The sequence below is a fragment of the Oncorhynchus kisutch genome, linkage group LG22 (assembly GCF_002021735.2).
Source record: "Oncorhynchus kisutch isolate 150728-3 linkage group LG22, Okis_V2, whole genome shotgun sequence".
In the NCBI taxonomy this organism is placed as follows: Eukaryota; Metazoa; Chordata; class Actinopteri; order Salmoniformes; family Salmonidae; genus Oncorhynchus; species Oncorhynchus kisutch.
In genome coordinates, this window is record NC_034195.2 from 20,589,205 (window position 1) to 20,733,383 (window position 144,179).

General features: G+C 43.4%; 3 protein-coding genes across 5 annotated transcripts; 1 reads left to right on the top strand and 2 right to left on the bottom strand.

Moving 5' to 3' along the window:
• Positions 1 to 13,031: 13,031 nt before the first annotated feature.
• Positions 13,032 to 61,400, top strand: jph3b (junctophilin 3b). Of its 3 annotated transcripts, none has more exons than XM_031801962.1 (5): positions 13,032 to 14,488; positions 29,020 to 29,821; positions 45,525 to 45,649; positions 53,719 to 54,737; positions 57,776 to 61,400. In XM_031801962.1, exons 1-5 carry the CDS (start codon positions 14,107 to 14,109, stop codon positions 57,854 to 57,856), a joined length of 2,409 nt encoding a protein of 802 aa, XP_031657822.1. In that variant the 5' UTR covers positions 13,032 to 14,106; the 3' UTR covers positions 57,857 to 61,400. The 3 variants fall into 3 exon arrangements, with proteins under 3 accessions (XP_031657822.1, XP_031657823.1, XP_031657824.1); XM_031801963.1 differs by having other exon boundaries at positions 53,725 to 54,737; XM_031801964.1 differs by lacking the exon at positions 13,032 to 14,488 and adding an exon at positions 20,991 to 21,090.
• Positions 61,401 to 63,869: 2,469 nt separating this feature from the next.
• On the bottom strand, positions 63,870 to 74,439 carry klhdc4 (kelch domain containing 4). Its single transcript, XM_020456670.2, has 12 exons — positions 74,210 to 74,439; positions 73,888 to 73,979; positions 72,387 to 72,465; positions 70,848 to 70,946; positions 66,898 to 67,034; positions 66,688 to 66,780; positions 66,327 to 66,489; positions 66,097 to 66,175; positions 65,759 to 65,967; positions 65,229 to 65,640; positions 65,018 to 65,137; positions 63,870 to 64,680 (listed from the first exon to the last, which is right to left on the bottom strand). The coding sequence occupies exons 1-12, from the start codon at positions 74,309 to 74,311 to the stop codon at positions 64,505 to 64,507; spliced, it is 1,761 nt and encodes a 586-aa protein (XP_020312259.1). The 5' UTR covers positions 74,312 to 74,439; the 3' UTR covers positions 63,870 to 64,504.
• Positions 74,440 to 90,875: 16,436 nt separating this feature from the next.
• On the bottom strand, positions 90,876 to 123,085 carry LOC109867333 (large neutral amino acids transporter small subunit 1-like). Its single transcript, XM_020456444.2, has 10 exons — positions 122,179 to 123,085; positions 108,475 to 108,600; positions 97,458 to 97,563; positions 96,296 to 96,340; positions 95,935 to 96,058; positions 95,676 to 95,779; positions 95,462 to 95,558; positions 95,082 to 95,231; positions 93,882 to 94,059; positions 90,876 to 93,767 (listed from the first exon to the last, which is right to left on the bottom strand). Exons 1-10 carry the CDS (start codon positions 122,756 to 122,758, stop codon positions 93,712 to 93,714), a joined length of 1,566 nt encoding a protein of 521 aa, XP_020312033.1. The 5' UTR covers positions 122,759 to 123,085; the 3' UTR covers positions 90,876 to 93,711.
• Positions 123,086 to 144,179: the final 21,094 nt, after the last annotated feature.

Consider the following 144,179-nt stretch of genomic DNA (forward strand, 5'->3'; position numbering starts at 1 on the left):
TCATGTCTGATCAATTGAATTTAACACAGGTGGACTCCAATCAAGTTGTAGAAACATCTCAAGGATGATCAATGGAAACAGGATGCACCTGAGCTCAATTTCGAGTCTCATAGCAAAGGGTCTGAATACTTATATAAATAAATTATTTCTGTATTTTTAAAAAACAACATTTGCAAACATTTCTAAAAACTTCTTTTTGCTTTGTCATTATGGTATATTGTGTGTAGATTGATGAGGAAAACATGTATTTAAGTAGGGCTGTAAAATAACCAAATGTGGAAAAAGGGAAAGGGTCTGAATACTTTCAGAATGCACTGTATATTTATATTCAGGAGTCTGACATTGCTTGCTTTAATATTTATATATTTCTTCATTCCTTAGCCTACTTTTTATTTTTGGGATTGGCGTGTATTGTTATTACTGCACTGTTGGAGCTCGGAACATAAGCATTTCGCGACAACTGTGATAACATCTGCAAAATATGTGTATGCAACCTATACAATTTGATTTGAACTTTCTGTGTCCAGTCTGTGCCCAGTTGGGTGCGATTTCCCCTTAATTAGGCCAGCTGCAAAGTCTAAATTGGCTATATTGTAAAAATTAATTAATACTAAAATGTGCTTTTTGGTCTTAATTTAAGGTTAGGATAAGGCATTAGGGTTAGCATTGTGGTTAAGGTTAGGGTTAACAGTGTAGTTAAGGTTATGGTTCTATTTAAAATCAGATTTGAGGACTTTGTGTCTGTGCCAGCTAGTGACCACTCTGCAGAGCTGCCTCCAGAACAAGATTCACAATGAAAAACCCTAACCTGCAACCTCATACAGGCTGTAATCATAAACATTGAGTGCTATTTGCATATGGTCATCTTGAATTTCACCTAATGAGAATTTCACGTTTTCTGAGCTTGTTGTAAGGCCTTTTTACCTCTTATACATGACCTTGCACTTCCCATAAATAACCAGTAGATGTCCACATTAGTTCATGCTTTGATGCACTGTAGTACCAATAGCCTGATTTGGCAGCACACACACACTCTCTGCTTAAAACCTCATAAGGATCAAACCTTTTTTTGAAAATGTTGCTTAAAATGACAAACCCAAATCTAGCCTCTAGCTCAGGACCTGAAGCAAGGATATGAATATTCTTCATATCATTTGAAAGGAAACACTTTGACGTTTGTGGAAATGTTAAATTAGGAAAATATAACACATTAGATTAATACAAAGGAAAAAAATTGTACCATCATATTTGAAATGCAAAAGAAAGGCCGCAATGTATTATTCCAGCCCAGGCGCAATTGAGATTTTGGCCACTGGATGGCATGCAGTGTATGTGCAATGTTTGAGACTGCTCCAACGAACCATTGCATTTCTGTTCAAAATTTTGTATCAAGACTGCCCAAATGTGCCTAATTGGTTTATTAATAACTTTCCAAGTTCATAATTGTGCACTCTCCTCAAACAATAGCATGATATTATTTCACTGTAATAGCTACTGTAAATTGGACAGTGCAGTTAGATTAACAAGAATTTAAGCTTTCTGCCAATATCATATATGTTTATGTCCTGGGAAATGTTCTTGTTACTTACAACCTCATGCTAATCGCATTAGCCTACGTCAGCTCAACCGCCCCGCAGGTGACCCAGCGACCCTGTAGAGCAGTGGTTCCCAAACTTTTTATAGTCCCGTACCCCTTCAAACATTCAACCTCCAGCTGCATACCTTCTATAGCACCAGGGTCAGCGCACTCTCAAATGTTGTTTATTGCCATCATTGTAAGTCTGCCACACACACACTATACGATACATTTATTAAACATAAGAATGAGTGTGAGTTTTTGTCCCAACCCGGCTCGTGGGAAGCGACAAAGAGCTCTTCTAGGACCAAGGCACAAGTAATAATATTATAATAATCAATCATTTTTCTCTTTATTTAGCCATCTTACATATAAAACAATATTTGTTCATCTAAAATTGTGAATAACTCACCACAGGTTAATGAGAAGGGTATGCTTGAAAGGATGCACATAACTCTGCAATGTTGGGGTGTATTGGAGAGTCTCAGACTTAAATCATTTTCCACACACAGTCTGTGCCTGTATTTGGTTTTCATGCTAGTGAGGGCCAAGAATCCTCTCTCACATAGGTACGTGGTTGCAAAGGGCATCAGTGTCTTAACAGCATGATATGCAATGGCAGGATACTCTGAGAACAGCCCATTCCAGAAATCTTGCAGTGGATTCTGATTAAATTAAATTTTCACAGAACCGCTTGTTGTAATTTCGATGAGGCTCGCTTGTTCAGATATCGGTAAGTGGACTGGAGGCAGGGCATGAAAGGGATAACGAATCCAGTTGTTTGTGTCATCCGTTTTCTGAAAGTACTTGCATAATTGCGCACCCAACTCACTCAGGTGTTTCGCTATATCACATTTGACATTGTCCGTAAGCTTGAGTTCATTTGCACACAATAAATCATACATTGATGGAAAGACCAGTGTGTTGTCCTTGTTAATGTAAGTAAAGAAAGTTTTCTTTAAGTAAAGAAAAATTTAAGCTAGTCTCTCAATTAAAAAAAACGTGTCAATACTTTGCCCCTTGATAACCAGCGCACTTCTGTAGGTTGTAAAAGCGTAACATTTTCGCTGCACATATCATTGCATAGTGTAGAAAATACACGAGAGTTCACAGGCCTTGCTTGAACAAAGGTAACAATTTTTACTGTAGTGTCCAAAACGACTTTCAAGCTGCCAGGCATTCCTTTGGCAGCAAGAGCCTCTCGGTGGATGCTGCAGTGTACCCAAATGGTGTCGGGAGCAACTCCTTGCACGCATGTTACCACTCCACTATGTCTCCCTGTCATGGTTTTTGTACTATCAGTACAGATAGCAACACATCTTGAACAACAAAGTCCATTTGATGTCACAAAGCTGTCCAGTACTTAAAAAATATCCTCTCTTGTTGTCCTGATTTCCAGTGGTTTGCAGAAGAGGATGTCTTCCCTAATTGACCCCCGTAAACGTAACGGACATATACCAGGAGCTGTTCCAGGCCCACCACGTCTGTTGACTCATCCAGCTGTAACGCATATGTTTTTTCTTTTTTTCACCTTTATTTAACCAGGTAGGCTAGTTGAGACAAGTTCTCATTTACAACTGTGACCTGGCCAAGATAAAGCATAGCAGTGTGAACAGACAACAACACAGAGTTACACATGGAGTAAACAATAAACAAGTCAATAACACAGTAGGGGGAAAAAAATAGTCTTTATACATTGTGTGCAAAAGGCATGAGGAGGTAGGCGAATAATTACAATTTAGCAGATTAACACGAGTGATAAATGATCAGATGGTCATGTGCAGGTGGAGATACTGGTGTGCAAAAGAGCAGAAAAGTAAAAGTAAATAAATAAAAACAGTATGGGGATGAGGTAGGTAAATTGGGTGGGCTATTTACCGAAGGACTATGTACAACTGCAGCGATCGGTTAGCTGCTCAGATAGCAGATGTTTAAAGTTGGTGAGGGAGATAAAAGTCTCCAACTTCAACAATTTTTGCAATTCGTTCCAGTCACAGGCAGCAGAGAACTGGAAGGAAGGCGGCCAAATGAGGTGACTTTAAGGATAAATCAGTGAGATACACCTGCTGGAGCGCGTGCTACGGGTGGAACCCGTAGTCATTTGACTGTGGACCCGTAGCGGATACAGGCAATGAGGCAGTGATCGCTGAGATCCTGATTGAAGACAGCGGAGGTGTATTTGGAGGGCCTGTTGGTCAGGATAACGTCTATGAGGGTGCCCTTGTTTACAGATTTAGGGTTGTACCTGGTGGGTTCCTTGATGATTTGTGTGAGATTGAGGGCATCTAGCTTAGATTGTAGGACTGCCGGGGTGTTAAGCATATCCCAGTTTAGGTCACCTAACAGTACAAACTCTGAAGCTAGATGGGGGGCGATCAATTCACAAATCGTGTCCAGGGCACAGCTGGGAGCTGAGGGGGGTCGGTAGCAGGCGGCAACAGTGAGAGACTTATTTCTGGAGAGATTATTTTTTTTAATTAGAAGTTCCAACTGTTTGGGTATGGACCTGGAAAGTATGACATTACTTTGCAGGCTACCTCTGCAGTAGACTGCAACTCCTCCCCCTTTGGCAGTTCTATCTTGACAGAAAATGTTATAGTTGGGTATGGAAATCTCTGAATTTTTGGTGGCCTTCCTAAGCCAGGATTCAGACACAGCAAGGACATCAGGGTTGGCAGAGTGTGCTAAAGCAGTGAGTAAAACAAACGCATATAATTCACTGGCTTGTATGCAAAGCAGTAATTGTTTCAAAACATCTCCTGCCATGTCACTGATGCATCGTGAAACAGTGTTGTTTGATGAAGGCAGTGTCTGTATAGTTTTTTTGGCCTTTTCCCCCAGCATTGTCCCAGCCATATCCGCGGCAGAAGGAAGAATTAAGTCCTCCACAATAGTATGGGGATTGCCTGTCCTAGCCACTCGGTAGCTCGCATGTAAGACTCTTCTAGCCCCTTATTATTAATGGTATATGTTTCTTTAATACATGTCTTACTACTCTTAATTATCGCCCCAAAAACAATTTTTCAAATTGGCATATTTTGTTTCGAAATGTCTGCACAAGAGTGAAGGTTTCTTTGAGTTGTGAGATATTGTGAGGTGCTTTTGCACTTATAACACACTGTGGCTGAGGAAAGGCACTACACCCAATTTAAGTGAACCCCAATGTAGTTCTCATCATATTTGCGCCTCTTCGATGGTCCAAGTCCCTGTCTGTTGTTCGGTGCTTTCCCAGGTAAGGGGGTAGTAGCTCTTCGGCTGCATCAGATTCACAACTGTCAGTGTCCATGCTAACTGGGCTAACAACACATGTACAATTACTAATGCTAGCATTGGATGTGGTCGTGGAAGCACCACCAACTTGTGTCATCGACAGGTGCAGGTGTAGTACTGCTGGTAGTGTCTCTTACTTTTTTTAACCATTTATCAATATTCGAGCAAATCCCTCCGAAACTTTCATTACGCACACCTGGTCCCCATTTCCCTGAATGTAATTGTATAAATGTGCCCTTTGGTTCACCATTGGGCTGTTGATTAGTGTTCCAATGTCCATTGGTTGTGTGAGTACCTGGGCCTTGTTGTTTTGACTTTCATGCTGCTTGTATTGTGCAGATGATTACGGGTCTCGTCCCGTGTGGTATCATTGTGTGTGCGTGTGTTACGGGTCTCACCCCGGTGTATGTATTCTAGGTACTCCTCGCTCTTTTGTTTGGGTTTCAACCCTGTGTTGTGTATACATGTTTGGTTGGTCTTCATCCCCTTGCCTTTACATGGCATGCTGTAATTTGGGTAAATAAAAAACCATATTACGCATTCCTGCACCTGTCTCCCGATCCCTTTATGCCAACATGACAAACGGACGTTAGTGGAATTCCCACGAGAGAGCAATGGTTAATGTGATTGGATGTTAATTATTTGGCTAGGCTACCTGTATTTGACATTGTGTTGTTATTTCGCTGAAGACTAGACGGTTTCATTTTATTTTTGGCACTGAATCAAGGCTACTCACATGAGAAACTTCAACCAATTGTATTGCCCCGTTAGAAAATATAAATGGACTGTTTGAAAATGTGTTTTTAAAATGTGAATCACATTTTTATTTGGCGTACCCCCGACGGAAAAAGTAGGCTTCCAAAAGTACAAGGTTTGCATAACTCTAATGGTATGTGAGAAGTGTAAGTTGTGACTGTGTTAACAATACCAGAGGTCACATGTCAATGCACCCTAATGACCAGCAGCATTACCCATCTTCCCTGATCGATCATGCTACTTCTGTTCTGCTGCCAACCCTTTAGTATCAAAATTCCAACACATATTCACAAATCTAGATGTATTTGTTAGGGGGTGGTTACAACTAAGATGTGAACTTGATGATCCTTTTAAACAGATGGAAGGTCAAGAGAGTAGGTTTCTGTTTAATGCTGGTCTGTCTCTCCTTGCTGTTATTTCACTTGACAACATAGGAAAACCCTTCTTTGCCGTTGACTGTTTTTGTAAAGTTCCACAGATGCGTTTCAGAGAGGTTCCATTATATAATGTTTGATGATGATGCGAATGAATCAGCGTGGCCTGTTTTCCCTGACAAGGATGGTGACTGTCATTGAGAGTAGCTATCAGCTGTTAGGCCACCTGGGCCTCCGCTTACTCATAGGCGCGTCATGCTTTTGCCCCTTCGGGATCCCCTTGAGTATTAATAAAGTTGTATTGTATGCTTTTGTCAAATCGCTCAAATTCCTTCACAGGCACACACATACACATTTGTCATCTGTTGACCCGATTTGGCATACTGCACAGCAGAAAGTATGTGACAATAACTCTGAGTGCTGGATTGTAACTTGAGTGTATTTGTGTTTCAGGGATCCAAGGACAAAAATGTTGGGACATAAGGACTTCCATGAGCCCTAGAAGCCATTTTGAGATATCTACCCTAATCTTAACACTTATTCTAACCCTAACCCTAAACGTAACCGTAGCAAGCAGTTGCTTATCGACAGAGTTTGTTGATAGTATGACCATCTGTAGAGCACTTTGTTTATTGCCCCCTCTATCTGTCTGTTCCTCAGTTTGATCCCCGTGTCAGCGTTGTCATTTTGTTCCCCCTGTCCAGATGCTGTCAGTGTTTTGTTTCATGTCCGTTATTTATTAAATGTTCACTCCCTGTACTTGCTTCTCGTCTCTCAGCATCTGTCCTTACTCAGATTCAGAGGGGTTGCATTAAATGAGGAAGACACATTTCAGTTGAAGGCATTCAGTTGTACAACTGACTAGGTATCCCCTTTTCCCTTTCCCTTACACTCCCAATCACGGCCAGTTGTGTTACAGCTTGGGATTGAACCAGGGTCTGAATTGACGCATCTAGCACTGAGATGCAGTGCCGTAGACCACTGCGCCACTCAGGAGCCCCTTTATATGGAATCATGTAGTAACCAATTTTTTTTTTTTTTTAACAAATCTAAATATATTTGAGATTCTTCAAAGTAGCCACCCTTTGCCTTGATAACAGCTTTGCACACTCTTGGCATATAACATATACAGTACTGTGCAAAAGTTTTAGGCAGTTTCAAAAATAGACATGTTAATAGATTATATTTAACTAAATGCAAAGCGAGTGAACAGAAGAAATCAAATCCATATATGGTGTGACCACCCTTTGCCTTCAAAACAGCATCAATTCTTCTAGGTACACTTGTAGAAAGTCAGGGATTTTGTAGGCATATAGTCAGGTGTATGATTAAACAATTCTACCAAACAGGTGCTAATGATCATCAATTCAATATGTAGGTTGAAACACAACCATTAACTGAAGCAGAAACAGCTGTGTAGGAGGAATAAAACTGGGTGAGGATCAGCCAAACTCAGCTAACAAGGTGAGGTTTCTAAAGACAGTTTACTGTCAAAAGTCACACACCATGGCAAGACTGAGCCCAGCAACAAGATGCAAGGTAGTTGTACTGCATCAGCAAGGTCTCTCCCAGGCAGAAATGTCAAGGCAAACAGGTTTCCAGATGTGCTGTCCAAGCTCTTTTGATGAAGCACAAAGAAACGGGCAACATTGAGGACTGTAGACGCAGTGGTCGGCCAAGGAAACTTACTGCATCAGATGAGACACATCATGTTTACTTCACTTCACAATCGGAAGATGTCCAGCAGTGCCATCAGCTCAGAATTGGCAGAAAACAGTGGGACCCTGGTACACCCATCTACTGTCCAGAGAAGTCTGGTCAAAAGTGGTCTTCATGGAAGACTTGCGGCCAAAAAGCCATACCTCCGACGTGGAAACAAGGCCAAGCAACTCAACCATGCACGAAAACACAAGAACTGGGGTGCATAAAAATGGCACCAGGTGCTCTGGACTGATGAGTCAAAATTTGAAATATTTGGCTGTAGCAGAAGGCAGTTTGTTTGCTGAAGAGCTGGAGAGCGGTACACAAATGAGTGTCTGCAGGCAACAGTGAAGCATGGTGGAGGTTCCTTGCAAGTTTGGGGCTTAATTTCTGCAAAAGGAGTGGGGGATTTGGTCAGAATTAATGGTCTCAATGCTGAAAAGTACAGGCAGATACTTATCCATCATGCAATACAATCAGGGAGTCATCTGATTGGCCCCAAATGTATTCTGCAGCATGACAACGACCCCAAACATACAACGAAAGTTATTAAGAACTATCTTCAGCGTAAAGAAGAACAAGGAGTCCTGGAGGTGATGGTATGGCCCCCACGGAGCCCTGATCTCAACATCATCAAGTCTGTCTGGGATTACATGAAGAGGGAGAAGCATCGGAGGCTGCCTAAATCCTCAGAAGAACTGTGGTTAGTTCTCCAAGATGTTTGGGCCAACCTACCTGCCGAGTTCCTTCAAAAACTATGTGCAAGTGTACCTAGAAGAATTGAGGCTGTTTTGAAAGCAAAGGGTGGTCACACCAAATATGGATTTGATGTAGATTTTTCCTCTGTTCACTCACTTTGCATTTTGTTAATTGATAAATACAAACAATTAACATGTCTATTTTTGAAAGCATTCTTACTTTACAGCATTTTTTCACACCTGCCTAAAACTTGTGCGACGTACTGTAGAGAGAGGGAAGGGGAGAGAGAATGAGAGAGATAGACAGTCAGACAGACATACAGAGAGAGAGAGAGAGAGAGAGCGAGAGAGAGAGAGAGACGACTGGGGCAGCTCTAGCAGGGCAGAAATTTGATGAACTGACTGGTTGGAAAGGTGGCATCCTATGACATTGCCACATTGAACACTGAGCTTTTCAGTAAGGTCATTCTACTTACAATGTTTGTTTATGGAGATTACATGGCTGGGTGCTCGATTTTATACACCTGTCAGCAAACGGTGTGGCTGAAATAGCAGAATCCACTCATTTGAAGGGGTGTCCACATACTTTTATATATATGCTGTATATACTTGTTTTTTTTACTCAGTTGGGGTCTCAACTTACAGCTGCAAGTTAGAATAGTACACAAAGAACAAGGGTTCTTTGGCTGTCCCCAAAGGAGAAACATTTGAAGAACCCTTTTTGGTTCCAGGTAGAAGCCTTTTGGGTTCCATGTAGAACCCTTTCCTATGGGTACAGCAGAACAACCCTTTCGAAAAATTTTTTTGTAAGAGTGTAGAATACACAAGGTGCAATTTCAATTAGACCATGTCAGGAAAGATTTTTAGATTGGTAAATTAGCTGGCCGCTAGACTATCTAAATTTAGTAATCATGGTTGAATTACCGGCCGGAGGGCCCCTGTTGATTTTGTTAGTCAGTCTCAGTCAGATATCACATTATAAACTGCAAACATTTCACCACTCCATGGCAAAATAAGTAGAATTGCATAAAATGTGTTAAAAATAAAAAAATCTTCTCTCATGGCAGAATGTGTAGAATTGATGCAAACTTGCTTTAAACTGCAACATTTTCTCTACGCCCCATGGCAAAATGTGTAGAATTGCACAAAATTTAAAAATTCTCTCTGCTGTCAAGAGGGGGGTTGCTGAAATGTTTTGGTTGGGGGGGGGGGGGGTGTCAGTCCTCTCAGTCTATTTATTCCCAGCTCAGCTCAGTCTGATCTCATCCCAGGTAATTGACTGGATAAACACATCGCCAACATGCCAGCTGAGTGTGTGATAGGGAGAGACATGGCGATTGGATAAGCGGGAGGGCGGAGTCAGCGAAACACTGGGCGCAACTAAAGAGAGACTAAAGGAGGACAATGTGTAAAGCAATTCTCCTTCACTGTGTCACAGAGATGTTTAACTCAGCATCCTCTCTCTCTATATCTTTCAATGAAGTCCCAACTTTGGATGTTAATATATCATGTCCTGACATTAAACGTAGGTTCAAAATGGGGATTTAAGAAGACCTGTTTTCTCATTTAAGTATCGTATGTCAATGTTATTCATCTGATGTCATATCAAACCAATGTCCATATATTATTAGTACTATGTGGGTTTACTTAAGGTGATACACATACATTTTTATTTGTCACACGCTTCGTAAACAACAGGTAGAGTAACAGTGAAGTGCTTACGGGTCCCAACAATGCAGAGAGAAGAATGACGCAAGGAATAAATCAAATCAAATTGTATTGGTCACAAACCAGTGTTTAGCAGATGTTATTGCGGGTTGTAGCTGTCACGACTTCCGCCGAAGTCGGTTCCTCTCCTTGTTCGGGCGGCGTTCGGCGGTCGACGTCACCGGATTTCTAGCCATCGCCGATCCACCTTTCATTTTTCCATTTGTCTTGTCTTGTTTTGCTACACACCTGGTTTTAATTCCCTCAGTATTAGACGTGTATATAACCCTCTGTTCCCCCCCCATGTCTGTGTGTGGAATTGTTTGTGGTTTCGTGTATGTTTATGCTAGACTGGTTTGCGCTGGGTTATGTCAACCCATATTGTGTTTAGTGTTCTTAGTGCCGTGTGTTTTGTTTGCCCAAATAAAAGGCTCCTTTGGCAAACCAACTTCTTCTCTCCTGTGCCTGACTCCCTTACAGCCAAGTACACATACCTAACAGCAGCAAAATGCTTGTGCTTCTAGCTCCGACAGTGCAGTAATATCTAACAGTTTCTTCTCTCCTGTGCCTGACTCCCTTACAGCCAGTTACACATACCTAACAGTTTCTTCTCTCCTGTGCCTGACTCCCTTACAGCCAGTTACACATACCTAACAGTTTCTTCTCTCCTGTGCCTGACTCCCTTACAGCCAGTTACACATACCTAACAGTTTCTTCTCTCCTGTGCCTGACTCCCTTACAGCCAGTTACACATACCTAACATTTTCTTCTCTCCTGTGCCTGACTCCCTTACTGCCAGTTACACATACCTAACAGCAGCAAAATGTTTGTGCTTCTAGCTCCGACAGCGCAGTAATATCTAACAGATTCGCCACATATACCCAAAATACACGTAAATCTAAGTAAGGAATGGATTAAGAATGTATATACATATATGTCAGAGCGGCATTGGACTAAGAGACAGTGGCATAGTATAGAATACAGTATATACATATGAGATGTGTGATGCAATATTTACACACAATTAAAGTGACTAAGATACCGTAGAATAGTATAGTGTGCAGTTTACACATATGAGATGAGTAATGCAAGATACGGAGACATTATTAAAGTGGCTAGTTGCTTGGCCACGCAGTCATAGGTGAAGAGGGAGTACAGGAGGGGCTGAGCATGCACCCTTGTGGGGCCCCTGTGTTGAGGATCAGTAAAAGGGGTGTTGTTTCCTACCTTAACCACCTGAGGGTGACCCATCAGGAAGTCCAGGACCCAGTTGCACAGGGCAGGGTACAGACCCAGGGCCTCGAGCTTGATGATGAGCTTGGAGGGTACTATGCTGTTGAATGCTAAGCTGTAGTCAATGAACAGCATTCTTACATAGGTATGCCTCTTGATTAGATGGGACAGGGCAGTGTGCAGGCAATTACATCGTCTGTGGATCTATTGGGGTGATAAGCAAATTGAAGTGGTTCTAGGCTGGCAGGTAAGGTGGAGGTGATATGATCCTTGACAAGTCTCTCAAAGCAATTCATGATGACAGGTGAGGGCTACTATGAGTAATGATAACTGGGCTATATATATATATATATATTTTTTTTTACCTTTATTTAACTAGGCAAGTCAGTTAAGAACCAATTGCCTTGTTCAGGGGCAGAACGACAGATTTTTACCTTGTCAGCTCGGGGATTCGATCTTGCAACCTTTCGGTTACTGGTCCAACACTCTAAACACTAGGCTACCTGCCGCCCCATACATGGGGTACAAGTACTGAGTCGATGTGCAGGGGTATGAGGTAATTTAGGTAGATACAGTATGTACATATAGGCAAGGGTAAAATGACTCGGCAACAGGATATATAATAAGCAGTAGCAGCAGCATATGTGATGAGTCTAAGGAGTTCCCACAAGGGAAGGGAAAAGGTGAGAGGAGGAGAGTGCATAGATGCGAGACGGAATGCAACAAACAAAGGGATAATGCTGTTATGCAGCTGCTATGAAAGTGAACTGTGTTTGCATGTGATCAGGGGTCTATTCATTCTGCCGATTCTGTTGAAAACCATTTCATAAACGGAAGCAAACGGAACGGTGATAAACATACCTGAATTTGTCCAGTAGAAACTCTTCTATGCAACTGTAGAACTAATGATTACACCCTAAATCAGCTAGATGCAGGCAAGAGTGTGAAAGGCGGTATTGAATGTGTCAATGTCTGTCTCATTGACTACTCAAATTTCTCTCGACCTGTGCACTTAAGTTATAAACTTTAATTTGTAGGCTAGGTTGTAGCAACCTCATGATGGGTATAGGGAAAATGTTAGCATCATGTAGTAGCCTAAACCTCAATGTTACATTGAGCTGGGTGAGTGGGATATGAATGGCAGTAGTGGTGTGGACCATGTTAATTTCTTACTGATGTGGACACCAAGGAACTTGAAGCTCTGGACCTGCTCCACTACAGCCTCTTCGATGTGGATGGGGGCATGCTCAGCCGTCCATTTCCTGTAGTCCCCGAATCTCACAATGAAACAGAATTGTGGTGAATACAATCTTACCACAAGTACGAATGCTGTCTAATAAACTATCGTATAAACAGATTTAACCGTCTCTATCTATTACCTTGTAATTCGCGTACATGTTGATGAATCATGTTTTTATTCACAGACCAGAGATGGAGAGGTCAAAGGAGCTAAAGGCTTAAGAAAGCAAATAAAAGAACATCTCTACTCTTCAGGACAGCAAAAGAGAGAGGAGACAGAGGCTTGGATCTTATGCTGCCTCTGTCTCTTTAAATACAGGAGCACGCAATCTCTGCTCTTCAGGGCAGTAAAAGAGAGAGGAGAGAGAGGCTTGGATCTTATGCTGCCTCTGTCTCTTTAAAAACAGGAGCACGCATGTGAGGGGGAGGGGGTGTTGGCTAGTTGGAACAGTCCTCCTCTAATGAGGAGATTTGAGAGACACCGAAGAGCGAGCAAGAGAGAGAGAGAGAGCGAGAGAGAGAGAGAGAGAGAGACCCAACCATAAGGAGAAAGGGGGAAATGAGATGACAACAGAATGCAGGCTGTGATACATAACAGAGCATGATGTTTAGAATCAAAGGAAAAGGAGAAATAAATCTGGATTTCTCACCGGCAAGGGAGCAAGAATAAAAGCATCAGTATCGCTAAACCACTTAAGGACGTGGATTAAAAAAGAGAGAGGGAAAGGGAAAGGAGAGGAGGAAAATAATCAGATCACTTGTTTATTTTCATGGTCCGTGTGCGCACTTGCTGTCGGTGAGAGTGTGCATATGTGTGTGCGCATATGGGAAGAGACTGCATTGCTGTTCACTAGCAGAGGCATCAGGAGAGAACAAAGCTGAATCCCTCTTTTTTCTTTCTCTCTCTCTATTTCTGTGTTGCACTGTGTGGCAGGAGCATGTTGGGTGGGTTGAGTACAAACGACAAGCTGAGCTAGCCAAAAGAGATGGACCTGTAACGCTGTAGATGCTGTTGGATCTGGCCAGTGGCTGTGTGGGATCCCAGGTTTCTAGGTGGAGCCTGGTGGTCTTCAGCTGCTAGGGAGAGTTAAAGCTAAAAGCCCCAGAGAGGAGGAGGCACAAGTATCTGGGAGTGTGCCGGCAGTGGGGCCCTGCGTGGAGGGTGGGGGCCTGAACCTAAACCCCAAAGAAAAGGAGTTTGCTGCGTTTGTGTTGGCAGGGAGGACGCATGGCTGGCGTGGGCCTTCCCCCTTCTGTGAGCTGCAGCTGTAGGAGATTGGACCGGGAGTGAAAGTGAACCAAACCTCCAGGATAATGGTTTGAAGAGGTTCCCGCTGCTCCTCCCTGGCCTGACAGGAGGGACCCTACACTCTGGGGGTCTATTTTGCTTTTTCCTCTTTTTATTTTTCTCTTTAAGTCAACCCGGGGGATTTGTTTGGGTGTCGTCCTCCCCCCCACACCTCATCATCATCACTAACCCCACCTCCATCTCTGTTTTTAGTTTGTTTTCTTTTTTTGAGATTTGGGGGATTTGCCAAAACCTATTTCATGCATGTCCACTGGGGGCAGGTTCAACTTTGATGATGGGGGGTCATACTGTGGGGGGTGGGAGGAAGGCAAAGCCCACGGCCATGGCATCTGTACTGGGCCGAAGGGCCAAGGCGAGTACTCAGGGTCCTGGAGCCATGGCTTTGAGGTGGTGGGGGTGTACACATGGCCCAGTGGGAACACCTACCAGGGCACCTGGGCGCAGGGCAAGCGCCATGGGATTGGAATGGAGAACAAGGGCAAGTGGGTGTATAAGGGGGAGTGGACAAGTGGATTTAAGGGACGCTACGGCCTCAGGGAGAGCACCGGCACCAGCGGGAAGTACGAGGGAACCTGGAACAACGGTCTTCAGGACGGATACGGCACTGAGACCTACTCTGATGGAGGTAAGACCCAGTCCCAGACCCAGACTGAGCCATGTTTAATGGGTGAGTACCCTCTGTGTAAAGCATCAACATATGGATTTTGAGATACAGACCAGCAGGCCCATTCTTCAGAGTGAGTTGACAGTATTCGGGGAAACCTAGGTGCTAGGTGTCCCTACCCCACCCCCCTCCACCACACACACATAATCTAAATGTCTCCTGCTTCATTCTTCTCCTATCTCTCAGACACTCTCTAATCTCTCTTTCTCCGTCCATCTGTCAATTGGGAAAGCAGATCCGTCTCCCCTGCTCGTGCTGCAGTGGGAGAGACATTCCGAGGCCCAAATGAAGGCCACCGGACTCCGCATGCAGACTGAGAGAGAGATTTCAGGTCACCCCCAAAGCATAGGGAACAAGCAGACAGACAGATTTCATGGTAAACCTGGCTGGGAGGCCATAAATACACACCTTGAAGCTGACAGTGATGAGAGTCTGGAAGTCCTTACTCTACCTCAAATTCACACACACTCTCTCTCTTTACTAAGGTGGATTTCAGATCCATTCAGATATATTTATCAAAACACTTCCTTTAGCAAGACAACGGTACTTAAAACAATCACACAGTCAAAGGGCATGACGGTCTGTAGAATATTTAGATTTCTTCTGGTGAAACCTCCTGGTGCAACATCATAGTCTTAGAACAGAAGGTTCTATCTAGAACCTAAAAGGGTTGTCCAATGGATTGTCCCCATAGGAGAAACCTTTGAAGAATCCTTTTGGGTTCCATGGAGAAGCCTAAAAGGTTCTACATCAGTGGAGGCTGCTGAGGGGAGGATGGCTCATAATGATGGCTGGAATGGAGCGAATGGCATCAAACAAATAGAAACCAGCCATTACCACGAGACCGTCCTCCCCAATTAAGGTGCCACCAACCTCCTGTGTTCCTCCTGTGTTTTTCTCTATAATTTGATTTTGAATTCTCTTGTATTTTATTTTAATAAAATGTGTGAAATTGTAAAATGCAGGGCTCCCTTGGTCTCAATGGGTATCCTTGTTAAAAATAGTAGAAACATTTTCACAGAGGGTTCTACATAGAACCAAAAAGTGTTCTACCTGGAACCAAAGAGTGTTCTAGCTGGAACCAAAAAGTGTTACCCTATGGAGACAACGAGGAACCCTTATGGAACCCTTTTTTCTAAGAGTGCATTGTTAAAGTTATATAACTCTCAAGCACCAGAACCTTACACAACTATGCACCCAACCAACAGCCCAATGAACACTGGCTGAGTCAGGAGAGGAGGCTAATGAGGACAGAATATGCAGAATAGATATGACACAGACGATATCCACAATGATAGCAGTTCCAGTGTCCGCTCTGAAGTGAGCACCAGGCCAGCGAGGCTTTGTTATAATGAAATGAGTATGAGGCATAAGATAAAGAAAGGGATTTGGAGAAGACAGACTGGTAGATGAAGATGGAAAAGCATGAGGTATACGATACAATAGTGTACTATTTTCGTATGAGGGACACTCCAGAGAAACTTCAAATCTACAGTATTCATTATGTAACACTTCAATGTGTCCATAAATCAGTCAGTGTCTTTAAAATACTCCAGTATACTCTTCCTGTCTGAAGGCTTCAGCATTTTATGCCCAACAACAATTGCTATCAGTTGATTACACCATCTAACATTGACAATAAGAAAGTCTTGCATTCTACCCCCGAACTTTGCTCACACCCTGCTTATCATACCACTCCTCAGGAGAAGGATCTATGCCCGGAGCAGTTGTTTTTCTCTATATTTATATCTGTCTACCTCGTTCCACTGCATTACAGCAGTGGCGCCTCTGTCTCTGTACAGCAAGTTGCTGTGGGAACGCACACAGACATGCAGCAGGGCTGCGTGTCACAGGGGACTCAGTGTTGCTCACTCTGATTGGCTGGCTGACTCTGCTAATGTTGTTTACTTACTTGAGCAGTGAGCGCTTATCTGGTTGCTACATCATAATCACAGAAGAAAGTGACAGAGAGGGGGAGACAAAGATACAGAGAGGTTACAGTAGCATTGTCTTTGCTCTCAGGAGGAGTTAGAAATGGTATACTGTCAATGGCCATGGAATGAGGAACCCATCCAAGGAGCTATCTAAGGAGAACACTACAACAGTGCCTCTAAAAGAGAAGTTACTACATGTCATGTAGTGTTTTTGATGGTTGTTGACACTCCACCTTGATTGCTGATTAGCACATCTGTGATTGGGAGTAAAGCAAACTCACTGTACTGGGAGCTACAGGAAACTGTCCTGACAGTTGTTTCTGGAAATGAGTCAATATTACAGTGCAGTAGCCTGTATGATTTGACCCCTGACCTACATACTGAACCATCATGGTTGTTTAGAAATGGTTTGTGCCCTGTAGAGATGAGGAGGGGCCTAATTTTGTAGATGGCCAGGCGATTTAGGTGATGATATCCTTGGGCAAGGTGTGTTATCTAAGTTACTAAGGTAATCTTTTTGCTGTTGAAACAGATTATGTTAATGAGACCAAAGAGACACCAAGAGCAGTTCCTCAAAATGATGAACACGATGTGAACAAACGTTAGTGATGTCCCAATTCAATTTTTTGAGGGGAATTAACGTTCAAATCATAATTCAATTTTTTAGGATGTTTCTATGAGTTAAATAATCCTTAAATGGACAAATCTAAGACTGGGGCACATCATCGCCTCTCAAAAACGAAATCCCTTAACCGGATAACATCCGTAGTCGATTTAAGCTTACTGAGAGATTTAGCTTTTAAACTGCAGCTCATTTTGAATGTTGCCGTTTCTCTAGCAGTTTCGCTAGCTGTAGTCTGTCCTGGATTGCAGTCTGCCTGTGTCTGTTCTAGCCAGCTCTTCTATGGTTGTCTTGCAAGCAGAGTGACATCAAACATTCCCATAGCCACATGATGGTCCTGTTTCAGAAGATGACACACACATTACGAAAGTAGCACCTGCCTTACAGTCCAGACCTATCTTACAACACTGCTGTAGCGTGTCTCCTGTTCTGTCCCATGCACATTACTCTGTGTCTCTCTCTCACACAATCACACACAAACACACTCAAATCTGATCTGCAAGTGCTGACTTGATGAAATATAAAAAATTTAATAATTCATGAAAGAGTTCATCCAAACACACTTTTTGCCATCCTTAACTCCAGTTTGAATATCCTCTGTTATGAATTGTACACACTATGCGGTCGAGGGCTTTGTGTTGCATATTGGAGGGGTCCAGGTCAATTGGTTCCAGGGTGAACACCCTGGGGGTTCAGGGGTAGACTTCGAGGTAGCCTACGTTTTCTCTGTTTGGTGGGTGTGGCTTGAAGTAATGAGTGACATATTTGAAGGGCAGCGGTGTATTTTGAACCCACAGCCCAACCCCCTTCCGGGTTTTTCAACTGGTCGTTCAGAACAACACTGTTTCCCTTTAATTTAACGTTGCATTAAAACAATTTGTCCTGAACACAGCTCTGGTGTCTTTTCTACTCCAAAATTAATGAAAATAAAATGATGGTAAGGCCATTAAAAGGTCATTTCCCCCTCCAAAAATGAGGCTAACAACATATAAGCATGATCACCTGGAGCCCAACTGATGCAGCATAGTGGCTGAACCATAGGGTTGCCCATCTGTATTTGTGCTAATCATTAGCTAGATCAGTGCTTCCTAAACCCGTTCAGTCATGGCCCCCTTTCATCATGGGGGGAACAGCATCTGCTGAAAAATATTATAAAGGAGAAATAAACCATCGACGAACCGCTGTGCAATGTCACAGGCATCCCTATCAATGAAAACTAAGGTGGGCCAATTTCTTTTATCAGTTGAAATCAAATGTAAAGGTGGTTCTGAAGCATTCTTAGGGTGATTATTAGGTTGCATTAACATGATGAGTGCTTTCCCCCAAAAAATGTTGGCCTTCAAATGTGTTTTCTAAACATAAATATGGAGGATGGGTTGCTGCTGCTGATGGTCAGAGTCTGTGAGACAGGCATGCTGCCTCTGACTGGGGAGATAATCAAAATCAAATCAAATTGTATTTGTCACATGAGCGGAATACAACTGGTGTAGACTTTTCCATGAAATGCTTGCTTAAGAACCCTTTCCAACTAGGCAGAGTTTAAATATAGTAATAAAAATAGTAACACATTAGATATAAATGTAGATACACAAGAATGGAGCTTTATACAGGGAGTACCAGTACCAGATCAATGTGCAGAGAGGTACGAGGTATTTGAGGGACATGTACATGAAACAGGCTTGCTTAAGCCTACTGCTTGAGGTTCAGAGAAACAGCCTGTCTCTAATTCTGTAGCCTTCTAGAAACCAGTTGTTTCAAAGTTTATAATACTACCAAATTTGACTTTGAACTCACATAATTTTACCTAATATAACCGTTACCAATTATCAGTCATTTTGAGAAATACCGCTCACAATATAGTGGCACAGCAGAAGAGCGCTTCATTGGTTTATAGTTAATCCATGAGGAGCTCTTTGATCATGGGATGAAATACTATAAAGCAAAAAGAAGTTTCTGCTGGATAGTAAACACTGCGGAACAGCCTTTGTGTAAACAAACTTCCAGAAGTAGTCAAAGCACTCTTATTTAAAAGCCTTTCATTTATTATGATCACGAACCCCCTGTCCCATACCGCAAGTTATGCGCCTGTATGCGGCCTATTACAGTGGGCTCCAAAATTACTGGCACCCCTGACTGGCAATGCACAAACAATACTTAAACAAATATAAGCAATTTAATTATAGAGAGAAACTCAAAATACCAACATGTGAGAAATGCTGTACTTTATTAATGTTTCAATGGAACCAACCAAAATCATTAAATTATTTAATACAAAATAAATGTAACCAAAATCAAGTTTTCATAATTATTGGCACTCCTCATTTAGTACTTAGTGCAACCACCTCTGGCAAGGATAACAGCATGGAGTCTTTTCCTGTAATGTTTGACAAGGTTAAGGAACACATTTGGAGGGATTTTGGACCATTCCTCTATGCAGATCCTTTCAAGATCCTTCACAATCTTGGGATTGCGCTTATCAACTGCCCTCTTCCACTCAGCCCACAGGTATTCGTTTGGATTTAGGTCCGGCGACTGAGATGACCATGGCAGAACATTGATTTTGTTGTCACAGAACCATTTCAGTGTGGATCTTGAGGTATGTTTTGGGTCATTGTCTTGTTGGAAAGTCCACCTACGGCCAAGTCCCAGCCTTCTGGCAGAGGCAACCAGATTGTCAGCCAAAATTGCCTGATACTTGGTAGAATTCATTATGCCATCAATCTTAACCAGTGCCTCTGGACCTCTGGAATTAAAACAGCCCCAAAACATCACTGACCCACCACCATATTTCACCGTGGGTATGAGGTGCCTCTCCTTGTATGCATCTCTGTTTCGATGCCAAACATGCCGTTGCTGTATCTGACCAAAACGTTCCATTTTGGTCTCATCTGACCAGAGCACCTTCCAGTCATACTTTAAATGACATTTGACAAACTCCAAGCGCTTGCGTCTGTGTCTTGGGGCTTTCATCTCGCAACCCTTCCAAAGAGCCTGTGGATGTGGAGGTGGCGTCTGATGGTGCTTTTTGAAACCTGGTGACCCCAAGACGCCACCAAGGCCTGCAATTCTTTCACAGTGATTCTTGGGGATTTTGTTGCTACTCTCACCATCCTCCTCCCTATCCTGGGGAACAAAATGCATTTGCGTCCTCTACCCGTGAGGTTTTCAACTGTTCCATATCTTTTGAATTTTCTAATAATTGCCCTGACAGTGCTCAGTGGTATACTCAATTGTTTGTGGATCTTCCTGTAGCCATTACCAGATTTATGAAAGTTTATGACCATCTGTCTCTTTTGAACTGCTAGTTCTTTTGTTTTCTTCATGGTGTTGGATGACAAAGGGATATTGCATGTGTGTTTCCTCATTTTTATACTCTAGTGAAACCGGAAGTGATGTAATGGCTCAATATAGTTCCTTAAGACTTAGATCAACTTAAATAAGTGGAATTTAATTTGTGGTTTAATTTTGGTAGATATTATTTACAATAATCTTTAAGGGTGCCATTAATTGTGAAACCATGATTTGGAGGACATTGATTTTTAATTAAATCACTAAATTATTTTGTTTGGTTCCATTGAAACATTATTAAAGTACAGCATTTCTCACATGTTGGTATTTTGAGTTTATCTCTATAATTATATGGTTTATATTTGTTTCAGCATTGTTTGTGCATTGCCAGTCAGGGGTGCCAGTAATTTTGGCGCCCACTGTATATCAAAATGAGAGCCATCATTTGATTACAGGTTGAGTAAACTTGGAAAAAGTAATGCAATCTCGATTGGAAGGAATATACAAACAGCCAAGTTCAGCCTAAAAACAGAACAACGCACATTTTTAAATACACTATAATAAATTATGTTTTAGCGCATAATCAAATCAGGGTTGCTGTGATGTGTCCGTGTCTCTGATCTTTCCGCGTTTAACCATTTGTGCTGCCGCCTGTACTGCTGTTCTAACGCATCTCGCAGCACTCCGGATGAAAACCTCCATCGAATTCGTTTTGACATGTGAGTTGCAGAGTCCATAGAAAACGAAAGATTCTTAGAAGATTATTGTAGGCTAAATGCATTACATACTAGGCCTTAATGTGAACAAGCTGTGCATGAAAACGACGGAAAGTGTTTTCGGGTGCGTTTTTTTCTAAATGTTAGCTGTTTTCATGGCTGTGGGGAAATTAAATAATATGCTCCCTGATTATTAACTCGACCGAGAGATGCCTCCACAATGCAGAATTTTCTACTACGCCCGAGTTAACCGATGAAACTACTTACTGTAGCTTCATTCTGAAATGAAATAGGTTTTCCGACTTCCTGATCGAGTTGTAAGGACACATAGCCCGTGGGAAACTGTTCAGGCAAACCACAGATGAACGTGCATCCATCCACCCACCCCCACAAAGAGAACGTTTAATTAACACCATGGAGTTTATAACGGCTACGTACTGTACGGATGACACGGATGACACGTTTTGTTTTGCTTGATGTGAAATGATTCATGACATGCTTTTTATGTCAATGTCAATGAAAGGAAAAGGAAAATGTCACTGACATTTCAGGGGCTCGTAATACCTTTAATTTAATCAACACACATTTGTTCAAAGTTTATACAGATACTGCATTTTTCTCTGCTAGATGTGACATTGGATTTAATTTATGTATATAATCCATGTTCATGTGTGATGCACCAGACATTATAGCCTAGCCTAGCTATGCTTGACTAATGACTGTAGTGAGATACAAGTCCTAATGGGGAGATTCCCATGGAGTCAATGGATCCCCAAAGACTCTCATGAGAGAGAGAGAGACATCCATCCCTTCCCTACTTTCTTTATGCTTGACCTCCTTCACTGAGAAAATCTGCTGTTGCAGGTCGGGAACACACCAGTCTTTCATTACGGCCTTATTCTAGTTAAACTATAACAACAATATAATATGCTGTGTCATGGACCTGATCACACTTTCAAGAGAGGAGAAGTCACTTCTCTGTGTATGTGGACTCTGTTCCAGCCAGACATAACCCACATTATTTCAGTCAGGAGTTTATTTCAGCTGTGTCAGCAAAAGCTGTCAAAATACAACATTTTCAAAGACACACGGAAGAAGCACTCATACTCACACACAGACACACACTCACACACTCACACATTCTCAACCCCCCATCTCTCGTTATCTTTCTCTCTCTCTTTACCTTTGGAGAGTCTGTGCTGGAGTTAGAGACAGTGGGTGAAGGTGTGGAGCAGAGAGCTGGAGAACAGGAAGTGATCCTGGATAGAAATACGAGATGTGCCAGAGCAGAGCTGGAAGGCACTGGCTAATTTCACTCTGTCTGTCTTGCTGTCACTGTCTTTCTCTGTGGGAATATAAATGTATCCTATCAATTGAGGCCTGTGTTTGATCCATTATATGTCACACAGCTGTTGACTGATCAGGCGGGTGTGGCCAGATGTCGGCCAGCTGTCTGTGACAGGAAGAGTATACTGGAGTATTTTAAAGACACTGACTGATTTACGGACACATTGAAGTGTTACATAATGAATACTGTAGATTTGAAGTTTCTCTGGCGTGTCTCTCATACGAAAATAGTACACTATTGTATCGTATACCTCATGCTTTTCCGTCTTCATCTACCAGTCTGTCTTCTCCAACCCCCCCCCCCCCCCAACACACACACACACACACAGACATACACTCACACACACAGAGATATACAAATTATACAAAAAACACACACAAATCAAATGTTATTGGTCACATACACATGGTTAGCAGATGTTATTGCGAGTCTAGTGAAATGCTTATGCTTCAGCAGTATCTAACAGGTAATATCTAACAACACCACAACAAAACCTAATATCTAACAATTCCACAACAAAACCTAATACACACAATCTAGTAAAGGAATGGGATAAGAATATATAAGTATAACATATATACAGTGGGGCAAAAAAGTATTTAGTCAGCCACCAATTGTGCAAGTTCTCCCACTTAAAAAGATGAGAGAGGCCTGTAATTTTCATCATAGGTACACTTCAACTATGACAGACAAAATGAGAAAAAAATCCAGAAAATCACATTGTAGGATTTTTTATGAATTTATTTGCAAATTATGGTGGAAAATTTGTATTTGGTCACCTACAAACAAGCAAGATTTAGACCTATAACTTCTTATTTAAGAGGCTCCTCTGTCCTCCACTCGTTAACTGTATTAATGGCACCTGTTTGAATTTGTTATCAGTATAAAAGACACCTGTCCACAACCTCAAACAGTCACACTCCAAACTCCACTATGGCCAAGACCAAAGAGCTGTCAAAGGACACCAGAAACAAAATTGTAGACATGCACCAGGCTGGGAAGACTGAATTTGCAATAGGTAAGCAGCTTGGTTTGAAGAAATCAACTGTGGGAGCAATTATTAGGAAATGGAAGACATACAAGACCACTGATAATCTCCCTCGGTCTGGGGCTCCACGCAAGATCTCACCTCGTGGGGTCAAAATGATAACAGCAACAGTAAGCAAAAATCCCAGAACCACACGGGGGGACCTAGTGAATGACCTGCAGAGAGCTGGGACCAAAGTAACAAAGTCTACCATCAGTAACACACTACGCCACCAGGGACTCAAATCCTGCAGTGCCAGACGTGTCCCCCTGCTTAAGCCAGTACATGTCCAGGCCTGTTTGAAGTTTGCTAGAGAGCATTCGGATGATCCAGAAGAAGATTGGGAGAATGTCATATGGTCAGATGAAACCAAAATATAACTTTTTGGTAAAAACTCAACTCGTTGTGTTTGGAGGACAAAGAATGCTGAGTTGCATCCAAAGAACACCATACCTACTGTGAAGCATGGGGGTGGAAACATCATGCTTTGGGGCTGTTTTCCTGCAAAGGGACCAGGACGACTGATCCGTGTAAAGGAAAGAATGAATGGGGCCATGTATCGTGAGATTTTGAGTGAAAACCTCCTTCCATCAGCAAGGGCATTGAAGATGAAACGTGACTGGGTCTTTCAGCATGACAATGATCCCAAATACCTCGCCCGGGCAACGAAGGAGTGGCATTTCAAGGTCCTGGAGTGTCCTAGCCAGTCTCCAGATCTCAACCCCATAGAAAATATTTGGACGGAGTTGAAAGTCCGTGTTGCCCAGCAACAGCCCCAAAACATCACTGCTCTAGAGGAGATCTGCATGGAGGAATGAGCCAAAATACCAGCAACAGTGTGTGAAAACCTTGTGAAGACTTACAGAAAAAGTTTGACCTCTGTCATTGCCAACAAAGGGTATATACAAAGTATTGAGATAAACTTTTGTTATTGACCAAATACTTATTTTCCACCATAATTTGCAAATAAATTCGTTAAAAATCCTACAATGTGATTTTCTGGATTTTTTTTATCATTTTGTCTGTCATAGTTGAAGTGTACCTCTGATGAAAATTACAGTCCTCTCACATATTTTTAAGTGGGAGAACTTGCACAATTGGTGGCTGACTAAATAATGTTTTGCCCCACTGTATATAGGCCTGGCAGTATACAGCCCAGAGAAGATGCAGATGCCCACCCAGCTTCAGTCAGACTGCCAGGCCTGTTCTGAAGAGTAGTAGGTTTCAAAAGGTTTCCATTCTAACTGTGGCGGCAGAAGTAGCAGCAGCACCAGTATCAGCAGCACCTCTAGCAGAAGTATCAGCAGCACCACTAGCAGCAGTAGCAGAAGTATCAGCAGCACCACTAGCAGCAGCAGTAGCAGCAGCACCTTTATCAGTAGTAGCAGCAGCACCTTTAGCAGCAGTAGCAGCAGCACCTCTAGCAGCAGTAGCAGCAGCACCTCTAGCAGCAGTAGCAGCAGCAGTGTGTTGCTGTGGGGGTGGGGATATCCAACACTCTCTCTGCTGTTGCCTTATTGAGCCATCCAACCCTATGCATTTCACTGACATGCCAGCCCACAGAGATCAATAAAGGCAAAGAGGACAGGGGAGTGTGTGTGTGTGTGTGCGTGTGCTTGGGGTTAGGGAGTTTGGAAAAGGAGTGATACAAACAGAGATACTGAGATTGGTTGGAATCCTTATAGGGGCCTAAATGTGCTGATTCCACACATAAGCAGCATATTATAGAATGCTTGGCACGTTGAATCACAGAGCAAGAGGAGCTATTACATCAGAGGGTTTGCTCAGTCTTTGGCAGCACGGAAAGGACAGAATATAGATTAGATTGGCTGATACTGTATATAGATGGATCCCATAGATCCGTCAATCCGGCAGTGTGTGTATGTGTGCGTGTAAGAGAGGAAGATATAGAGAGAGAGGAACAGAGAGAAACAGAGAGAGACAGATAGGCAGTGAATTGTCCTAGATTTCAGCACCACACAGTTGGACCTAAGCTGTAATGGGAAATAGAGGAGAAATCCTGCTACATCTAAAATACCAGCTACTAAGGCAGTATACAGAGGAAAAGTACTGGATTGCGCATATTCACAGACAAAATAGACTCAGAGTGTAGTTCACGTTTTGAAACCATGCTACTATCTCTAAAGAAAGGCCTGTAATGATTCAAACTGTCAAAACATCATGTCATGTATCGCATCAGGCTGAAAATCTGTCACATAACCTCACATAATAGTATAGCACTGAACTGAATTACGGAATCCAGAGAGCGGGTCAATCTCAGAGTGAAGCATTATTGTTTTGGAATGACAATTGGAACCTAATCTTTGACCCTAGCCAGTCAGGATCAGTTTGCTACCTCTACAGTGCATTTGTAAAGAATTCAGACCCCTTGAGTTTTTCCACATTTTGTGACGTTACAGCCTTATTCTAAAATTGATTAAATACATGTTTTTCCTCTTCAATCAACACACAATACCCCATAATGACAAAGCAAAAACAGGTTTTTAGACATTTCTGCAAAATTTTGCAAATAAAAAACACAAATACCTTATTTATATGAGTATTCAGACTGGCAGGGTAGCCTAGTGGTTAGAGCGTTGGACTAGTAACCGGAAGGTTGCAAGTTCAAACCCCCGAGCTGACAAGGTACAAATCTGTCGTTCTGCCCCTGAACAGGCAGTTAACCCACTGTTCCTAGGCTGTCATTGAAAATAAGAATTTGTTCTTAACTGACTTGCCTGGTTAAATAAAGGTAAAATTAAAAATTTAAAAATGTTAAATTTAATTCGTTATGAGACTCGAAACTGAGCACAGGTACATCCTTGAGATGTTTCTACAACTTGATTGGAGTTCACCTGTGGTAAATTCAATTGATTGGACATGATTTGGAAAGGCACACACCTGGAAAGGCACACACCTGGTCCCACAGTTGAGAAAATAGCTGTGCAGCGACGCTCCCCATCCAACCTGACAGAGCTTGAGAGGATCTGCAGAGAAGAATGGAAGAAACTCCACAAATACAGGTGTGCCGAGCTTGTAGCATCATACCCAAGAAGACTTGAGGCTGTAATCGCTGCCAAAGGTGCTTCAACAAAGTACTGAGTAAAGGGTCTGAATACTTATGTAAATGTGATATTTCAGTTTTAGTATTTTTTTGTAAATTTTACAACATTTCAAAAACCTGTTTTTAGCTTTGTCATTATGGGGTATTGTGTGTAAAAATAAACAATTTAATCAATTTTCGAATACGGCTGTAAAGTAACACTGTGGAATAAGTCAAAGGGTCTGAATACTTTCCGAATGCACTGTATATAGGACTAATCTGAGACGTGATCTGCCAGAGGGGTTGGCAGACAAGATGATAAACAGCTGCCATACTGGACGTCTCAGGGAAAATAACATTCCATTATTTTGTTGGCAAAATGTCCCATAAATAACGGTGCTGACAGGAAATGGGATGGACATGGTGATAGATGTTATAAGTGCTCTTCACTTACTTAGTACCTCTCCACAGTTTCACTCATACATATACTGAGTGTACAAAAGATTAAGGACTGCCCTTTCCATGTCATAGACTGACAAGGAGAATCCAGGTAAAATCTATGATCCCTTATTGACGACACGTGTTAAATCCACTTCAATCAGTGTAGATGAAAGGAAGGAGAGAGGTTCATTTTTTTTAAAGCTTTGAAAAAATTGAGACATGGATTGTGTGTGCCATACAGAGGGTGAATGGGCAAGACAAAATATTTAAATGCCTTTGAACAGGGTAAGATAGTAGGTGCCAGGCACACCAGTTTGTGTCAAGAACTGCAACGGTGCTGGGTTTTTCACATTTCCTGTGTGTATCAAAAATGGTCCTCCACCCAAAGGTCACCCAGCCAACTTGAGTCAACTTGGGCCAGCATCCCTGTGGAACGCTTTCTACACCTTGTAGAGCCCATCCCAATGAATTGTGGCTGTTCTGATGACAAAACATGTTCTTAATGTTTTGTACACTCAGTGTATATTGATGACAAGCATAGTATTATTACTCTATCTTTAGTATAGTAGTGTTGGTAGTAGTAGTGGTACTGGTAGTAGTGGTACTGGTAGTAGTAGTAGTGGTGGTACTGGTAGTAGTAGTAGTGGTGGTAGTAGTAGTAGTGGTGGTACAGGTAGTAGTAATGGTGGTACTGGTAATAGTAGTGGTGGTACTGGTAGTAGTAGTAGTGGTGGTACTGGTAGTGGTATTGGTAGTAGTAGTAGTGGTGGTACTGGTGGTAGTAGTAGTAGTGTTGATACTGGTAGTAGTAGTGGTACTGGTATTAGTAGTAGTGTTGATACTGGCAGTAGTAGTAGTAGTGTTGATACTGGCAGTAGTAGTAGTAGTGTTGATACTGGTAGTAGTAGTGGTTGTGTTGGTACTGGTAGTAGTAGTAGATTTGGTACTGGTAGTAGTAGTAGATTTGGTACTGGTAGTAGTAGTAGTAGTAGTGGTGGTACTGGTAGTGGTACTGGTAGTAGTAGTAGTGGTACTGGTAGTAGTAGTAGTTGTGGTACTGGTAGTAGTTGAAGCATTCATTGTCTCAGGTAAGATGCAGACCATGCTGGGCAGCGAGTATTACTGCAGTTCCATCAGCTGAGTCCCGACAGAGGGATTTACACATAGTAGACTCTTTGTTGAGATATGAAACGACTCCTCCCTCCCCAGTTCTCACTCTCCCCCTCTCAATGGCTGGAGCACATTAAAAGCATGTCATCACATTTTTCCCCAAATATGACTTTCAGGAAAATGTGGGGGAAAACATTTAATGGTGTTGCATTAATGAATGTGAATTGTAAGTGAATTTGTCACAATACTTTTGGTCCCCTAAAACGAGGGGGACTATGTACAAAAAGTACTGTAATTTCTAAACGGTTCACCCGATGTGGATGAAAATACCCTCAAATTTAAGCTGACAGACAGCACGTCAAAATACAGAGTGTACAGAGAAGTACAGAGCCAAAACAACAACAAATTGTCACTGTCCCAATACTTTTGGAGCTCACTGTATGTGCAATGTTCAGAGACAGTGAAGGAAGAGCGTTGACGTGGGTGCTAAAAAGATTGGAGGAGAAAATGATTGATTGGTTTGTTCTATGAACAGGGAATGAAAGGGAGAGCAGACACAGAGGGAGCTTTGGTATTGTTCTATAAAGTATTAAGTGAGAGGACGGTTGTCATGTAGTGTATTTTGTTGTCTGCTAGCAATCATACCATTCCCTTTTGAAGAACCTAAAGAGTGGGTATGAGTCTAAGGGGATAATATCATTGCTCTCTGCCCAGGAGTTCAGCCCTACAGCTGACCTGTTACTGGTGGTCTGGTGTCTCAATGCTAACAATGTGATACAACAAGGTCTCACTGTGAGGGTGAACAAACATCATATCTCGCAGTACCCCCAGATACCTTAGGCCCATACCTCCCTCACTAGTGTTGTGGTTGTCCTTGAAATATATGAAAATGAATTATTTATTGATATGCTGTTATATCATAGTGGCATGCATTGTAACATTTGTCTCTGTGTCTTTCTGCAGGTACGTACCAAGGCCAGTGGGTGGGGGGGATGCGGCATGGATACGGCATGCGGCAGAGTGTGCCATACGGCATGGCAGCCGTCATCCGCTCTCCGCTGCGTACCTCCATAAACTCCTTGCGCTCGGAGCACAGTAACGGGACGGCTCTGCTCGCGGACCGGGCCGGCGTGGGGAATGTGGGCGGGACAGGCTCCACCAGCAGTCCGGCAGTGTCGCGGGGGGGCTTCGTGCTCACTGCTCACAGCGAGGCAGAGCTGCTGAAGGGCAAGAAAAAGGGTCTGTTCCGAGGTCGCTCCATCCTCAGCGGACTCAAACTGAGGAAGTCAGAGTCCAAGAGCTCCCTGGCCAGCCAGCGCTCAAAGCAGAGCTCGTTCCGCAGTGAGGCGGGTATGAGCACGGTCAGCTCGGTCAACTCTGACATCAACTCCACCATCAGCCTGGGAGAGGGCGAAGCCGAGCTGGCCGTCGCTGAGGACGACGTGGACGCCACGGCAACGGAGACCTACTGCGGCGAGTGGAAGAACGACAAGCGCACGGGCTGTGGGGTGAGCCGGCGCTCGGACGGCCTGCACTATGAGGGTGAGTGGGTGGGAAACAAGCGGCACGGGTACGGCTGCACCACCTTCCCTGACGGGACCAAGGAGGAGGGCAAGTACAAGCAGAACGTCCTGGTGAGCGGCAAAAGGAAGAACCTAATCCCCCTCCGAGCCAGTAAGATCAGAGAGAAGGTGGACCGGGCTGTGGACACGGCCGAAAAGGCTGCGGACATCGCCAATCAGAAGGCTGAGATCGCCATGTCCAGGTAAGACCCAGCAGCAGGTCCATGTATAGGCCTTAAGCCTAATTTACACCTTCCACTTCTTTGCTGTCCTCTAGGTCAACTCAAATTAAATGATACAATTCGTACGTCCAGTCCCTAAATCTCTGCGACCACAGAACACTTTTCAAGGGAGTTGCCCTGATGAGGATGTGGACAACTGTGCGGAAAGGGGCGGACTTAAGTGGAAGGTGTAAATCACTAGTAGGCCTTATTAGGAGCAGGTCCATGTGTAGGCCTTACTAGTAGGCCTTATTAGCAGCAGGTCCTTGTGTAGGCCTTACTAGTAGCATGTCTATGTGTAGGCCTTACTAGCAGCAGGTCCATGTGTAGGCCTTACTAGTAGGCCTTACTAGTAGCAGGCCCATGTGTAGGCCTTACTAGCAGGCCTTACTAGCAGCAGGTCCATGTGTAAGACCTTACTAGTAGATGTTACTAGCAGCAGGTATATGTGTAGGCCTTACTAGTTGTTCTTACTAGCAGCAGGTCTATGTGTAGGTCTTACTAGTAGATGTTACTAGCAGCAGGTCCATGTGTAGACCTTACTAGTAGATGTTACTAGCAGCAGGTATATGTGTAGGCCTTACTAGTTGTTCTTACTAGCAGCAGGTCTATGTGTAGGCCTTACTAGTAGATGTTACTAGCAGCAGGTCTATGTGTAGACCTTACTAGTTGGCCTTACTAGCAGCAGGTCTATGTGTAGACCTTACTTGTAGATGTTACTAGCAGCAGGTCCATGTGTAGACCTTACTAGTTGGCCTTACTAGCAGCAGGTCCATGTGCAGGCCTTACTAGTAGATGTTACTAGCAGCAGGTCTATGTGTAGACCTTACTAGTTGGCCTTACTAGCACCAGGTCTATGTGTAGGCCTTACTAGTGGGCCTTACTAGTAGCAGGTCCATGTGTAGGACTTACTAGATGTTACTGGCAGCAGGTCCATGTGTAGGACTTACTAGATGTTACTGGCAGCAGGTCCATGTGTAGGCCTTACTAGTAGATGTTACTAGCAGCAGGTCTATGTGTAGACCTTACTAGTAGATGTTACTAGCAGCAGGTCTATGTGTAGACCTTACTAGTAGATGTTACTAGCAGCAGGTATATGTGTAGACCTTACTAGTAGATGTTACTAGCAGCAGATCCATGTGCAGACCTTACTAGCAGCAGGTCTATGTGTAGACCTTACTAGTAGACCTTACTAGCAGCAGGTATATGTGTAGACCTTACTAGTAGATGTTACTAGCAGCAGGTCCATGTGTAGACCTTACTAGTAGATGTTACTAGCAGCAGGTATATGTGTAGATCTTACTAGTAGATGTTACTAGCAGCAGGTATATGTGTAGACCTTACTAGTAGATGTTACTAGCAGCAGATCCATGTGCAGACCTTACTAGCAGCAGGTCTATGTGTAGACCTTACTATTAGATGTTACTAGCAGCAGGTATATGTGTAGACCTTACTAGTAGATGTTACTAGCAGCAGATCTATGTGTAGACCTTACTAGTAGATGTTACTAGCAGCAGGTCCATGTGCAGGCCTTACTAGCAGCAGGTCTATGTGTAGGCCTTACTAGTAGATGTTACTAGCAGCAGGTCTATGTGTAGGCCTTACTAGCAGCAGGTCTATGTGTAGGCCTTACTAGTAGATGTTACTAGCAGCAGGTCTATGTGTAGGCCTTACTAGTAGATGTTACTAGCAGCAGTTCCATGTGTAGACCTTACTAGTTGGCCTTACTAGCAGCAGGTCTATGTGTAGACCTTACTAGTAGATGTTACCAGCAGCAGGTCTATGTGTAGGCCTTACTAGCAGCAGGTCTATGTGTAGACCTTACTAGTAGGTGTTACTAGCAGCAGGTCCATGTGCAGGCCTTACTAGCAGCAGGTCTATGTGTAGGCCTTACTAGCAGCAGGTCTATGTGTAGGCCTTACTACAGTAGTCTGTGTTTAGTTTCAAATTTGTCACATGCACAAGTACAGTGAAATGCTTAACTTGCAAACCCTTCCCAACAGTGTAGTACTCAATTTCAAGATAGTATAGCAACACAAAACACATTTTTAATATGCACTCCAATATGCAGATACTGGAGTAGCACTGGAGTAGCTGAGGTAGATTCAAGTTACTGCCAAAATAATGAAAATACTTAAGTTTATTGAAATGAAATGCTTCCACACAGGTGTGGTTCCTGAGTTAATTAAGCATCATGCTTAGGATCATGTATAAAAATGATGCGAAGGCCATTATTTTGGTCATTATTCTGCTACCAATTACAGGGCTCGAGTGGTCACTGAATGGTTTGATGAGGATGACAATTGTTTAAACCATATGCCATGGCCGTCTCAGTCACCAGACCTCAACCCAATTTAACACTTATGGAAGATTCTGAAATGGCGCCTGAAACAGCGCTTTTCCCCCGCCATCGACAAAACACAAAATTCTGGAATTTCTCGTGGAAGAATGGTTTCGCATCCTTCCAATAGAGTTCCAGACACACTGTTCTGGCTCGTGGTGGCCCAACACCCTAAGACACTTTACATAGTTTTCTTTAATTGGGCAGTTACCTGTATGTACTTGTTGGCAGGGATCAGGAGAAAGTGACTAGTAGCTGGAGAAATTATAATTATAGTGAACAATATGGCAGGAGGATAAGCAATGGGTATGTGAGTCTGCAACAGTGTCAGTGTAGGAGTGTGTGAGTGGGTAGCTATCGTCTATCTGTTTAAATGTCCCATTGCTTGGGGTTAGAAGCTGTCTCAGAGCCTTTTGGTCCGAGACCTGATACCCTGGTACCGCCTGCCGGACGGAGGCAGAGAGAACAGTCTATGGCAAGGGTGGCTGGAGTCTTTGGCAATTTTTCTGGCCTTCCTCAGACACCACCTGGTGTGTATGTCCTGAATGGCTGGGAGCTCGCCCCCAGTGATGTGCTGAGCCGTTCGCAACCCCCTCTATGAGGGTGTTACAGTTGCCATACCAGGCAGTGATGTAGCCAGTCAAGATGCTCTCAATGGTGCTTCTGTAGAAGTTTTCAAGGGTTTAAGGGGCCATGCCAAATCTCTTCAGCCTCCTGAGGGCAAAGAGGCGCTGTCCATGTTAAGTTATCAGTGATGAGGACACCCCCATCCCATCAATGTGGATAGGGGTGTGCACGATCAGTTCCTTGGTCTTGCTGACGTTGAGGTGGAGATGCAGTCCTGGCACCACATCAGGCCTACTACCGTTGTGTCGTCATCAAACGTGATGATGGAGTTGGAGCCGTGCATGGCCACGCGGTCGTGGGTGAACAGGGAGTACAGGACAGAACTAAGTACACACCCCTGGGGGCCACGTGTTGAGGGTCAGCGTGTCAGATGTGTTGTTGCCTACCCTCACCACCTGTGGGCGGCCTATCAAGAAGTCCAGGACCCAGTTGCAGTGGGAGGTGTTCAGTCCCAGGATCCTGAGATTGGTGACGAGCTTGGAGAGGACTATGGTGCATGTTGAACGCTGAGCTGTAGTCAATTAACAGCATTCTCACATACACACAGCATACACACATCATTCTCAGGAGGCTGGTAGAGGGTCAGCTTTGGGTTAAGCTGGATGGATGGAGAGCTTATAGTATCTCCAAATAGCATTTACTAGGGCTTAGTTTGTGGAAGTATCCCCTAATGGATGAAGACTGGCTTTCACTTTCTGATTGGACTGACGAAATACACGGAACAAAAATATAAACACAACATGGAAAGTGTTGCTCCCATGTAGCATGAGCTTAAATTAAAGATCCCACAAATGTTCCATGTGCACAAAAAGCTTATTTGTCTCAAATTTTGTGCACAAATTTGTTTACATCCCTGTTAGTGAGCATTTCTCCTTTGCCAAGATAATCCATCCACCTGACAGCTGTGGCATATCCAGAAGTGGAATAAACAGCATGATCATTACACAGGTGCACCTTGTTTTGATGGAGCATGCAAAAGGCAAGATGACTGCAGGAATGTTCACCAGACCTGTTGCCAGAGAATTAAATGTTAATTTCTCAACCATAAGCCACCTCCAACGTTGTTTTAGAGAATTTGGTAGTATGTCCAATCGGCCTTCCAACCTCAGAAGATGTGTATGGTGTTGTGTGATCGAGCCGTTGATGTCATCACCAGAGTGCCCCATGGTGGCGGTGGGGTTATGGTATGGGCATGCATAAGTTACGAACAATGAAAACAATTGAGTTACCGTGACGAGATCCTGAGGCCCATTGGCGTGCCATTCATCTGCCGCCATCGAAAGATCTGTACGCAATTCTTAGAAGCTGAAAATGTCCCAGTTCTGCATACTCAACAGTTGAGCGTGTTTGTGATACTCTGGATCGAAATGCATGACAACGTGTTCCAATTCCTGCCAATATTGAGCAACTTCACAAAGCCATTGAAGAGGAGTGGGACAACATTCTACAGGCCACAATGAAAGGCCTGATCAACTACATGCGAAGGAGATGTGTTGCACTGCATGAGGCAAATGGTGGTGACACCAGATACTGACTGGTTTTCTGATCCACGCCCCTACCTTTTTTTTAAAGGTATCTGTGACCAACAGATGCATATCTGTATTCCCAGTCATGTGAATTCCACAGATTAAAGTGTAATGAATTCATTTCAATTGACTGATTTCCTTATATGAACTGTAACTCAGTAAAATCTTTGAATTGCTGCATGTTGCGTTTATATATTTTTTCAGAATAAAAGACTATGGTAACATTGCGGTATATATCACATTGTGTTTCTTTTGAAGTAAATATCTTCAGGGAGTATTTATTCAGTGATAAACGAGGGTTGGACTACATAGATGGTTGCTCTTGGAAATCATACATGGATATGGACATTTGAATGGTGTCATGGCTATATAAACAATGCATCCCTCTTTCAAACCATGTGTGCATTTGTTTGTATGTACGTGTGTATGTCAAATCAAATCGAATTATATTTGTCACGTGCTTCGTAAACAACAGGTGTAGACTAACAGTGAAAAACTTACATACGGGTCCTTCCTAACAATGCAGAGAGGTAGATAAATAATATGTGTGTGTGTGTACTTGCCTGACTGTCTGTCTGTTTGTCAGTGTTTGTGTGTGGTTGACAGATAAATAGAAAGTGTAACTAGGCCATAAGCTTTCATAGCAGAATATATGTGTGTGATCTGCCTGTTTATTCATTTAGTTCTCTACTCCTGTGTTGGGCCATGGAGGCCTGACCTACTCCTGGAGGGATGTGTTGGGCCATGTAGGCCTGGCCTACTCCTGGAGGGATGTGTGGGCCATGGCAGCCTGGCCTACTCCTGGAGGGATGTGTTGGGCCATGTAGGCCTGGCCTACTCCTATAAGGATGTGTTGGGCCATGGAGGCCTGACCTACTCCTGGAGGGATGTGTTGGGCCATGGAGGCCTGGCCTACTCCGAGAGGGATGTGTTGGGCCATATAGGCCTGGCCTACTCCTAGAGGGATGTGTTGGGCCATGTAGGCCTGGCCTACTCCTAGAGGGATGTGTTGGGCCATGTAGGCCTGGCCTACTCCTGGAGGCATGTATTGGGCCATGGAGGCCTGGCCTACACCTAGAGGGATGTGTTGGGCCATGGAGGCCTGGCCTACTCTTAGAGGGATGTGTTGGGCCATGGAGGCCTGGCCTACTCCTAGAGGGATGTGTGAGAAAGGCATTATGAGAGGAAGAGCGAGAGAGAGAAGAGGGAGGGAGGGAGCGATTTCCGCATTATGCCAACAGTGTTGGCGGACAGCCGGAAAGAGACCAGGAAGGCTGAACTGGAGGCTGGCCCACGCACGTACACACACACGCACGCACACACGCACACACACACACACAATTTGCAGCCAACAAATGTTCAAACATCCATGCTTACAACAGTCATACCCAGCGCACTCTTCCAAGAGCTCCAAAGTCTTAAAGGGCAATTCTACCACTTTTGTGTTTTCAGAAAGTATTCATACCCCTTGACTTTTTCACATTTTGTTGTGTGTCCGAATAAATAATATACTTAATCAATTTTGAATTCAGGCTGTAACACAACAAAATATGGAATAAGTCAAGGGGTATAAATACTTTCTAAGTATCTACGTAAGGCACACTGACTACAGCTAAGTATCACTGACTACAGCTAAGTATCTACACAGGACACACTGACTACAGCTAAGTATCACTGACTACAGCTAAGTATCTACATAAGGCACACTGACTACAGCTAAGTATCTACACAGGGCACACTGACTACAGCTAAGTATCACTGACTACAGCTAAGTATCTACACAGGGCACACACTAAGTACCTTTCTACAGTGCATTTGGTAAGCATTCAGACCCCTTGACTTTTTCCACATTTTGTTACATTACAGCTTTATTCTTAAATGGTATCCCCACAGCATGATGCTGCCACCACCATGCTTCACTGTAGGGATGGTGCCAGGTTTCATCCAGATGTGACGCTTAGCGTTCAGGCCAAAGAGTTCATTCTTGGTTTCATCACACCAGAATCTTATTTCTCATGGTCTGAGAGTCCTTTAGGTGCCTTTTGGCAAACTCCAAGCGGGCTGTCATGTGTCTTTTACCGAGGAGTGGCTTCTGTCTGGCCACTCTACCATACAGGCCTGATTGGTGGAGTGCTGCAGAGATGGTTGTCCTTCTGGAAGGTTCTTCCATCTCAACAGAGGAACTCTAGAGTGACCATCGGGTTCTTGGTCACCTCCCTGACCAAGTCTCTTCTCCCCCGATTGCTCAGTTTGGCCTGGGCGGCCAGCTCTAGGAAGAGTCTTGGTGGTTCCAAACTTCTTCCATTTAAGAATGATGGAGGCCACTGTGTTCTTGGGGAACTTCAATGCTGCAGAATTGTTTTGGTGTCCTTCCCCAGACCTGTGCCTCGACACATTCCTGTCTCTGAGCTCTACAGACAATTCCTTCGACCTTATGGCTTGGTTTTTATCTCTGACATGCACTGTCAACTGTGGGACCTTATATAGACAGGTGTTTGCCTTTCCAAATCATGTCCAATCAATTGAATTTACCACAGGTGGACTCTAAGTTGTAGAAATATCTCAAGGATGATCAATGGAAACAGGATGTACCTGAGCTCAATTTTGAGTCTCATAGTAAAGGGTCTGAATACTCATGTACATAAGGTATTTCTGTTTCTTATTTTTTATACAGTACCAGTCAAAGGTTTGGACACACCTCATTCAATGTTTTTTCCAATTTTCTAAATAGTAGAGTAAGAGTGAAGACATCAAAACTATGAAATAAGACATATGGCATTCTCCCAACCAGCTTCATGAGGTAGTCACCTGGAATGCATTTCAATTAACAGGTGTGCCTTGTTAAATGTTAATCTGTGGAATTTCTTTCCTTCTTAATGTGTTTGAGCCAATCAGTTGTGTTGTGACAAGGTAGGGGTGGTATACAGAAGATAGTCCTATTTGGTAAAATACCAAATCCATATTAAGGTAAAGAACAGCTCAAATAAAGTAAAGATAAACAACAGTCCATCATGATTTTAAGACATGAAGGTCAGTCAATATGGAAGATTTCAAGAACATTTAAAGTTTTTTCAAGTGCAGTCACAAAAACCATCAAGCAGCTGGTTGAGAGAATGCCAAGAGTGTGCAAAGCTGTCATCAAGGCAAAGGGTGGCTGCTTTGAAGACTCTCAAATATAAAATATATTTAGATTTGTTTTTACACTTGTTTTGCTTACTACATGATTCCATGTGTTATTTCATAGCTTTCATAGCTTTATTCTACAATGTAGAATATAGTCAAAAGAAATAAAAAGAACGAGTATTTGTGTCCAAAGTTATGACTGCTACTGTAACCTTTCGCTTTGTCATTAAGGATTAATGTGTATAGATTGAGGAGGAAAAATATTTATTTAATACATTTTAGAATAAGGCTGTAATGTAACAAAATGTGGAAAAAGTCAAGGGGTCAGAATACTTTCCGAAGGCACTGTAGGTCCTCGCTACAGCAGGAGATGACAACCCATGTCAGCTGACTCAGTGTGTCACTGTTGTAGAATGGAGGGAGAGGAGAAGAACTGGGGTAAAATAATGAGCTCAGAGCTGTATGAAGGTTCAGTAGGAACCCCAAATAAGACCCATACAGCCCAGCATTTTTTGTGCAGTTGTCTGGGGAAGGACAGAGAAATGTTTTTATTTTGTATACAGGAACAATAGCAGTCACTGCTTTACTTTGCAGCTGTGCTAAATACAGTAAGGAGAACGTCGGGAGCATATGTCTGTCTGTCTGTGAGAAGAGAGGACAGGGGAGCACATTTCGAGGAACAGTGTGTGAGAAGAGAGCTTGACCTCAGCCATTCTATGCTAAAAATTGGAATTGCCTGTAGAACAATTCTCTGGTGTATGCAGTACTCAGGCTAACCCAGATATTATGAGAGGGAAGGTATTTTCCTGGTAGAACACCAAGACTAAAGTTACTGTAAGAGGTAAGATACCAAGCACTAATGCAGACTCAAAGAATAATATAGACAATATAGACAATATTTTGGACAACAACAAACTCTCCCTCACACACACACAAACAAACACTCACAATCAGGGGCAAAGGGAGACCAAAGTAACAGTAGACAGAAACAGATGTTCGTGAGATGTGTTAAATAAGCTTATCAGAGTCCCTGTGTCTTGTAGGTCATGTTTAAAACAGAATCCTGTCCTACACACATGTGCTGCTGATGAGGCACTGATACCGGAAACAAGCATGAATCATCTCTGGCTCCGCTTAAGTCCATCTTGATGCAACTTATTAAAAAGAGGCAGCTTACATGTGTCATCCTGAGGATTAGTGAGACTCTTTGTGTTCCAAATGGCACCAATTTCACCATGGGGCTCTGGTGAAACTTAATGTACTATATAGGGAATAGGGTGCTATTTGGGATGGAGCCTCTCACGCCTTGCCGTGTCTTCGCTATGCCTTAGTCAGGCCATTCTATGTTATTGAAGATTGTAAGCATGGCCCCTTTTACAGTGACATAAGGTTAGCAGCTTTTCTCAAGACAAATCCACTGAGTGTAAAAAAATATTATGAATCTCTTTCCATGACCAAGTGAATCCAGGTGAAAGCTATGATCCCTTTATTGATGTGAAAATCCACTTCAATCAGTATAGATTAAGGGGAGGAGACAGGTTAAAGAAGGAATTTTAAGCCTTGAGACAATTGAGACTTGAATGGCAGGGGCTGATTCCTCACGGTTCTCATGATCATTGCAACTCCACGAGGAGTAGCTCGTGGAGTTAGTAGTTACTACACCACGAGGAGTAGCTCAAGAAGAAGCACATTAAGGTCCTGGAGTGGTCTAGCCAGTCTCCAGACCTTAAACCCTTAGGGAATCTGTGGAGGGAGCTGAAGGTTCGAGTTTCCAAACGTCAGCCTCGAAACCTTAATGACTTGGAGAAGATCTGCAAAGAGGAGTGGGACAAAATCCCTCCTGAGATGTGTGCAAACCTGGTGGCCAACTACCAGAAACGTCTGACCTCTGTGATTGCCAACAAGGGTTTTGCCACCAAGTACTAAGTCATGTTTTGCAGAGGGGTCAAATACTTATTTCCCTCATTAAAATGCAAATCATTTTAACATATTTGACATTTGTTTTGCCGATTAACTGAACAATCTGTGTTCTTCAGGTCACTGTACCAATCTTTCACCCAAGGCTCAGATTTTCCAGAAAGCAGGCAAGGCCAGCAATACAGGCGGCTTGATGAAAGGCTCCCTGTTAACCAGCTATACATTTGATACCAATTGGTATTAAATGCCCTCACCTTTTCATCCCTCTTCATGAAACTAATCTCAGGCAGAGTGTCACGTGTGCTCCCTCTTCGGCCTCTAGGTCACCAGGCTGCTCGTTATGGCGCACACCTGTCACCAGCGGTACGCGCATAATGACACTCACCTGGACTCCATCACCTCCTTGATTACCTGCCCTTTATATGTCACTCCCTTTGGTTTCTTCCCCAGTCGTCATTGTTTCTGTTCCAGTGTCATGTCTGTGCGTTGTTTGTGGTTCTTGTTTTGTATTTAGATGCGACTAGATCCCGACTCTCAGCGCACGTGGTTACAGAGGTCGACCCTCGGTTTTAATTCACACCTTTTCTGTGTACCCCTGAGAATGAAAGGGGTTCTTCAACAACATTTGTAGTACTGTTGGTGGTGAAAACTGCACACGTGAGCTGGTAGCTAGTGCTACTTGCTACTGAAGTTAGCAAAGCAAATTGAAATAAATTGCACTAACTGGACACAAAAATAAAGTTCTAAAACTATAATCTACATCCACTGTCTCCTGTAATTTATGAAACTAATTTTAATTGAATAATATCCCAAAAATGCTCAACTATCACTATCCAATAATTTCCCCAACTCACCAAGCGTCTCAACACATAGAACCCCCTACCCCCCATAATGATCTGTGGCACAACCCCAATACAACATACTAGGTTCATTCTCTGATCCTAATCCTATGATTGGATGGACGACATGTTAGTTCATACAGCATAAGCTTTGATTGGTTGGAGGTCATCCTCTGGAAGTGGTCATAATTACCATGTAGCGTACCAGTCAAAAGTTTGGACACACCTACTCATTCAAGGGTTTTGCTTTATTTTGACTATTTTATACAGTGTAGAATAATAAAGACATGAAAAGTATGAAATAACACATATGGAATCGTGTAGTATCCAAAAAAGTGTTTAACAAATCAAAATGTACGTTAATTTGTAACGTATACACTGGAAGTTGGAAGGCAAGTGCAGTTAAATAATGAATAGACCAATACAAGAACCACAAGTAGCGTATAGACATGAAACACATAGTTCCATTCCCCAGGCAGTATTGACTAAGGAAGTGACAGATATAGGGGAGGTAATCAGAGAAGTGAATGGAGTCCAGGTGTGTCTCATGATGTGACACAGGTGCGCGTAATGATGGTTGCCAGGGCCGGTGGTTAGTAAACCGGTGATGTCGAACGCTGGAGGGGAGGAGCGGGAGTATTTTAGATTCTTCAAAGCAGCCACCCTTTGCCTTGATGACAGCTTTTCACACCCGTAGCATTCTCTCAACTGGAATGCTTTTCCAACATTCTTGAAGCAGTTCCCACATATGCTGAGAATTTGTTGGCTGCTTTTCCTTCACTCTATGGTCCAACTCATCCCAAACCATCTCAATTGGGTTGAGGTCAGGTGATTGTGGAGGCCAGGTTATCTGATGCAGCACTCCATCACTCTCCTTCTTGGTCAAATAGCCCTTACACAGCCTGGAGGTGTGTTGGTTCATTGTCCTGTTGAAAAACAAATTATAGTCCCGCTAAACGCAAACCAGATGGGATGGCTTATCGCTGCAGAATGCTGAGTAGGCATGCTGGTTAAGTGTGCCGTGAATTCTAAATAAATCACTGACAGTGTAACCAACAAAGCACCCCACACCATCACACCCCCTCTTCCATGCTTCACGGTGGGAACCACACTACTCTGCGTCTCACAAAGGCACGGGGGTTGGAACCAAAAATCTCACATTTGGACTCATCAGACCAAAGGACAGATTTCCACCGGTCTAATGTTCATTGCTCATGTTTCTTGTCCCAAGCAAATCTCTTCTTATTGGTGTCCTTTCGTAGTGGTTTCTTTGCAGCAATTCGACAAAGAAGGCCTGATTCACGCAGTCTCCTCTGAACAGTTGTGTCTGTTACTTGAACTCTGAAGCATTTATTTGGGATTCAGTTTCTGAGGCTGATAACTCTAATGAACTTATCCTCTGCAGCAGAGGTAACTCTGGGTCTTCCTTTCCTGTGGCATTCCTCATGAGAGCCAGTTTCATCATAGCGCTTGATGGTTTTTCTGACTGCACTTGAAGAATCTTTCAAAGTTCTTGAAATGTTCCGTATTGACCTTCATGTCTTGAAGTAGTGATGTCGTTTCTCTTTGCTTATTTGAGCTGTTCTTGCCATCATATGGACTTGGTAATTTACCAAATATATACCACCACTACCTTGTCACAACACAATTGATTGGCTCAAACGCATTAAGAAGGAAAGAAATTCCACAAATGTACTTTTAACAAGGCACACCTATTAATTGAAATGCATTCCAGGTGACTACCTCATGAAGCTGGTTGAGAGAATGCCAAGAGTGTGCAAAGCTGTCATCAAGGCAAAGGGTGGCTACTTTGAAGAATCTCAAATATAAAATAGATTTTGATTTGTTTAACACTTTTTTGGTTACTACATGATTCCATGTGTTATTTCATAGTTTTAGTTATAAAAATACAGAAAAACCCATGAATAATTAGGTGTGTCCAAACTTTTTTACTGGTACTGTAGGTCTTTGGAAGGGGATGAGGCCTACGAGCCTCCCAGGTTTTGTATTGAAGTCAATGTACCCAGAGGAGGACAGAAGCTAGCTGTCCTCTGGCTACACCATGGTGCTACCCCAAAGAGTGCTGTTGAAGTTGCTATAGACATTCATTACAAAACGGTTTGTTTTAAACAATTATTTGGTGACATATGAATATATTTAGTATAGTTTTATCAAAAATTGATAACTTTTTTAGTGTTTCACTTTTTATTTTTATGAAATTTCACTGAGGAGGATGGTCCTCCCCTTCCTCCTCTGAGGAGCCTCCACTGGTAAAGAGAGATCCTTGATGAAAACCTGCTCTGGAGCTCTCAGGACCTCAGACTGGGGCGAAGGTTCACCTTCAAACAGAACAATGACCCTAAGCACACGCCAAGACAACGCAGGAGTGGCTTCGTGGACAAGTCTCTGAATGTTCTTGAGTGGCCCAGCCAGAGCCCGGATTTGAACCTGAAAATAGCTGTGCAGTGACGCTCCACATCCAACCTGACAGAGCTTGAGAGGATATGTACAGAAGAATGGGAGAAACTCCCCAAATACAGGTGTGCCAAACTTGTCGCGTCATACCCAAGGCTATAATCGCTGCCAAAGGTGCTTCAACAAAGTACTGAATAAAGGGTCTGAATACTTATGTAAATGTGATATTTTTTTATAAATGTGCAAACATTTCTAAAAACCTGCTTTTGCTTTGTTGTTATGGGGTATTGTGTGTAGATTGATGAGGGGAAATAACTATTTAATCATTTTTAGAACAAGGCTGTAACGTAACAAAATGTGGAAGAAGTAAAGGGGTCTGAATACTTTCCGAATATACTGTAAATAGACAGAAAATCAGTACCACAGTAAATATAGATCAGATCAATATTTGCCTTACACGCCATCCCTACTGTGTGTGAGAGAGAGAGAGAGAGAGAGAGAGAGAGAGAGAGAACCCTAATCCCATTACCATTAATTCCCTAAAGTATGTACATTGTATATAATTTACAAGTAATACATAATGTAACCATCATCCGTGTACATTTAGTTATTTATTAACCTTTCTTTTTTAATTAAATGTATCGACCGACGATTACACAATACAACAGCAGTAGTGTTGTACCTGTATACAGGATTATATGTACCATTATTATTACTAGTGAAATTAACTGTAACCTCATTGCATTGTACTGTATTTACTGAAACACTGTACCACTATCTACAAATTGTATTTCATGTCACTAAAGAAATCTGAATTCGAATTTGAGAACACCACAGAGCCCCACGACAGCAACACAATTAGACCCAACCAAATCAAAAAGATAATTACTTGACACATTGGAAAGAATTTACCACAAAACAGAGCAAACTAGAATGCTATTGGGCCCTAAACAGAGAGTACACAGTGGCAGATTACCTGACCACTTTGACTGAACCAAAATTAAGGAAATCTTTGGCTATGTACAGATGCAGTGAGCATAACCTTCCTATTGAGAAAGGCCACCGAAGGCAGACCTGGCTCTCAAGACGAGACAGGCTATGTGCACACTGCCCACAAAATGAGGTGGAAACCTCCTGCCAAATGTATGACCATATTAGAGACACATTTTTCCTTCTGATTACACAGACCCACAAAGAATTTGAAAACAAATCCAATTTTGATAAACTCCCATTTCTGTTTGGTGAAATACCAAGGTGTGCCATCACAGCAGCAAGATTTGTGACCTGTTGCCACAAGAAAAGGGCAACCAGTGAAGAACAAATACCACTGTAAATACAATTTATATTTATGTTTATTTATTTTCCCTTTCGTACTTTAACTATTTTCACATCATTACAACACTGTATATATACATAATATGACATTTGAAATGTCTTTATTCTTTTGGAACTTTTCTAAGTGTAATGTTTACTGTTCATTTTTATTGTTTATTTCACTTTTGTTTATTATCTATTTCTAAACATAAGTTTCCCATGCCAATAAAGCCCTTACATTGAAATTGAAATTGAATTGAATTGAGAGAGCAATGATCACTGCATTATGTCTGAATCATGAAACTCTAAATGAACTCATGCAGTGCTCTGGGGCACAGTAACACTGAATGGAAGATTCCTATCCTCCCTCACGCTGCCTCCCTTCCCTTTCTCTCTCATTCTCTCTCTCTCGCTCTCTCTCCCTTTCTCTCTCTCGCTATTTCTCAATATTTAGTTCCTGCAGTTGCTAGGACAACGGTCCAGGAGAGGGCTAGTTCCCAGTGTAGAGCAGGAAATGGAGCTCTATCTCACCTCAGCTGCCTCCTCACCCCCATCCTGACCACACCCCTCTCCAACACCCACTAATGTGCCCCTACCAAACACACCAAGCCAGCCAACACTTTCGACACATGGCTAACTAAACCTAATAAACAGAAAAATGTACAGACTATTAGTCACGCTATAACTCATACAATATCTCTCTTGCTCACACACACACACACACACACAGATACACACAGTGCTGTGAGTTCTCTGACATGTCCGGCATGGCTCTATTGCCAGGGTGAAGAGAGCCAGAAGCAAAAAGAAACAGAGAGGCAACAAAAAAATCAATAACCATCGACATGCAATACTGCACCAAGACAGTTCCTGCACAAACAAGGAGGAGAGAGGGAAATAGAAAAGGAAAGAGACTGAATAGAGGGTGGAGAGAGAGGGAGAGACAGAGAGAGGGAGAGACAGAGAGAGAGAGACACAGAGCGAGAGAGAGACAAAACGAAGCAAAACGCCTTCATGTCGGCATTATGTCATGCGAGCTTAAACAGAACTATCCATTTGAAGGGATTGTAAGTGCACATTATCATCAGGCCTCTATTCTTTTATAAGACCACAGTAGCATGACAGAGAAAGATGAAAGCCTGGGGCTGTCGGTCTGTCATCGTATGTACTGTACACTCAGTAGGCTACCTCACCAGACTGCAGAGAGGAATCTGAGTCTAACGTGGGATTGAAGGTAGGTAACGAATATGGCAGAGATCAATGAGAGAGCAGCCAGATGAAAACACAGAGGAGACAGTGATTATGTCTGGGAATACAAGGTGGGCTCATTGTTTCTGCAGGTGCATTATTTATTAGGCTATCCCAGCTGGTCAACCTCTTACTACTTAGAGGGCCTGACCTCAAACAGAGTGGCTCTTAGGAAAAGGGAAATTGGCCATCTATTATATTTTAAGCACAACAAAAAAAGCTGTACTTTCCAATGCACTTACAGTACAATCACAGTCAGTCATATCAAACATGCCCTGTTTAGTTGCTGTCTTGAATTTATTTCGATTTTTAATATGATTATTACCCCCCCCCAGGACGGCCCATGCACGGGGGAAGGCGGAGGCGGCCATGGGAGCCAGCCAGAAGGCCCAGGAGGAGTGTCGCCTCGCCAGGGTCACCGCCAAAGGGTTCTCCCCCTCCTTCCAGCACCGCGAAAACGGTGAGTGTGCCACCACTCACTGCCGGGATCACCATCCCCATGGCAACCATCAATACAATACACCAGAAGCACCAGTTTTGAAGACACACAGTCGTCTTTTTATAACCACAAATGCCAATGCACTAATGCTATTAGTCTATTTGACACTTACAGTGCGTCACTTTATGTTATCAACTCGAAATGCTGAGAGAAAATACCGTATCAAAGGGAGGCAACCACCTCATTGTCACATATGTCTCCTGAACATGTAACTAATGGAGAGAGGAACATGTAACTAATGGAGAGAGGAACATGTAACTAATGGAGAGAGGAACATGTAACTAATGGAGAGAGGAACATGTAACTAATGGAGAGAGGAACATGTAACTAATGGAGAGAAGAACATGTAACTAATGAAGAGAGGAACATGTAACTAATGGAGAGGAACATGTAACTAATGGAGAGAAGAACATGTAACTAATGGAGAGAGGAACATGTAACTAATGGAGAGAGGAACATGTAACTAATGGAGAGAAGAACATGTAACTAATGGAGAGAGGAACATGTAACTAATGGAGAGAAGAACATGTAACTAATGGAGAGAAGAACATGTAACTAATGGAGAGAGGAACATGTAACTAATGGAGAGGAACATGTAACTAATGGAGAGAAGAACATGTAACTAATGGAGAGAGGAACATGTAACTAATGGAGAGGAACATGTAACTAATGGAGAGAAGAACATGTAACTAATGGAGAGAGGAACATGTAACTAATGGAGAGGAACATGTAACTAATGGAGATAGATAGGAGACAATGACAAAGTAAATCAGGTGTCAGTGTCAGGCGTGTGGTTGCTGTAGAGTATGTGCTTGGGCCCAATGGGACCGGTTACCCACAGTGCAGTGCAGGCCATGAGTGATGGAGGCAGCAACAGGAAGCTGGAGGGAGGTCAACAATGACCTTTCCAACAAGCCCACGCAAGGCAGGCTGACTGACACAAACACACACAATCATACACACACACACACTTCCTGACATATACTGTCCCTAGCATGTTTTTTTTTGTCCACGTACCTGACGATACCTTGATAGCGGTTTTTAATGTCATGACATTATAAAGAATCACAGTCACAGATTCCCTATAAGGCTGGGTTTATCCTCAGAGCCATGGCAGCAGATTGTCCCAACCGCTCTGAAACAGAGTTCATTTCAACAAGCTGCTATGGGCGAATAAAACGTAAGGTTACTATACTGCATAACCCTGGTTCACTGATATTATGAGTGAAATATCTCACAAGAGGGATTCACCAGAATCTCAGAAGCTTGAAGAACCAATCACGCACATCTGTCGGAGACAGACATGTTGAGTGTCATAAAGTGACAGTAGGTGTACTCTGTGCCACAGAATAATCCTGACTGTGTAAGTGACGGGAGCAAATGCCGTTCTGATCAAGACGTGAGAATTCTGAAGGGAGGGTCAAAAGTGTCTCAGAGAGAGAAGCACTGTCATCAATTCAAGGTCCTTTATGTGAACAATGCAGAGTTGTGGGTTCCACACTCCATTTATTGGCTTCCCCTCATGACCTACGCCCTAGCCTGTAAGTGACGAGTGTGTCGTCATCACGTTCCTCGTTGCCACTACCTCAGGGGAGTGTCAGGAGTGAAGATCGAGGGGCTCTTCTGGTGACGGAGAGCCAAGAAACATGCTTAAAGATGGTGGCAGAGGAGATGGCTGCTGTTTTATGGGTTCCTATCCAATTGTGCTATTGTGTGTGTTTTTTCGCATTATTTGAAACTTATTTTGTGCTTAATGTTCCTGCCACCGTCTCTTATGACCGAAAAGAGCTTCTGGATATCAGGACAGAGATTACTCACCTCATACCGGACAAAGATTTTTTCATTAACGAGTCGGACGCAAAGGTTTTACTTCAGACACCTAACAAGCCCTAAATCCCTGTCATTCACATGAAGAAGAGAAAGAGATATCGGGGACGTAGGTCGGGGCGCCTCTACCATGAGTCCTATTAGCCAATGTGCAATCATTGGATAATAAAATGGATGAGCTCCGATCAAGACTATCCTACCAATGGGACATTAAAAACTGTAATATCTTATGTTTCACCGAGTCGTGGCTGAATGACGACATGGATAACATACAGCTGGCTGGGTTTTCTGTCCATCGGCAAGATAGAACAGATGCCTCCAGTAAGACAAGGGGTGGCCTGTGTCTATTTGTCAATAACAGCAGGTGCACAAAATCTAATATTAAGGAAGTCTTGCATGAGATTTTTCATCTATATTTTTCATAGCTGTCTATTTACCACCACAACAAGCAAGAAAATGCTCATCCAGAGGCCTCCCGGGTGGCGCAGTGGTTAAGGGTGCTGTACTGCAGCGCCATCTGTGCCACCAGAGACCCTGGGTTCGTGCCCAGGCTCTGTCATAACAGGCCGCGACCGGGAGGTCCATCGGGCGACGCACAATTGGCCTAGCGTCGTCCGGGTTAGGGAGGGTTTGGCCGGTAGGGATATCCTTGTCTCATCACGCACCAGCGACTCCTGTGGCGGGCCGGGCGCAGTGCACGCTAACCAAGGTTGCCAGGTGAATGGCGCTTCGTCTCTCCCGAGCCCGTACGGGAGTTGTAGCGATGAGACAAGAGAGATTACTAAAAACAATTAGATACCACGAAAAAGGGGTAAAATAAAAATATCTATGTTTTGTTTTTTTATTAAAAAAAGAAAATGCTCATCCAGAGGTGGCGCGAGTGTCAGCGGGACTTTAATGCAGGGAAACTTAAATCCGTTTTACCTTATTTCTATCAGCATGTCACATGTGCATCCAGAGGACAAAAAACTCTAGACCACCTTTACTACACACACAGAGACACATACAAAACTCTCCCTCGCCCTCCATTTGGCAAATCTGAACATAATTCTATCCTCCTAATTCCTGTTTACAATCAAAAACTAAAGCAGGAAGTACCAATGACTCGCTCAATAAGGAAGTGGCCAGATCACGCAGATGCTAAGCTACAGGACTGTTTTGCTAGCACAGACTGGAATATGTTCTGGGATTCTTCCGATGGCATTGAGGAGTACACCACATCATCCACTGGCTTCATCAATAAGTGCATCGATGACGTCGTCCCCCAGTGACCGTACGTACATACCCCAACCAGAAGCCATGGATTACAGGCAACATCCGCACTGAGTTAAAGGGTAGAGCTGCCGCTTTCAAGGAGTGTGACTCTAACCCAGACGGTTATAAGAAATCCCTCTATGCCCTCTGACAAACCACCAGGCAAAGCATCAATACAGGACTAAGATTGAATTCTATTACACCAGCTCCAACGCTCGTCACATGTGGCAGGGATGGAAACTATTGGAGACTACAAAGGGAAGCACAGCCGCGAGATGCCCAGTGACACAAGCTTACCAGACGAGCTAAATTACTTCTATGCTCGCTTCGAGGCAAGCAACACTGAAGCATGCATGAGAGCATCAGCTGTTCCAGACGACTGTGTGATCACGCTATCCATAGCCGATGTGAGTAAGACCTTTTAAACAAGACCAACTGGCAAGTGTCTTCACTGACATTTTCAATTTGTCCCTGATCGAGTCTGTAATACCAACATGTTTCAAGCAGACGACCATAGTCCCTGTGCCCAAGAACACTAAGGTATCCTGCTTAAATGACTACCAACACGTAGCACTCACGTCTGTAGCCATGAAGTGCTTTGAAAGGCTTGTCATGGCTCACATCAACACCATTATTCCCTGAAACTCTAGACCCACTCCAATTTGCATACCGCGCCAACAGATCCACAGATGATGCAATCTCTATTGCACTCCACACTGCCCTTTCCCACAAGGACAAAAGGAACACCTACGTGAGAATGCTATTCATTGATTACAGCTCAGCGTTCAACACCATAGTGCCCTCACTGCTCTTCACTAAGCTAAGGAACCTGGGACTAAACACCTCTCTCTGCAACTGGACTTCCTGACGGGCCATCCCCAGGTGGTAAGGGTAGGTAACAACACATCTGCCCTTAGGGTTGCGTGCTCAGTCCTGTACTCCCTGTTCACCCATGACTGCATGTCCAAGCACGACTCCAACACCATCATTAAGTTTTCCGAAAACACAACAGTTGTAGGACTGATCACCGACAACGATGAGACAGCCTATAGGGAGGAGGTCCGAAACCTGGCAGTGTGGTGACAGGATAACAACCTCTCCCTCAACATGATCAAGACCAAGGAGATGATGGTGGACTACAGGAAACAGAGGTCAAGCACATCCCCATTCTCATCGACGGGGTTGTAGTGGAGCAGGTTGAGAGCTACAAGTTCCTTGGTGTCCACATCACCAACACACTATCAGGGTCCAAACACACCAAGACAGTCTTGAAGGGGGCACGACAATGCCTATTCCCCCTCAGGAGACTGAAAAGATTTGTCTTCGGTCCTCAGATCCTCAGAAAGTCCTACAGCTGCACCATCGAGAGCATCCTGACAGGTTGCATCACCGTCTGGTATGGCAACTGCTCGGGCTCCGACCACAAGGCACTACAGAGGTCCCAGTACATCACTGGGACCAAGTTTCCTGCCATCCCAGACCTCTATATCAGACTGTGTCAGAGGAAGGCCCTAAATATTGCCAAAGACTCCAGCTGTCACGTTCTGACCTAAGTTCCTTTGTGTTAGTATGGTCAGGGCGTGAGTTGGGGTGGGCAGTCTATGTTCTTTTTTCTATAATTTGGGATTTCTGTGTTTGGCCTGGTATGGTTCTCAATCAGAGGCAGCTGTCAATCGTTGTCCCTGATTGAGAACCATACTTAGGTAGCCTGGTTTCACCTTTGAGTTGTGGGGGATTATTTTCCATTTCAGTGTTTGCACCATTCGGGACTGTTTCGGTTTTCATTTTGATTCTCTTGTTCTTTTGTATTTTGTATTCAGTCTCATTCAATTATATTATGGATACATACCACACTGCATTTTGGTCCTCCGTTCCTTCCTACTACTCCTCCTCGTCAGACTGTTACACCAGCCACCCTAGTCATAGACTGTTCTCTCTGCTACTGCACGGCAAGCGGTACCGGAGCGCCAAGTCTAGGTCCAAAAGGCTTCTTAATTTAACAGCTTATACCCCCAAGCCATAAGACTCCTGAACAGCTTATCAAATTGCTACCCGGACTACTTTCATTGTAGTAGAGGTGGAGGTCACCTTTATCTGACGATTGAGGTCACACCGTGCACACAGACATTGGGCATATGCCCAGCACTGGAAGTCTCTCATCCTCAGTAGGCCAAGATTTACCACTGAGTTGGTGAACGCCGTGTCAACAATAACTATGATAACTATGACTACTCGGCAACTACCTATTTTCTCTGGATGAAAATGAATGATGATAACAAGACCAGATGCACTTAGAAATATGATAACTATTATCATTTACTTTTCATTTTTGTTGACGAAAATGTAACGAGACTAGAATTCCACATGAGAATGTGGATGTTCAATTTGACATGAAGCTCCTTTTCATCTGTTTTGTCCAATCATAAGCATGCATCTCTTTGCAGAAAATATAATCCATTCCTCTCAGTGGCTGATAATGTCTTTCTGTTATGCAGGTTGATTGAGTTGATCTGGCTCGTGGGCTAGTAGCCTAGTTAGTTCGCACAATGTTAGCTAAAGTAAGCTAGCGCTTTGTGGGTCTCGAAACGAAGAAAAGCATGGCTCTCAACCGATAAGCAGTGAAGCTCGGACGGTTGGTCTAGTCAACGTGGTGGGTTGAGCTAAACGAGAGAGCGAGCTAGTAATTCTACCCTTCCAGGTAGAAAAGCTAGTCAGCAGGATAGTTAGCCTTGCGGCAAGCTAGCCAGGTTAGCTAAGCCTTGCAGCTAAGCTAGCTACGTCTCAGTAGCTAACCGTGAGATGCTAGCTACCACAGGAGACAAAGGAAAGAAAAAGCGGAAAAGCGAATTCTTACCTGAAACGAAAACGTTTGTTTTGGTAAAGTCACCCAACACAGATAACCTGCGTTCGGCGGCATAACCTCGCGGCACACCTGCGAACAGTTGAACAGGAAAACTGGTCAAGTCGTGCTGAGGAAAGCTTAAAGTAGGACTCTTCTGTGAGGAAGAGAGGTGAGAATGATCAGAGGGCGGGCAAGTGGCTCTTGATGATGAGGGGAGGGGCTAACTTCATTCGCCACTCATACCCTATGCATACATTATTTGTGCATTTGTGCATGATAAATTTGCCAATTGAGCACTGTGCTGAGGATCAGAGTGATAGTGTGTTATGCTGTGCACTGTTAGAATTAGGGGTGACTCAAGGAACCCCGGAGATCCTCAAGGACACCTGGAGTTCCTCAAGTAACCATTGCAGTCAATGGGTTAATATTTGCACCTTTGGTTAGTTGAGGGGTTCGTAGAGGAACCTTTAATGTTTCAATATAGCACAGGGTTCCTGGAGGAACTATTCTTCTGGTGCATGCAGAGCAATTTATTTAGCTGTTGGATTAGTTGTGCTGCCAGACTCAGAAGAAGATGAAAATATGTGGTTTTCGGCGATGGCTTTATGGGATAGCTAGCAACTTGTAAACAATTATCCATTCTTATATCTGAAGCATGCATGAGATTACTATCTCAATAGCAATATTAAGTCATACAGCATTGGCTGTAAAGCCAATTATATTATGACTGCTTATTCCAAAAAGTGATGGTAATAACTTTTGTTTATGAAGATTGATGACTGATGATTTGATTGGATGTTGGCTTAGGTCACTAGCTAGCTACAGTATCTTCAGCCTAGCTTTTAGCTAGCTCTGTAAGAGTAACAGCAATAATATTGTAGCGGTGGCAGCCTAACAGAAGATTGGAGGCTTGGCTTATTGGAGGCATGGCTTTCATATAGTTATTTTTGTCCACCCGTGATAGTAAATGTCATGCCTGTTCTGTTATACTGTTATTAAAGGCAAAGCTTGTACACTATCAGTTCCAAAGACTTTCATAAGTGCATATGATACTAAGAGCCAAATAGCATTACATTTTTCAGATAGTCACAATTTTGTTAGTATTTTAACGAGGCTTCAGAACTGTCAGTGTACAACCTTAACCTATAATGACAATACAACAGAACACATGAATAGGTATAACATTTACTCTCACAGGTGGCCAAAAACAACTATCTGAAAGCCACACCAATATGCCACGCCTCCCATCTTCTGATCACAAAAAGGTTCATGCTTGAAACTTTTCAGAGGGGTTCCTGAAGGAACCTTTTCAGAGCGGTTCCTCAAGGAAACTTTTAGAATTGAAAAGGTTCTCCCACAGTGACAATCGTTTTGAACCCCAAAAGGTTCTTTAAGGGTATTTTTATTCTATGAGTGTACTGTGATGTGTTGCAAAAGATAAAGATTGTGTGCTGTGACTGTCTGGGTGCAGATGTCTAGGAGACAACAAGGTAAGGTAGGCAATGCAGAGAAAGAGAGGGGTGATTAGAGTAACTGAGTAGAATGCTTCACCAGCTGCCGATCTCACTCTGGTTCTGCTGACTTGAAAAGAGGCAGAGTCTAGTCTACAGACAAGACAAGGGTGGTCACGAATAGTCTGTCTAATTTAAAGAGGTATTATGTGCTGTGTGCATGATTGCATAATAGAATGGGGATGTCAACTACACGCATCCCTGGAAAGGAAATTAGGTCATTTAATTAAAGTCAATGTGTGGGGTAATGGTTCCTTCCAGATGCACTTCCCTTTGACTTCAGTATAACATTATACTGACATCATCTGGTTGACATTAGCAGTACAGTTGTTCATGGCATTCACAGGGTAAGTTGGTCTCGCCCATAAAGCAGATGTTGGACTACATGCATGCAAAACAGAGAATAGCTAAATAACTCTAAATCGTTCACTTTGAAATGGAACTATGCCAATGTTTTGAAATGTGACTTTCCCAAAGTTGTGTGTCATGCTGTCCTTACTCTCTGTGTGTGTTTCTCTCTGTGTCTCTCTCTCTGTGTCTCTGTCTCTCTCTGTGTCTCTCTATCTCTCTCCCTGTGTCTCTTTGCTGTTGGTCAGGAGTAGAGGTCCAAAGGCCAAAGCATCAGAACTCCAGTGAGAACGACATTGAGGTGATCTCCAGTGGCACGGGGCCAGACAGTCCTGAACTCTACATAAAGGGCACCACACCCCCCAACTTGACCCCTGACCTTAGTCCTGAGGCCAGCCACCCCTCCTCGCCCCCATGCAGCCCCACCACCTCCAAGCCATACCGCACCAAGAACGCACGCTTCCTGCGGCAGAGTGCTGTGGACGACGCTGGGGGTGGTGGCGGTGGGGGAGGGGGCGGTGGGGGTGGGAGAGGGGGCAGTGGTGGCCAGGAGATCCAGGTGCTGATGGAGGGCCGTGGAGGAGGGGAGTACCTAAGGGCCAACAGCTGGAGCGAGGACAGACGCTCTTCTAAAGAGGGCAGCAGGGGGGGCAGCAGGGGCAGCAGTCGCTCCACCACCCCCTCTGTCCAGGACGAGGCCAGGGGCCGCACCAACGGCCACGGCCATAAGCACGCCTCCTCCAATCACAAGTCTCGAGAGCATGGCTCGTCCAATCACAAGGCCTCCAGGGACCGATGGTCGGACTGCCCGTCGGCATCGTGGAGGTCCCAGCGGACGCACAGCGGTGACACACGGCTGCTGGAGCAGGATGAGGAGAAGCTGAGCAACTACGAGATGGAGATGAGGCCGCTGCAGCCCATGGACTCCAACTCCCAGAAGCCCTATGGGTTGGGAGAGGAGCACCATGGTCACAGTGGCGAGGCCCGCTCCCACACGCTGCAGAGACAGCGGCCTTCTAAGACCCGGGAGGCCAGGGAGGGCAGGGAAAGGGAGGCAGCACGGCCGTCAGGAGCGCGGGAGAGCAAAGAGAGAAAGGAGGGACCGGCTCCAGACTCATTGCAAAAGCTGGACAGTCTGAGCAAGGGGGACAAGTTGGAGGCTCGGCCTCTGCGCAGGGATCTCACCCTCTCCCCCCCACAGAAATCCTCACCCATTGCACTAGAACACGACGACGACAAGAAACTAACCCAGCTCAAAGCAAACTCGGTAAGGACGCCTCCTCTCACCCACACATTCATAGCCACACTTAGTCATATAATTTGCTTGTCATGTGCACACATGTATAAAATCACGCACGCATGAGTAATCACTTGCATGCAGATGTTAACTGCATTTACACAGCATTCAGACACAATTGTACTGTAATCAATGATAGAAGAGCTATGAATGTATCAGTACTGTGCGATGTACAGACATAAAAACAGAATGAACTCATACAGTAGCTATGTACAGTAGTAAGTGGGAGCATCCGGGGCCCTGATGTAGTCCCCTGATAGGCAGGTGCTCTGCACAACACAGACTCTATGGTTGGACACTCTAACCTCCCACATCCCCTCCACCGCACCACATAGCCTCAGCTAGCTATCTCCCACTGCACCTTAGTAACAGCAGATTGGCAAAGTAGCTCCTTCCACAAAGCATCCCCGCATTGGCTGCCCCACGCTCTGTTGCTAGGAAACAGCTTATGCCTTGCTTCAGCAGTAGCCAATCAGTGGGCGTGTGATGGTGACTGGGGGGGGGGGGGGGGGGGGGGGGGGGGGGGTTGCAGCCGCAGAGAGGCGAGTAATGCAGCTGACTTGTGTAAGACAGGTTCACATGAAACACAGATACATTCACGCATAAGCAGACACTGATTCTGCAAGTGATCGCACTGTAGAACACTTTTGCACAAAGCTCTCCCCTATAATCTATTCCAGCAGCACAGTTAAACATACAGATGTCCACGAGGATATGCCAACAGTGCACATGGAGCTAATGTCCACGTATCACACAGACAAATAGGATCAGTGAACTGAGCCATCTACAACATTTCTGGCATGGAGAGTGCACCACCGTAAAGACAGGGTCACTGGCATATGAAATGCATCAATTATACACAACATACATATCCTTCGGGAATGATCATTCAGTTGCATGGTGTAGAGTAAACATAGCTGTTGTTAGAGGCTACCAATGAGCATGTGAATTACAGTTTAAAGTATTTTAGATGTCATACTATGGACTCAACTTAAGTAATTGCTTTGGTAATTACATAGGTCATTTGTAATGCTCTTTCCCTTTTATGAGTGCTCCAGTCCTATACATTTTCCATGGCAGAGTTACAAAAACCCATCAGTTAGATGTCCCTAATAGTCTGCTGTTTTAACATGCTGGCTCTCAATAACACTGAGAGACTCATTTACAGTACATGAAAATGCAGTATCTCTCAAATGAACCTAATTATACAGAGTAAATACCAACATTAAATAAAGTACTTTGATTTTGTGTGTGTACAGGTAGAGCTACAGTGGGACAAAAAAAGTATTTAGTCAGCCACCAATTGTGCAAGTTCTCCCACTTAAAAAGATGAGAGAGGCCTGTAATTTTCATCATAGGTACACTTCAACTATGACAGACAAAATTTGAGAAAAAAAATCCTGAAAATCACATTGTAGGATTTTTTATGAATTTATTTGCAAATTATGGTGGAAAATAAGTATTTGGTCACCTACAAACAAGCAAGATTTCTGGCTCTCACAGACCTGTAACTTCTTCTTTAAGAGGCTCCTCTGTCCTCCACTCGTTACCTGTATTAATGGCACCTGTTTGAACTTGTTATCAGTATAAAAGACACCTGTCCACAACCTCAAACAGTCACACTCCAAACTCCACTATGGCCAAGACCAAAGAGCTGTCAAAGGACACCAGAAACAAAATTGTAGACCTGCACCAGGCTGGAAAGACTGAATCCGCGATAAGTAAGCAGCTTGGTTTGAATAAATCAACAATGGGAGCAATTATTAGGAAATGGAAGACATACAAGACCACTGATAATCTCCCTCGATCTGTGGCGCCACACAAGATCTCACCCCGTGGGGTCAAAATGATCACAAGAACGGTGTGCAAAAATCCCAGAACCACACGGGGGGACCTAGTGAATGACCTGCAGAGAGCTGGGACCAAAGTAACAAAGCCTACCATCAGTAACACACTATGCCGCCAGGGACTCAAATCCTGCAGTGCCAGACGTGTCCCCGTGCTTAAACCAGTACATGTCCAGGCCCGTCTGAAGTTTGCTAGAGATCATTTGGATGATCCAGAAGAAGATTGGGAGAATGTCATATGGTCAGATGAAACCAAAATATAACTTTTTGGTAAAAACTCAACTCGTCGTGTTTGGAGGACAAAGAATGCTGAGTTGCATCCAAAGAACACCATACCTACTGTGAAGCATGGGGGTGGAAACATCATGTTTTGGGGCTGTTTTTCTACAAAGGGACCAGGACGACTGCTCCGTGTAAAGGAAAGAATGAATGGGGCCATGTATCGTGAGATTTTGAGTGAAAACCTCCTTCCATCAGCAAGGGCATTGAAGATGAAACATGGCTGGGTCTTTCAGCATGACAATGATCCCAAACACAAACTTCGTAAGAAGCATTTCAAGATCCTGGAGTGGCCTAGCCAGTCTCCAGATCTCAACCCCATAGAAAATCTTTGGTCCGTGTTGCCCAGCAACAGCTCCAAAACATCACTGCTCTAGAGGAGATTTTTATGGAGGAATGGGCCAAAATACCAGCAACAGTGTGTGAAAACCTTGTGAAGACTTACAGAAAACATTTGACCTCTGTCATTGCCAACAAAGGGTATATAACAAAGTATTGAGATAAACTTTTGTTATTGACCAAATACCTATTTTCCACCATAATTTGCAAATAAATTCATAAAAAATCCTACAATGTGATTTTCTGGAATTCTTTTTCTCATTTTGTCTGTCATAGTTGAAGTGTACCTATGATGAAAATTACAGGCCTCTCTCATATTTTTAAGTGGGAGAACTTGCACAACTGGTGGCTGACTAAATACTTTTTTGCCCCACTGTGTGTGTGTGTGTGTGTGTGTGTGTGTGTGTGTGTGTGTGTGTGTGTGTGTGTGTGTGTGTGTGTGTGTGTGTGTGTGTGTGTGTGTGTGTGTGTGTGTGTGTGTGTGTGTGTGTGTGTGTGAAGTCTGAATTAACATGTACTATTCTCTCCCTCCCTCCTCCACAGGGCTCCAGCTCAATTCTGGTCATCATGGTGATTTTGCTCAACATTGGAGTTGCAATTTTGTTTATTCACTTTTTTATTTAACAATGGATTGCCTATTAATTCCTATTATTATCTATGCTATTATTATAACATATTATGAGTATTATCATGACTATACAGCCCTTGGGCATTTGACACTATGTAAAGAGTACAGTAAGAGGATTAACAATATGGGGATAAAGCTGGTTCCCAATGCCCAGATGAAAGATAAGCAGTGATCTGCAAAAAAAAAAAAAAAAAAAATGTAATTCTTTCTCTCCCTGACATTACCTGTTTTTCATCTTAAATCAATGTTTAAAAAAGGTTTGTAACTTATAATTTAACTTATTAATTTGCTCACGTATGATATATTCATTTAAATTATTTTTTATTCCTTACTTGCCTTTTCTCTGTTAATATTGCTGATGTTCTTTTGGTTTAGTTTGTTTGGAATGGTAGACTCAGATGAGCACTTCTTGTATAATGGTGTATCGGGTCGAATGAGACAGGATATAATGTATCTAGTCTGGTTATGGCTGTGTCCACCTGACCTGGGTTCAAAAACTATTTGACATAATTTAAAATTCTTTAGCTGTGCTTGATTGAGCTTGCCTCTGTTGCACTGGAAACAATAGAAAAGTCTGAAAAGTGCAAAACCCTGCCTACCTGGTGGTTGAGGCAGGCTAAAGCAAATGCTGAAAGTATTTTAAAGATTTCAAGTAGTATTTGAACCCAGGTATGTTGTCCACCCAGGTAATACAATGTTAAAGGGATGGGAAATGGACCCCTGTCCTACCCACTGCCCTCCAAACCCTCCCCCTTCTCTCCCTCCTGACACGTTGTTCCTCTTCCCAATTATTAATTCAGTCTCTCATCCCCCCTTCCCGGTAGTCCCCTCATGACATCATACCGTATCCTGTTACCCCCTTTATTTGTTTCATGTACCTCTCCTTTTATTTAATACTCCACCATGCTCCCCTATTCCTACAACCAGCCATCTTAACCAAGACTTCCCCAAATAGACCAGAGAATGTCCATGGCAAGCAGGTGTTTCATGAAAAATGAAACAACATATATATAGATATGATTAAATAAAATAGGGCTACAAAAACACTTTTGCAACTACAGATCCTAGTTAGCAACAGGACATGTTTACAATCTGAAAAACCGGGATGACCAACACAAAATTGCCTCTAACAACTATAGCACCATAAAACCTATCTATGTTAGAAAACTTGTTGCAAATTTAGCAACTTGGGTTACCAAGATTGAGCCATGTGCAAAGAACTACTGTATATCAACTCTAATCTGTCTGCAACTGGAGTAGGAATAGTTTTGTCTGAAAGGGCTTCTAATGTGAAAGATTATCTTTATAGTCAACATACAACAAAATGAACAAATTATCTAAAGGAAAGAACTCTCAAACACACACACACACATTGTACAATACCATGTACACAACAGGTACAATACTCCCACACATACAGTGGTATGTGAATGATAAGCTATATTCATATAAAATATTGACATTCCAAAAAACTTTCTCAATGTGTCTCTGGCCTTTAACGCACAGGTTGAACTTTATATGAGGACTAGTGAATAACATTCTGTCAGTTCTCATCTATCTGCTCCTCTGTCCCCTACAGAGCCATTCTTCTCTCTCTCTCTCACTCTCTCTCTCTCTCTCTCTCTACAGTATCATGTCTAAAGGTTTCTACCCAAACCTCACCCCACACACCTGGTCTGGTCTGGAGGCACTGGCTGGCCGTACTGTAAGAGGCCTAGTGCAAGTTCAGAGACTGTTATGTTTAAAACTGCTGCTTTCAAAACAAATGATTTACCAAGACAGAAAAAAAAAATTATTTTTGAGCTATTTGCAAGACTTCTGAAAAAACGCCTACTGCCTTGTTTTATAAAGTTGAAAAAAAAATATCTAAAATGCATGCTCATGTATGTTTTAGTTTTGTATAGATACATCTTTTTGGGGAAAATATAAATGTCTCCTCTAGCCCTCTACTGCTAATATTCCATCCTATTTTCTTTGGAAGATTTCGGCTTTTCTCCCCCTCCACCCAGATTTCATTGTTGCTAAAACACCAAGGAAAATCTGATATATTTAGAACATTTATTAAGAGGAACATACTAGGGAAAAAACACTCTTTTCATAAGGAAATACAAGTTGGGGGCATAAACTAGTATTTCACTGCCTCTCAAACCTGATTCTTCCTCGCTGTCACTGTCCTCCAGCTCACTGTCCTCACTATCAGAGGGTGATCCTAACTGCTCCATTAGGATCCTTTCGCCCATAGAATGTCGCTGTGTCCATTGCATGTGAATGTCATATCCATCAAATGTCTTGAAAAGTAGCCTAACTGCACAACGTTGCCCTGAGGCAACAAAAAGAAAACTACATTTGTTTTTTCATATATATATATATATATATATATATATATATATATATATATATATATATGTTCAAAAATCAAATATGCTTCTTTACAGGTTCCTACACAATTAGATATTTTTTATTGTCAAGTTATCTCTAGTTAAACATGCAAAATAATTATACACTTCAGTCACACCACGTGCTCAGGTTGCTCTGCTTCCTGAAAGAAGGTCCCTCCCCCAGTTGATACATCATACCAACTTCTGCACCTCATTGGATTGTTTACAAACATGTCATCACATATTATCATAATATTGGGAGGTTGAGGGGCAAAAATATTTTCTGTTGCCTAAGGGCAACGATGTGCAGTAGAGGGCTAGTTTTGGAAGCAGTATAAGAAGGGAGTGGTGGGGGGGGGGAGGCTGCAAAAAAATAAAAGTGGTACTTTACAGGCTTTGCCAAGTTGCTCTTAGTCCTGAGCAAGCAGAACTTTTCCAGCTGTTGTCCAGTACTGTTCTGTGAAGCAGACTCTTCCATAGGGTAGCCTGGGCTTGCGCTACAGTACAGTACATTACAGTACATTACAAGATCCAGACACAGGCTACTAGTCTACTGCAACCCACTGCTTCTCCAAGACAAAGCCCACATCTTAGACGCAATGAAAACAAGAGAGAAAAAACAAACAGACAAACTAAAAGAAGTGTTTTGCTTTTTTTTGATATATATAGCTGGCTAACTAACTCAAAGACTCTGAGATGTTTTTATAGCATGTCTGTAAGGGGCTAGTACTCCACCCTGATTCTCCTGGTCCTCCTGTAAGTGATCATCCGGTCTGTGTGTGCTCGCTCTTCTCTTCCTCCTATGCCTCTCCGTTTCTCTATCCAGCAAAGTTAAACAGAGCTGCCAATGTGAAGGAATGAAAGTTGGGGCCAAACGTGTGGAGTTTTATTTTTCAACAACGTTTGCTCCCCCAGTCTTGACTACATGAGTTAGTAGGTACTGTTGGAAACTGGACTGATACCGTTAGAGGGTTAAGGCATATTATGGGAAAGGGTTTACTGATTCAAAGAACAACTATGGAAAAGTGTTCCAGTGGCTGTTGATGATACTGAGAGGTGCAGAGGTGACGACTGGCTGATCTACCTGCTCCTGTGGTTTTTCTACCATTTCGACTGGAAGTACCCATCGCATGCCAAAGCATGCCCAGTTCTTTTCTTCTCCTCCTCTCTTTTATTTCTTTACTTTTTGGGGGTCTGTTCGTTTTTGAGTTATGTGGAGAAAATAATGAAAGTGTTTGAAAGAAAACTCCTGGTTTGTGGTTATTGAATCTTTGTCCTCTCCCTCTTTCTTCGGGTCTGATTTTACTCAGGTCTTCTTTCCATAATGAAAAAGAGTATTGAAGATATCAGAGATAAAATTATTTGAATGTGCGTGTGTATGCAGGTATACACTGCATATTGTTCAATTGTTTAAGGTGAACAACATGTTAGATACCAAAGTGCAACAGAGACAGGAGTAAACCAAGCTGCTACTTTAAACTGCAGCATTGGAGGGTGGGTCACCATGGCAACCCTGACTTCGTATTCCCCTCCATCATATGAGGGGCGTGGTCAGACCGATGAGGGCGGGGTTTGTCTCCTGGGACCCATCTTCACAATGAAAGGGAGGGCAGAGAGAGAGAAAAGGCAGAGGAAAATGGTGAATCAAGCTCGACACACCTTCATTTCCCTCAGTCTGTGCCGTTTCAGTCTATATACCGTATATGAACCCTTCCTCTATCCTTTTCTATTCTTCTTTATTTCCCATGCTCTTGCATTACCATTACCCAGAGAGAAAAAAAAGTCTTCCCCCTGAATAGATTTAAAATGGTACACTCCAAATACAAAACTGCAGCTTGGCTTGTAGGCTACATGTCAATAACATTAGTTTGTGTGTGTTGCCTTCATGTTGCTACATCAGCCAGCAAGACCACACAACAAAACCAGAAGGATGCAACTTACATACAAAATATATTCTTTAGCTTAGCTGGTATATAATGGCACAAGTACATAAGAACATATCCTAGTTGTATTGCTAATATTGTCGTACCCCTGTCAACTCCTATCTCAACTCCACTGTCCTTTTCTCAGTGCAGTTTTCGGTCTGTCTTGTCGCGTCTCTGACTGCCTCCCTGTCTGCTCATTGTCTGAAGGGAAGTTAAGCCAATTTCACCAGATTACTGTAATGAAATCACTGCGTGGAGTTTAGCTGTGTCCCACCACTAGAACAGGATGATGGGTAATTTCTCTAAATCTATTGGAGGAGGTAGAGAAAGAGGTAACAGTCTGTCATGGACTCACCAAATATCTGTCCAGCTGACAGCTGTGTGTAGGATCACAACTACTCACATAAAACACAAACAAATGGCTATAAATTGAATTATTTGACTTCTTATCTTGGAAACTGTATTAGCATGTTATGAGTCAGAATACCGGCCCGGAACAGCTTCAGTGCGACAACATTGAGAAGGGTTGACAATGAATGATGATTATTGCACCTAGTCAGTCTAAAAACACCTAATATGGTATTATAAAATAGGAGAACACCAAAAAGATCAAGAAAACAGGGTATGAAATTATACAACTAACACTGAAGTAGCCATACGCTCTGAATGAGTCTCACTCTCACATGGGACCACTGACGAGTCTGTGACGATAACACTTCATGTGCTCCGACACGTCAGCAGCACTGGGCCCCCCAAAAAAGTATATTTTTAGTTATTTAGTTAAAATTTTTGGGATCGAAGGCGAATGAAGAAGGGAGTGAGGGAAAGAGTTGGAGACAGTCTGCAGCATCCCAGTAACCTCATCCATCTATCTGCTTTCCATCTATTATTCATCCCTCTACTCTTCATCCCTCATTCTTCTCAGGGCTGAGAAAATAGGTCACTCTGGGATAGCTAGCTAGGCTGTTTCATCTGGAGGCACTGCTTTCCTCGCCCCTCGTCTCTTCTCTTGAAGAATGATCTGGCCTTAATGGCCATGTACTCCTATAATCTCCACCGACACAGCCAGAAGAGGACTGGCCATCCCCCAGAGTGTGGTTCCTTCTCTAGGTTTCTTTCTAGGGAGTTTTACCTAGCCACCATGCTTTTACATCTGCATTGCTTGCTGTTTGGGGTTTTAGGCTCGGTTCCTGTATAGCACTTTGACATCTGCGGATGTAAAAAAAACATTTGATTGATACCTGACTACTATTCAAAAGTATTTTCATTGTCCTTTTCAAATCACTCACTCGCTGAATTGTCCTCCCTCTGCGATATACCTTCCTCTCTCCCATCATCAGATAAGAAGATGAGTCTGGGGGAGAGGTAGAGCTAAAACGAAGGAACAGTTTTACCTTTAGCATACAGCAGGGGAAGTTTGACTACATGTGTGACCGCTGCACAGTGCATAGTAAACAGTCTGGGAGCCAATGTACTACATATGTAGTACATACATATATATATGTTCTGGCAAAGCTTTGGTAGCAGGGTAGAGTGGTTCAAATATGTCAAGAGTTGAGTCAACAACCTATTTTAAAGGCTAAAACATAATCTTATCTTCAATACAACACAAACACTGGGAAAGATCAACCAGTATTTATCAAGTTGAGCCGTTTTCAACACTAAACACATTGGCCGTCACCTTTAAAAAGACTACAGACACTACATAAGTATTATGGTTGGATGTTTAATGACAAATTGGTTTAGAAAACAATAAATCAAAAGGGGGTGAGCAATGACAAGGATTTTCTGACCATCTTCTTGAAGATATGAAACTAGAAACTAATTCCAAATACGATACAGTACACATACTGCAGTGTAGTCCAACTGCCAAAACAGCAGCATATTTTCTTGTACAGTTAGGCCCACTGTACAAAGGCATGGGTGGTTATGAGGGCAGAAAATGTTCACCAAGCAGAGAGATTATTTAATTGGCTTCTTCAGTTTAAAGAAGTGTTTTCCAACTCTAATAATGTGTCATAGGGAAGAATGAGGATACTCTTCAGTGATTCCCAACTCCAGTCCTTGAGTACCCCCAACCGCGTACATTTTTGTTGTAGCCCCAAACAAACTAACATGTTTCAACTCATTGAGGTCTTGATGATTAGTTGATAAGTTGAATCAGGTGTGCTTGTCCGTGGCAACAATACAAATGTGTGCTGTTGGGGGGGGGGCCTGAGGACTGGAGTTGGGAAACACTGATGAGTACCCTCATTCTTCCCTATGACAAACTATCACTCTCCACCTGTCCCACTCACTCACTCTCTCACATACACACACACACACACACACACACCCTGGCTCACTGCTGGTCTTCATAGAACACCTTGGCCATGGCTATGCCCACTTTCTGCACCTTCGTGTCCTTAGCCTCTGGGCCCATGTTGGCCCGGGCCTGGCCTACCCAGTATTGCTCTGTACGGCTCTGGAAGTCTTCCAGCGCCTCACCTGGCTGCACTGGGGGGTGATCCTCCTCATCTGTAAACGCATACACCACACAGAAGAGAGTGTTACTGCTGGTGTCAACACTACTGCGACTGACATTGTGTTTAGACAGCACTGTCCCTTGAGGCTTTCTATAAGAGGCTTTTGGCTTCGGCTTTGATGCAACCTGTTCACTGCTCTAGTGGAGAAGTACATTCTCTGATATACTACGGCTTTCAGCCAATCAGCATTCAGGGCTCGAACCACCCAGTTGATATAGCCTGATATACCACAGCTTTCAGCCAATCAGCACCATTGAACACATGAAGAGCAGAATAAAGTAGTGTTAGAAACATTCACTGAAAAGAATAGAGGGATATTTCTCATTTACCCTGTTCGTCACTTTCTTCTTCAGATTCCTCCTCTTCGTCATCACCTCCTTTAGCCTCCTCTTCATCCCCCTCCTCATCGTCCTCTGAGTCAGACCAGTCATCCAGCCACTCTTGGGTCTCTACAGAGAGAAGGAGTCAGTGTGATCAGGAAGTCAACCTCCATCCCACAGAAACACACAGACAGAAAAGCCCAGTTTCCCTCTTACTTACTGGGGTCCATCTCGACCAGCACCTCCCACTGGTCCATCTTGTGGAGGTCCAGACAGTACAGGTCGTTGAGGGTGAACTGGCGGTCACCCACCTCAAACATGCCCCCGTACAAATACAGCTTCCCATATTTCACTGTTGCCATGGCACTGGAGCGAGCACAGGGCTCAACAAGGATGGCCGAGGCACCTTCCTCACCTTCCTCCTCTTCCTCACTCTCTTCCTCCACCTGTGTCCCGGGGATTATTTCTTTGATGGTCATGACTGTTCCGTCTTCAGTGACGATCTCCTTGATGACCTCCACAGGTCCCTGTGCTGCTGCTGCTCCTTCCTCCTCCTGACCCTCCCCTGACCCCTCCCCTGTCTCCCCTCCCTTCTTCCCCCGTCGACGCTTCTTCTTCTCCGACTTACAGCCCTGGACAAGGGGAGGGAAAAACAGGTCAACAACAATAATATTAACACAGCTGCTTACAAATGTCCAAGTAAGCATTATATCTACTGTATGTGCCAAAATAGAAGTTTCCAGCAGTTACCTTGAGCTGAGCAGGGAACCAGCGGTGCTTGTTGATGTCATACAGGTAAAGGTCGTTGTAGAAGTCCCCCTCCAGAGTCTCATCTTCCTCCTCGTCACACACCCCCCCGAAGAGCAGCGCCCGGCCCGTGGGCCCCACAGCCAGGGAGAAGCCCGACCGGGCGGGTGGCTTGGAGCCTGAGGGACTCACCCGGGACCACAACCACTTCTCTGAAAGGGACAGGGAGAAAATAAACATGAGGAACAGTGTCATGTGAATAGAAATCCCATTGCCCTGCGTTTTATTTGTCCAGGCTAGTCTGTAGCCAATAGTAAGTATAAGCCTGAGCATCACTGTACCTTGTTCTTCTTTGCCATCTCTCTTGAGGAGAAACATGTCAGAGTGGATGGTTCCCTTTTCCACATCTTTCTTAGCTTTCTAATAGGGAACAATAAAAACACAACTTTGATTAAAATGTCATGGAGTCATTCAAAGACTTGCTGCATATCTCTCAATATCATATCAAATTAACATGAGCAAACTTAAGAACCTGTTGTGCACACACACACACACACACACACACACACACCACTTTGGAGTATCCTCCGTAGATGATGACCCCGGAGCCATCGGGGGTAGAGGTCATCTGGCAGGCTGAGCGAGGGGAGGGGCCAGTGCCGGAGGGGGAGAGGCGACTCCAGGTGAAGGAGTCCAGACTGAAGGCGTGTACATCGTTGTAGTAGATAAAATCCCTGCAAGATAAGAAGTACACTATCAACAAAATAATCTAGTGCATATTTCATGCAGCGGCTGTATCTCATATTGTGATAGTTTGACCTCCATAAAGCTAGCCAGAAGGTTCTCTTTCCTCTCCTCTTATTTCCTACAATTACTCCGCCTATCACCTCTCCTTAACTGACACGATAGCTCCTCCCATCATCTCTCCTTACCTAGCACTTTCGTGGAAGCCTCCAAACACCAGCAACTGCCTCTTACTCAGGACCATACGATGTCCACTCCTACCAGAGGGGGCACCTGGAACCCTGGGTTACAGAGACAACACTTGAACTCACACACACTGACACAAACAGGTTCCTCTAGTAGCATCTCAAACATACGTTTAACACACTATTACTACTACAGCAATATGGCTCCCTCACTTGATCTGCTCCCAGGTGTTTGTGGAGAGGTGAAGAACCCAGAGGTCTTTATAGTGGTAGAACTGCTCCCCGTCAGGAGAAGCAAACTCCCCTCCAAACAACCACAGCTGCCCCCCTGCCTGGGGAACTACCACCGCCTGCAGAGAGAGAGAAAGAGAGACAGAGAAAGGAGAGAGAGAGAGAGAAAGATGGAGAAAGTTGGAAGGGAGAGAGAGAGTTATCAGGTAGATATCACCTACTTTGGCAATCTCTCAAATCTCTTCATAGCTGTATCAAAGGTATAGTCTGTCCTCTGGTGTCCAAAAGGGAGAATGACAGCACAATGGGCAGGCTGCCACCTGAGACCCGCAGTGAGAGAAATCACTCATCCACAACAGAGAAAAAGTTAAAAATAAAATAAAATGTGTCAGTAAAAGGTGTGACATGCCTTTGAGTTCCCCAAAAGTAGAACAAAGGTGTGAAAAAGTTACCCTGAGCTGTCTAAGTGACTATAAAGAGTAAAGGTAGACTCCTGAAAGAAGGCGGGGGGGGGGGGGGGGGGTGTGGGGGGGATCTGGTGAGCTCTGTAAAGTACAAGGATGCAAACTGGTGAGGGCCCAAAAAGTTGAAACAAATGTTCTGCACGGAAACACACGAGAAATCGATGGAAATGTTCTGAGTGGGGTTGTCTCTCTGCATTTAGATTTATTCATACTGATACTGTACATTTTTACATCCACTGTGTATCAACTGTATATCAACTGTATATCAACCATATACCCACTGTATATCAACCAGATACCCACTGTATACCGACTATATATCAACCATATACCCACTGTATACCCAGTGTATATCAACCACATACCCACTGTATATCAACCGTAAACCCAGTGTATATCAACCACATACCCACTGTATCTCAACCGTAAACCCACTGTATATCAACCGTACACCCACTGTATATCAACCGTACACCCACTGTATATCAACCGTACACCCACTGTATATCAACCGTACACCCACTGTATATCAACCGTACACCCACTGTATATCAACCGTATACCCACGGTATATCTACCGTACACCCACTGTATATCAACCGTACACCCACTGTATATCAACCGTATACCCACTGTATATCAACCGTATACCCACTGTATATCAACCGTATACCCACTGTATATCAACCATATACCCACTGTATATCAACCGTACACCCACTGTATATCAACCGTATACCCACTGTATATCAACCGTATACCCACTGTATATCAACCGTATACACAGTGTATATCAACCATATACCCACGGTACATCAACCGTATACCCACGGTATATCAACCGTACACCCACTGTATATCAACCGTATATCCACTGTATATCAACCGTATACCCACTGATTATTTGTATATCTGCTCATTATCTTATAGCTCTATGCTCACTCTACCTAATTGTATATCATGTATGTAAACTTTGTTTAAATGCTGCTGTCTGTATTCTGTCTATAAATATTGTCTATCACTAGCAGCACCATATCACTAAGTACAGTGGGGCAAAAAATTATTTAGTCAGCCACCAATTGTGCAAGTTCTCCCATTTAAAAATATCATCATAGGTACACTTCAACTATGACAGACAAAATAAGAAAAAAAATCCAGAAAATCACATTGTAGGATTTTTAATGAATTTATTTGCAAATGATGGTGGAAAATAAGTATTTGGTCAATAACAAAAGTTTATCTCAATACTTTGTTATATACCCTTTGTTGGCAATGACAGAGGTCAAATGTTTTCTGTAAGTCTTCAAGGTTTTCACACACTGTTGCTGGTATTTTGGCCCATTCCTCCATGCAAATCTCCTCAGAGCAGTGATGTTTTGGGACTGTTGCTGGGCAACATGGACTGTCAACTCCCTCCAAAGATTTTCTATGGGTTGAGATCTGGAGACTGGTTAGGCCACTCCAGGACTTTGAAATGCTTCTTACGAAGCCACTCCTTCGTTGCCCGGGCGGTGTGTTTGGGATCATTGTCATGCTGAAAGACCCAGCCACATTTCATCTTCAATGCCCTTGCTGATGGAAGGAGGTTTTCACTCAAAATCTCACGATACATGGCCCCATTCATTCTTTCCTTTACACGGATCAGTCGTCCTGGTCCCTTTGCAGAAAAACAGCCCCAAAGCATGTTTCCACCCCCATGCTTCACAGTAGGTATGGTGTTCTTTGGATGCAACTCAGCATTCTTTGTCCTCCAAACACGACGAGTTGAGTTTTTACCAAAAAGTTATGTTTTGGTTTCATCTGACCATATGACATTCTCCCAATCTTCTTCTGGATCATCCAAATGCTCTCTAGCAAACTTCAGATGGGCCTGGACATGTACTGGCTTAAGCAGGGGGACACGTCTTGCACTGCAGGATTTGAGTCCCTGGCGGCATAGTGTGTTACTGATGGTAGGCTTTGTTACTTTGATCCCAGCTCTCTGCAGGTCATTCACTAGGTCCCCCCGTGTGGTTCTGGGATTTTTGCTCACCATTCTTGTGATAATTTTGACCCCACGGGGTGAGATCTTGCGTGGAGCCACAGATCGAGGGAGATTATCAGTGGTCTTGTATGTCTTCCATTTTCTAATAATTGCTCCCACAGTTGATTTCTTCAAACCAAGCTGCTTACCTATTGAAGATTCACTCTTCCCAGCCTGGTGCAGGTCTACAATTTTGTTTCTGGTGTCCTTTGACAGCTCTTTGGTCTTGGCCATAGTGGAGTTTGGAGTGTGACTGTTTGAGGTTGTGGACAGGTGTCTTTTATACTGATAACAAGTTCAAACAGGTGCCATTAATATAGGTAACGAGTGGAGGACAGAGGAGCCTCTTAAAGAAGAAGTTACAGGTCTGTGAGAGCCAGAAATCTTGCTTGTTTGTAGGTGACCAAATACTTATTTTCCACCATAATTTGCAAATAAATTCATTAAAAATCCTACAATGTGATTTTCAGGATTTTTTTTTCTCTCATTTTGTCTGTCATAGTTGAAGTGTACCTATGATGAAAATTATAGGCCTCTCATCTTTTTAAGTGGGAGAACTTGCACAATTGGTGGCTGACTAAATACTTTTTTGCCCCACTGTAACATTCAGAGTACGTGTAAATGTACTTGTCGAATAAAGGGGATTCTGATTTTACTAACAATGTGATACCAGGCCAACTATATCAATACCTAGTAGTATGGTGATCCACCCCCTCAGATTGAGTTTAGAATTATATTGATTAGACATATGCATCCTACTTCGAAGCATCTCTTTGAATAGGCTATCTATCCCTTTTCCCTGCGCCATCCAAATGTGTGTATAGCCAAGGTACCATGGTGTTCGTTAGCCAGGTAACATGACTAAACAAGGTTGTTTGTTATGAAACCAACTCTTATAATGGCCTGCTTGTTCTTAGAGGCAAAATCAAAAGATACCTATCCACTTTGCTCACCCTGGGCGCTGCTCTAATAATTAAACAAATTTAACAACAGAAACCCCATGACTGTCTGCACTCCCCAACTCGCCATTGAACAGACGGAGCGAAGCAGCTGAGTAGGCGAATGGCTGGTTAGGGGGACGCAGGTAACTGCTCACATCAGACACGCGTGATATCGGATGAAGCACTAATTTTGATATAACATATCTGACATCACGCTCTGAACTCCGTTTGATATTCAATTTGTAGGACGCGTACGGTAGGGATGCATCCTGTACTCGTTAGAGAGAGAGAAGGCAGTAATCGCAGAGGGAGAAGATCTGCTGGCGCTCTCTCTTTTATAGCTTTGTGTGATACACTCTAGGTCTGCACACTCTGATCCACTAAGATGTTGATCTATTTTGAGATCTAAACGGCGGATATCGTCGAAAAGAGACATGTTTGCATCCCTGAAAGAAAAACGGAGGTGGTTGTAGAGATGGTGGTTGAAAGGAGGTACATAGTTACCTGGTGAGCACAGCGTCGTGGAGGAGGGTTGGGGATGTCTGACTTCACCCAGGTGTTCTTCTTTATGTTATAGAAGAACAGGTCATTGTAGAGGTACGTCTGAAAGGAAGAAAATTAACCCACTGTCAACACTATTCATCCAAAGTCAATAAGGCTTAATAACAGACAAATGGTGAATATAAAAATATATTAATAAATATATGAATACATTAATAAATGTATGAATATAAAGGCTCCCGAGTGGTGCAGCGGTCTAAGGCACTGCTTCTCAGTGCTAGAGGCATCACTACAGACCCTGGTTCGATTCCAGGCTGTATCACAACCAGCCGTGATTGGGAGTCCCATAGGGCGGCACACAATTGGCCCAGCGTCGTCCTGGTTAGGGTTTGGCCGGTGTAGGCAGTCATTGTAAATAAGAATGTGTTCTTAACTGACTTGCCTAGTTAAATAAAAAAAATAAAAGGTGTTCAGCATATACTATATATACAAAATTATTTGGACACCCCTTCAAATTAGTGGATTTGACAATGCTGACAGGTGTATAAAATCGAGCACACAGCCATGCAATCTCCAAAGACAAACATTGGCAGTAGAATGGCCTTGCTGAAGAGCTCAGTGACTTTCAATGTGGCCCCTTCATAGGATTCCACCTTTCCAACAAGTCAGTTCATCAAAATGCTGTGCTGTTATTGTGAAGTGAAAACATCCAGGACCAGTGCTAGGGCAGACAAGCTCACAGAACGAGACTGTAAGCTTGAGTGCTGAAGCGCGTAAAGATAGTCTGTCCTCAGTTGCAACGCTCACTACCGAGTTCCAAACTGCCTCGGGAAGCAACATCAGCACAAGAACTGTTTGTCGGGAGTTTCATGAAATGGATTTCCATGGCCGAGCAGCCACACAAGCCTAAGATCACCATGCGCAAGAGGTGTAAAGCTCGCCGCCATTGGACTCTGGAGCAGTGGAAACGTGTGAATCATCACTCCAGAGAACGTTTCACCATCTGGAAGTCTGACAGACGAATGCATAGTGCAAACTGTGAAGTTTTTCAAGGCCCCTTAGTTCCAGTGAAGGGAAATCTTAATGCTACAGCATGCAATGACATTCTAGACGATTCTGTGCTTCCAACTTTATGGCAACAGTTCAGGGAAGGCCCTTTCCTGGTTCAGCATGACAATGCCCCCGTGCACAAAGCGAGGTCCATACAGAAATGGTTTGTTGAGATCGGTGTGGAAGAACTTGACTGGCCTGCTCAAAGCCCTGATCTCAACCCCATCGAACACCTTTGGGATTAATTGGAATGACGACTACGAGCCAGGCCTAATCGCCCAACATCAGACTTCACTAATGCTCGTGGCTGAATGGAAGCACATACCTGCAGCAATGTTCCAACATCTAGTGGAAAGCCTTCCCAGAAGAGTGGAGGCTGTTATAGTAGCAAAGGAGGGACCAACTCCATATTAAAGCCCATGATTTTGGAATGAGATGTTCGACGAGCAGGTGTCCACATGCTTTAGGTCATGTAGTGTATATGAATCGTACCTTTTTGCCATTGAAGAACTCGCCTCCGAACAAGATCAGCTCATCCTTGTCGGGGTGTGCTGACAGTGAGGCGTTCAACCTGAGTGATGAGACAAACAGGATACCACTACTATCAAATCAAATCACATTTTAATGGTCGCATACAAATATTTAGCAGATGTTATTGCAGGTGTAGCAAAATGCTTGTGACACCTGGCTGTGAAATCTCCTAACACCTGGCTCTGACTTGAGCTGCCACACCTAACACCAGGCTCATGTTCAGTAGGCACAAAACAGCAAAGGTTTTGAAATGATTTTTTTTTTTAAATAAAACGAGACAATTCTTATTGTACAAGATCAGCCATAGTAACTCCCTGGTTTCAACACATTTTCTCCAGTTTTGTGCCCATTGAACATGATCCAGGTCAACACCTATCAACATCTAGGACAGAGCACCCGCACGCCCGACGAGCATCACCACCCTGGATGGTTCCGACCTAGAATATGTGGACATCTATAAGTACCTAGGTGTCTGGCTAGACTGTAAACTCTCCTTCCAGAGTCATATCAAACATCTCCAATCTAAAATCAAATCTAGAATCGGCTTTCTATTCCGCAACAAAGCCTCCTTCACTCACGCCGCCAAACTTACCCTAGTAAAACTGACTATCCTACCGATCCTCGACTTCGGCGATGTCATCTACAAAATAGCTTCCAACACTCTACTCAGCAAACTGGATGCAGTTTATCACAGTGCCATCCGTTTTGTTACTAAAGCACCTTATACCACCCACCACTGCGACCTGTATGCTCTAGTCGGCTGGCCCTCGCTACATATTCGTCGCCAGACCCACTGGCTCCAGGTCATCTACAAGTCCATGCTAGGTAAAGCTCCGCCTTATCTCAGTTCACTGGTCACGATGGCAACACCCACCCGTAGCACGCGCTCCAGCAGGTGTATCTCACTGATCATCCCTAAAGCCAACACCTCATTTGGCCGCCTTTCGTTCCAGTTCTCTGCTGCCTGTGACTGGAACGAATTGCAAAAATCGCTGAAGTTGGAGACTTATCTCCCTCACCAACTTCAAACATCTGCTATCTGAGCAGCTAACCGATCGCTGCAGCTGTACATAGTCTATCGGTAAAAAGCCCACCCAATTTTACCTACCTCATCCCCATACTGTATATTTATTTACTTTTCTGCTCTTTTGCACACCAATATCTCTACCTGTACATGACCATCTGATCATTTATCACTCCAGTGTTAATCTGCAAAATTGTAATTATTCGCCTACCTCCTCATGCCTTTTGCACACAATGTATATAGACTCTCTTTTTTTTCTACTGTGTTATTGACTTGTTAATTGTTTACTCCATGTGCAACTCTGTGTTGTCTGTTCACACTGCTATGCTTTATCTTGGCCAGGTCGCAGTTGCAAATGAGAACTCGTTCTCAACTAGCCTACCTGGTTAAATAAAGGTGAAATGTAAAAAAAATTAAAATAAAAGAGTAGTGGGTCACCTGGGTGAGGGGGGCGGGCAGGCGGTCTCCACAACTGTTGTCTTCTTTGCATCCAAGGACTGAAACTCAGCTATCAGCGCAGCCAGGTCCTCCTGTATCAATGCCAAAGGAAAACAACACAGCAGTGAACAACAGCTGAAACTATTCACTCTGTACAATGTCATGTGATTGAGTAGAAGTTAATTGACTTGGAATTTCACACACACGATTTTATGTAATAAGATGTTATGCTATAAAGACATTGTAATGTACTGTAGAACTATCTAGCTAGCTAATGTTAGTAGCCAGCAGTTGAAAGAGAGACAGACATGCCTAACGTTACCTCTTCTCGTTTAGACCGCTTTGAAATCTTTTTATCCATTTTGGCTGCTGTCTTCTCTGCTCCTTTCACTTTCTTTTGTTCTTTTTTACCCTTTTTGCCCATTTTTACAGGACAGTACTAGCTACAGATTAGCTTTGAATCAGTTGTTGAATCAGAACCACATGGAAATTGTCCAGCTAAATAAACTCACATGTACTTCCACAGACAAGCGCGGTTCACTTCCGGCAACAACAGCGAAGTGACATGGAAACATGACTATTGTCTATACAGTATGAAATAGTGCCACCTATTGCATTGGATGTAGTACTAGCTCACTCCTAGTAAAATGAGAAGCAGGTTTAGACTCAGAAATAGTACGTTCGTGAAAAACTGTAAATCTAAAAGAATATCAACTTGGAAAGTGTAGGCTAGTTCTGTGGACCAGTTATCTGGGAAGCATTGTAGATGTTATTTCACACAATGAGTTCAGTAGATGATGCTACATTTAAAGAAAGTATGTTTCAACTCATATTTGTATCATGTAAGACATAATGCCTGGTATTGTAAAGAAGTATGTTAAAGGGCACGTAAAAGGATTAAGCTCATTGTTTTTAGAGAGGACAAGCCTGTTGCATGTTGCAACATAATTAATTGAGCTGATCAGGAGAGTCCCAATCACTCAGACCTATATCTATCCTACCCTGTCTTTCCATTCATCTTCTGCACATCTACCATTCCAGTGTTTAATTGCTATATTGTAATTACTTCGCCAGCATGGCCTATTTATTGCCTTAACTCCCTTATCTTACCTCATTTGCACTCACTGTATATAGACTTCTTGTCTTCTTTTTTTTCTACTGTATTATTGACTATGTTTTGTTTATTCCATGTGTAACTCTGTGTTGTTTTATGTGTCGAATTGCTATGCTTTAGATTCAGATTCAGCCTCTCACAGGCCAGGGCCAGAGGGTCATGGCTAGAGGGTCATGGCTTCTTGGTGAGGATGGCAAATCTCATTCACTTGGGTCAAAAGATCCCTGCGTAAAGATAGCTGCCTGGGCTGGTTGTAAAGCAGGAGAGTGATCTCTGCCAACCAAAGCTTCCCTGGTCATCGAAGGGGTCTCGAAGATTAGGGATAAGCCCTGTTCCCTCACTCTGTTTACTGGAGTGGGGACTATTAGGCATAGAGTGGGAAAAAGCGTAAAGCGTTACCCTTGCCAAGGGTGTGCTAGTGCTTTCACCCCTAGTGGTGCATTTTCCCCACTTGGGGATGGAGTCTCTAAAAACCCTTACAGGATTGTCACCTCTAAGAGTCTGGATCGATGCGAGAAGCGGGGTCTCTAGAGGCTGGAATAAGCTAGTGCCTGCGTGTCATGCACACCCAAGGGTGTAATAAATCTGCAGAGGGGGAAGAGAGTGTGTCCCAGTAACTGGTGTACTTCGAAAATGAGTGAAAACATGCTCAATACTCATGGATTGTGCCCTAGTGAGTGGCGACAGGTATGGCCATAACATGTCACCATGCTGGGCTATGTGCAAGAGAGAAATGACGTAATAATGGAATGACGTAAGACGTCAGACGGTGTAGCTAAAAGAAAGAAACATACTGGTTTCCCAGATGTCCTAATCCTGAGCAGTAGAGCAGCTACAGTATGTCTGGTCTGTCTTGGCTCTAAAATATTGTGGAAGTAGAGTGTGCCTTGACTGCACGTACCAAGCGCAAGTGTAAAAACAGGACGAGGAAAAGACCTGAGCGTTGTGGACTCGCAAATAACCAATAGCTGTCTGGGGCTCTGACACCTTCTCTCTTTTTAACCAGAAAGTATAAGTAACTGTACTGATAGTACTGAGCTCGATAGATAGGGTTCTCAGTCAATAGAGCAGAGTTTCCATTGGCTTGTCAAAAAATCCCCCAAAACTAAGTGGGCTGCAGATGTAGGATCTTAATTTGAGCCAGTTTGCTACAGCAGGAAAGTTCTCCTGCAAATGTGTCAAATTTAGATCCTACATCTATCTGTAAGGGAGTTTCATGGGTGAGCCAACAAAAACCTATTCCCCTGTTAAATAAATTAAAACTGAGCTAATGAGTGACAGGAAGCCACAGAGTGTATGGGGAAGTGTTAATCAGGTTACATTACATGCCTTGTTCACCTAGAGTGATGGCAACCGATAAGATCAGAGGGAATGTGGTTATGCTGACTTTCGCCCCTGACTGAAACCTGACAAGGCTCTGAGGGTAGAGACTAAAGGGCTCTACACAGGCTAAGCAAAGGGATCCGACGGAGTCCCTTTGCGTTGCATTCCAAAAATTCAGCTGCACAAATGTATGAAGAAATACGTCATAGCAAGCCTCACCAGACAGCTTCAGTCCATATCGAATGTACAGGATGGAGTTAAGAGTCTGCAAGGACATTCGTTTTCTATTTTGCTTTTTACCACACTCATCTGGCTGAATACTCTCTCGACTTCAGCATTCGAGTGTGGCAAGGACAACACAGACACAGCATCCATGGCAAGTTCTTGAAACAGGTTGATATCAGCTGCATCCCTGAACTTCCAAATCTGACTCCAGAAGCCCAGTGTGTTTTTTGTCTCATTCCATTTACTAAGATGGATGGCACGCCATTGCTGGACAATCTTGTATATCTCTGCAGGGGAGTAGCCAAGGAACTTGGCTATTTTTTATTTTTCTCCAGGGCTCTTATTGTGCTTCAGAGTTTCCTCCACATTGAAAACTGACATGTACTGCAATGCTTCGATGTTGTCCGGCAGTCTCACCCTCAACTCATTAGTGAGGGAGATGGTGAAGGCTACACACCGCTTTCGGACATTGTTTTCATCCTCAGGCGCAAGGTGGAGCTCAGCTGCCTTTGACTCAACAAGGTAACCAAGGTACAGTTTGGGACTGAGGTATCCATCTATTGGCCCTTTGATTACATCAACATTTGCCAGTGGATTCAGCACCCTGCTGCTCACAGACTTGATCAGGCTAACCAAGCTGTCAAGTAGCTTAAGAGGATCTACTTGCTCTCCCTCAAAAGCCTTGATGGCCAACTGTACCTCACCCAACACTACTGTACCTCACCCAGCACTACTGTACCTCACCCAGCACTGACTTCAAAAAAGTCAGATACAATATGTTTTGAGGATCACTGTACATGGAATGTAAAACCTTGGCCATGTAGCAGTGATCACTGGACTTGGTGACTGCGAAATGCAGCCTAAGCTCCTCCCACTGGTCCAAAATGTGTGAAACCGCAGGTTCAATGGAGAGCCAACGTGTGGCACACACCTTGGTTATCTGTAAAGGTTTCTCCACACAGTTGATGGTCTCATATATGGCCTTTTGTAGGCCTCCCTGCGCTTTGGAGACACTGAAAATCTGTTATAAGTCTCTCGTACCAAGTACTCCACACTACGGGGATGGTGTCATTGGAAGCATGACTTACAGCAAGCTGCAGAGAGTGGCACACACAGCGAATAAGAACCAGATATTTGAGGCCATACTACTCCTCCAGCACTTTATGGACCCCATTGTTAATCCCCGTCATAACAGAGGCATTGTCAGTCCCTATCCCCAGGAGTTTCTCTTTTTTAAGACAACACTTCTCGAGGAAAGCCACAACAGCACAGGCTATAGATTTGGCATCTACTCCCACCAACTTAACAAGCCCCAGAAATGTTGATTCAATTGTCTGCTTGGTGTCACTAAAGTACCTTATCACAACGCCCAGGTACTTAGAAACACTTATATCTGTGGACTCATCGAGGAGGAGGCTGAAACGCTGGTCACCCACATCTGTAGACTCATCGAGGAGGAGGCTGAAACGCTGGTCACCCACATCTGTGGACTCATCGAGGAGGAGGCTGAAACGCTGGTCACCCACATCTGTGGACTCATCGAGGAGGAGGCTGAAACACTGGTCACCCACATCCGTGGACTCATCGAGGAGGCTGAAACGCTGGTCACCCACATCTGCGACCAACCTTTTCAGAAAGTATGGTGCTAGAACACCATTAATCATTTCTGTGCACTTTTTCCTGTGCATTCTGAAGTGGGTAGCAGCAGTGGAGTCTGAGAAAGCAGCTCTACATGCCTCTCCAATGTGATCGCATTCCAGCATGAAACAGTGTTCAGCGATAGCTAATGATGGCCTCAGCCTTTTTTGCAGAGCCATTTTTTTTAACCATAAATGGCTGCTTGTTTTAGGTGGAACTGTTATAAGGCTTTGCCTTTTGAGTATGTTTTTGAGTTTGTGTTTTTTTACATCACTAAGTTTGGTGTAGAAATCAGCCTTACAATACAGGCACTATGCCCATGTATCATCTCCAATAAACTGCTTCAGCCAGCCTTTGAATACATTTTTGAGTGTACAGTTTAGACTGAGACATGATGAGCTAGCCAGCTAGATGTTTAGCTTATGTCAAAGAGAGGCACACACACAGTGGATAAGGTGAGTAAGTGACTGAGGCTGTGTGAGTCACATGCAGTGACTTATTTTTGTGCAGTGATTTATTTTAGACAAAGAACATTTTACATTCACATCCCGCCCTGAATGTAAGCCAGGGCGGGATCAGCCAGCGGCGGCTTCCCGCATGCGTGAATCATTTGCAGTCTGGACGCGGAGGGGTGAACATCTGCTCTGACTGCAGCTGGGAGGGACTGCAGGGAGGGACTGCAGCGAGAGGCCTGGGTGTGCTTTGGGACGTGGGTGGGGCCCACGGCAGCACCCGCTGCTTGTTGAGAAGAGTAAGAACGATACGTGCTTTCACGTCAGAGTCTCCAAAAGTCTCCAATAACACCAGAAAAAGTACTAGATTTGTCGCTAGTCTATTTGTTGAAAATGTGTCGCTAGAGGGGTCTGAATACTCGCTAAATATAGTGACGAAGTCGCTAAGTTAGCAACACTGGTTCCCTCCCGGTTGTGAGGCTGGAATGAGTTGTAGGAACCAACAGGCTGTGCCTTCTTTCTTACGTACAGTGCATTCGGAAAGTATTTAGACCCCTTCACTTTTTCCACATTTTGTTGCTTTAGAGAATTATTCTAAAATGGATGAAATAGTTGTTTTACCTCTGTCTCCGCACAATACCCCATAATGAAAAAGCAAAAATAGGTTTTTAGAAATTGTTGCAAATGTATAAAAAATTTAAAAAGGAAATCTAACATTTACATAAGTATTCAGACCTGAATACTTTGGCAGTGATTACAGCCTTGTGTCTTCTTGGGTATGGCTGCACAGCTATCTCTGCACAGCTATCTCTCTCCAGAGATGTTCTCTCAGGTTAATGTGCGGGCTCTGGCTGAGCCACTCAAGGATATTCAGAGACTTGTCCCGAAGCAACTACTGCATTGTCATAGCTGTGCGCTTAGGGTTGTTGTCCTGTTGGAAGGTGAACCTTCGCCCCAGTCTGAGGTCCTGAGTGCTCTGGAACAGGTTTTCATCAAGGATCTCTCTGTACTTTGCATCGTTCATCTTTCCCTCAATCCTGACTAGTCTCCCAGTCCCTGCCGCTGAAAAACATCCCCACAGCATGATTCTGTCACCCGCATTAATTCACCATAGGGATTGTGCCAGGATTCCGCCAGACGTGACCCTTGGCATTCAGGCCAAAGAGTTCAATCTTGGTTTCATCAGACCAGATAATCTTGTTTCTCAAGGTCTGAGAGTACTCTAGATGCCTTTCAGCAAACTCCATGGGGGCAGTCATATGAATTTTACTGAGGAGTGTCTTCCGTCTGGCCACTACCATAAAGGCCTGATTATTGGAGTGCTGTAGAGATGGTTGTCCTTCTGGAAGGTTCTCCCATCTCAACAGAGGAACTCTAGAGCGACCATCGGGTTCTTGGTCACCTCCCTGACCAAGGCCCTTCTCCCCCGATTGCTCAGTTTGGCCGGCCGGCCAGCTCTAGACAGAGTTTTGGTGGTTCCAAACTTCTTCCATTTAAGAATGATGGAGGGCACTGTGTTCTTGGGGATCTTCAATGCTGCAGAAATGTTTTGGTACCATCCCCCAGATCTGTGCCTCGACACGATCCTGTCTCTGAGCTCTACGGACAATTCCTTCGACCTCATGGCTTAGTTTTTGCTCTAACATGCACTGTCAACTGTGGGGCCTTTATATAGCCAGGTGTGTGCCTTTCCAAATCATGTCTAATCAATTGAATTTAACACAGGTGGACTCCAATCAAGTTGTAGAAACATCTCAAGGATGATCAATGGAAACAGGATGCACCTGAGCTCAATTTGAAGTCTCATAGCAAATGGTCTGAATACTGAAAATAAGGTATTTTGTTTTTTAAATCTTTTATAAATTTGCTAAAATGAAGAAAAAAAAAATGTTTTCGCTTTGTCATTATGGGGTGTGTAGATTGATGAGGAAAATGTTTTATTTAATAAATTTCTGAATAAGGCTGTGACCTAACAAAATGTGGGGGGAAAACACTACTGCCAGACGGCAGTGACATTGGGCCCAAACATTTCCTCCAGGAGGTCCACTTTTTCTTTGTCTGTCAACCTCGACAAACTTAATCAAAGTGCCCGCTCTCCCACCACAGCCAGGCTCATGGTACAACCACAGCCTTGGATGGCATTACGAGAGGTGCTGAGGTTTAGGTCTGTCATTATACAGTCCTCATCCCAAGCATCTGGATTCAGGGTGTCTGAATCCAGGTGATTCCCCACCTCCTCCAATAACTCAAATCAAATCAAATTGTATTGGTCACATACACATGGTTAGCAGGTGTTAATGCGAGTGTAGCGAAATGCTTGTGCTTCTAGTCCCGACAATTCAGTAATATCTAACAAGTAACCTAACAATCTAACTAAGCCAACAATCTAACTAAGCCAACAATCTAACTACAGTGCCTTGCGAAAGTATTCGGCCCCCTTGAACTTTGCGACCTTTTGCCACATTTCAGGCTTCAAACATAAAGATATAAAACTGTATTTTTTTGTGAAGAATCAACAACAAGTGGGACACAATCATGAAGTGGAACGACATTTATTGGATATTTCAAACTTTTTTAACAAATCAAAAACTGAAATATTGGGCGTGCAAAATTATTCAGCCCCCTTAAGTTAATACTTTGTAGCGCCACCTTTTGCTGCGATTACAGCTGTAAGTCGCTTGGGGTATGTCTCTATCAGTTTTGCACATCGTGAGACTGAAATTTTTTCCCATTCCTCCTTGCAAAACAGCTCGAGCTCAGTGAGGTTGGATGGAGAGCATTTGTGAACAGCAGTTTTCAGTTCTTTCCACAGATTCTCGATTGGATTCAGGTCTGGACTTTGACTTGGCCATTCTAACACCTGGATATGTTTATTTTTGAACCATTCCATTGTAGATTTTGCTTTATGTTTTGGATCATTGTCTTGTTGGAAGACAAATCTCCATCCCAGTCTCAGGTCTTTTGCAGACTCCATCAGGTTTTCTTCCAGAATGGTCCTGTATTTGGCTCCATCCATCTTCCCATCAATTTTAACCATCTTCCCTGTCCCTGCTGAAGAAAAGCAGGCCCAAACCATGATGCTGCCACCACCATGTTTGACAGTGGGGATGGTGTGTTCAGGGTGATGAGCTGTGTGGCTTTTACGCCAAACATAACGTTTTGCATTGTTGCCAAAAAGTTCAATTTTGGTTTCATCTGACCAGAGCACCTTCTTCCACATGTTTGGTGTGTCTCCCAGGTGGCTTGTGGCAAACTTTAAACAACACTTTTTATGGATATCTTTAAGAAAAGGCTTTCTTCTTGCCACTCTTCCATAAAGGCCAGATTTGTGCAATATATGACTGATTGTTGTCCTATGGACAGAGTCTCCCACCTCAGCTGTAGATCTCTGCAGTTCATCCAGAGTGATCATGGGCCTCTTGGCTGCATCTCTGATCAGTCTTCTCCTTGTATGAGCTGAAAGTTTAGAGGGACGGCCAGGTCTTGGTAGATTTGCAGTGGTCTGATACTCCTTCCATTTCAATATTATCACAGTGCTCCTTGGGATGTTTAAAGCTTGGGAAATCTTTTTGTATCCAAATCCGGCTTTAAACTTCTTCACAACAGTATCTCGGACCTGCCTGGTGTGTTCCTTGTTCTTCATGATGCTCTCTGCGCTTTTAACGGACCTCTGAGACTATCACAGTGCAGGTGCATTTATACGGAGACTTGATTACACACAGGTGGATTGTATTTATCATCATTAGTCATTTAGGTCAACACTGGCTCATTCAGAGATCCTCACTGAACTTCTGGAGAGAGTTTTCTGCACTGAAAGTAAAGGGGCTGAATAATTTTGCACTCCCAATTTTTCAGTTTTTGATTTGTTAAAAAAGTTTGAAATATCCAATAAATGCCGTTCCACTTCATGATTGTGTCCCACTTGTTGTTGATTCTTCACAAAAAAATACAGTTTTATATCTTTATGTTTGAAGCCTGAAATGTGGCAAAAGGTCGCAAAGTTCAAGGGGGCCGAATACTTTCGCACGGCACTGTAAGTGTTTCCAGTTTCAGAGATTTTTTTTGTTCGTTCCAGTCATTGGCAGCAGAGAACTGGAAGGAGAGGCGGCCAAAAAAAGATTTGGTTTTGGGGGTGACTAGAGAGATATACCTGCTGGAGAGTGTGCTACAGGTGGGAGATGCTATGGTGACCAGCGAGCTGAGATAAGGGGGGACTTTAGCTAGCAGGGTCTTGTAGATGACATGGAGCCAGTGGGTTTGGCGACGAGTATGAAACGAGGGCCAGCCAACGAGAGCGTACAGGTCGCAATGGTGGGTAGTATATGGGGCTTTGGTGACAAAACGGATTGCACTGTGATAGACTGCATCCAATTTGTTGAGTAGGGTATAGGAGGCTATTTTGTAAATGACATCGCCAAAGTCGAGGATTGGTAGGATGGTCAGTTTTACAAGGGTATGTTTGGCAGCATGAGTGAAGGATGCTTTGTTGCGAAATAGGAAGCCAATTCTAGATTGAACTTTGGATTGGAGATGTTTGATATGGGTCTGGAAGGAGAGTTTACAGTCTAACTAGACACCTAAGTATTTGTAGTTGTCCACGTATTCTAAGTCAGAGCCGTCCAGAGTAGTGATGTTGGACAGGCGGGCAGGTGCAGGTAGCGATCGGTTGAAGAGCATGCATTTAGTTTTACTTTACTTTAGTATTTAAGAGCAATTGGAGGCCACGGAAGGAGAGATGTATGGCATTGAAGTTCATCTGGAGGTTAGTTAACACAGTGTCCAAAGAAGGGCCAGAAGTATACAGAATGGTGTCGTCTGCGTAGAGGTGGTTCAGAGACTCACCAGCAGCAAGAGCCACCTCATTGATGTATACAGAGAAGAGAGTCGGTCCAAAAATTGAACCCTGTGGCACCCCCATAGAGACTGCCAGAGGTCCGGACAGCAGACCCTCTGATTTGACACACTGAACTCTATCAGAGAAGTAGTTGGTGAACCAGGCGAGGCAATCATTTGAGAAACCAAGGCTGTCGAGTCTGCCGATGAGGATGTGGTGATTGACAGAGTCGAAAGCCTTGGCCAGATCAATGAATACGGCTGCACAGTAATGTTTCTTATCGATGGCGGTTAAGATATCGTTTAGGACCTTGAGCGTGGCTGAGGTGCACCCATGACCAGCTCTGAAACCAGATTGCATAGCAGAGAAGGTATGGTGAGATTCGAAATGGTCGGTAATCTGTTTGTTGACTTGGCTTTCGAAGACCTTAGAAAGGCATGGTAGAATAGATATAGGTCTGTAGCAGTTTGGGTCAAGAGTGTCCCCCCCTTTAAAGAGGGGGATGACCGCAGCTGCTTTCCAATCTTTGGGAATCTCAGACAACACAAAAGAGAGGTTGAACAGGCTAGTAATAGGGGTGGCAACAATTTCGGCAGATAATTTTAGAAGGAAAGGGTCCAGATTGTCTAGCCCGGCTGATTTGTAGGGGTCCAGATTTTGAAGCTTTCAGAACATCAGCTGAACGGATTTGGGAGAAGGAGAAATGGGCAAGGCTTGGGCGAGTTGCTGTAGGGGGTGCAGTGCTGTTGACCGGGGTAGGAGTAGCCAGATGGAAAGCATGGCCAGCCATAGAAAAATGCTTATTGAAATTCTCAATTGTGGTGGATTTATCAGTGGTGACAGTGTTTCCTATCTTCAGTGCAGTGGGCAGCTGGGAGGAGGTGTTCTTATTCTCCATGGACTTTACAGTGTCCCAGAACCTTTTTGAGTTAGTGTTGCAGGAAGCAAATTTCTGCTTGAAAAAGCTAGCCTTGGCTTTTCTAACTGCCTGTGTATAATGGTTTCTAGCTTCCCTGAACAGCTGCATATCACGGGGGCTGTTCGATGCTAATGCAGAACGCCGTGACGAATGGGTCTGCAGGAAAGAGGGGAGATCAGGAGTAATAGTGTTATCTGACTTGATAGGTGTTCCATTTCTTTAATATGAATGTTATCGCATATAGACCCATACACACAGGAGAAATAACCTGCTATTTCCTTGTTGCCCAGAGACAAGGCAAGCCGTGGTCACGCTCAATTACTCATCTAAACAATATCCCTTTCTCTCTCTCTCCCACAGACAAGCACACACACTCAGTTTACGATGACAGCCACCGCTTTCAAATCTAATGGTGGACATTAATTGCGTCCAGATTGCCCTGTCCTTGTATGATGAGTAAGACTGGTTATTGAGGGAGAGTAGACGTGGGATATAAAGTGAAGTCATCTCCATGGTGATGATACCAGGCCGTAGCACCTGCCAATTCTGCCCACTGGGTGTTCCTCAGTTCCTCAGTGACATGTTGGGAAATGTTGTACTGGAGGTAACATATAAATGAAATGTTATGTGATAAGGAAGTGGAGATATCTGTATGATAATGTTATGTGATAAGGAAGTGGTGATATCTGTATGATAATGTTATGTGATAACATAACATGATATGTGATAACATCATCACACTACCTGTGTTAGCCTGTCATATATGATGAAATACACTAAACTGGCACAGTGTGGCAGCACTAATAATGAAACTATGAATGGTAGGGGAATGAGAATCTGACTGAAATGATAGTCGGGGCTCGGTAGGTAGAGCACTTTTGCACAATAATTGTTTGAAATTATTCAATGAATTGATTTGAACACATACTGTAAATCATGATTTATGGAGGAAAAAATTTACACGCATTCACACTTTTCCTTTATTGTATTTCTAAGAACTTGTAAACCCTTTTTCAAGGGTAGGTGTATTGTAATATTATAAAAAGGAAAGTGCATGTTCTTTCCCCTTTCCTGCCCCATAGACCACATGACTGCTAAATGCCTTCTACTCCTACCTCCTGACTGACTACTAACCTTTTTCTGTGAAGGCGGCATTGTGAGATTTGTGTGAGAACGTGTTTGTGCTCGAGCGTGGATGTTGGTAGCTCAGAGGGTAGTCACAGATTTTATCACAAGCTCCACTCACGCTGCCCTGTGAGTGCCCTGGGACACACACACACACACAGTCTCCTCCATGCCTCCCCTGTTCCCTCTAATAAAGATGGACAGAAATCTGCTTTGCAAACTATGAGTGCTTCCTTTAACTTATTGTTTCAAATTTAGAGAGCTTGTTGCCTCTCTTTGATTGTTTGTTTGCGAGGAGCAAAAGTGGCAATGGTTGAGAACTGTTTAAAGTGTGTGTGCTCACATGCACATGTGAATCAGCACAACCTGTGTCAATAATAGCATAGCAGTTAGAGCACAGGGCCAGTAACTGAAAGGATGCTAGTTTGAATCCACGAGCCGACAAGGTGAAAAATATGTTGATTTGCCCTTGAGCAAGGCACTTAATCCTCATTTCTCCAGGGTAGCTGTTGATGATGGCAGATCCTGTCCGTGAACCCACTCTCATGGGGAGTTGGGATATGCAATGAAACACATTTCCAATTCACACGTGTATTAATACACACGTGTACATGTGTGAAATAGGACAAATGTAAGCACCCACCAAATTATTCTAGCTAGGTGCAGGTCCCTGGTATCTGTCCTCTCAGAGCTGAAAGGCTAATCTATCTGCCCGTGATGAATGGGGCTGCAGGAAAGAGGGGAGATCAGGAGTAATAGTGTTATCTGACTTGATATGTGTTCCATTTCTTTAATATGAATGTTATTGCATATAGACCCATACACACAGGAGAAATAACCTGCTATTTCCTTGTTGCCCAGAGACAAGGTCACGCTCAATTACTCATCTAAACAATATCCCTTTCTCTCTCTCCCACAGACAAGCACACACACTAATTTTACGATGACAGCCACCGCTTTCAAATCTAATGGTGGACATTAATTGCATCCAGATTGCCCTGTCCTTGTATGATGAGTAAGTCTGGTTATTGGGGGAGAGTAGACGTGGGATATAAAGTGAAGTCATCTCCATGGTGATGATACCAGGCCGTAGCACCTGCCAATTCTGCCCACTGGGTGTTCCTCAGTGACATGTTGGGAAATGTTGTACTGGAGGTAACATATAAATAAAATGTATTGGTCGCACACACCGATTTGCAGGTTTTATAATCCCCTAGAGTCCATTGAAGCACAGGTGTTTCAATCTAAGTACATAATAGGATGCGTCTCAAGCCACCGAATCCGCTGAAGTTGCCTTTCCTTATCTGCAGTGAAAGGTGGCAGAGCTAGAGTTGTGTTTGTCAGACCATGAGACATCCCGAAAAAAATCTTTAGCATCCAAACGGTTTGACCTACAAAACAATTATGACCACTCTATGGAAATGGGAGACTCTCACAAACATGATGGGGTCTCCGTACCTACCCAAAAAAGGGGTTCAATATGTGTAAAAAATAGTCATCAAATATGTATTTCCTGACCGTTATTATTATCTCCTTTAAAAAAAAATGTTTTTTGTAATTTTGAGACATGTAAGTTATTTTTATTTATTTATTTATTGATATTGTTATTATTGATGAAATAAAGAAAATGGCACATCAATACAGGGACATTCCTGTGAATACAATGAAAATAATTTAAACATTAGGTGAATAATTCAGCATAGACCCCCCTCTCACTCCATCTGATACAGTAGTAGGTATACCAGGATGAACTATGTTGGGAATACAGTATATTCATACACAGTGAGTAAAGAACAGTATGTAAACATACAGGACAGGAGGAGGGACAGTAAAACAACAACAAATCCCTCTGTGTCAGTAACTTCCAGTTCCAACCCAGACTTCAGGAAGCCTCCCAGTGCATTGTGACTGGCATCCTCCTCTATCTCCCCAACAAACCAGCTCAACAACAGAGCTAAACAACAGACTGTAACAAGCACAGTAAACAGACAGTGTAAATCAGGGTGATATTGTCTGCCCCTCACACCTGTGACTTCCTACAGAATCAATATTGGGTGCCTGTTGTTGAGGCCTATCTCATGTCCCCTTCACATACAGCAGGCAACGTTTCACCAGCAGGCTCACAGTGAGGGAAGGAGCTTGATCCTGCACTTGTCTCCCCCTTCCCAACTCTGTCTCTGTCTTTGTGGTGGGTTATCGAGAAGACAATCCAATCAACTAATGTGGTTAGCAATGAACACCTGCCCACTCTGCATGTAACTCTGAAAGAGGGTATCTACAAACTATCTGTTTAAACAAAACATGAGGCACTATCAGTGAGGACACATGGAATAACCTCTAATGCACTTTAGTAAATTCACTCTGAGCACTCTAATGGGAAATGCTTCCATGTTTTTACCTTTTGCCCTGTCTTCTTTGCTCAGTCTCATTGAACTGTGTGACAGGCACGTCATAATTAACTGGAACATATTTAATCCTGTTTACCAAATGTTCTAGAACCTCCAGGTATGCAAACACATTGATCCGATGTCACGTGAATGCTTCGCAAGATTACATTCACTCCTATGACACAATTACTTGAATGGAATATACGTGCAGAACCTCATTTTTGTCTATTTTCTGTCCTGGAGGTTTAGCATCATGCTCATTGTCACTTCAATGGGTATTTTTCCGGAGTTCCAAGTTCTTTTGAACGCCGCATCAGTATCGACACATGCTCCAACGCTTCAGTTCTTTCTGCGTCATGTTTTCGAAAACGTCATTGTAGGAAAGATGCATCGTTAAAACACTCATAAACACGTTTCTTTCAACATTTGGAGTGCAACACGTTGTTCAAAAATAAATCTTAATTGGGCTTGCCTATAAATTGGGAAAATGAAGGCTTCTAGGGCATAGGTTAACTTTGATTTTGTTCGATGAAAATGATAGACCTTTCAAACGTTGTATGCAACGTTGTATTAATCATTATTGGCAAGTGACTTGATGCAATAAGAGTTGTTAAACGGGAATGTGTGTTGTGAGTGTGTTGATATAATGTGTTGATATAATGGTAATTATTGTCAAAATTACGAATTTAACAACCATCAGAAATGTATTTTTTTTAAAGGTTATGCATATTAGGAAAAGTGATCGTGTCAAGCTGAATTGATCAAAAGTTGTACCATTGCAACATTTGAAGTACAGTCACATTTGATTCACCATGCTTTTCTGAAGCAATGCTTGTTGACAGATGGCAAGGACCTGTCGGATTGGTTATTTAAGTAATAAAGCAGGAGGGCGTGTGGTATATAAGAATTTGTTCTTAACTGGTTTGCCTAGTTAAATAAATAAATATGTGGTGTATGGCCAATATACCACAGCTAAGGGCTGTATCCAGGCACTCTGCATGACTAAGAACAGCCCTTAGCCTTGGTGTGTGTGTGTGTGTGTATATATATATATATTTATTGAAATAGCTTGGTAGTCCAGGACTAAGATTGATCTGTGTCTGGGAAACCACCCCTATATGTTATACATATGTATATGTTATACATATACAGTGGTTTGTGCTGATTATCATTAAGTTGCTCAAGCCTGTATGTGTAATTACAAACCTGCTACTCAGAGGATAACAGGTTTCCTATACACACACACACACAACAAGGCTAAGGGCTGTTCTTAGTCATGCAGAGTGCCTGGATACAGCTTTTAGCTGTGGTATGTTGGCCATACACCAAACCCAGAGGTGCCTTATTTCTTATATAAACTTGTTACCAATGTAATTAGAGCAGTACAAATAAATGTTTTGTCATACCCGTGGTATACAGTCTGATATACCATGGCTGTCAGCCAATCAGCATTCAGGGCTCGAACCACCCAGTTTATAATTGTCTAGTCTACTCCTTCTATCCCATTCCAGTGCTTGACATAGCTGGTCTACTAACCACCGGTTCTGGCAACCTATCATCATGCACACCTGCGCCCCATCATGAGACACATCTGGACTTCATCACTCCCTGATTACTTCCTCTTTATCTAGCGCTCCGTTGTATCACCCATTAGGTAGTATTGTTTCCTGTTTAGACGCTGCTCCTGGTTTTCTATTCACGCAATGTTTGTGCCTATTAAACTCACCTACTCCCTGTGTCTCCATTACAATCATCCTAAATTTGCAACAGTGTCAATGAGCGTTATCACCATCTTTTCTTTGCGGAACCCCAAACTGTCGTGATTACAGCTGAGAAACTTTGTCTAGGCAATGTCTTATCCTAAAACCTAATCTGAGCTGGGAGTTTGTCTTAAAAGACACCGATGTCACAGGAAGGCCAAAAAGATCATCAAGGACAACAACCACCCGAGCCACTGCCTGTTCACCTTGCTATCATCCAGAAGGCGAGGTCAGTACAGGTGCATCAAAGCTGAGAGAGAGAAGCTGTTTTTTTTTAGTCTATCTCAAGGCCATCAAACTGTTAAATAGCCATCACTAGCAAAAAAGAGGCTGCTGCCTACATACAGACTTGAAATCACTGGCCACTTTAATGGAACACTAGTCACTTTAATAATGTTTACATATTTTGCATTACTCATCTCATATGTATATACTGTATTCTATCCTACTGTATCTTAGTCTATGCCGCTCTGACATTGCCTGTCCAAATATTTATATATTCTTAATTCCTTTAGATTTGTGTGTTGTGAAGTTGTTAGATATTACTGCACTGTTGGAACTAGAAAAATGCTTGTGTTTCTACACCTGCAACAACATCTGTTAAACACATGTATGTGACAAATACAATTTGATATGAAGCATGTATGGAATAAAGTGTACTACAGCCAGATTTAGAAGTGTGTCAGGACCCACCTTGCTGAGAAAGAACAGTATTCCGCCTCATCCTAGCTTCTGCCCTCAAGGCAGAATCAGGAAACCTGTTATCCTCTTGAGTAGCAGGTTTGTAATTACACATACAGGCTTGAGCAACTTAATGATAATCAGCACGAACCACTGTATAACATATAGGGGTGGTTTCCCAGACACAGATCAATCTTAGTCCTGGACTACCAAGCTATTTCAATAAAGATTCTCCATTGACCGTACTTCATGGTCCAAGGACTATGCTTAATCTATGTCTGGGAAACCAGCCTGTAGTGCATAAAGATGTGTGTAATGTATCCTGGGAGGTCAAGGATCAAAGTTGAAAGGATGGACCAAGTCATTGGTGTAGGCTACTTATTGTCTTCTGCGTCATCCCTTCAGCAAATCACCCGGTATAGCATATGGGATGTGTACAATCAACACATCTGTTAGGGAGAGGATTGTATTGAAACATTTTACACATAAGAACACTGAAAAACTAAACAAAAAAATGGACAATACATGTATGGAATAGAATGTAAGCTTTATTCATAAAGCACGTTCACAAATGCCCTGTAAAAAAATAAGGACCCCCAAAAAATGAGACCGCCAACAGTTCCTACAATAAATAAATAAACCTACGGTACTATTTAAATGACTTCTGATGGCTGGAGTGTTAGCTTGCTATGCAGCTGTTCTAAATACAATGACCGATCCTCTGAGAAACTGATGGGAGACCAGACTCGTGAACTATACGTTACCATAGAAACCATGTGATCTATAGCACAACACATCATACGCTTTACCACGGTAACGATACAGCGTGGAGGAACACGGGTCCGGACAAGCTTCTGGAGGATGAGTTCAGTTAATACAGTACACAACACAGGTCCTTTCAGCAAAAATAATAAGAATAACAATGAATTAATCTTGTCAACCTTCCCAATACCCTTTCCACCTCCTGTCCTATGTCTCCACTGTCCCACCCCGAGGCATCGCTATCCAAAGACTGTGGTTTTAACCTCTACTCTGAATGCCCTGCCTGCCTCCCCCTTTTGACTGGGCAACTACCCATCTTCCTCTACCATGGTCCATACCTCATCAAACCTTTTACAGCACAAATATCATTATCACCCTAAAATAATGAAATCCTTCTGTGAAGTTGTGCGCTGACAGTAGTGACAAACATACAATATACCTTTTCTAATGTAGGATACCAAGACACACATAAGAACAGAAACACTAAAACACTGAAAGAATATTCACAGCTATGAACCTATTCTTAGACACATAGACCTCACACACTCACAACGGCCCATTCTAACCCAATATCGAAGATTATTAGCCACCCTTGTCGTCGTAGGTAAAAACAGTGGCTGTGACGTCAGTGCTCCTATCGGGGGCCTTTGTTACGACCTGCTCTGTTATAAAAACACTAACTTAACAGTAGTAAGTAGCAATGTGCATCAGATGATACCCACAAGATAACCGTGATCTAAGAACTAATGAAGTCCTCAAGCAGGCAACTATTATGTTCATACGCTGGTGTTAATGCCAGTATTAAAAAACCATGACGTTGTGACCTTCACAGGACACAAGCAACTTGTATATGATAAATAGTTGTAATAATAACTATAATTAAAATGTCCCCTGCATTGGTATAATTGTGAACCAGAAATCTCATAGGAATTTCTGAATTACCTGGATTTACAAAATTGTTAATTGACAGCATTAAAAAAAGCTACACTGCATCTACCTATAAAAATAAATGAATTCAAGTAGAAATTCATATCTACAAAGAATTTGAAAAAAGAACTGCCAAAGCTTGGATTTCCAACATGTACAGTCTAGGCGCAGTGAACCAGTCTGGTCTGCCATAGATGCCGAGGGGAGGGGTGCTATCACATAAGAAGTATACCACTGACACTCCTCCAATCGCTGTTACACGTGCATTTACCTGTCTACCTCTGTCTTCAGCTTCTCTGGGGTCAGATGAGTTGTACTGTGTCTGTAGTCGGGGAACTCAATAGCCTTTGGCTTCATCAGAGGCACTAGTTTAAGCAAATGTTATTTGTGGGTCCTTCATGTTTGGTTATTCTTTACAAATACCCACCCAAAAGCTGAAAACATAAAAGCATACAGAAAACACAAATATACACAGATATTTAGATACACACCCAGATGACAACACATAATGGCTGCATTATACAGCCTGTAAGGTGCTGAAATTTAAATGGAAGCCATGGCAACACAGAGATGATACCCTACTGGGAAGCAGTTGACTCCCTGACTGGGTAATGGCAGAACTACTGAGAAACAGTGAGTCTACCATGAAAATCTGAACAAAAGATCTAGCTTTAGCCTACAAGGAATTGGCAAAAAGCCAGGCCACAAGTGTCCATCACAACTCCATGAAAGCACAGATTGTAATTACATGAACACACGGATGCTAAACACTCAGTGAAATAATAGTTTGAACGAGAGGACATTTCTCTGCAACTCAAATATGAAAAATAAAAGTAACATCATTCTTATAAAAACAACACTTGTGGGTCATGGTGGGAAAAGAGTACAAAGATATTCTTCAATACAAATCAATTAAAATGTTAAAAGGTCCAATGCAGCAGTTTTGATCTCAATATTAAATCATTTCTGGGTAACAATTAAGTACCTTACTGTGATTGTTTTCAATGAAAATGGTTAAAAAACATTTTTAAAAGATTCTTAGCAAAGAACAATTTCTCAAGCATGACTTTTGCTCGGACTGACTGGGAATGTTCTGAGTGGGGAGGGGAAAACTGAAAACTAGCTGTTGGCAGAGATTTTTGGAATTCTTTCTTATTGGTCTATTAACTAAATTACCACCTGGTGATGTCACTAGCCAGGCCAAAGCTTCATCCCACCAAAACAAGCAGACATTTCAGGTAGTCTTTCCAAATAGCTCTTCACGAAAAGGGCATTATGATCATTTTCACAGTATTATTCCAACCTCGTAGTATGGAAATATAAAACACAGGATCACCATGTTTTTGACTGTACTGGCCCTTTTAAACAGATACTATGCAGTGAAAACCTGTCTGAATATATCCCAGCACTTATCAAACGGCCTATGAGTGGCGTGGGGGGGTGGTCGTGCCCCTGCCTGGTGCGGAGGAATGAAGGAGGGGCTCTGACATGTAAACCAGTCTGCAGCATGGCTCTCCTTCGCTACAGCACTAGCAGATCAGGGGGAATGATTGGAGTGTGCTTGAAGTACACATCGATAGGGGCTGAGTTAGGGTGTACACTGGGTGCAGGGGGGGGTAGGGTAAATGAGCAGTTACTGGGTTTCCCGTGACGAGGGGTTTCATCTATTTCTCCTCTTTAGGACTCCTGTGGTACCACCTCCATCATCTTCTGGCATAGCGCCGTGGAAGAGACTGGGGAGAGAGACATATACACACCATCAATTATAACCACTGTATAATCAGAAACAGACTACATCATGAAGACAGATCAAGAGTACAGTGAAGCAATTCATAAGTAAAACTTACAGATTAATTGAAGGAGCCATTTGGGCTTGTTTTGCCACCAAACGCCAATAAAGTAGACTGGCACTCCTGTGGCAATGATGCCAAAGCCGATGGCACACTCCACAGGTGTTTTCCAGATGGACACCACGATAAGGAACATACAAGCCAGGACGAAGCTGATAGGCAGCAGGATATTCACCTGGGGGAAACGGTTCAATGGGATACTGAATACATTACAAACAGACAAACACTGAAACTCCCGCTAACAAAATACACAGAGAATGACTGGATTCAAACTAAACTCATAGAGGAAATTGAAATAGGAAAATAATGTGAAATTGTGTGACCGTAATTGGCAGAGCATCTTTATATACTAAATATAATATTTTAAATCCAATAAATAAATATTTTAAATCCAATAAAATACTCATTTTCCTCAGCTTTACTGAGGTACATGCCTAAGGTTAAAGTTCTGACGAGGGTTAAAGGTGAAATTCTGACTAACCAAATGGCATTCATCCAGAGGACCAGAGAGAGAGGGAGAGTGTTGGTGCTCTTGGTCACACAGTGATCAGAACACTAACTCACATCCAGATGAATGTGGAGCATAAGACCAGTAATCTACTGTCATCTTTTCAGAGGCTGACAAAGGCTGTGTGTGATGTTAAGCCACACAAACTTAATGAGTACCAGCGAGTGCGTATATGAGAGAGAGATATTCAAAGGCCGACAATTGAATGAACAGTGTTGGGGAAAAAACTCCACCCCCTCCTCTGTGGTGGCACAGACCAGGCCACTGTATGGTCCTCTGTCCCAAACACACAGGACATATTTATGTGGTCAATAGATAAGATAGATCCATCTGAACCACCAGCACTGTGCAGCGATGGCCTCTTTCACTTCACTGCCTTTCTCGGCCACTCCCCTCATTAACACATCGCTATGTCAACCAGGAATTAGGGGTCCATTCTGAGGGCAGGCAGAGGACCCACAGTCCCACAGTTGCACAAAGGGGCTCTGTGTGCCCAACAGTCCTAGGGCGACTGTATCAGTGCACATGCTGTTCTACCTTCACTAGCCAGCAGCTCATGCCCTTGGCAGGTCACACTGCAGCCAACGCTTCCAAGTAACCAGTTCCAGTTCCTTTTATCATTCTCTTTTTCTCCCTCTCTGGTGCCTAAACAGTTGATAACAGGTTAGAGGCATTACACATATTCTCACCTTGATTGGTCGTTCCAGCTCAGGTTTCTTGTAGCGCAGCCACATCATGCCAATGATCGCCATGGCAATACAGAGCCAGTTGAAGAAACTGAAGAAGTTGATGACGGAGAAGATGTCATTGGAGAAGGCGTACAGCAGCGTCATCATGCACTGTGAAGGAGAGAGGGAAGTGTGTGAGAGAGGGAGGTTTGGAATTGCAGCAGACAGCAGTGACTATCAACAACAGCCATGGAAAAAAGCTAATATGACAATAATACTGAGCCTCAATTCTCAGGATTAATGTTTGACTTCGAATATGTTTTACTCTTTGAATGATGAGAGCCCTTGGTGTTGGGGTGGTTTTGAGAAGCCCCTGGTTAGATGGAAGTTTGTGTACATACTGTGAAGATGAGTGACGGCAGAGGAGTCAGCAGGTTGGGGTGGATCATGGACAGCAGACTGGGGAGGTGGCCCTCTCTTGAGCCCACAAAGAACAACCTGACAGAGGACAGGGGTTACAGTAATTCTACATACACACAAACCAAAGTAGTCCATGAAGGAGCAGACTCGTCGTTGGTGTGTGTGTGTGAATCAAAGCATGCGTGTGTGTTTTACCTGGATGATGTAAAGAGAGAGCCATTGACGGAGCCGAAACAGGACAGTCCCACAAACACCGGGATGATCCAAGCCATGGGGCCCAGGTGGTAGTTTCCAAAGTCCTGAAAGACAGACAAACAATTTCAGGAAACTGTCCATCTACCAGTCACTGGGGCTGTGTGTACAGGGACATAGAGCCATGTATTGTGTGTGCTTAAGGGAACATAGAGAGTACAGTATGTGCAGGCTGTATGGTGTGGTATGAGGGAGAACTCACCACAGCCACTGCCTCAGAGCTGAGCATCTCATCTGGGCTCAGAGTAGTGAAGTAGGCCAGGTTAGTTAGTACGTACACCACAGTGACGATGGGAAGGGAGATGATGATTGCACGCGGCAGGTTCCTGTGGGAGAGGGGGGCAGTGAGGGTTACGCAGTTAAACTCTTCAGCTGTGACATTATACTTCCTATGTTTACCTACATCTGAAGAAAATCTCATGTAATTCTACATTTAATACGGACTGAGAAAGGGATCTTGCCAACATAAAACATGCAAGTACCAGTAATTCTTCTAAATTCACAGGGAGTCATTCTTGACATATAGCATGTTACAGGGAACACAGAATAGAGTTGACACTCACTTGTAAGGTTCAATCATTTCTTCTGTGACAAAGTTCAAGTAATTCCTGCAAGATGAGGATGACATGGTTTAGAGACACTAGGTTTCCATCCAATTGAGCGACAGATTTTCATTTTCATTTTAGAATCCGCATAAAGAAAATATGTAAATTTTTCCACCATTGGTGGGGTTCCACCAAATGGGCTTATTGCTGATTAAAAAAATGTAATGTACTAAATCAAATCTAAAGTTCCATTTGTTTCCATCGCATGTTAAACTCTACCGATAGTTTTGTCACAAAAACGGTCGTGTTAAATAGCAAATGCGCCTACACTGGGCATGGCGTGTGCGCTCTAGCCAACAGCTCACAGATACAGTGCGGGTAGGCTAGTCTACATTATGAGATTATTATGGATAAGAGCGAGAATATTTGTATTAGTCAAAAACGGCAGTCAAGCATCGATCATCATGCCACCAAACTAAGACTCTTGATATTTATTGAAAAAAGGAGCATCTAGATCCTGTGAAGTTCATCATAACGTATTTGATATATACCTAATCAATTGTGTGGTTTCCCCGAGTCGAGGTGGGAGGACCACACACCATATCATCGTGCGACTCCCAAGTTTACTTCGATACAATGGTTATTATATAAATATTTGCACATAAATATGTTTCTACCGTCATTTCTCGCATAACACATTTTACAGACACAAAAAGATCCCACCACGTCGAACAAACAAATGATCTGTCGGCATTTCTAAAATTATACCGAAACTTCCTGTTTCCATCACAGCGGTCGTGATTTTACTCGCATAAAAACTGTGGATAGAAACGTGTTTCCAGACAGACAGACAGAACACTGTGTGCAAATCTATTGTAGACAGGCTGTGGTTTCATTGAGTGTGAGCGAGGATAAAGTATTCAATCATACAGTAATGTTCATGTCCCACAAAACAGTGCTAAAAAGACCAAGGGGAAGAGGGACTGTTTTAGGTTGAAACCTGAGCACCATGCATTGGGAGGATTAGTCTGAGCAGACTTTTCAATTCACTTAGTAGAGTTCTTAATTGGTCAGCCTTCCTAAAAGGGGGTTTACAATGGGATTATATGGAGGACAAAATGCTGCTCTCGTGTTAAATACTCCTGGATGTGTCAGTCAAGTTCTAGTTCTCTGTACTTACCAGCCCCCATAGGCAAACAGACCACTGTACAGGGCCAGGCCAATGTTCCCAAAATCGTAATTTGAATTCTTGAAAGAATTTTCTGGTAGAAGGTTGACTGTGTCACCTGGAAGAAGGGAAGAAAGAGTTGGAAAGGTAAGTCCAAAGTTGACACTGAATTATTGACCACAAAGTGGACAGAATGAGCAGCCCTGTGAATTGTGTCCGAGCAGGGCCCTGGAATGGCGAAACACAAGATCACATAAATGCACCATGAAAGCTAAGATCAACATGAAAAAGTTTTTAAAAAAAATAGTGGAAGACCAGACAAATATACCCAGACAAAATACCAGTGTTAGTACCAGAGCTAGATTAAAAGGCTGTGAGCAGTGCTTGGGTTCAACCTAAATCCCTTATAATAAACAGTTATGGGGGTTTCACTAAATCCACCACTCAGGGGGGTAGAATGGCGATGGGGCTACCTGTTTTATTAAATGAAAAACAAGACAAATATGTGGAACGTATACGCCTGGGGGGGACACAAGGGATGGACATTCCAGGAGTACCAGCCGGCCAAAAGAGCCAGACATCCTCAGAACAAACAACTCCCAGAGAGTTGTTTCAGACAGAGGCCCATGCTTAACCAGGACTGGGCCGTGTCCCTCTTCATGTAGGACCATGACCTTCCACCTTTATTGCCCCCCAACTCCAACCCTAAAGCCTGCATGACACCCCAACATGGAAAGGGTCTTTCCAGTGTTGTGAAACATCAGCTAGTACACTGAAACTCTGACACAAATACATAGTAACCACAGTCCTATATACACGGAGTGTACAAAACACTAGGAACATCTTCCTAATATTGAGTTGCACCCCCCCCCTTTGCCCTCAGAACAGCCTCAATTCATCAGGACATGGAATCTACAGTGTTAAAAGCAATCCACAGGGATGCTGGGCCATGTTGACTCTAATGCTTCCCACAGTTGTGTCAATTTGTCCTTTGGGTGGTGGACCATTCTTGATAAACACAGGAAACTGTTGAGCGTGAAAAACTCAGCAGCATTGTGGTTCTTGAAACAAACCTGGCACCTACTACCATACCCCATTCAAAGGCTCTTAAATATTTTGCCTTGCGCATTCAACCTCTGAATGCCACTCATACACAATCCATGTCTCAATTGTCTCAAGGCTTCAAAAACCTTCCTTAACCTGTCTCCTCCCCTTAATCTACACTGATTGAAGTGGATTTAACTGCTTTGTCAAGCATCGAACATCCCATATTGGCTGCTCTCCATACACACAACATATACACACACAGGTTTCTGAATGCCTTGATATTGGTGGTGATGGAAAGGTGAGAGGCAGTGAGTGAGCGTGTGTCTGGGTAGATGACTGACTGAAAAGAGTCATGAGGCCGTTTTGGCCTCAGCTCATGTGACCCACCGCCCGCCCGGGACAGGCCTCAGGAGCCTGCCATCAGTTATTCACATGACTGCAGTACCAGGCAGAGGGAGGGATGCAGTGGCCTTAGGGTCAGGCATGGCAGAAAAGCGGGCAGGCAGACAATGGGCCAGATGGGCCCCTGTGAGTATTACCAGTTCAGACATGACTCTGCAGAATGCAGATAAGTGTCAGAGCCTCGAGGCAGTTTGTCTGAATGGGAGCTACCACTGAACACACCACATATCAGACACACAGTGTACAGTATGTAAAGTATGGGTGATCTGTACCTTTCAAGTATCAAGTTGCATTAGTCATATGTACAGGATACACATGGTGTACACCATCCAGTGAAATGCTTACTTGCAGCTTCCTTCTCGATAATGCAATAACAATAAGAAATAATAAAAGATAAGAATAGGAGCATCAAGTAAATGGCTCATTAGAATAGAATACATTTTTTAGCATGAGTCTAATTTATAGTCCAATATTTACGTGTTTTGGGGAACGTGTTTTGGGGAAATTGTGCAGTATTTAGCAATCATAATAAGAGTCTGGTAGCAGCAGTGAAGTGATGTGTGTGTGTGTGTACACATATAAATGTCTGTGTAGGTGTGTGTGAGTGAGTGCATGTGAGCTAAGGTGCAGAGAATCAGCAGATGGTCAGTCCAGTTCAAGTGTTCAGCAGTCTGATGGACTGTAGATAGAAACTCTCGGAGTCTGTTGGTATCAGACCTCATGCTCCGATACCGTCTGCCTGATGGTAAGGGAGTGAACAGCTCGTGGTTGAGGTATGTGGGGTCCTTGATGATGCTGCAGGCCTTCCTCAGGCACCGTTGAGAGTAGATGCCCTGGATGGGTGTGCACTGTCCCAGTGATGTACTGGACCTTGCCGCACCAGGCCGTGATGCAACCGGTCTGGACGCTCTCGATGGTGCAGCGGTACTATTTGTAGAGGACCCGGGGCGGCATGCTGAATTTCTTCAGCCGCCTTAGGAAGTAGAGACGCTGTTGCCCCTATTCACAAAAGTGGTGGTGTTGTTGGTCCCTCTGTGATATGTGTGTGTGTGTGTGTGTGTGTGTGTGTGTGGTGTGTCATCTATCTCAAGTTTCTTGAGCAATTTCAGGTGAACACATCACTGCATCAAACAAGTCTATCCTTGTTTGATGAATAAAGAGCGGTGAAGGGTTGACATAATAAAATGGGGTCATACAGGAGCAGGTATGCTGCCTGTTTCCTGAGTTTGTACAGGGAAATATAAACAAAGATGGCTGCCACATCAGATCATACATGGATTAGATCAACATGTCCAGGGCGGTGAGCACAGAGGTGCATGCCCCCAAATCCCAAACCTAATATTTTCAGGAACTCCTACTGAGTAGTAGATGACTATGGAATAGTACAAGTAAAATTACACGAGCTGAGATTACAACGGCAGGCCAATTCTAATCTTTTTTCCACTAATCTGACCAATCACATCAGATATTTTTCAGAGCTGATCTGATTGGTCCAAAGACAATTCATGAAAAAAAAATATCAGAATTGGGCTGCCTGTTTCAACACAACCACTGATGACCAGTAGTGTGTACATACAGTGCCTTCAGAAAGTATTCATACCCCTTGACTTATTCCACATTTTGTTGTGTTGCAGTCTGAATTCAAAAATGTATTAAATATGTTTCTCACCCATCTACCCCATAATGAAAAGGTGAAAACAACAAATGTATTGAAAATTAAACACAGAAATATCTCATTTACATAAGTATTCACACCCCTGAGTCAATACAAGTTAGAGTCACCTTTGGCAGCGATTACAGCTGTGAGTCTTTCTGGGTAAGTCTAAGAGCTCGTCACACCTGGATTGTACAATATTTGCATTTTATTATTTTCCAAAATTCTTCAAATTGGTTATTGATCATTGCTAGACAGCCATTTTCAAGTCTTGCCATAGCCAGTTTAAGAAAAAACTAACTAGGACACTGAGGAACATTGAATGTCTTCTTGGTAAACAACTTCAGTGTAGATTTGGCCTTGTGTTTTAGGTTATTGTCCAGCTGAAAGGTGAATTGATCAGACTGAACCAGGTTTCAAGATGACTGAACCAGGTTTTCCTCTAGGATTTTGTCTGTGCTTAGCTCCATTTCTTTTTTATCCTGAAAAACAAACCAGTCCTTAACGATTACAAGCATACTCATAACATGATGCAGCCACCACTACGCTTGAAGATATTCAGTATGTGTTGTTTTGGATTTGCCCCAAACATAACACTTTGTATTCAGGACAAAAAGTGAATTGATTCGCCACATTTTTTGCAATATTGCCTTGTTGCAAATAGGATGCATGTTTTGTCATATTTATATCTGTACAGGCTTCCTTTTCACTCGGTCAATTAGATTAGTATTGTGGAGTAACTACAATGTTAAATAACGTTCATCCTCAGTTGTCCTGTCACAGCCATTAAACTCTAACTGTTTTAAAGTTACCATTGGCCTCATGGTGAAATCCATAAGTGGTTTCCTTCCTCTCTGGCAACGGAGTTAGGATGGACGCATGTATCTTTGTAGTGACTGGGTGTATTGATACACCATCCACAGTGTAATTAATAACTTCACCATGCTCAAAAGGATATTCCATATTTTTATTCTTACCCATCTACCAATAGGTACACTTCTTTGCGAGGCATTGGTCTTCGTGTTCGAAATTGACTGCTCGACTGAGGGACCTTACAGATAATTGAGATGAGGTAGCCTTTCAAAAATCATTTTAAACACTATTATTGCACACAGAGTGAGTGCATGCAACGTATTATGAGACTTGTTAAGCACATTTTCACTCCTGAAACTTATTTAGGCTCGCCATAACAAAGGGATTGAACACTTATTGACGCAAGACTTTTCAGTTTTTTCATTTTGATTTCATTTGTAAAAACTTTAAAAACATAATTCCACTTTGACATTATGAGGTATTGTGTGTAGGCCAGTGACACAACATCTCAATGTAATCTATTTTAAATTCAGGCTGTAAGACAAAATGTGGAAAAGGTCAAGGGGTGAGAATACATGCTGAAGGTGCTGAATATTCTGTCGCGCCAGCCAAGGGGAGACACGGGGCTGTTCTGATATAGTGAAGGTCGGTCGTACCTGCTGCCTAACCTGTATTTCTGAGTTGTACGGTTAAACAAATACAAACAGGGCTGCCACGTCATCCTGTCAGGTCGCATAGATTAAATCACTGCCTGGTCACTGAGCAATGGCCCTCGTCGCTCTGTTCTCTGCTAATCTGTCTGGAATATAAACAGCTATCTGTCAACCCTCATTTGACACTTCAGTTTAATTCTGATTTGCATAAAGAAACAGGGACAGTAGTTGTCTATTTGACACGAGGGCTGCATGGGAAGAATCATTGACATTTTACCATTTACCCCCATCTTTATCACTAGCGCATTTACATGAACAGCCGCCCCTCAGGTAAGGCTAAGCTCTGAATTCACCTCTTCCCGTTTCTTTGTCAAGAGATACTGGCTTGGCCTACAAGCAAGCAGTCTCCAGCTCTAGGTTCTCCTAGTTTGGACCAACTTCCTTATTTGGTCAAGATAACAAAACAATGGCCCGGTAGTTTAGAACTTCTTAATACAATATCAGTGTATAAACAGCAACCGGTGGACTGCATGGCACATATCTGGTCTAACCTTTAAATCAAGTGCTTGAAAGGTAGAAACAGGTAAGCCTTGTATGATTAGCCACCTGGGGGCGGCTGTGTTGTGTTTGGGGATGGGTTAAAGTCAGTCACAGCAGCTCGGTGAGCAGCTGGGTCAGGTTGTAAATAAACCATTGAGAGATCCCGTTACACTACTGACTACCTTCAAATGAACCAGCAGATAACATGTGATGGCGAAACAAAGGCTGGGCTGCCTCTTTCATAAGGAGCCAAGGGGAGAAACTTGTTTTCAAACAGAGACATAGAGATGTACACCCGACACACATGAGAGACACGCAGACAAGGAATGTCCGTACAGAGGACTCAGGACTGGCTCCCAAAGACAAACAAAAATGCTTTTGATTGAAAAGGAACTGGATCATTGGAGTAGCCTAACGAGATTATTTTTTGTAACAATCCTGTTGTCATTAACCTGGTAGAGCCGATTACCAAACGAAGGAATGACCCAGAATCGTACACTTCATCCGTTAACCCTAGAAGACGGTCTGGTGTAGATAACAGGCATTCTAAAATGCACTGAAGTGAGGATGTCTCTCAGTCAAGAAGAGAAGACAAAGACAAGTGGAGCATTCATTTGATCTCTGTGGTTAGATTTCTCTCTCCCACCCAGTGGAGTCCCAACCGGACCAGACCGGACCAGACCAGCTCTGGAAGACCCTCCTTCATACAACAGTCCTGAACTGGCAGCAGGAGGACTCTAATAACTCAACATAGGGATATTTCACAACACTGAGTCAGACACAGGGCAATAAAACTACTATCACCCACAGACAGATATAGACAGACAAACACACTTATATCATTTAGCAGATGCTTTACACAGAGTGACTTACAATTTGTGCATTCAACTAAAGACAACCACCACCATGACCAACCTTCATAAAAATGAGCCTCTATCTGAAAGATCTGTCCTAGAAAGAAAAAAGTACAATATTATATTTTTGTGAGAACTTGGCTGACAGTGTGGCTGCTGTATTGAAGACAGGAATACAGTCTGACCACTGGATGAACCATGTGGATGGAGGGGAGGAGAGTGTGGCTGCTGTATTGAAAACAGGAATACAGTCTGACCACTGGAAGAACCATGTGGATGGAGGGGAGGAGAGTGGGGCTGCTGTATTGAAGACAGGAATACAGTCTGACCACTGGATGAACCATGTGGATGGAGGGGAGGAGAGTGGGGCTGCTGTATTGAAGACAGGAATACAGTCTGACCACTGGAAGAACCATGTGGATGGAGGGGAGGAGAGTGGGGCTGCTGTATTGAAGACAGGAATACAGTCTGACCACTGGATGAACCATGTGGATGGAGGGGAGGAGAGTGCGGCTGCTGTATTGAAGACAGGAATACAGTCTGACCACTGGATGAACCATGTGGATGGAGGGGAGGAGAGTGGGGCTGCTGTATTGAAGACAGGAATACAGTCTGACCACTGGATGAACCATGTGGATGGAGGGGAGGAGAGTGGGGCTGCTGTATTGAAGACAGGAATACAGTCTGACCACTGGATGAACCATGTGGATGGAGGGGAGGAGAGTGTGGCTGCTGTATTGAAGACAGGAATACAGTCTGACCACTGGATGAACCATGTGGATGGAGGGGAGGAGAGTGGGGCTGCTGTATTGAAGACAGGAATACAGTCTGACCACTGGATGAACCATGTGGATGGAGGGGAGGAGAGTGTGGCTGCTGTATTGAAGACAGGAATACAGTCTGACCACTGGATGAACCATGTGGATGGAGGGGAGGAGAGTGGGGCTGCTGTATTGAAGACAGGAATACAGTCTGACCACTGGATGAACCATGTGGATGGAGGGGAGGAGAGTGGGGCTGCTGTATTGAAGACAGGAATACAGTCTGACCACTGGATGAACCATGTGGATGGAGGGGAGGAGAGTGGGGCTGCTGTATTGAAGACAGGAATACAGTCTGACCACTGGATGAACCATGTGGATGGAGGGGAGGAGAGTGGGGCTGCTGTATTGAAGACAGGAATACAGTCTGACCACTGGAAGAACCATGTGGATGGAGGGGAGGAGAGTGGGGCTGCTGTATTGAAGACAGGAATACAGTCTGACCACTGGATGAACCATGTGGATGGAGGGGAGGAGAGTGGGGCTGCTGTATTGAAGACAGGAATACAGTCTGACCACTGGATGAACCATGTGGATGGAGGGGAGGAGAGTGGGGCTGCTGTATTGAAGACAGGAATACAGTCTGACCACTGGATGAACCATGTGGATGGAGGGGAGGAGAGTGCGGCTGCTGTATTGAAGACAGGAATACAGTCTGACCACTGGATGAACCATGTGGATGGAGGGGAGGAGAGTGCGGCTGCTGTATTGAAGACAGGAATACAGTCTGACCACTGGATGAACCATGTGGATGGAGGGGAGGAGAGTGCGGCTGCTGTATTGAAGACAGGAATACAGAGTTATACATTGTATTTATCTCTGAATTATTGCGAGTCTTGAATCTGCCATCTTAGAATGTTTAACAAAAATACATGCAAGTACACCACCAATGTTATGGTATATTGACTAGTCTGGTGCTTCAAAAGGGGACTCATTACTCTCTGGCATGCTAAGAACCTCTCATGTGCCAGCTCGACTTCAGATGTATCCAAATATACTCCTTACTACTACTTCAAACATAGTAATTAGATGCACTCCACCAAAAACACATGATTTCACATGATGGTAAAGCACCCAAATCAGACACAATCATATTCTACAAACATTGACTCAAAGCTCTCAATGCCTCACTTAACAATTAATATCATCAGATTGTCTACATTATGCCCTGAGTGACTCTGAGGGCAACCTCCATCGGCTGACTGATTCATTCAGGCAAGCTTACGCTTCACTAGGTCACTGGCTCTTCCAGAAGAATGGCCGTTGCTGGTCTGGTTCACCCCATGTCCGCCAGTAAAGCCTGCCAGGAGTTAATGCAAATCTTGGTGTCTCGTTCTCCCTCCTGCTCACTCTCTCTCTTTTCATAGTCTCTCCATCTCTCCCTTTGTATGTGCTCCAGCTCTGAATGGAGAACAATCCCGGGCAGTGTTCTGGGCACGCCACACCACAGTCAGCAGTTCTGACTGAGGAACAGTTCAGCCTGAGCCAACCTGGCCAATCACATCCACCAGGCCATAGCTTCAGCCCCAGCCAACCCAAATTCAATATGTATTTGGTATTTTATTAGGATCCCCATTAGCTGTTGCAAAAGCAGCAGCTACTCTTCCTGGGGTCCACACAAAACATGAAACATAATACAGAATGACATAATACAGAATGACATAATACAGAACATCGTAAGACAAGAACAGCTCAAGGACAGAACTACATACAACTACATACATAAAAAGACATACATAGCCTACATATCAATGCATACACACACAAACTATTTATGTCAAATAGGGGAGAGGCGTTGTGCCGTACGGTGTTGCTTTATTTGTTTTTTGAAACCAGGTTTGCTGTTTATTAGAGCAATATGAGACGGAAGGAAGTTCCGTGCAATAATGGCTCTATATAATACTGTAGGTTTTCTTGAATTTGTTCTGGATTTGGGGACTATGAAAAGACCCCTGGTGGCATGTCTGGTGGGATAAGTGTGTGTGTCAGAGCTGTGTGTAAGTTGACTATGCAAACAATTTGGGATTTTCAACACATTGTTTCTTATAAAAAGAAGAAGTGATGCAGTCAGTCTCTCTCCAAGAGAGACTGGCTGCATAGTATTTATATCAGCCCTCTGATTACAATTAAGAGCAAAACGTGCCGCTCTGTTCTGGGCCAGCTGCAGCTAAACTAGAGTCACACTCCATGTCCCAGGTCACATGGGAGAGGCCATCGACATGGCAAATACTGGGGGCAACAAGGAGAGGGGGGAGAGCTGTGATAACAAGCAGGTCAACAAGAAGGATCCAGGACCAGCAATGGCTACACAGCTGGCCATGACTACACATATTCACCTAACAGAGGGGATCTGGCCCCTTCGGGCACAGGGTTACCTGGGAAAGGTTAGCAGTCTCAGAAATGATTCGATAAGCAGCGGTGTAAATTGATGTACCGTACACATTGCAGTCTTGGTACACTGAAGGAGGGTGGCATCTCTCAGTAAGCTGTTTAGTAGCTTGAATCACACATTTTTACCCATATACTGACCACACACTTCTGTAAAGAAATTCTCTGTTGCTACAGTATAACATCAGGTTACAAAATCTCAGTCGTCTCCGGGACAGAGGTCTGAAGAAGTGCAATTCGTTGCACTTCAACGATACCTTAAATTCTAACATAATTACTTATACACAACATTAAAATCAGTCTGACTGGGGGACTTCAAGGTGGCCCATAAGCCCCTTCTGGGGGAGAAGAAGAAATGTATTGTTTGTATATAATGTTACAAAATGGTAGCTGTACTTACCATGAATATGTTTTATTGTGTGTAATTTTGTTTTGTATTTTGTGCACATGATTCTTCAAGATATGGGCACTGTGCTTCACGGCTGGAAAGGCTGTTTCCACTGTCAAAATTCATACCATAACCAACAGTGTTACCACTGAAACTAGCATTTGGTTGCTCTTAAATATTCCTATCAGTGTTGCATGAAACTAGCACTTTGGATCATGTTTTTAAGGACACACCTCAAATATTTAAACTCCGCCTATAAAAAATAAATAATGTTCAAAATTGATTGGATTTGTAAAAAGTCATCAATGTAAGCGAATTTCGTATTTTTTTCACCCAACTTTTAACTTAAATCCAATGACATGGTGAAATGTTTTGTTGATTTCATGTTGAATGTTGAAAACTATACGTTGAACTGATGTCTGTGCCCAGTGGGATCACTCTCTAGGGCAGGAGTAGGCAACTAGATTCAGCCAAAAGGCTGAAGCAAATGGAGCAAATGGTAGTTATAATAATTTGTTATGGGATTTTTATGAATAATGACTAAATGATGTATACATTTAACTTAGAACTATAACTAAACAGAATACTACTATGTTACTGTATGAATCTTATTATAATCATAATACTGAATATAATGTGTGTAGTTTTAGTCAAGAATTATAACAAGGACTTTCTGTTCCTTGTTAGAAATGAATGGAGCTATCGTCAGACCGGCTGGAATACTGTGTTGCGTACAGGACATTCGGTCCGTACCCAGGGAGGGGAGAGACCTTGGGCTTGTAGTAGATCGTTTAACAGGTGGCAGACAATGTGGGAAGGCTTGTGAACTATATTGCCATTGTATCTTAGAGAAGGAGAGACATTTATGACGAAATGTGAGGTATATAAATCAATGTACATGATAGTATGACCAGAGCTCTCGAAAATAAACGCTACTGATTAGTTATGAGACTGGTCTCTGTCCATTTTATGCAAATAAGTATCTTACAAATTCTTAGAAACGGACAGTGTTTTAATTGAACATATAGAAAATAAATTCCTCTAACATTTGTACACTGCAAATTGACCGCAATTAAGCCCAAAAAGAGATACTACTAGAGTAAAACAAAAATGTCATACCTTGATTACATTGAGAAACGGTCACAACCCTTTTTTTATTTGAGGGAATACTTGGGAACAGATTTCCTAAATTAAACAAATGTTTTTCTGAATCTTCCACCAAAAGATGACATCATAAAAATAAAGCTGTTTCCCCTCTGTGGGGAAACAGCTTATTGGCCATGAAAGCCAAGAGGTGCCGCCACTTCCTGATCACGTGACTCAGACTACATCGTTATCGGCCCTGAATTCCTTTCCTGTCCCATTGCACTTTATGTCTTGTCTGTTTGGTTTGCACTGTGCACCTCCTCCTGTAAAGGGCATTTTGTAGAGTGTGGTAGTGTAAGTGATTATGTATGGCCGTATCTTACCTTTCCCAATCTCCACAAAGCCCACAATAATGATGAGGCCCAAGGCAAGGAGCTTGGCAGCAGCGAAGGCATCCTGGACCCGCGTGGCTGCCTTCACACTGTAACAGTTTATAGCAGTCAACAGCACTGGGCAAAGAGAGAGACAGAGGAAGAGAGAAACAGTGTGTGAGTTATTCCTTTCTATTTTTGACTACTGTCTACATCAGTGGTTCCCAAACTCTTTATAGTCCCATACCCCTTCAAACATTCAACCTTCAGCACACTCTCAAATGTTGTTTTTTGCCATCATCAAGCCTGCCACACACACTATACGATACATTTATTAAACATAAGAATGGGTGTGAGTTTGTCACTTCCCACAAGCCGGGTTGTGCCACAAAGAGTTCTTACAGGACCAGGGCACAGATAATAATAATCAATCATTTTGCTCTTTATTTTGTCATCTTACATATAAAACCTTATTTGTTCATTAAAAATTGTGAATAACTCACCACTGGTTAATGAGAAGAGTATGCTTGAAAGGATGCATAACTCTGTAATGTTGGGGTGTATTGGAGAGAGTCTCAGTCTTAAATTATTTTCCATACACAGTCTGTGCCTGTATTTAGTTTCCATGCTACTGAGGGCCGAGAATCCACTCTCACATACAGTGGCGAGAACAAGTATTTGATAACCTACAAAATCGGCAGTGTTTTTTAATTTTTATCATAGGTACACTTCAACTGTGAGAGACGGAATCTAAAACAAAAATCTAGAAAATCACATTGTATGATTTTTAAGTAATTCATTTGCATTTTATTGAATGACATAAGTATTTGATGCGTCAGAAAAGCCGAACTTAATATTTGGTACAGAAACCTTTGTTAGCAATTACAGAGATCATACGTTTCCTGTAGTTCTTGACCAGGTTTGCACACACTGCAGCAGCGATTTTGGCCCACTCCTCCATACAGACCTTCTCCAGATCCTTCAGGTTTCGGGGCTGTCGCTGGGCAATACGGACGGTCAGCTCCCTCCAAAGATTTTCACTCAGGTGCTTCGCTATATCACATTTGACATTGTCCGTAAGCTTGACTTCATTTGCTCACAAAAATAATACAATGATGGAAAGACCTTTGTGTTGTCCTTGTTAATGCAGACAGAAAAGAGCTCCAACTTCTTAATCATAGCCTCAATTTTGTCCCGCACATTGAATATAGTTGCGGAGAGTCCCTGTAATCATAGATTCAGATCAAGAAAAAACATCCCCCAGATAGGCCAGTCGTGTGAGAAACTCGTCATCATGCAAGCGGTCAGACAAGTGAAAATTATGGTCAGTAAAGAACTTTAAGCTCGTCTCTCAAATAAAAAATAAAAAAAGTGTAAATACTTTGCTCCTTGATACCCAGCACACTTCTGTATGTTGTAAAAGTGTTACATGGTCGCTGCCCATATCATTGCATAATGCAGAAAAAACACGAGAGTTCAGGGGCCTTGCTTTAACAAAGTTAACCATTTTCACTGTTGTGTCCAAAAGGTCAAGCATTCCCTTGGCAGCAAGAGCCTCTCGGTGGATGCTGCAGTGTACCCAAGTGTCGTCGGGAGCAACTGCTTGCATGGGCGTTACCACTCCACTATGTCTCCCTGTCATGGCTTTTGCGCCGTCAGTACAGATACCAACACATCTTGACCACCAAAGTCCATTTGATGTCACAAAGCTGTCCAGTACTTTAAAAATATCTTCTCCTGTTGTCCTGGTTTCCAGAAGAGGATGTCTTCCTTAATTGACCCCCCATAAACATAATGGACATATACCAGGAGCTGTGCCAGGCCCGCCACGTCTGTTGACTCATCCAGCTGTAATGCATAGAATTCACTGGCTTGTATGTGAAGCAGTAATTGTTTCAAAACATCTCCTGCCATGTCACTGATGCATTGTGAAACAGTGTTGTTTGATGAAGTCATTGTCTGTATAGATTTTGTTGGCCTTTCCCCCCAGCATTGTCCCAGCCATATCCGCGGCAGCAGGAAGAATTAAGTCCTCCACAGTAGTATGGGTCTTGCCTGTCCTACCCACTTGGTAGCTCACCATATAGACGCTTCTAGCCCCTTCTTATTAAATGGTATCTGTTGCGTTTATACAGTTGAAGTCGAAAGTTTACATACACTTAGTTATTAAAAAAGTTTTTCAACCACTCCACAAATGTCTTGTTAACAAACTATAGTTTGGTTAGGACATCTACTTTGTGCATGACACAAGTAATTTTTCCAACAATTGTTTACAGACAGATTATTTCACTTATAATTCACTGTATCACAATTCCAGTTGGTCAGAAGTTTACATACACTAAGTTGACTGTGCCTTTAAAACAGCTTGGAAAATTCCAGAAAATGATGTCATGGCTTTAGAAGCTTCTGATAGGCTAATTGACATCATGTGAGTCAATTGAAGGTGTACCTGTAGATATACTTCAAGGCCCTACCTTCAAACTCAGTGTCTCTTTGCTTGACATCATGGGAAAATCTTAAGAAATCAGCCAAGACCTCATAAAAAGAAATGGTAGACCTCCACAAGTCTGGTTCATCCTTGGGAGCAATTTCCAAACGCCTGAAGGTACCACGTTCATCTGTACAAACAATAGTACGCAAGCATAAACACCATGGGACCACGCTGTCTCCTAGAGATGAACGTACTTTGGTGTGAAAAGTGCAAATCAATCCCAGAACAACAGTAAAGGACCCTGTGAAGATGCTGGAGGAAACATAACCTGAAAGGCAGCTCAGCAAGGAAGAAGCCACTGCTCCAAAACCGCCATAAAAAAAGCCAGACTACGGTTTGCAACTGCACATGGGGACAAAGATCGTACTTTCCTCTGGTCTGATGAAACAAAAATAGAACTGTTTGGCCATAATGACCATTGTTATGTTTGGAGGAAAAAGGGGGATGCTTGCAAGCCAAAGAACATCATACCAACCATGAAGCACGGGGGTGGCAGCATCATGTTGTGGGGGTGCTATCCTGCAGGAGGGACTGGTGCACTTCACAAAATAGATGGCTTCATGAGGAAGGAATATTATGTGGATATATTGAACCAACATCTCAAGACATCAGTCAGGAAGTTAAAGCTTGGTCACAAATGTGTCTTCCAAATGGACAATGACCCCAAGCATACTTCCAAAGTCGTGGCAAAATGGCTTAAGGCCAACAAAGTCAAGGTATTGGAGTGGCCATGACAAAGCCCTGACCTCAATCCCATAGAAAATTTGTGGGCAGAACTGAAAAAGCGTGTGCGAGCAAGGAGGCCTACAAACCTGACTCAGTTACACCAGCTCTGTCAGGAGGAATGGGCCAAAATTCACCCAACTTATTGTGGGAAGCTTGTGGAAGGCTACCTGAAACGTTTGACCCAAGTTAAACAATTTAAAGGCAATGCTACCAAATACTAATTGAGTGTATGTAAACTTCTGACCCACTGGGAATGTGATGAAAGAAATAAAAGCTGAAATAAATCACTCTACTATTACTCTTCTCTCTACTATTCATTCTTAAAATAAAGTGGTGATCCTAACTGACCTAAGACAGGGAATTCTTACTAGGATTAAATGTCAGGAATTGTGAGAAACTGAGTTTAAATGTATTTGGCTAAGGTGTATATAAACTTCCGACTAACTGGTCATGTCTTGCTACTCAAAAGTCGTCTTTATTCTCACTCAAAGAACTCCTGTGGCTTCTTTTTCAAATTATCATGTTTTGTTTCTAAATGTCTGCGCAAGAGTGAAGGTTTCCCGTGAGAGATTAACAGTTAATTTGATTGGATGTAAATTATTTGACTAGGCTACCTGTATTTGACATTGTGTTGTTATTTCGCTGAACACTAGCTGGTTACATTTTATTTTTGGCAGTGAAACGAGGCTACTCAGACGAGAAAAAAACCTCACCCAAATGTATAGCCCTGTTGGAAAATGTAAATGTACTGTTTAAAAAACAAAAAAATGTGAATCACAATTTTAATTTGGCATACCCCAGACGGCATTGTGCCTACCCCAGTTTGGGAATACCTGGCCTACATGAATGAGTCCAAAAAAATAATCGTTCTCCCTCTTTTTGTAAACTCAATTAATCTTCCTAAACGTACTAAATATTTGTGTAGATTCCATTCAGCACACACAGGACAATGTGTATGTGATAAGTGTGACAAACTGCTGTGTGGTGTGTCATGTGGCACAGAGGGGGGAATCGTTCAGAGACCTAGTAAACAGATTGAGGGAATAAAATCAAGCCCCCCACAGCCAGCCTCCCCTCCCTGTCCCCCAGCCTTCCCGCCCTGTCCCCCAGCCTCCTCGCCCTGTCCCCCAGCCTCCTCTCCCTGTCCCCCAGCCTCCTCGCCCTGTCCCCCAGCCTTCCCGCCCTGTCCCCCAGCCTCCTCTCCCTGTCCACCAGCCTCCACTCCCTGTCCCCTCTCCCCAGCCTTCTCTCCCTGTCCCCTCTCCCCAGCCTCCCCTCCCTCTCCACCAGCCTCCCCTCCCTGTCCCCCAGCCTCCTCTCCCTGTCCCCCAGCCTCCTCTCCCTGTCCCCCAGCCTCCTCTCCCTGTCCACCAGCCTTCTCTCCCTGTCCCCTCTCCCCAGCCTTCTCTCCCTGTCCCCTCTCCCCAGCCTCCCCTCCCCTCTCCCCAGCCTCCCCTCCCTGTCCCCCAGCCTCCTCTCCCTGTCCCCCAGCCTCCTCTCCCTGTCCCCCAGCCTCCCCTCCCTGTCCCCCAGCCTCCCCTCCCTGTCCACCAGCCTCCCCTCCCTGTCCACCAGCCTCCCCTCCCTGTCCACCAGCCTCCCTGTCCCCTCTCCCCAGCCTCCCCTCCCTCTCCACCAGCCTCCCCTCCCTGTCCCCCAGCCTCCTCTCCCTGTCCCCCAGCCTCCTCTCCCTGTCCACCAGCCTCCTCTCCCTGTCCACCAGCCTCCTCTCCCTGTCCACCAGCCTCCACTCCCTGTCCACCAGCCTCCACTCCCTGTCCACCAGCCTTCTCTCCCTGTCCCCTCTCCCCAGCCTTCTCTCCCTGTCCCCTCTCCCCAGCCTTCTCTCCCTGTCCCCTCTCCCCAGCCTTCTCTCCCTGTCCCCTCTCCCCAGCCTCCCCTCCCTGTCCCCCAGCCTTCTCTCCCTGTCCCCTCTCCCCAGCCTTCTCTCCCTGTCCCCTCTCCCCAGCCTCCCCTCCCTGTCCCCCAGCCTCCTCTCCCTGTCCCCCAGCCTCCTCTCCCTGTCCCCCAGCCTCCTCTCCCTGTCCACCAGCCTCCTCTCCCTGTCCACCAGCCTCCTCTCCCTGTCCACCAGCCTCCCCTCCCTGTCCACCAGCCTGCTCTCCCTGTCCCCCGGACTCCCCATTAAAAATGATTAACTAACAAACACTTCAAAGCACCATAAGCCGTAAATCAGCCCGGGTAACAGTAGGGAACCCATCAGCCTCTGTGTGGACCCACAGCACAATGAGGGCCTGTGTGGGAGAGTACAGTATAGACTGGGAAGAATGGCACAAACACGAAAACGCACACTCCCGCTGAGGGTGAGAATGAGAGCGCAGAGCAGTCCTGTTGCCTGTAGGATCAGGGCAGACAGGCTTCAGAGTCTCAGCCTCCTAAACACACCACATGGACTGAGACTGAGGTTTCCCCACAACCCACTAAAGAAGCCATACAGAGCCAGCCAGGGGGTCACTATAAAACCTCACTACTGGGACCTACAGTATGCACTAAACTAAAAGCACAGTGACCTAATAACTACAAAACACTAAATAAATAGGTCACTGGAACAATAACTCAAAGTCGGTCAGACAAATCGTGTAGCCTAGCACAACAACTCAATAGATCAGCAAATGTGGATAAGAGTGGCTTGGCTATCCAGACTGACCCTGTCAACCACCAAGATCAGAATAAGCAGACTGGACTAACAACATCATGGCTTCAATTCTATCTCTTTATCTATACTTTCGCCCTGGCCTGGCTGCGGCCTTATCTCAGTTTCTATCATGTGGTCACTGGCGATTACACACTTAGAATAGGGATTAGAGACTAGCGCAAGTACTGAACCGTACAACATTCACACACACAGAGTCTGCGAGAGCTTTTTCCACCAGGCAGGAGCAGCCATGAGCCTAGCTTGAATTCAATCTCTACAGTACCACGGCCCTGCAATGATTGCCGCTGCCGCTTCTGCTTCCGCTGCCCACACATTTCTCATTGCAAAATGTATTGACAGATGGTACTGTTAGGTCTGGTATTCAGCATCCACTGGGACGTGGTAATGAACACTGATCACACAATGTCCAAAACCCTCAGTGGGTTAGACGCAGAAAGAGAATCATGGCAGAGTTTGAATATAATGTTACAATCTGGGAATACAATCTTCCCAGATCTGCAGATTTTGCTGCGAGGAGGCAGAGTCATTAGATCATTTATTTTGTAGCTCTTTTTTGGTCACAAGTCCAGGAATGGCTGAAGAATTGCAACATTTACCTAGAGCTAACACTGCAGATACTGTAGCAATACTGGGTGATTTTTAAAAGTCATAGTCAATCGATCAATAGTATAATAATTATTTTAGCAAAAATGTTTCTTTAATTTACCATCTGTAGAAATTATGAGAATAGGACATTCCATAACTTTTGTGAAGCATCACAGCACAGTTGAAAAATATATGGCAAAAATAGAAATCCAAAATGGATGGTGTTAAGAGATAGATGGGAGGGGCTGAATGGAGCTGAAGGGTGGGACTAATAACAAGATAACCAACGTAAAACATACAGGGTTTGTAAAATGTATATAGGTTCAGAACTTCTGTGAAATAGCACAGTTACAAATAGACATCAGATGGACATCAGAAATAGAGGAAGGACAGGACTAAAAACAAACTAAATATAACGATTGTAAAATAGACTGTCTGAAAAATGTGTATAGTATGAATAAACTGGAAGTAGAAGCCTAAGTGTTATTGTTTATTAGTTTAGTCCAATTGGGGGAAGGATGGTAGGGTTTGTAGTGAATAATAAAGGCAAATATATTGGAAGAACTGTGCAGATGCAAAGTTTGGAAACAGAATTACGGTCAAATCTCCCTCAGTTTTTTATGCGACCACGTTCTTCAAAAACTTTGGTAGATATCGACTTCGAATTGAGGATTCAAAGATGTCTGCAGAAAAAAATGGGGTGTCAGCCATATAATGACACCTTGAGTTTGAAACAATCTCTTTTGGTTATTGAACTACAGTAGGTGGATTTACATCCGTTAAGGTAACAGAATTCTGGTAACGGAAATACATCATGGGTCCCTGATCTGTACTGGGTAATTCCACCAATTAGCTGCCTTTTGAGTAGTGTAACTTGTTTGGGGGAAGATTTATTTTAAAATTACATTATGTCATAATTATCATCATTATGTTCATGTTCAACTTAATAAAAAACACTTTCTCCCATCTCAAGGGGTTAAATAAATAACAAATCCTATAGTAACTGCCTATTTAGTGCCAAATAAAGTAACAGGGTTGATAGCATGGCTATCTATGGGTAACAGGGATGACAGCATGGCTATCTATGGGTAACAGGGATGACATGTTACACTCAGTTTTCCACCACAAACCACCAGAAAATGGCCAAAAAGAGTAGAACCAGCTCACCTGTTTTTACACTATGATTTGACTATTAGCTGGTCAATGTAATATATATATTTTTTAAAGGAATAGTTTCACCATGTTAAAACAACAGTTCAGTTCATGTAACAGGGTTGACCTTAAAATGAGGGACAGTCGGTTGTTCGTTTTTAACCTTAACATTAATTAAATTATATTCAGAAATCACTTTGTCAAAGCAACAAAATACCTAGGGTTTACAATGATGGTGAATACTTCAATATAATATAATTGAAAAGCTTAAATCTGGTACGTTAATGCTAAAAGATATACATCAAGAAACATGACGCTTATGTGTATACAGTACATTGCATTCAATAGGGGGAAGATTAGTGTCAATATATTGACGCCAAGAGATACGCATCAAAGACATGATGCCTAAGTGAATACATTTCATTCGATAGGGGGAAAATTAGTGCAACAAAATTGATTCATAGAGATAGCCATCATAGACAGACGCATAAGTGCCAACAAAATCCAAAACAGTTTCACATTGTGGAGATTGCTGGTCTTCTCAAACAGACTTTTCAAATCCAAATTTGCCCCATTCATTTTTTGTTGTAAAAATATAATTCAGCTAACACCCCATCTACTTTTGTGACTATGTACCATTTGGTTTTGAAGTAGGCTGTCATAAGAAGCTTCAACATTTCCACAACATGTCGTAGGCTACTATACAAGGACTTTCCAGATGATTTGCAGCCGCTGTGTTAAATCTATTGATGATCAGATACTTCAGTCGTAACTGGCTCTGTTGCGCTCACATTTTACAGGTGATAGACAACTTTACCACTGCTACAAACTTAGATTTGTCTTTTTTAACAATAGCATACATCAAAACGTCTCCGGTGCTGCTGCATGGGCTCATTCGTTGTCTTGCTATCAATTACACAGACTGTGTGGCCCATTTCTTCGACGACTCATATAGAATATCTGTGCATTAGTGGTGGGGTAGGCTAAATAAATACAACAGAATAGGCCAAATGAAAATAAGATTGATAAAGGAAATTAAAAAAGCTGCATGCCCAGAGCTCGTGGCTGAGCAGACGCTTCATCAGGAGCGTCTGCTGAACAATCCCATACGTGAAATGTGTTTCTAGCCTCAACCGTTCTACCGATGTCACTCAAAAGGACCTTAACTTTAGGTCAGGCTTCAAGTGAGGCCTACCTTTTTGCCATGTAGTGGGGGAGGGGCGAAAATAAAAAAACAAATAAATATATAATTTTTTTTACCCCTTTTTCACCCCAATTTCGTGATATCCAATTGGTATTTACAGTCTTGTCTCATCGCTGCAACTCCAATACGGACTCGGGAGAGGCGAAGGTTGAGAGCCATGCGTCCTCTGAAACGCAACCCAAACAAGCCGCACTGCTTCTTGACACAATGCCCACTTAACCCGGAATCCAGCCGCACTAATGTGTCGGAGGAAACACTGTACACCTGGCGACCGTGTCAGGAGTCAGTAATGGGACAAGGACATCCCTGCCGGCCAAACTCTCCCCTAACTCGGACAACGCTGGGCCAATTGTGCGCCGCCCCATGGGTCTCCCGAGCGCGGCCGGCTGCGACAGTGCCTGGACTCGAACCCAGAATCTTTAGTGGCCTTAGACCACTGCGCCATTCATGAGGCCGAGTTTATCATTTATGTACACTACCATTCAATCGTTTGGGGTCACTTAGAAATGTCCTTGATTTTGAAAGAAAAGCACATTTTTTGGCCATTAAAATAACATCAAATTGATCAGAAATACAGTGTAGACATTGTTAATGTTGTAAATGATTCAGATTTTTATGGAATATCTACATAGGCATACAGAGGCCCATTATCAGCAACCATCACTCCTGTGTTCCAATGGCACGTTGTGTTAGCTAATCCAAGTTTATCATTTTGAAAGGCTAAATGATAGAAAATCCTTATGCAATTATGTTAGCACAGCTGAAAACTATTGTTCTGGTTAAAGAAGCAATAAAACTGGCCTTCTTTTGACTAGTTGAGTATCTGGAGCATCAGCATTTGTGGGTTTGATTACAGGCTCAAAATGGCCAGAAACAAATCAAATCAAAGTTTATTTGTCACATACACATGGTTAGCAGATGTTAATGCGAGGGTAGCGAAATGCTTGTGCTTCTAGTTCCGACAATGCAGTAATAACCAACGAGTAATCTAAAACTACTACCTTATACACACAAGTGTAAAGGGATAAAGAATATGTACATAAAGATACATGAATGAGTGATGGTACAGAGCGGCATAGGCAAGATGCAGTAGATGGTATCGAGTACAGTATATACATATGAGATGAGTATGTAAACAAAGTGGCATAGTTTAAAGTGGCTAGTGATACATGTATTACATAAAGATGAAGTAGATGATAGAGTACAGTATATACGTATACATATGAGATAAATAATGTAGGGTATGTAAACATTATATTAAGTAGCATTGTTTAAAGTGGCTAGTGATATATTTTACATCAATTCCCATTATTAAAGTGGCTGGAGTTGAGTCAGTGTGTTGGCAGCAGCCACTCAATGTTAGTGGTGGCTGTTTAACAGTCTGATGGCCTTGAGATAGAAGCTGTTTTTCAGTCTCTCGGTCCCAGCTTTGATGCACCTGTACTGACCTCGCCTTCTGGATGATAGCGGGGTGAACAGGCAGTGGCTCGGGTGGTTGTTGTCCTTGATGATCTTTATGGCCTTCTTGTGACATCGGGTGGTGTAGGTGTCCTGGGTGGCAGGTAGTTTGCCCCCGGTGATGCGTTGTGCAGACCTCACTACCCTCTGGAGAGCCTTACGGTTGTGGGCGGAGCAGTTGCCGTACCAGGCGGTGATACAGCCCGACAGGATGCTCTCGATTGTGCATCTGTAGAAGTTTGTGAGTGCTTTTGGTGACAAGCCGAATTTCTTCAGCCTCCTGAGGTTGAAGAGGCGCTGCTGCACCTTCACGATGCTGTCTGTGTGGGTGGACCAATTCAGTTTGTCTGTGATGTGTACGCCGAGGAACTTAAAACTTGCTACCCTCTCCACTACTGTTCCTTCGATGTGGATAGGGGGGTGTTCCCTCTGCTGTTTCCTGAAGTCCACAATCATCTCCTTAGTTTTGTTGACGTTGAGTGTGAGGTTATTTTCCTGACACCACACTCCGAGGGCCCTCACCTCCTCCCTGTAGGCCGTCTCGTCGTTGTTGGTAATCAAGCCTACCACTGTTGTGTCGTCTGCAAACTTGATGGCGTGGCCACGCAGTCATGGGTGAAACAGGGAGTACAGGAGAGGGCTCAGAACGCACCCTTGTGGGGCCCCAGTGTTGAGGATCAGCGGGGTGGAGATGTTGTTACCTACCCTCACCACCTGGGGGCGGCCCGTCAGGAAGTCCAGTACCCAGTTGCACAGGGCGGGTCGAGACCCAAGGTCTCGAGCTTGATGACGAGTTTGGAGGGTACTATGGTGTTAAATGCTGAGCTGTAGTCGATGAACAGCATTCTCACATAGGTATTCCTCTTGTCCAGATGGGTTAGGGCAGTGTGGTTGAGATTGCATCGTCTGTGGACCTATTTGGGCGGTAAGCAAATTGGAGTGGGTCTAGGGTGTCAGGTAGGGTGGAGGTGATATGGTCCTTGACTAGTCTCTCAAAGCACTTCATGATGACGGAAGTGAATGCTACGGGGCGGTAGTCGTTTAGCTCAGTTACCTTGGCTTTCTTGGGATTGGAAACTCGTCAGTCTGTTCTTGTTCTGAGAAATTAAGGCTATTCCATGCGAGGAATTGCCAAGAAACTGAAGATCTCATACAACACTGTGTACTACTCCCTTCACAGAACAGCGCAAACTGTCTCTAACCAGAATTGAAAGAGGAGTGGGAGGCCCCGGTGCACAACTGAGCAAGAGGACAAGTACATTAGTGTCTTGTTTGAAAAACAGATGCCTCACAAGTCCTCAACTGGCAGCTTCATTAAATAGTAACTGCAAAACACCAGTCTCAATGTCAACAGTGAAGAGGCGACTCTGGGATGCGGGCCTTCTAGGCATCTCCTGAATACCACCCCTACCGATCTTCTGTATACCACCCCTAACTTGTCACAACACAACTGATTGTCTCAAACGCATTAAGAAGGAAAGACATTTCACAAATGAACTTAACAAAGCACACCTGTTAATTGAAATGCATTCTAGGTGACTACACTCTATGCCAAGAGTGTGCAAAGCTGTCATCAAGGCAAAGGGTAGCTACTTTGAAGAATTTGTTTAACAATTTTCTGGTTACTACATGATTCCATGTGTTATTTCATAGTGTTGATGTCTTCACTATTATCCTACAATGTAGAAAATAGTAAAAAAATAAAAGAGAAACCCTGGAATGAGTAGGTTTGACTGGCACTATATACACATACAATATGACCAAAAGTATATGGACACTTCCTTGTTAAACATTAATATGGAGCCGGTCGCCCTGGAACAAAGCTACTGCCTTAAGCATTGTACACAACCAACAAACATCTACAGGTTGCATGCGCACATAGAGTACCATCTGAGATGCAAAATACCATCTAAGATGCACGCTTGTGCACTTTGAGGTTCGCAGACCAGGCGCCGTCAGCGCTCATAATCACTGCTGGATGCTTCTCAGCTAGCTAGCCATTGTAGCCAATTTATCAAGGTGACAGCTAAAGCACAAGCAACTGAGATTTCTTGGTTGTAGTGCTAGCTAGCTAACTCTCCCAAGTTTGACCACTGCAATTGTGTATTGCATCATCCATTTCGTATGATATGTTACGTCCTTTTTTTCAGGTGCAATTCGTATGCTATGTTACGAATTCAATTCATACAATATGTTATGAACTTGTTGTGCTTAAGATCCCAGACTGCATCTTTAACTAGAGAGAGAAAGAAAGAAGAGAGAGACAGAAAGAGAGAAAGAGGGAGGGGTTGTTCAGACTGCTCCACACTCTCACTTTGACCACAAGACACAGAAAGAAAACAGTTATGAGCTAAACATAACAGTATGCCAGTGGAAGGGAGGACAGTAGAAGGTGACCCTGTGGTTTGTGACTACTGTGATTTGTCATTGTAACCAATTCAATTGCAGTAATTCCATTGCTGATTTTTCTGTAATTCTGTTACCAATTTGGTAACAAATGGTAAAAACACTATAACTAATTGATAGGTCTACCCTTTACTTGTTACTTCTGAGAAATTAGAATGTGGGTTTTTGTTAATGGCATTAAAAGGCACAAGGCAATGTTTCTTAAACTTACAGAAGGCAAGTCATTTCAAGTGTTGATATGAGATGGCAGGGGTCTTTACTTCAACACGATTGTTGACATAAATACTTTTTCTGGTAGTCTAGATGTTTTCTAAGACCCCTTTTCCATCTGTTTGACCAGAAATCAAAGCCATTACCTATTCATAATTTTTATGATGGAAAATTTTTAAAAAAATGTATCTATGGCTTAATTTCCCAAAAATATAGATATAGCTTTCATTTGACACCCAATTTATCATGCTGCTAAGACTTCAAATGTTGGTGCTCATGGGTCCTTTTACATGGAAATGACATGTGTATTGCACACGCAATAGTGTAATGCAATGTGCATGAGACAAAAGGCTGAATTAATTTAATTTGCAATCTATTGTTTTATTTTATATTATTTTTATTATTGTCATCATTAATAATGAATTATCTTATCTAAAAGATAGATACAATTTCCATTTGAGCTTGATGAGACATTATGGCGCGTGGGTGACGCTGGCTCTATAGGCCTACTAACCAAAGATGATGAAATAACGCTATAGTTTTACAACAGTAGCCTAGTACACCCAGTGTTTCCGTTTGGGTGAGTCTCGTGCGGCTGCCAAGAGAACAGTGCATACTACGATATCCTTATGTGGCGCAATCACACTGGACACAAACGTCATTTCAACGTCAATTCCATTTCATTTAAACAAACGTGTATTCAACCTGTGTGTGCCCAGTGGTATGCAACGTGTAGGCTACAACAGTTCCAACTTCTAATCGTACTTAGTGTGGTAATAGTGAATTGCATCGGCTTTGAATACTTACAGATGCAAAGACAGGCTATCAGCTTCGCCCCATTCTCGGGCACTGGGCAGTCAGGGAAAATGGGCTTGAGGAGGTAGGTAGCGAAGACGTACGCGACAATGTACTGCGAAGATGGCCGGATGATGAGCAACTCGATCCACAATTTCAGGAAAGCCGGCAGGGAACCATACACTTCAAGGATGTAAGCATAGTCTCCACCTGATTTGGAAATAGTGGTGCCCAGCTCAGCATAGCACAGGGCACCTATGGTTGAGAACACTCCACACACTGCCCAAACAATAAGGGACAGTCCGACTGACCCGGCTTCCTTTACCACTCCAGTCGGGGTCACAAATATACCCGAGCCGATAATGGTACCCACAATGATAGCTACGCCATTCACCAGGGTAATGGTTCTCTCTAGGACAACCTTATCTTCGCCGGGTACAGATACCTTGTCCGGGCTTCCCGGTGCGCCTCCCGTTCGGCTCGAGTTTCCATTCTCCCCTCCGGACGGAGAGAGCATCTTCTCCGTAACCTCCTTGTCTTCCACATCCCGGTCAACTGACGAATTCGAATTTCTTTTCTTTAAACTAGACATTGCTCGATTCTGTGGGAACACAGCGTTTAGCTTGTTGTCTGTGTCTCTCCTTGCGTAGTTTTTTTCTATTCAATGTCTATGATTCTGTCTGAGTCGCTCCTGTAGCACAAATACACGATGCTGACACGGAAAAACGTGCTTGCTCTGTGCTGGGTCAACGCAACTCTGTATAAAGGACTCCGGGAGAATCTCAAGTGCCCTGTTGCGTCCTCTCTCCTTACCTCCCTCCCATTGGAAAAGGTCAGAGGGGCGGGACCTCTGGCTTTCTCATTCAATTTTTTTTTGAGGACGCGACGACGAAACATTTGAAATTGTCATATGGGCCAGTCTCCTTCTTTTTTTGCCTGTCATGACAGCGTCACAAATCCACCCCAAAATGATGCTGCTGAGTTGCTAAATGTGAGACCGAAGCTTTTACGCCCTCTAGTGATGTTTTCGCTGAGACAAACCGTTTAAGGGACCAAACTGCCAGACAAGCTGAAATGCTTTTGTTGGCATTCTCTGCTAGGCAGTTAAAGAGTGAAAACTGAGATCATTTTAAGGAAATTACAAAATACAAAATGGCCATTGTGGTAAAGTTGCCAATCCATACACATTCCTTTCATTATGTGACATGTTGGCCTTTGTTTATCAGTGCCACAGTGCCACATTAAATATATCACAAGTAGTCCATTTAACTTTAATCCTTGACATTTCAAATAATCTAGAATGTTTGTTTATGGTAATTCTTGTTAGTTTACTCAATATATTATTGGGGTATACATTAATTTAGCCTGTCGCTTTCATTCTACAAGTGGACATGTAGCTTGAAGAGCTCACAAACTGCGCTGCCTACACTTATGTGGAATTTGTTTTGGTTCATTAAATTCCATTGACATGTTTTATGTCAATTTCTTAATTGTCTGTTGTCTGGAGCGCTTCATGTAGGCCTATGCATTATGTGTGAACGGGCGCACATAAAAGTACCTAGGCTAGAACTGCCGCTTTCAAGGAGCGGGAGACTAATCCGGACGCTTATAAGAAATCCCACTATGCCCTCATATGAACCATCAAACAAGCAAAGCGTCAATACAGGATTACGCTTGTATCCTACTACACCGGCTCTGAAGCTCGTCGGATGTGGCAGGCTTGAAAACTATTATGGACTACAAAGGGAAACCCAGCCGTGAGCTGCCCAGTGACGTGAGCCTACTAGACGAGCTAAATGCCATTTATGCTCACTTTGAGGCCAGCAACACTGAAGCATGCATGAGAGGACCAGCTGTTCTGGACGACTGTGTGATAACTCTCTCGGTAGCCGATGTGAGCAAGACCTTTAAACAGGTCAACATTCACAAAGCTGCGGGGCCAGACATTACCAGGACGTGTACTCAAAGCATGCACGGACCAACTGGCAAGTGACTTCACTGACATTTTCAACCTCTCCCTGACCGAGTCTGTAATATCTACATGTTTCAAGCAGACCACCATAGTCCCTGTGCCCAAAGAGGCGAAGATAGCCTGTCTAAATGATTACCGCCCCATAGCACACACGTCGGTAGCCATGAATTTCCTTTAAAAGGCTGGTCATGGCTCACATCAACAGCATCCTCCCGGATACCCTAGACCCACTCCAATTTGCATACCGCCCCAACAGATCCACAGATGAAGCAATCTCAATCGCACTCCACACTGCCCTTTCTCACTTCCCACCTGGACAAAAGGAACACCTATGTGAGAATACTGTTCATTGACTACAGCTCAGCGTTCAACACCATAGGGCCCACAACGCTCATCACTAAACTAAGGACCATGGAACTAAACACCTCCCTCTGCAACTGGATCCTGGACTTCCTGACGAGCCGCTCCCAGGTGGTAAGTGTAGGCAACAACACGTCTGCTACACTGATCTTCAACACTGGGGCCCCTCAGGGGTGTGTGCTTAGTCCCCTCCTGTACTCTCTGTTCACCCACGACTGAGTTGCGAAACACAACTCCAACACCATCATTAAGTTTGTTGACGACACAACAGTGGTAGGCTTGATCACCTAATGATGAGACAGCCTATAGGGAGGAGATCAGAGACCTGGCAGTGTGGTGCCAAGACAACAATCTTTCCCTCAATGTGAGCAAGACAAGGAGCTGATCGTGGACTACAGGAAAAGGTGGGCCAAACAGGCCTCCATTAACATCGACAGGGCTGTAGTGGAGCTGGGTGAGAGTTTCAAGTTCCTTGGTGTCCACATCACCAACGAACTATCCTGGTCCAAACATACCAAGACAGTCTTGAAGAGGGTACGACAATGCCTATTCCCCCTCAAGAGACTGAAAAGATTTGGCATGGGTCCTCAGATCCTCAAAAAGTTCTACAGCTACATCATCGAGAGCATCCTGACCGGTTGCATCAACGCCTGGTATGGTAACTGCTTGGCATCTGACCATAAGGCGCTACAGAGGGTAGTGTGTACTGCCCAGTACGTCACTGGGGCCAAGCTTCCTGCCATCCAGCACATATATACTAGGCAGTGTCAGAGGAAGGTCCAAAAAATTGTCAGACTCCAGTCATCCAAGTTCTCTGCTTTCTCTGCTACCACGCGGCAAAGGCGTCTTAACAGCTTCTACCCCCAAACCATAAGACTGCTGAACAATTTATCAAATGGCCACAAGATTATTTACATTGGCAACCCCCCATTTGTTTTTTACACTGCTGTTACTCGCTGTTTATTGTCTATGCATAGTCACTTCACCCCTACCTACATGTACAAATTTACCCTCGACTAAGCTGTACCCCAGCAAATTTACTCAGTACCGGTACCCTCTGTATGCAGCCTCATTATTGTTATTTTATTGTGTTACTTTTTATAATTTTTTACTTTAGTTTATTAGAGAGAATAGAGTAGATGTCACGGGTCAAAATTTTGATTGATGACCCTATGTGAACTCTATGTGAACCCTATGTAGTGATGACGTGTGCATGTCTTCTGGTCAGGCAAGCCTGGTTAGGTGGGGGCTATGGGGTGAGTAAGGGTCCCTTTGACAGGCCGTTAATGATTGATGACCCAAGCCTGATAGACAAGCCTGGTTAGGTGGGGGCTATGGGGTGAGTAAGGGTCCCTTTGACAGGCCGTTAATGATTGATGACCCAAGCCTGATTTATGACCCTATGTAATGATTTATGACCCTATGTCATGTAGAAGGGTGCATGCCCTGGGTTGAGTAAGTGACCATGTGTCAGGGCAACCTGTTACTGTTTCTCACGGTTTGGGTTGGTTAAGGCCCCTTATAAAGCCGCTGAACAATACCTGTTTAAGAGTGCACAAGATCTTAAGAATAACCATGGAATTTGGGATCGGTACCAAAGCAGTGATGACTGTAACAACTGAAACAGGCCTTCGGGTTGCCCATAGAGAAAGGGCAAAGTATCAACCAGCAATATATGATGCGCCAAAAAAACGTTTTTTAAATGTGTATAGAACCCAAATACCGCCAGCACATGCTCTGACAGATCAAGTGCTGATGTCTAATGGCCAGCAGTGGGGGTATCGGTTTGATTACCTGGCCTGTAGAGTGACCCTCTATACGGTAGATGAAGGAGAAGAATATACAGACCAGACTGTAGGCTTGGAATATGGTGTTGAAGACTGGTCGGTTTTTCGCAAGGTTGTGTGTCCTGAACTGAGCCTTATCACCAAGGGGTATAGTGTGTTCACGGGCCACGAGACCCGTTGGGAAGGTACCCCGGACTCCTCAGGACAAATATTTCACAGGGTGAAAATACAAAGAAAGAATGGCCGACCGTGCGGCAGCGTGGAGTTCTATATCGGCACCGAGGCAATCCGAAACCACAAACTTAGGGGTGGTGGCCTGACTGGGGATACCCGACTGCGTCTGCTTATTCCTTTTAACAGTTGGGATGTACTGGAATTGAAAATGTTGCAACCGTTGGATGCTCTCTTTGTACAGAGCCAACAGCGTCAGAGCCTTGTTCATTTAAAGAAGTGCATAATATATACGAATCGTAAAGATTACGATGCAAAAGAGCCTCAAGAAGATACAGCGTCAGAAGAAAACTAAGTAAGCGGATGCTTTAACCCCGCCCCCCCAGATACCCAAGGGCCTTGTTCTACAATAAAAAGAAAAAAAGCAGACAGTTCTTCATTTCAGCATACACCATGGATCTCCAGACCATCTACGAGGAAGCCACTACGTCATGGGGGCCCGACACTAAAGACTCTATGCCACGAAGCCCTACACTCTACGCACCCCTGGCAAGACCCGTGACACCCCCGACATTTACCCAGCCTGAGGATGTGTTTGATGGGGTGGCCAGTACTGTTTTTGTGGATACAATCAAGGCCTCTGTAGCTACACTTTTAAACGTGGTGATTGGCGAATATATACGAGAAAAATGCATCGGCTGTGAGATCAATCATCCCAGCCAGCGTCGTCATCCTTGCCTCTACGACCCTCCTAGATACTACTTTTTCAATCATTTTGAGGAGCTGGTGAAAAGACTGTGGTCCTGCCGTTTTATACCAGCGCTGGTCATCGCCCTGGAGTCTATGGGTATTGCGCCGTCTATCCCTAGAGTTTACGGGGTAACCGAAGCCTTCCTACATGAACTGAAGGAGGCCCTCTTCATCCATGAGAAACTCAAAGAAATCCGACACACCCTGGTGGACGACAACAAATACAGGGAAGCTGTGATGGCTGATGTGATGCTTTTCTGGCTCAATAAATCCCAAGAGACCGAGTGACATTTTGTTTATTTAGAGCTATGGGTAACTATGTGTCTACGATGTTTGAGCGAATAAATACATTTTTTCTTTTGAGAGACCTTACAAATGTTATGCATCAGATTATTGAAAATAAAGTGAACAATGTAAAGTTCTACACAACCCACAATACAGGGGTTATTGTAGAGCGTGTGTTAAAAATGGAGCAAATCATGAAACATGTCCGACATACGGGCGAGAGTTTACAATGGTCACATATGGTATCAAGGCTTGTTGAGGATTCTGAAGAACTAGAAATAACTTTGGCTAAGATTTTACATTATTTGTTTGAACCACCCTTTAATGTGAATGTGTATCATATTTGTTGTTTATATACTTATATATCAGACGTGTGTGTTTTAAAAATTCAGCGAAACAAACCTGTAAATCTAAACAATATATACAGGGTGTTGCATGCTGTGATTGTTGAGAAAACGGGGACTTGTATCTTGCAACAAATCCTGAATTGTCTGTATACGTAATAATTGTTGCATTCTTAAAATAAAAATTCACAAACTGAAATGTTGTCGTTATATGAAAGTGGCTCATTACAGTTATTGTACCTCAGAGAGGCAAGAAGGATGGCTGAGCAGCTGTTGAAAAACATATATTATAATCCCTCTAACCCCGGGTCTTATGGGGGTAAAGAGCGTTTACAGAGAGCTATAGTCGAAGAAACAGGTAGTCTGTTAAGCGATGCTAAAGTGAATGAATGGTTATCAGAGCAAGATGCCTACACTCTACATAAACCTGTAAGAAAACATTTTCCAAGAAATAGAGTTTTTTCTACGCATCCATTATCCCAATTTCAGGCGGATCTATGTGACATGCAGTCCCTTGCCGATAAAAATGATGGAAATCGCTACATGCTAACGGTTATAGATATTTTCTCTAAATTAGCCTATGTAAGGGTGTTAAAAAATAAGAGCGGGGCAGAGGTGACCAGGGCCTTTGAATCGATCTTGAAGGCAGGAGGCGCCCCCAAGAAAGTGCAGACGGATGGCGGAAAAGAATTTTTTAATCAAACATTTCAGAAGCTAATGAATAAGTATAATATAGTACATTTTGCTACAGGCTCTGATTTGAAAGCTTCGGTTGTGGAACGCTTTAATAGGACTTTGAAAGAGCGGATGTGGCGCTATTTTACAGCTCACAACACCAACCGATATACAGACATAGTTCAGGATTTAGTAAACGGTTACAACCACAGCTACCATAAGACTATACGTATGAAGCCCTCGGAGGTCTCTTCGGAAAACTCTTTTCAAGTCTTTAAAAATATGTATGGTTTGTTCCCACTTCGCCGTAAGAAAAAAATGACTTTTAAATTCCTAGTGGGTGACTTGGTGCGTATATCAAAGTTGAGGGGTGTTTTCGACAAAAAATACGAACAAGGCTTTAGCTCGGAGTTGTTTACCGTTACCGAATGTCTGCCACGCATTCCGCCGGTCTACAAATTAAAAGATTATGACGGGGATCTTATAGAGGGATCTTTTTATGAGAAGGAATTACAGAAGGTCCAGTTGGGTAAAGACAAAGTCTTTCACGTGGAGGAGATTCTAGATCAGAAGAGAGAAAAGGGTAAAAAATGGTTGCTGGTCCGCTGGAAAAACTGGCCTCAAAAGTTCAACAGTTGGGTATTGGAGCAGGATGTGGTGGAGGCAACGGGGGTTAATTTAAACCCCTAGTCATGATAACTAGCGCATCATTCGCGTGTACACAGTTGGGCATCATGGAACACAGCGGCTTCTACCTGACTCTCCCCAGTAATGCGTCGGCACAGATATATCGTAATAATCAGAGTTCGAAGTATACAACCAATTTTCCAAAGCCTATAGAGTTATCAGAGGCTTGGGAAGTAGGTCTCAGCGAGATTACATACCCCCATAGTTGGTATAATATCAAAGCTAAGGACCGTGATTTTTATTGCAAAAGGTTCTCGGAACCTGCGAAACTTATTAAGCTTAAAAAAGGTTTCTATAGAACCGTCGACAGGATCGTCTCAGAGTTGAATGAACACCTAACCCTGAACAAGATGGAAATATTCCTATTCTACAATCCAATCCATAAAAGGATACAAATCTCAGGGCCTGCTAACGGAGGTATAAAGACCAGCGGTAATTTATCCTACATGTTGGGGATGGGTCCCAATAAATGGACGTATGTGAACGATAAATTATTCCCATTCCCTGCGGATATACATGCAGGCTTTTACAACATATTTGTCTATACCGACATCATAACCTATCAAAGGGTCGGAGACAGCTGTGTCCCCCTCCTGCGAACAGTTCATATAGACGGCAAGGATGGGGACATCGTCACTGTCAATTATGACAAGCCGCACTACGTACATGTCAGCAAGAACTATATTGAAAACATTCTGGTTGAGCTTAAAACGGATCAGAACGAAAACATTGAATTTACTTATGGTAAAACGATTGTAAAACTCCACTTTAGACCCACCAAAACCTCTCTACATATATAATAGCTGTATTATATTTATAAACATAATACAAATAAAAGGGTTATGGAGCTCCATCAGCTCGACCCTAACCGTTATGTTTCATACTATGTGGATCAAGTGGGTAATGGACTACCAGGATATCATGGAGCGCCGACAATGTATGGTTCGGGGATAGGAGGTATATTCCGTAACCTCTTCAGGATGGTTTTACCGTTTATGAAGAGAGGCTTCAGCATAGCCAAACCACATTTAAAATCAGCGGCTAAAAATATAGTAAGTGAGGTTGTAGCCAATGCTATGACCCGAAGGGCGTCACCAGAGGTGGAGCATCAAGAAGGCTCGGGGCTTATGATATTGTCTCGAAGGCCAAAAAAGAGACCTCCTGGTTTAAGGCGTAGACCTGCACCTAAAAAGCGTCGGTTAACTGTTAAAAGAACCTCAGTAAGTCAAAGACGGGGTAAAGTGAGGAGGTCTGTACCAAAACAGGCTAAAAGAATACTAGGAAGTATTTTCTAAAAGAATAAGTGACATGGCTCTTTTACATCGAATGTCCTCTGAAGCTATAAAGACAGAACTTGATCTTTTCACGGCACCGTTAACGCAGCATTCAATAGATAGATCCAGTTATGTGGAGATAGCCCCTCTCTCTGCTATTACCGATAACGGGCCTATCGAATTTTTCATACCAGGCCATGGTGACAACTATCTGGACCTCAACAACACCTTGGTGCATTTACGTCTAAAAGTGACCAAAAGAGATGGGTCTAATATTGCAGACGATGCCAAAGTGAGTCTCATTAATTACCCCTTGGCCACCATTTTCTCCCAAGTTGATGTGACTTTGGGTGAACGCCTAATCAGTCAAAGCAGCGCTACATACCCTTATAGAGCCATCATGGAGTGTTTACTAAACTACTCCGAAGACACTCTCAAAACCCAATTTAGCGCCGGGCTGTTTAGCAAGGATACTGCAGGAGCCTCTATGGAATCGACAGACCCTTCCACCGGTGCAAACAAAGGACTAGCGGCACGAGCTCGCTACTGCGCCGAATCTCGAGAGTTTCATTTGCTAGGCCCTATACACTCTGACATTTTCTTTCAAGAACGGTTACTCTTAAATTCGGTTGATTTAAGATTAAAATTAACCAGGGCCAAGGATGATTTTTGCCTGATGTCTCCCCAAGACGGGGATTTTAGTTTGAAAGTGTTGGGGGCAACCCTTTTTATTAAAAAAGTATCTGTATCTCCGGCCGTGCGCCTGGGTCACTCACATGCTTTGATGAAAGGAAATGCCCTTTACCCTCTCCAAAGAATTACCATGAAAACCTTTAGCATACCTGTGGGCAGTAGAATCTGCAGTCAAGAAAACCTATTTCTAGGCCCTTTACCTAGATATGTGGTTATAGGTCTGGTTGATCACGCCTCTAATACGGGCAGTTTAGATAAAAACCCCTTTAATTTTCAGCACTTCAATGCAGAGTATGTAGCGCTCTGTCAGGACGGACGTCAGGTTCCGGCGAAGGCTTTCCAACCACAATTTAATAACAACATATCTGTGCGAGAATTTTACAATCTATTCCTGGCTACAGGGCGACATCTAAAAGATCTCTCTTTACCTATTGACAGAAATGATTTTGCAGAGGGTTACACATTGTATGCTTTCAATTTATCACCTGATGATGACACCTCAGGAAATCTGTCTGTGGTGTCCCAAGGTAACCTCAGGCTGGAAATGCGTTTCCGTACACCTTTAACCTGTACAGTTAGCATGATTGTTTACGCATGCTCTGATTCAATCTTGGAAGTGAATGCCCGAAGACAGGTCTTAGTGGATTATTATTAAGGACCTTTGAACAAAGACATGAATACCCAAGAGTTGGACGGGCTCATGAGCCGCTTGATTGGAAAACAATTTTGTGGAGTGTTGGCTTGTGATGAATTACCTATGGAGATATGGTCTGAGAGGCCTGCAATGTTTATTGTCAATACCCATCCTAAACACATGCCTGGTGAACATTGGCTAGCTATGACATTAGAACAGGAAGGTGGACGAAAAATCTCAACTTTTTTTGATTCCTATGGCTTTCCCCCCGGTTTTTCACATTTCCCTAAATCTATTAAAGATTTTTTGACCCTAAACGGTACAAAGATCTACTACAACATCAAACAAGTGCAAGATAACCTTTCCACTACATGCGGTCACCACTGTGTATTTTACCTGTGCCAAAGAGCCCGGGGAGTTTCTTTTGAAGATGTTATGTCTCTTTATAAGGATGATTTAAGAAGTAATGATAACCTTGTATCTTGTTTTGTTAGAAAATATCAAAAGTGTTCAAATGTGTGTCCTTTAAGAACGCGTAATCAAGGCGTATGCTCACGTCATATGTTTCAAGAATGCCACAAATGTTAACTTGCTTATTTTTCAAATAAAAAATTTATTGAATTTAATCATAGTCATTCAAAAGTCATTTTCAAAAGTCTAACCACGCCGAGAGATCGGGTTTAGGAAAAGGTCCTGAGACGTTCATGGGAGTAAATGAGTTAGCATCATCGCTTTCATATGGGGCCGGTGTCGTTGGGGCATCTTTAGGGGTGCTGTATCTCGTTGAAGGCTTTTGTTTTAAAGCTTGAATCTGTTGACGAAGCTTATGGTTGGGTACACCGGAGAGGGGGATGTTGAGGATTGCCAGGGCCTTAAGAAACTGACGCCAGCCGGGAGGCCTTCGGTCATCAGCAACCTTGTGGGCAGCCGTGGTACTTTTAAGCAAGTCCTGCATATGGGACCCCCTAACCACAGAGCCCTGAAGGATAAACTCTCCAGAGTCGTTCCAAGCAGCTATCCCCTTTGAGTCTTTTATCTTGTTCATAATGTATTTAACATTCTTCCTGTTACGTAAAGGCACATGTGTCAGTAGGTCATGCATAACTTTATCTTCAAATGGCATTTGAGCTTCACCCGACATATTATCGCCACTAGGTAAGATCGACGGTACAGGCCTTACAGGGGCATGGCTATCGTTAGGTTCGACATCTGTTAAAGGGTCCGGTAGGGAAAGGGTTAAATGGTTAGTCTCTCTCTCCCCTTGCTTTACCCGAGTCAAATACCTTTGCATTAGGTTTGTGTATTTTTGAATCTTATCATAGGGGTTCAATCCTTTTCGGTTCAAAACATCCTTCATGGCCGTATCCAAATCATTTTCCGCTGTTTGTCTGATATCTTCAGGACCCTGCATTTGTTTTTTAAGTCTATCCAACTCTTGTTGAGGCACCAAGTACATTTTAGTGGCCATCACACCCACGTGTTCAACCACCACGTCTGGCCGCAATAAGGCTGGTGATGAAGGGCACGGCTATACTGAGTAAAGGTAGAAGAAAACCCCCAGACTGTTGTATACTATGTCTTTTCTTTTGAAGACTGGCCCTTTTATTGGCAAAGAGTTTGATCGCTGTCTTTTGTCTCCTTAATTTTTTCAATTGGTTCAGGGTGAGTGGAATGCGTCCTTTGAGAAGATTCAAAGCAATCTCACATAGGGCTAATATGAGATCTGAAGAACAGCGACCCAAGATGGCCTTCCGTTCTTTAGCTGTAGAACCTACTAGCCTTCTCAAGAGGGGGAGGTTTCTTTTTAAACGCAGAGACATAGCGTTTACTTTTTAGGAAGGTATGCAGCAGGCCTCTCCCCCGGAAACAGCCCTGTACGTAGCCTAAGGTGTTCTGGAGTATTTGCTTTTAAATCCACGATTAAATAAGAAAATGGCTCTTTGGTAGCGTCCTCATAGCTCTCCATAAAGTATGATTTCCGTCCAGGGTACATCTGCTGAGCTAGAGTGCTAATTTGCAGTTTGTCTCTAGGATTTTTAAACAATACCATGTAGTTGGCATTCAAGCTAATGGTCCGACTATTTTTACCTTGGTGAAACACATTCTGGACCAAGTAAAGCACGGACAGGTTTCTATGATGAGTATATTGGGTAAAAGCTCGTGCAATTTCAGGGTGTTCGCTACCAGCAAATAGCATATCGTCCAAAACCAGCAGATTATTTACATGTGGGGGGAGAAGTTCATCATCAGACAGAGAATCGGGTATTCCTTCAACAAACTTGATTTTTATTGTCTTCAATAATTCATCATACAGAGGTTGGTAACATGAATAACACCATACAATATTGTCAGGCTTTTGAGATAACACATGTTCAGAATTCTCTAAAATACTTTTTACAAAAAAAGTTTTGCCACTGTTTGAAGGGCCGGCAATTAATGCTGAAAAAGGCAATTGTAGCCGGGGGTCAAAACCCTCGACAGCAGTCATAATATCTTAAGCTTTAAGACACACTGGGGCTTGTAGCATAAGTCAGTAGCCAAAGGGCAATGTGGTACCGTCAGGCAATAGCTGTCTCTTGTCATAGACTACCCTGAATCTTTTAGTGAGTGGTGCGTTTCTTAGATGGAACCCCTTTTTATCCCTCACTATTTTGTTGTAGGAGCTCAAAATCTCCAAGTCACTATTCTTGTCCTTTACGAACCCCTCGACCAAGCGCGTGATTGATTCCAAGTTTACACGCGGTGCATTTTCATAGTTTTGAGTCACGCCTTTGGCTTTCAACACCACGTGATTGGCTTTAGTCCTAAAAGCATAGCTTTTTGGACCACATGAGGACCATTCTGTAATATGGTCACCCTCTTCGAGTTCACTCGTTAAACCCCCAAGATAGTTGCTAAGTGGGGGGGTCCAATCCCCCGGTTTGCTTACATAGACCACAGAGTCTGTGTCGTGGTAAAGAACCCGCCTCTGAAGCTGTTCCATGAGGGTGTACAGTTCAAGGCGGCCATAGGCTGTGGTAAATGCTGCAAGAAACACATTTACATTACCCGGGGGTAGAACCCACTTTTGGTGGCGCCTCCATTGCACCAAGGCAATGTCTTGACTCAAGAAGGAAAAATGTGAAATTTCGTATTGGTCCGAAAAAACAAATTCCAAAAATTCTTCGGGGTCTTTAATGATCGAAGTTGTTAGCATATTGCATCTCTGCGCTAATTTCCCCCAAAGGGAGTTCAAGTACAATTTCGACACATTTCTTTTGGTTTTGTTGACCTCTATTCTGTCAGGGTCAAGAAGTATGCCTTCTCTGTCATGGTAGTCTTGAATGTACTGGTCTTTACTTTCTTGATCTGTGACCGATGCAGGATAGCCTGAAGCCATCTGCTTGCATCTCAAGAAGGTTTTGATGTACTCTTTAAAAAGTGTGTCTGATTTCCTGGAAAAGTTCCACACTTCAAAGATTTTGGCCACACGATACCCCTTCTCTAAAGCCTTAGAGAATTCTACAGTGACCCATACACCGGTCAGGGCTCTTTCTTGATCTGTGTGATCACAGGGGTTTTCCTGGTTGGGGTTTTCACAGCATGTGCGACAAAGGGGAAAGAAAAGTTTTCCTTTAGGACCCTTGTAAGGCAACACAGGTATAAACAGCCCCCTAGGAGGGTAGACAGTCGCTTTGATTAAACCAAAATAATTTTGGGGTTCGTCAAAGTCGCTGTGAATAATTTCAGGATGCCCTATAGGATAGAATGAGGAACTCATTACATGAGGATATAGGGATGTAAAATCTACATAGCCTATTGTCTCGTCGGGTTGAGCTACATAACGCAATGTCAAAGCATTGGTCCGGCCTCCAAACAAGGCGTGTCGCGGTTCCAGGGGCTCTGGAGGGTCATAATGGGTAAGGAAGGCCTTAACACTAGGATCTGCCTTTTTGAGGGCTGTCCATTCGTGCTCCCACAAAACCACAACTTTTAACCCGTAAGTAGCCTTTAAAGAATTCAGTTTGTCTTGAAACTCTTGGTACATTTCCCCAAAAGTCTTTTGGGTTAGGACACACAAGGTGTGGGGGACAAAGCATAATTTACAACCGTGGAAGAAACAACCGTTGTACTCATACACTGTCTCAACCCCGTCAATCTGTGTGTATCCATCTACATGGTAAGGCCCAAAAGCCTTCTCCCCCCGATTCAAAGCATGTTGGATAAAAATATCTTTATCCTGGGCCAAGTACTCCAACCATTGAATGGAACCACTAGAGTAGGCCTTGAATTGGCGTCGGTAGTTGTCTGGCGATGGGATAGCTATAGATTCAGGAGTTAGATAGTGTGTACGATAGGTTTTCATGCACGCTGATGCAATAGTTGTACAGCTCCAGGGGTCAATGCCCGCATCTTTGATTACCTCTTCTCTGAATCTGAGGCATCCTTCACGAAGTATAACAACGTCATTGTCACAGTATGATTCCATCTCTTTATGGAAATCAAAAGTGCCATGTCTTACGGTCTCGTACCATGTCATGAATCTCTCACGCTCTTTGGGAGACATTTGATCACACCCGTACATTTCGGGGGCTGGATAAGATCCTATATAATGTAGATTCTCCTCAGATGTGAAGAAATGAGGGAAATAGCCTTTGACAGAGTTTTCAAAACCCAAGGCCTCTGGCATTTGAGCCAATCTCATGGGTAAGAAGCTTAAGCTGTCAATGTATCTCTGTTTGAAGGCGGGGTCAACAAAGCATAATATTTTACTCCCTTGAGCTATGACACTGGGTGCCACGCCTTGCTGTATCAAAGGGTTCAGAAGCAGATAGGAGTCATAGGCCCTAGCATTGTGAGCTATAAACGTGAAGTTTCTGTACTGGGCTTTTCTAAAATGTTTTAAAAAGAGTCGGGCACAATCGGGTCCCTCGGCCGACCATTTTTCACCCTTGAAAGTCATGGTTGACACAAAAATAGGCAAATGAACCCCTGATTGCTGAGTTGTCTCAAAATCATAAAACACATATTTCTCTGTATGTTCATCTTCAGCCAAGGGCTGAATGTAACACTCATGTGTTACTTCTTGAACTGCTTCCGCGTCTCTGCTTTTCAAAGGACCTTTACAGATTGGGCAGTGTATAATTCCACAAACATGAGGTTTAGGGCTATCTATTTTAAGGTTGTAATTGCAATGACATTTTGGACATTTCTTGTTAATGTCACAACTGCTTACAGATTTACATGCCTTGGGATGCCATGTTTCAGTTTTGTGTTTTTCGTAACAGTAGGCCGAACGACATGTGCGGTGACAATCCGCACAGGGGGTCAAGTTTAGCGGCTGCATAGGGCAATGTTTATCCAGACATACTGAACAGTTGTAACGGCACGAGTGCCCCCCCATGCGTGTGTAGCCGGTATGACAGGCTGGACAGACATATGGCGCGCCTAAAAAGGCTGTGATGTTAGTTACGGCATAGTAATGCTCATTTTGCACATAAAAGTACATAGTCTTAGGATGTGGTTCGGGTATATTTTGGAACTTGAGGAGAGCGTCATTAGCCCTACTGTGGTACAAAACCACAATCTTGATGTTCAGAAAGTTTTCAAATTTGACTATGTCTGAGAAAGCCACAGCATCCTGTATACCGAGACCCACCGCAGTTTGTAGCTCGAGAGCTTTATGTAACGCGGCTTGATCCGTACATCCGGGGCTGAGTAAGTGGGCCAAACCTATGGCAAAACATAGCTTATTACCTGGATTGTGAACGTTTATGAGATAGGCCCTTTTATTGCTTATGATTTCGGACTGCATTAAACTCTCGAGCTTTCGTCTCTGACCCCCGCCCCCTTGTGGTTGGCGTACTAATTGTACTACAAGTTCGAGGGTCCTATCTGCTAGCACGTTTAAATTTGACTGTACAAGGCGTTCTAGCAGTTTAACAAATTGTTCAAGCTCTGCTTCACCATTCTGTAAAATAAGCGATACCTTGCTCTGTAGACTGTCTCCACAAATTTCCAACTGTAAGAGATCCCTAGGTTCGCTATAATCTCTGATCCTCGCTAACAGTTCATTCAAAGTGTCCATAAGCATTACGTAAAACACAGCATATTCCCGAATCTGACCCCCCCATGCGAAATTGAAAAACTGGCGAACCTCAATATTGTTGAATTTATTTCGACGCAAAACATGTACACTTCGATCAAGACCTCCCCCCTCCAGATTTACTAGGCAATTGTCCAACTGTTCAAAAACATCGTATTGGGTTTCAGACTCTTCGGACATTGGTGTTAAAGGCTGATTTATAGGTGTCTGGGGTGCCGAATTAAACCTAGCGCTCTCGTTCTGTACACTGATCTCAAGACCGCCCCCCTCCAGATTTGCTAGACATTTGTCCAACTGTTCAAAAACATCATATTGACTTTCAGACTCTTCGGACAATGTTGTTAAAGGCTGTCTTAGAGGTGTCTGTGGGGCCGTATTAAACCTAGGGCTCGCGTTAAGCTGGGTAATTAGAGATATGATGGTTTCGGGAATCTGTGTTAACATGTTTTCCTCGGAAGGCCCTGACTCATTCATACGTGTAATAATGTCTATGAGTTCGGAGGGAATCTGGGATAATAGATTTTCATCTATTGTCATTATGTCAATTACCCCCGAATCATTCATATGGTTAACTATATCTTGGAGCTCTGTAGGGATCCTGGCTAAGAGTGTTTCAATTGTCTCACTTTGGTCTATAGGGGGCGCCATCTGTCTAATTAAGGATGTGTGTGTGTGTGTGTGTGTGTGTTTACATGTGTGTTTTTTAACGGCGGTATTTGCTTGTTTTAGCCCTAATGTTTTTTAACATACGGGGTAGCTCGCTACGCCAGAATGACACATCCTGATTGTATTGATGCTCGAGTAGAATACACATGCGCCTCTGGAGTAGAGCCTTTCGTGATTTTAAACCCAGGGTAAACGCTTTGAAAAAACGTTCTTGGTCTATTTCAGAATCTGCTGTTTCCCCCACAGAATTGGCCGATTCAAGAAGGTTGGCAGCTTCACAGAACATCAAATCGTCTACCTCAGAAATGTCATTTAAATCTTTGACATCATCAGGTTTCGCTGGTGTCTTTGGAGCCTCCTCGGGGATGCTTGTCTGGGCATCCTCCGATGTTTGTGCGTTGTGTTCATAAGCCGGTGAGGAGTCTGAAATAAAAATAATACATACACAAATAGGTTATTAACCCTAAAATATGTTAAAAATGCCAAATACATTTCAGATATAAGCCTATATATTAACAATACATTAATTAAATACCTCGGCTTTTTTGACGAGGGCTGTTCTGAAGAAGCTCTGAAACCATGGGCTTATGTCTTTGTTCAACCTGTATTACAGCATCTGCAGGTCCGGTAGATGGGGAGCCTGAAAAAAACAAAAAAACAGCATTAGGCCTTGTTTTAACATATTCCGGCATAAAAAAAAAAATATATAAATATTAAAATAATAATATATATAAATAATAATATATAATTGATTCATACCTAGTCCTTGGAACGACGTCTCGTGAATATCGGCCAAGTAGAATTGTTCGGGTGAAGCGGAACTGTGGATCTGAGCACTAATTATCCTTTGGTGTTTAGAAATATGGGGGACAACGTTGTCCTGGCCAAGGGGAGTTGACCTGCCGTTTAAAGTCTCTGTTCGCTGCTTTTGGGTAAATACATCCTGGGAGTAGGGCAGAATTGTCTCGTAGTCATATGCTTCGCAGAAACCGTTCAGGCTCCATAGGGCATCGTTTAACCTTCTAGGCTTTAGGTCCTCTGTAAACATATAAAATAACTTTTAATATAAGATGCCCACACTTTTTGTTTTTAAGGTATAAATATTTTTATGTATGGAATTCTTGGAGCTTACTTACGTTGACAATTCAGGGCAGGCGTTTGTTTCGGAGACCCATGGGATGATTCGAGCTCAGTTATACCTCGGAGTATCTGCGTGAATGCTTCAGAATCTATAAAACATTCGACAATATTAAAGCTATAATCACTTTAGCTAATATTGCCTTGTTATACGGTAAGCATACTGATCCTAATGATTGTTTAATATTTCTATAACATCCCACGCTTTTCAAACAATTCCCCAACAACAACCAAATCTAATAAAGATTTATTTCAAGAACTCACCTTGTGATAGATCCATTAGACTTTTTTCCCCGATTATCTTTTTTAACGCTTCAGTCCGATAACGATTCTTGGAGTTTCTGGAGGTGCTGTTTGCATCGGAACTAAAACGCTGCTAACATTGCCCATGGTTTCTAGCGCTTTTGTACCCTACGACCTAGAGAAAAACCCCTGAATGATTTTTTTACATAGCATTTGGGGTTTGTCGTTTTTTTCGGGCTATACCCCCGCCCATGGTATATTTGACACATTTCAAACACATGGTATTGGGTGTGTCTAAACATTAGGATCCTTTTGGAGCTTCTAAAATCTCCGGGGTGCTAGCACCTAGATGCATGGGGTGTGTTGTTCTCGACATCGCTGGGATGAATGACTTTTTAGCCCCCCTAAAAAAATAGTTTTATGAAAGGCCTTTAAGATTAGGAGTCGTAAGACACAATATTATTGTTGGGGGGTAGGCATCTGTTTTGCAGGCTAGTGTAAACCTTGGTTTCAAACGACCCACCAGGCATGCAGGGGTATTTTTTTAACAAACAACCCGCCCCCCTTTTTCTGTTTTTGAAACACACACACACACCCACACACACACACACACACACACACACAGCCACTACAGAAAACTCCCTCACGCACATGCGCGCGCACATGGCTTTTTCCGCAAGATTTTTCTCAGGGACAGACTGCGCTAAGAGTGAACAAACGCGAGAGTTCATAACGTGGTGAGATTCTGATTTTAAAACCATTTATTTCATTCAAAATATTTAGTACATACATTTTATATCGTTACATTCTTAAGGTATTTTACGATGCCTTTCTTACAGATCCTGGGAGCTTATGCAACCAACCGCAATTGTCCGTGTCGAGTTCACCCTCAAAAGGCAAGGCTCTCTTGCTATGTCCATCAACACATGGTAAGTTTTCACTCCAGGGGTAGATCCGCCGTCGGGCCTTTTGGTCTTGACTCTGTCTCAAGGAAAGCCTCGCCCAGCGCTTTAACTGTTCCCCATTTTGGAAGAGAATGTCCAGCTTATTCATAAGTGTTATGAAAATTGGATAATCCACCCATTTAAAACTAAACACAGGAATAAAAAAGTTTACATGTTTGCGGGCTCTGGAAGCTACCGGAGAATTGACAGACTTTGTAGCATTAGCCTTATCATAAAGGTCACAGGCTAAAATTGTCACTTTGTTGTCAGGGCTATAGTCCATTGAAGCAATTCTTAGAGCCTTGAGATCACTGCGGCCGCAGACCTGTTCTTCCAACGCATATCCTGGCACATTTGTAACACTTAGGACCTGTTCAATTTTACAAAGAGCCAGCCTGATGTTTAGCCATTCTCTCATCCCCAGAGCCGGGGGAAAACTCCCAGGTTTTGCAGGATAAAGGGGTTTGGGTCCACGGTCTGTGAATATCTTTACCGTAGAATCCTCCGGGTGGAATATGTAAGACATGTGGCCCTCACTCGTCCCCAAAAATCCTTTAAAACATTCTGGAGCTTCACACAGAACTTCTTCAAGGCTTTGGTCACTGGGTTCATGACAAGCCGAGCATAACATCCCTAAAATTGGCATAGGTGTCATTTTTGTTTAATATTCAGGGGGGTTATCATGTACAGTCTTAAACAGGTATTGTTCAGCGGCTTTATAAGGGGCCTTAACCAACCCAAACCGTGAGAAACAGTAACAGGTTGACCTGACACATGGTCACTTACTCAACCCAGGGCATGCACCCTTCTACATGACATAGGGTCATAAATCATTACATAGGGTCATAAATCAGGCTTGGGTCATCAATCATTAACGGCCTGTCAAAGGGACCCTTACTCACCCCATAGCCCCCACCTAACCAGGCTTGTCTATCAGGCTTGGGTCATCAATCATTAACGGCCTGTCAAATGGACCCTTACTCACCCCATAGCCCCCACCTAACCAGGCTTGCCTGACCAGAAGACATGCACACGTCATCACTACATAGGGTTCACATAGAGTTCACATAGGGTCATCAATCAAAATTTTGACCCGTGACATCTACTCTATTCTCTCTTTTATTTGGTCAATATTTTCTTAATTCTTTCTTGAACTGTACTGTTGGTTAAGGGCTTGTAAGTAAGCATTTCACGGTATGGTCTACACGCTGTGTTCGGCGCATATGCCAAATAAAGTTTGATTTGATTTCAGCCACTTGAAAATGAGGCAGTTACTCAGTGATGTGTTGTGTTGGATTTGCTCCAAATATAAGGCTTTGCATTTAGGCCAAAAAGTGTATTCCTTTGCCGTTTTTTCCCAGTATTACTTCAGTGCCTTGTTGCATACATAAGCATATTATGTATATTTGTATTCTTCTTTTCACTCTTGTCATTTAGCTCATTATTGTGGAGTCCCTACAATGTTGTTTTGGCCGTCCACAGTTTACTCCCATCACAGCCATTGAACTCTGTAGCTGTTTTAAAATCACCAATGGCCTCATGGTGACATCCCTAAGCAGTTTCCTTCCTGTCCTGCAGCTCAGTTCAGTAGGGCGACTGCAGCCTATAGTCTAGGCCTACTCTACTCGCTCAGCCATGCATTGAACACTTTTTTGTGAACAGTGATTGAGTTACTGTATATTATTAGCCTACATTCTTACTATTCAATCTACTCATTACATTAGGAATCGTAGGCTATCATACATAAGTCTGCAAATACAATGATGCATGGAATGCTTTATTATAAAGGTGCATTTTTTATGGAGAAAATGAACTTCCCCAAACTTGAAACTCACGCACCGCCTATGGTAAGATACTTAATTATTACGTAGAAATACTTTTATATTGATATCTCTGTGTCCGACCAAATATTTAACCTTTATTTAACTAGGCAAGTCAGAAAATAATAAATTCTTATTTACAACGACGGCCTACCAATGAACAGGAAGAGTTAAGAAAATGAGACGGGGGGGGGGATCACGTGACCTTTGGACGAGATGGCCGCATGAACTAAGAGCTCCGCACAAGTAGTTTCCAATTCCTAATCTTACCTCCACTCCAAGTTCAAACTCATTTAGCTTTAGTAAGAAAAAGTCATGGCGGCTACAAAAGATGACACTACAGGTGACATGTTTACCCGGAGTCGAGTATTAGCGACGGAAAAAGCCTCCAAGAAGAAGCTAGCTTCAGAAAAAACTAGTGCCATTAGCCAGGAGCAAGAGAACCCGCTCCCCCACGAGGCACAACGAATGCCAACCTCGCACTCTGTCGAAGACATCCTTTCTGAGTTGAGATCCCAACGTACAGAACTAAACACTAAATTAACTCTCAGCTCAGTGCGATAGGGGGCAAGGTGACAATCCTGGAAAACGCTTTGCCTGACATCAACAACAAGATAACCATAAACGTGGGGCGCCTGGACGAGGCAGAGGGGCAAATCCTATCCATGGAAAACTTATTGACAGATGCCATGGAAACAATAGCATATGCTAAAAAGAAAATCGAGCATCTGGAAGAGAAAACAGAGGACCTGGAAAACAGGGGGCGAAGGAATAATTGTGTTCTATTCAATCTGGGTGAAAAAGAAGAGGGAAACATGCCACTGATCCGCTACCTGCAAGACAAACTTCCCGAGTGGCTCCACATGTCCACCGACAGGCCCATAGAACTCGAGAGAGCTCACCGAGCACTGAGGCCCCGACCAGCAGCCAGACAACCACCGCGCCCAATCACCATACGTTTCCTGAGATTCACCGACAAGGAACGAGTCCTACAGGCGGTGAAAAACAACACCATCACAGTGGGAAATGCCAAACTCGCTTTACACCAGGACCTGCCAATTTGACGAAGTGAAGAAATACTCCATTGACCGAGGCATCTTCAGGGGATTCAAATACCCAAACGAGCTCAGGTTTCTTCACCAAGGTGCCTTGCCTTGTTTTTTGAAAGACAATCCTGGCCAATGAGAAACAGACCAATGACTAAATACGATTAATGCCATTACTAAAGGAGGTAAGACGACATATAGCCGATATCCAGAGACCCACCCCCTAAATGTCATTATAGCCGTCCAATTTATATTTATTTTCCTTTAACTGAGAGGGATGGGCTGTATAGCCTAACCTAGGCCTACTAACGTTTCAGCCTACTTTTATTTCCCAGTTTTTTTTTGTGTTGCTATTATTACTTGGGGTTCCCTATGTCCCTTGGGGGAGGTATACAGTGCCTTGCGAAAGTATTCGGCCCCCTTGAACTTTGCAACCTTTT

Excerpts from the sequence above, each read along its gene's own strand:
- jph3b (XM_031801962.1), top strand. The coding sequence starts at position 14,107 with ATGTCCACTGGGGGCAGGTTCAACTTTGATGATGGGGGGTCATACTGT. Across the intron at positions 45,650-53,718 it reads CTTCCAGCACCGCGAAAACG|GAGTAGAGGTCCAAAGGCCA; the intron begins GTGAGTGTGCCA and ends GCTGTTGGTCAG. Across the intron at positions 54,738-57,775 it reads CCCAGCTCAAAGCAAACTCG|GGCTCCAGCTCAATTCTGGT; the intron begins GTAAGGACGCCT and ends CCTCCTCCACAG.
- klhdc4 (XM_020456670.2), bottom strand. The coding sequence starts at position 74,311 with ATGGGCAAAAAGGGTAAAAAAGAACAAAAGAAAGTGAAAGGAGCAGAG. Across the intron at positions 67,035-70,847 it reads CACGACGCTGTGCTCACCAG|GCGGTGGTAGTTCCCCAGGC; the intron begins GTAACTATGTAC and ends CTCTCTCTGCAG. Across the intron at positions 65,641-65,758 it reads GGTTCCCTGCTCAGCTCAAG|GGCTGTAAGTCGGAGAAGAA; the intron begins GTAACTGCTGGA and ends CCCCTTGTCCAG.
- LOC109867333 (XM_020456444.2), bottom strand. The coding sequence starts at position 122,758 with ATGTCTAGTTTAAAGAAAAGAAATTCGAATTCGTCAGTTGACCGGGAT. Across the intron at positions 95,780-95,934 it reads GCTCTGAGGCAGTGGCTGTG|GACTTTGGAAACTACCACCT; the intron begins GTGAGTTCTCCC and ends TCTGTCTTTCAG. Across the intron at positions 95,559-95,675 it reads TCTCTCTTTACATCATCCAG|GTTGTTCTTTGTGGGCTCAA; the intron begins GTAAAACACACA and ends GTCCTCTGTCAG.